Raw genomic sequence first — 144,179 nt, 5'->3', positions numbered from 1 at the left:
TAAAATGTAACATTTTATCATGTTAAAATGCAACATGTTAAAATGTAACATATTAAAATGTAACATGTTAAAATGTAATATATTAAAATGTAACATGTTAAAATTTCACATTTTATCATGTTAAAATGCAACATAATAAAATGTAACATATAAAAATGTAACATGTTAAAATGTAACACGTTAAAATGTAATATGCTAAAATGTAACTTGTTAAAATGTAACATCGTAAAATGTAACATTTGAAAATGTAACATTTTAAAATGTAACATGTTAAAATGTAACATTTTATCATGTTAAAATGCAACATGTTAAAATGTAACATTTTATCATGTTAAAATGCAACATGTTAAAATGTAACATTTTATCATGTTAAAATGCAACATGTTAAAATGTAACATTTTATCATGTTAAAATGCAACATGTTAAAATGTAACATATTAAAATGTAACATTTTATCATGTTAAAATGCAACATGTTGAAATGTAACATATTAAAATGTAACATGTTAAAATGTAACATTTTATCATGTTAAAATGCAACATGTTAAAATGTAACATATTAAAATGTAACATGTTAAAATGTAACATGTTAAAATGTAACATGTTAAAAATGTAACATGTTAAAATGTAATATGTTAAAATGTTACATGTTAAAATTTAACATCCTAAAATGTAACATTTTAAAATGTAACATTGTAAAATGTAACATGTTAAAATGTAACATTTTAAAATGTAAAATGTTAAAATGTTACATGTTAAAATGTAACGTCGTAAAATGTAACATGTTAAAATGTAACATGTTAAAATGTAACATTTTAAAATGTAACATGTTAAAATGTAACATTTTAAAATGTAACATGTTAAAATGTAACATTTTAAAATGTAACATGTTATAATGTAACATTTTAAAATGTAACATGTTAAATGTAACATTTTATTATGTTAAAATGCAACATGTTAAAATGTAACATTTTATCATGTTAAAATGCAACATGTTAAAATGTAACATATTAAAATTTAACATGTTAAAATGTAACATGTTAAAATGTAACATATTAAAATGTAACACGTTAAAATGTAACATTTTATCATGTTAAAATGTAATATGCTAAAATGTAACATGTTAAAATGTAACACATTAAAATGTAACATGTTAAAATGTAACATTTTATCATGTTAAAATGCAACATGTTAAAATGTAACATATTAAAATGTACAAGTATGTACAAGAATGTACAATTTTGTACAAGTGTGTACAAGTTTGTAAAAGGTTGTACAAGTGTGTACAAGGGTGTACAAGTGTGTACAAGGTTGTACAAGTGTGTACAAGCTTGAACAAGTGTGTACAAGGTTGTACAAGTGTGTACAAGGTTGTACAAGTGTGTACAAGGTTGCACAAGTGTGTACAAGAGTGTACAATCGTGTACAAGCTTGTACAAGTGTGTACAAGGGTGTACAGGTTTGTACAAGGTTGTACAAGTGTGTACAAGGTTGTACAAGTGTGTACAAGGGTGTACAAGTTTGTACAAGTGTGTACAAGTTTGTACAAGTGTGTACAAGTTTGTACAAGTTTGTACAAATGTATACAAGGGTGTACAAAAGTGTACAAGGGTGCACAAGTTTGTACAAGGGTGTACAAGTGTGTACAAGCTTGTACAAGTGTGTACAAGCTTGTACAAGTGTTTACAAGGGTGTACAAGTATGTACAAGAATGTACAAGTTTGTACAAGTGTGTACAAGTTTGTAAAAGGTTGTACATGTGTGTACAAGGGTGTACAAGTTTGTACAAGGGTGCACAAGTGTGTACAAGGGTGTACAATCGTGTACAAGCTTGTACAAGTGTGTACAAGGGTGTACAGGTTTGTACAAGGTTGTACAAGTGTGTACAAGGGTGTACAAATGTATACAAGGATGTAAAAGTTTGTACAAGTGTGTACAAGTTTGTACAAGGTTGTACAAGTAAGTACAAGTTTGTACAAGAATGTACAAGTGTGTACAAGGTTTTACAATTGTGTAAAAGGTTGTACAAGTGTGTACAAGGTTGTACAAGTGTGTACAAGCTTGTACAAGTGTGTACAAGGTTGTACAAGTGTGTACAAGGTTGTACAAGTGTATACAAGCTTGTACAAGTGTGTACAAGGTTGTACAAGTGTGTACAAGGTTGTTCAAGTGTGTACATGTTTGTACAAGTGTGTTTAAGTTTGTACAAGGTTGTACAAATGTGTACAAGGGTGTACAAAAGTGTTCAAGGGTGCACAAGTTTGTACAAGGGTGTACAAGTGTGTACAAGCTTGTACAAGTGTGTACAAGCTTGTACAAGTGTGTACAAGCTTGTACAAGTGTGTACAAGCTTGTACAAGTGTGTACAAGCTTGTACAAGTGTGTACAAGCTTGTACAAGTGTGTACAAGGGTGTACAGGTTTGTACAAGGTTGTACAATTGTGTACAAGGGTGTACAAGTATGTACAAGAATGTAAAATTTTGTACAAGTGTGTACAAGGGTGTACAAGTGTGTACAAGGTTGTACAAGTGTGTACAAGGTTTTACAATTGTGTACAAGGTTGTACAAGTGTGTACAAGGTTGTACAAGTGTGTACGAGGTTGTACAAGTGTGTACAAGGTTGTACAAGTGTGTACAAGGTTGTACAAGTGTGTACAAGTTTGTACAAGTGTGTACAAGTTTGTACAAGGTTGTACAAATAAGACATCCCTCTAAATAACAAGACATCCCTCCAAATATTAAGACATCCCTCTAAATAACAAAACATTCCTCTAAATAACAAGACATCCCTCTAATAAACTAGACATTCCGCTAAATATTAAGACATCCCTCTAAATAACAAGACATCCCTCCAAATACCAAGACATCCCTCTAAATATTAAGACATCCCTCCAAATAACAAGACAACCCTTTAAAAAACAAGACATCCCTCTAAATAACAAGACATCCCTCTAAATAACAAGACATCCCTCTAAATATTAAGACATCCCTCCAAATAACAAGACATCCCTCTAAATATTAAGACATCCCTCTAAATAACAAGACATCCCTCTAAATATTAAGACATCCCTTTAAATAACAAGACATCTCTCTAAATAACAAGACATCCCTCTAAATAACAAGACATCCCACTAAATAACAAGACGTCCCTCTAAATAACAAGACATCTCTTTTAAATAACAAGACATTCCTCTAAATAACAAGACATCCCTCTAAATAACAAGACATCCCTCCAAATAAAAAGACATTTCTCTAAATAGCAAGACATCCCTCTAAATAACAAGACATCCCTCCAAATAACAAGATATCCCTCTAAATAACAAGACATTCCTCCAAATAACAAGACTCCCCTCCAAATAAGAAGACATCCCTCTAAATAACAAGACATCCCTCTAAATAACAAGACATCCCTCTAAATACCAAGACAACCCTCTAAAAAACAAGACATCCCTCCAAATAACAAGACAACCCTCTAAAAAACAAGACATCCCTCTAAATAAAAAGACATCTCTCCAAATAACAAGACATCCCTCTAAATAACAAGACATCCCACTAAAAAACAAGACATCCCTCTAAATATTAAGACATCCCTCTAAATAACAAGACATCCCTCCAAATATTAAGACATCCCTCAAAATAACAAGACATCCCTCTAAATAACAAGACATCCCTCTAATAAACTAGACATTCCGCTAAATATTAAGACATCCCTCTAAATAACAAGACATCCCTCTAAATAACAAGACATCCCTCCAAATATGAAGACATCCCTCTAAATAACAAGACATCCCTCTAAATAACAAGACATCCCTCTAAATAACAAGACATCTCTCTAAATATTAAGACATCCCTTCAAATAACAAGACATCCCTCTAAATAACAAGACATCCCTCTAAATAACAAGACATCCCTCTAAATAACAAGACATCCCTCTAAATAACAAGACATCCCTCTAAAAAACAAGACATCCCTCTAAATATTAAGACATCAATCTAAATAACAAGACATCCCTCCAAATAACAAGAAAACCCTCTAAAAAACAAAAAAACCCTCTAAATAACAAGACATCTCTCTAAAAAACAAGACATCCCTCTAAATAACAAGACATCCATCTATATAACAAGACATTCCTCTAAATATTAAGACATCCCTCTAAATAACAAGACATACCTGTAAATAACAAGACATCCCTCTAAATAACAAGACATCCCATCTAAATTACAACACAACCCTCTAAAAAACAAGACATCCCTCCAAATAACAAGACAACCCTCTAAAAAACAAGACATCCCTCTAAATAACAAGACATCCCTCTAAATAACAAGACATCCCTCTAATAAACTAGACATTCCGCTAAATATTAAGACATCCCTCTAAATAACAAGACATCCCTCTAAATACCAAGACATCCCTCTAAATATTAAGACATCTCTCCAAATAACAAGACAACCCTTTAAAAAACAAGACATCCCTCTAAATAACAAGACATCCCTCTAAATAACAAGACATCCCTCTAAATATTAAGACATCCCTTCAAATAACAAGACATCCCTCTAAATATTAAGACATCCCTCTAAATAACAAGACATCCTACTAAATATTAAGACATCCCTTTAAATAACAAGACATCTCTCTAAATAACAAGACATCCCTCTAAATAACAAGACATCCCACTAAATAACAAGACATCCCTCTAAATAACAAGACATCCCTTTTAAATAACAAGACATTCCTCTAAATAACAAGACATCCCTCTAAATAACAAGACATCCCTCCAAATAAAAAGACATCCCTCTATATAGCAAGACATCCCTCTAATAAACAAGACATTCCGCTAAATATTAAGACATCCCTCTAAATAACAAGACATCCCTCTAAATATTAAGACATCCCTTTAAATAACAAGACATCTCTCTAAATAACAAGACATCCCTCTAAAATAACAAGACATCCTACTAAATAACAAGACATCCCTCTAAATAACAAGACATCCCTTTTAAATAACAAGACATTCCTCTAAATAACAAGACATCCCTCTAAATAACAAGTCATCCCTCCAAATAAAAAGACATCCCTCTAAATAGCAAGACATCCCTCTAATAAACAAGACATTCCGCTAAATATTAAGACATCCCTCTAAATAACAAGACATCCCATCTAAATTACAAGACAACCCTCGAAAAAACAAGACATCCCTCCAAATAACAAGACAACCCTCTAAAAAACAAGACATCCCTCTAAATAAAAAGACATCTCTCCAAATAACAAGACATCCCTCTAAATAACAAGACATCCCACTAAAAAACAAGACATCCCTCTAAATATTAAGACATCCCTCTAAATAACAAGACATCCCTCCAAATATTAAGACATCCCTCTAAATAACAAGACATCCCTCTAAATAACAAGACATCCCTCTAATAAACTAGACATTCCGCTAAATATTAAGACATCCCTCTAAATAACAAGACATCCCTCCAAATACCAAGACATCCCTCTAAATATTAAGACATCCCTCCAAATAACAAGAAAACCCTTTAAAAAACAAGACATCCCTCTAAATAACAAGACATCCCTCTAAATAACAAGACATCCCTCTAAATATTAAGACATCCCTCCAAATAACAAGACATCCCTCTAAATATTAAGACATCCCTCTAAATAACAAGACATCCCTCTAAATATTAAGACATCCCTTTAAATAACAAGACATCCCTCTAAATAACAAGACATCCCTCTAAATAACAAGACATCCCACTAAATAACAAGACGTCCCTCTAAATAACAAGACATCCCTTTTAAATAACAAGACATTCCTCTAAATAACAAGACATCCCTCTAAATAACAAGACATCCCTCCAAATAAAAAGACATCCCTCTAAATAGCAAGACATCCCTCTAAATAACAAGACATCCCTCCAAATAACAAGATATCCCTCTAAATAACAAGACATTCCTCCAAATAACAAGACTTCCCTCCAAATAAGAAGACATCCTTCTAAATAACAAGACATCCCTCTAAATAACAAGACATCCCTCTAAATACCAAGACATCCCTCCAAATAACAAGACAACCCTTTAAAAAACAAGACATCCCTCTAAATAACAAGACATCCCTCTAAATAACAAGACATCCCTCTAAATATTAAGACATCCCTTCAAATAACAAGACATCCCTCTAAATATTAAGACATCCCTCTAAATAACAAGACATCCCTCTAAATATTAAGACATCCCTTTAAATAACAAGACATCTCTCTATATAACAAGACATCCCTCTAAATAACAAGACATCCCTCTAAATATTAAGACATCCCTCCAAATAACAAGACATCCCTCTAAATATTAAGACATCCCTCTAAATAACAAGACATCCCTCTAAATATTAAGACATCCCTTTAAATAACAAGACATCTCTCTAAATAACAAGACATCCCTCTAAATAACAAGACATCCCACTAAATAACAAGACATCCCTCTAAATAACAAGACATCCCTTTTAAATAACAAGACATTCCTCTAAATAACAAGACATCCCTCTAAATAACAAGACATCCCTCCAAATAACAAGAAATCCCTCAAAATAGCAAGACATCCCTCTAAATATTAAGACATCCCTTCAAATAACAAGACATCCCTCTAAATAACAAGACATCCCTCTAAATAACAAGACATCCCACTAAATAAAAAGACATCCCTCTAAATAACTAGACATCCCTCCAAATACCAAGACATCCCTCTAAATAACAAGACATCCCTCTAAATAAAAAGACATCCCTCTAAATAACTAGACATCCCTCCAAATACCAAGACATCCCTCTAAATAACAAGACATCCCTCTAAATAACAAGACATACCTCCAAATAACAAGACATCCCTCTAAATTATAAGACATCCCTCTTAATAACAAGCATCCCTCCAAATAACAAGACATCCCTCTAAATAACAAGACATCCCTCCAAATATGAAGACATCCCTCCAAATATGAAGACATCCCTCTAAATAACAAGACATCCCTCTAAATAACAAGACATCTCTCTAAATATTAAGACATCCCTTCAAATAACAAGACATCCCTCTAAATAACAAGACATCCCTCTAAATAACAAGACATCCCTCTAAATAACAAGACATCCCTCTAAATAACAAGACATCCCTCTAAAACAAGACATCCCTCTAAATATTAAGACATCAATCTAAATAACAAGACATCCCTCCAAATAACAAGACAACCCTCTAAAAAACAAAAAAACTTTCTAAATAACAAGACATCCCTCTAAATAACAAGACATCCCACTAAAAAACAAGACATCCCTCTAAATATTAAGACATCCCTCTAAATAACAAGACATCCCTCCAAATATTAAGACATCCCTCTAAATAACAAGACATCCCTCTAAATAACAAGACATCCCTCTAATAAACTAGACATTCCGCTTAATATTAAGACATCCCTCTAAATAACAAGACATCCCTCCAAATACCAAGACATCCCTCTAAATATTAAGACATCCCTCCAAATAACAAGAAAACCCTTTAAAAAACAAGACATCCCTCTAAATAACAAGACATCCCTCTAAATAACAAGACATCCCTCTAAATATTAAGACATCCCTCCAAATAACAAGACATCCCTCTAAATATTAAGACATCCCTTTAAATAACAAGACATCTCTCTAAATAACAAGACATCCCTCTAAATAACAAGACATCCCACTAAATAACAAGACGTCCCTCTAAATAACAAGACATCCCTTTTAAATAACAAGACATCCCTCTAAATATTAAGACATCAATCTAAATAACAAGACATCCCTCCAAATAACAAGACATCCCTCTAAAACAAGACATCCCTCTAAATATTAAGACATCAATCTAAATAACAAGACATCCCTCCAAATAACAAGACAACCCTCTAAAAAACAAAAAAACCCTCTAAATAACAAGACATCCCTCTAAATAACAAGACATCCCACTAAAAAACAAGACATCCCTCTAAATATTAAGACATCCCTCTAAATAACAAGACATCCCTCCAAATATTAAGACATCCCTCTAAATAACAAGATATCCCTCTAAATAACAAGACATCCCTCTAATAAACTAGACATTCCGCTAAATATTAAGACATCCCTCTAAATAACAAGACATCCCTCCAAATACCAAGACATCCCTCTAAATATTAAGACATCCCTCCAAATAACAAGAAAACCCTTTAAAAAACAAGACATCCCTCTAAATAACAAGACATCCCTCTAAATAACAAGACATCCCTCTAAATATTAAGACATCCCTCCAAATAACAAGACATCCCTCTAAATATTAAGACATCCCTTTAAATAACAAGACATCTCTCTAAATAACAAGACATCCCTCTAAATAACAAGACATCCCACTAAATAACAAGACGTCCCTCTAAATAACAAGACATCCCTTTTAAATAACAAGACATTCCTCTAAATAACAAGACATCCCTCTAAATAACAAGACATCCCTCCAAATAAAAAGACATCCCTCTAAATAGCAAGACATCCCTCTAAATAACAAGACATCCCTCCAAATCACAAGATATCCCTCTAAATAACAAGACATTCCTCCAAATAACAAGACTTCCCTCCAAATAAGAAGACATCCCTCTAAATAACAAGACATCCCTCTAAATAACAAGACATCCCTCTAAATACCAAGACATCCCTCTAAATATTAAGACATCCCTCCAAATAACAAGACAACCCTTTAAAAAACAAGACATCCCTCTAAATAACAAGACATCCCTCTAAATAACAAGACATCCCTCTAAATATTAAGACATCCCTTCAAATAACAAGACATCCCTCTAAATATCAAGACATCCCTCTAAATAACAAGACATCCCTCTAAATATTAAGACATCCCTTTAAATAACAAGACATCTCTCTAAATAACAAGACATCCCTCTAAATAACAAGACATCCCTCTAAATATTAAGACATCCCTCCAAATAACAAGACATCCCTCTAAATATTAAGACATCCCTCTAAATAACAAGACATCCCTCTAAATATTAAGACATCCCTTTAAATAACAAGACATCTCTCTTAATAACAAGACATCCCTCTAAATAACAAGACATCCCACTAAATAACAAGACATCCCTCTAAATAACAAGACATCCCATTTAAATAACAAGACATTCCTCTAAATAACAAGACATCCCTCTAAATAACAAGACATCCCTCCAAATAACAAGAAATCCCTCAAAATAGCAAGACATCCCTCTAAATATTAAGACATCCCTTCAAATAACAAGACATCCCTCTAAATAACAAGACATCCCTCTAAATAAAAAGACATCCCTCTAAATAAAAAGACATCCCTCTAAATAACTAGACATCCCTCCAAATACCAAGACATCCTTCTAAATAACAAGACATCCCTCTAAATAAAAAGACATCCCTCTAAATAACAAGACATCCCTCCAAATACCAAGACATCCCTCTAAATAACAAGACATCCCTCTAAATAACAAGACATACCTCCAAATAACAAGACATCCCTCTAAATTATAAGACATCCCTCTTAATAACAAGCATCCCTCCAAATAACAAGACATCCCTCTAAATAACAAGACATCCCTCCAAATATGAAGACATCCCTCCAAATATGAAGACATCCCTCTAAATAACAAGACATCCCTCTAAATAACAAGACATCCCTCTAAATAACAAGACATCTCTCTAAATATTAAGACATCCCTTCAAATAACAAGACATCCCTCTAAATAACAAGACATCCCTCTAAATAACAAGACATCCCTCTAAATAACAAGACATCCCTCTAAATAACAAGACATCCCTCTAAATAACAAGACATCCCTCTAAATAACAAGACATCCCTTTTAAATAACAAGACATCCCTCTAAATAACAAGACATCCCATCTAAATTACAAGACAACCCTCTAAAAAACAAGACATCCCTTAAGACATTCCGCTAAATATTAAGACATCCCTCTAAATAACAAGACATCCCTCTAAATACCAAGACATCCCTCTAAATATTAAGACATCCCTCCAAATAACAAGACAACCCTTTAAAAAACAAGACATCCCTCTAAATAACAAGACATCCCTCTTAATAACAAGACATCCCTCTAAATAACAAGACATCCCTCTAAATATTAAGACATCCCTTCAAATAACAAGACATCCCTCTAAATATTAAGACATCCCTCTAAATAACAAGACATCCCTCTAAATATTAAGACATCCCTTTAAATAACAAGACATCTCTCTAAATAACAAGACATCCCTCTAAATAACAAGACATCCCACTAAATAACAAGACATCCCTCTAAATAACAAGACATCCCTTTTAAATAACAAGACATTCCTCTAAATAACAAGACATCCCTCTAAATAACAAGACATCCCTCCAAATAAAAAGACATCCCTCTAAATATGAGCCGACCCCTCGCACCGCCCCCAGACGAACAACTATTGGAAGCATGCCCCCCATAGTGACAGTGCGAGTGGCCGCCCCACATCCCTAACAAGTGAAAGGCCGTGGGTGAATATCAGAAACAAAACAAATAGTGAACAAAACCTATATTAATTCCAAAATTCAACAATAAAAACAATCAACAATAAACAACAAAGCAGCCATCCAAAGAATTATTTTATCAAAATATTTAAATACTTTAAGCTTTCTCAAAACTTTACCCTCCTGAACTTACAAATTTAGTGGTAACTGTGGATGTTAGGCCTAACAATAATTAAATAGGATGGTACGGTTATATTAAACTTTAAATAAATTAACAAGCAATAAATAAAATTTGGATACTATAAAAATAAATAACAATCGAAAAATAACAGTTCCTATGAAATACTAGAATGAATAATCAATCATTTTGGGGCCCCTTTAAAAAACAGTCCTTTAAAAATGTTCATAATTTAAATAATCAACGTTATAACTTGCGGAAAAAAGGTGGCACAAGTTTCCTTGACGGTGGTAGGCGGTGGGCAGTGGCGGTCCAAACTGGAAAATGGCGGCATAGTGGTCCCCGGAGAAGCTGGGCCGTTGGCAGCCCAAGGAGGCAGAAGAAGTAGTGTCCCTCCGGGCGAGCCTCTCCGAGGACAGCTGCTGGTGAAGCCTCACATCTGGGACCCTTTAAACAGTTTCCAGGTCTAACTAGTAGAGTTCAAATAGGTGGAGTTTAACCTTAGGTCTACCCAGCTTTTCAAGCCAAAAGTCCAAAACACAATTTCCGCACTAGGCCTACTCGAACAATGACCAGACTATTGATAAAGATGATTTTATTATAAATATTTTTCTTTTTAATTAGGCTTTCCTTTATAAAACAGTCTTTAAAATTAGAAAATGTAAAATGACTAGAAATAATTTAATTCAGTTCAATAAAGCTCTAAAACATAACAATAAATAGACTTTTAAATATTACTAACTTTAACAACACATTCTTACAGACATTTTTCATAAAAATTTAAGTTGACAATAAAAAATATGAATTTAGGGTCCAGAAGGGTAATATACACTAATAAAACACAAAACAATTACATAAATACTACAATGAATACTTCAAAAAACAGTTTACACAAAATATTAAAAATTCTTTGGCTAGAGGTGAATTTTCAGGTAAAACCGGTAATAACTCCGGTTATTACCAACCAAATTTGCTCAAAATGCTTTTAAAAGTTGTGGCACAAGTGCCCGCAGCTTTTAAAAGACAAACCCATGCCTACCAACTAGCCTGAGGCTAGGTAGGGGGTCAGTTACCTACGGTCACTCAGAAAACAGGAAAGCGCTAAACTAAAACTTAAATAACTCGGTCATTTATTATCCAAATTTAATGAAAATTGCAGGGGACAAGTAAGAACACTAAAACTAACTAATTATGACCGAGCTTGGCCCCCAGAAGGTGCCATTACTTAACTAAAAAGAATTAGGCTGAGTGACATGGCCTACATTACAAATAACAAAAAAAACACTTTTACAGGGGACAAAGGGACAACATTTACATTAAATAAGCTGTAGGCCACAATAACACACAAAATTGAGCACAAACTAGGCCTTAGGCCTAATAATAAATTAACAGGGACACAGAACAAACGGACCATAGCCCGCACAAAAGAGAGTTTCAAAGTGAGTTTTCTTGGGTAATATCTGGCCTAGAGTCTCGGGGAAAGCCTTGAAAACTTGGCAACAACAAAAACCACAAAACTAACCAGAAAAATTTGTGGTCTGACCACACAAAGCTTGGCCAAAGGCCCAACAAAACTCTGTTCAACTCCCAGGCTCAGAAATGGGTCTAGCGCCTTGAAAAACAAGTAATTGGTAATTAAAAGTAATACCAATGCACAGAAGGTGCTTAATACTTGTTTTTCACTAGCCAAAACCCACTCAAAGTCTGCACAACATGTGGCTGAAGGCCAAAACTAAATCAGAAACTTTCTAACCTAAACAAATCAAAATAATCAAACAATCAACTTACTCATCTGACGACTGGCAAAACACTTAAACCATGTTCAAAATTCGCTGGCGTAGAAAATAAAGCAATTGTCTGAAGTAAAATATATTGCCTTCAGAAAACGACAAAGTTTGACAGGTTAAATTGACAGTCGCTCGCCTTCTGCCGAAAATGTGCTCGGCAGCGGAAAAATAGCCCCGGGGTCTGCAGGACTGCTGCCAGACCCAAACCGATTGAGTTCCGGCGCAAAGCCAGCACTCGCACTATAAAAAAAAACTGAGGCGTGACATTGGTGGGACGCTTGGTGGACATGTCACGGCTCAACCTCCCCCCCCAAAGGAGGACTTCCCCTCCAAAAAAAAAAGGAAAACAACCTCTCCCAATTCTAGAAGATCTCAACACCACAGATCAACTCAAGTGTCTGAAGTGGGGAACGCCAAAAGTCTTTCAACTGGAGGGACTACTCACCCCCAGGGTTTGCACTGGCCAGTGCTGGAAAATTTACTAGGGAAAAATCTTCAGCAGCGCACAAGGGACAGAAGAGGTGATCAAGCTCTCTGGCCCAGTGCACTTCCCACTCAGACACAAGAGTAAAGAAAGATGACCTACGGAATTGTTCCCCGGAAAGGCTTCAGATGAGAAATGTGAGCCCTCCGGAAAACTTCTCCAGTCTGCGGATTTCCAAGCCGCACGGAGACAGGAGTCAAGAACTTCAAGATGCGGTGGGGACCTGACCACCGATGAGACAACTTAGCGGCTCTCTTGTCCACGGCCGAACTGACCGGATGAGCCTTACAGAAAACCAAATCCCCCACCTGGAAAGGATTGTCTAACCGACCTCGATTGTGCTTCCTCCGTACCAATTCCCTAGCTCGGATCAAGTTCCTCCTAGCCGCCTGCCAAGTTGCCTTGACATTGGCAGCACCAGGGGGTGGCAGAAGGTCGCCAATTTTCCACACATTTGCCAAAGGATTATTGGGTGGATAGCCCAACAACAGCTCGAAAGGGACCGCCTTGTGACTCTCATGGTGTGCAGTATTGAAAGCAAATTGAATCCAAGGAAGTTCCTGATCCCAGGTGGTCTGCTTGTCAGCATGAAAAGCTATGAGAGCGGATCGAAGATTTCTGTTGAACCTCTCAGCATGGGAAGGCTGTGGATAGTAAGGAGAAGTGGTCACATGGCGGATACCGTGCCCAAAGCACATTCTTTTGAAAAGGTGAGACACGAACTGAGTTCCGTTGTCGGAAACAATGGTGGCGGGTATTCCAAAGTGTTGGAACAAATGAGTACGAAGTGCCTGCACGGTGAGCTGTGCAGTGGCGTTCCTCAAAGGAAAAAGCCAACAAAACTTGGAGAAGGCATCCACACAAACAAGCAAGAATTTGTTTCCTGACTTGCTACGTGGGAGAGGCCCTACATAGTCTATGAAAACCTTCTCCAAAGGTCTCTCCGCCACCTCAGATGACAACAACCCATACTTGGTATTCTGAGCAGGCTTGCTTAGCGAGCATGTTTGACAAGAACGCACTCGTGCCGCAATGTCCCTGTCCATACCCTTCCAGATGAACATGTCCCTAACCTTCGCAATGGTCTTGTGAATCCCTAAGTGCCCACCCACAGGGGAAGAGTGAAAGTACGCAAAGACCATGGGTACAAGAAGACTAGGCAGCACAACCTTGGGTTTACCTCGCTGTCGGTCTCGACAACAAAGAGCACCCTGGGACAGAAAATATGGGGGGTGGGCTCCCCCATTTTGAAGCTCACCAATGATCTTAGCCAGCTCGGGATCTTTTAACTGATGTGGGATGAACTCAGAAAAGGCAAGGGGAAACTCCAGGAGCACGGCACACCCAGTGTGCTCCTCCTGATCAGAAGATTGGTCGTCAGGTGAGTGGTACATCCTGGATAAAGTGTCAGCAATCACATTCTGCGTGCCTCGAACATGTTGCACTTGGAATTTTAGGGAAGATATCTGGACAACCCAACGACCAATTTTCCCAAGCTGGCGAGGATGTGCGAGGAGCCACGAGAGTGCCTGGTTGTCGGTTTCCAGCAAAAACTCTTTGTGTTCCAAAAAACGTCTGAACTTATTCACTCCAAACACGACAGCCAAACACTCTAACTCATACACAGAAGAGCTTTTCCTTTCACATGGGTTCAAAGTGCGTGAGGCATACGCAATTGGCTGCCTAACACCATCTACCTCTTGAGACAACACAGCCGCAATTGCGACGGAGGAAGCATCGGTTTGCAAAACAAACTTTCGACTGAAATCTGGCATCGCCAAAACTGGAGGTTGCATGATAGCTTCTTTCAGAAGATCAAAAGACATCTGTTGTGCTTCACCCCAAACAAACTTGGCGCCCTTCTTCCGAAGCTCATTGAGAGGAGCCGCCAACTCAGCCACATTGGGGATGAAGCGCCGGTAGAAACCCACCATGCCAATGAAACGGGCAATGCCTTTGACATCTCGGGGAGGAGGAAACTCCCTGATAGCCTGGGTTCTAGCCGGATCGATACAGACACCTCGTGAAGATACTAGATGACCTAGGAAAGAAATCTCAGCCTGAGCAAAACTAACTTTCTCGGGATTTACGGTAAGGCCAGCCCTAAGCAACCTATTCATGACTTCCTCAAGATGAACCAGATGGTCTTCAAAGCTCTCACTGTACACCAAAAGATCGTCAAGATAGTTGAACACAAATTTGAACTTGACGTCATGAAAGATGGAGTCCAGAAGTCTGGTGAGGGTCTGGGCCCCCACAGCTAGGCCCATGGGTACACGTGTGAACTGGTACAAGTTCCACGGAACACAGAAGGCAGTGAGAGGTCGAGATTCAGGTTTCAAAGGAATCTGATGGTAAGCCTGGTTCAAATCAAAGACGGAAAAATACTTGGCCTTACCGAACCAATCGAACGCAGAGTGCAAATCAGGGAGAGGGACAGAGTCAATTTCAATCTGAGCATTCAACTTGCGATAATCTAGAACCATTCGAGACTTGCCATTTGGCTTTGGAACTAGAAAAGCTGGACTTGCGTAACTTGAGCGAGAAGGCTCAATTACCCCATTTTCAAGAAGCTCATTGATGATTCCACGGAGTGTATCCATCTTGGGTGGAGCAAGTTTGTAAGGATGAGAACGAACTGGACGGGTGTCAGTCAAACGGATTTCGTACTCCAAAAGATTGGTGACTCCAAGCTTTGGCGTCAGCACTTCAGGAAAACGAGAACACAAGGTTCTGATAGCTTCAGCCTCACCAGGAGTCAGATGCCCTAATGGATCAACTTTTGGTTTGCTGGGTGTCTCAGGCTCGACCACAGCTGCACCATCCACAATTTCATCCGCAAAAGGAATGAGCACCCGTCTTGCGAAACGAAAGAAGCACTGGCCTCTGCCTAAATCCAAAATCAGGCCACAATGCTTGATGAAATCCGCTCCCAAAATTACAGGAATGCAAAGGTCCTTGGCTACCCAAAAACTCCACACCCAAGAAAAATGTTCAATCTTGAATTTCAAACGGGCTTCATAGATGATGGGAAGTGGGGATTTCGATGCAGTCCAGCAGATGTGTGTACTTCGCTCAACTTGCTTGATTAGCCCAGAAGATTTTAGATTTTCAAACAGGGAAAGGGAAATGAGACAACGGGCTGACCCAGAATCCACAAGGGCCTTCTGCACCGTTTTACCTAAGAAGATGTTGAGTCGTGGGCAAGTTGAGCGCGCCGCTTTCACTCCCATGCATGCAAGCTCCCTCATTCCCCGCGACAGAGGCTCCCCGAAACCAGCACTCCCAGAAGGGGCAGTACTCACTGAAACCAAAGTCTTGCTGACTTTCTCCAAAACAGCTTTCTCACAGGGCGGTTTGGGCAAACTTTCCCCTTGTGAGCTACTTAGGTTTTTGGACAAAGTCCCAAGATTAACCCTCTGACGACACTCTCGTCTCAAGTGACCTGTTAGACCACAGCCAAAGCAAACAATAGGACGCCTCTGTCTCTGCGGTGTTTCAGGACCTCGACACACGGATGCTACAGCGGGATGGGGACCAGTCCGGGGAAGATGCCCCGCAACGTGCTCCCTTTGACAATCAGCGTCTTGAACGCTCCGTGAAAGGATGACCAACCTATCCAGGTCTGCAAAAGAAGAAGGCTTTGGAGCAAAAATCAGTCTGGACCGCTCCTCAGGCTTCAATCCCTGCAAGACAATGTCCACCAGTAGGGGTTCAGGGATGTCCAGCCGTAGGACACGCCACACGCCACAAATGTCACCCACATACTGACTGAGAGTTTCATCCAATTTTTGAGGTCGAAACACTCTCTCAACCTTCAATCTCTCCATGACCCTGAAGGGGACAAAGAGCTCAAGCACTTCACTGTGAAAATTGTCAAAATTTACTCCCCGTTTCAAACAATCTAACAATTTGTCACCAAGAGGTCTCAGGCAGAGTGGAACCAGCAGTTCCAACACTACTGAGTCCTCCATGCCTGGGAACTCCTTCAGGTGCAACACCTTTCCCAAAAACTCTAACAAAGGTTCCACCTCTAAACCATCAACTGGGCGAATGTCGCTCAAAACCCCAGCAATGGGATTGGGCAGTGGAGCAAACAAACCCATTTTGTTCTCAGTCAGTCGGCCTACTTTCAAAACACACACAAACAAATTTTACAACAAACAATTCACAAACTTAACTAACTAAAGACTCTGGACTGAAATGCCTACAGTCAGATGAGGTCCCAAACAGAAGAACCTGCCCATACACACCGCCTTAGCCACCAAAACAAAAACACGGGCTTACACTCACCACATACACACATACATACATACACTAAACAACAACACCTAACATTTGTGTGATGAGGTAAACACACACACAGTTTCAATTTTGGGATTGGCCATGCTTTTGACATTCTTGCTCCCAAAGGATGCAAGTCATTAACCAGATTCCACCCGGTGACTCGGCCAAGGGCGAGCTCCTAATAAAAAAAACTTCAACAGTGTGCTTACCCCACCACGACAACATTTCTTCAAAAAATTCCTAAGACTGCCAGACCAGCATCACCCAAAAATCAAATCCAACCACGGCCCTTCGTGGATAGAGCACAAAAAACCACGCTCTGCTACCATCTGAGCCGACCCCTCGCACCGCCCCCAGACGAACAACTATTGGAAGCATGCCCCCCATAGTGACAGTGCGAGTGGCCGCCCCACATCCCTAACAAGTGAAAGGCCGTGGGTGAATATCAGAAACAAAACAAATAGTGAACAAAACCTATATTAATTCCAAAATTCAACAATAAAAACAATCAACAATAAACAACAAAGCAGCCATCCAAAGAATTATTTTATCAAAATATTTAAATACTTTAAGCTTTCTCAAAACTTTACCCTCCTGAACTTACAAATTTAGTGGTAACTGTGGATGTTAGGCCTAACAATAATTAAATAGGATGGTACGGTTATATTAAACTTTAAATAAATTAACAAGCAATAAATAAAATTTGGATACTATAAAAATAAATAACAATCGAAAAATAACAGTTCCTATGAAATACTAGAATGAATAATCAATCATTTTGGGGCCCCTTTAAAAAACAGTCCTTTAAAAATGTTCATAATTTAAATAATCAACGTTATAACTTGCGGAAAAAAGGTGGCACAAGTTTCCTTGACGGTGGTAGGCGGTGGGCAGTGGCGGTCCAAACTGGAAAATGGCGGCATAGTGGTCCCCGGAGAAGCTGGGCCGTTGGCAGCCCAAGGAGGCAGAAGAAGTAGTGTCCCTCCGGGCGAGCCTCTCCGAGGACAGCTGCTGGTGAAGCCTCACATCTGGGACCCTTTAAACAGTTTCCAGGTCTAACTAGTAGAGTTCAAATAGGTGGAGTTTAACCTTAGGTCTACCCAGCTTTTCAAGCCAAAAGTCCAAAACACAATTTCCGCACTAGGCCTACTCGAACAATGACCAGACTATTGATAAAGATGATTTTATTATAAATATTTTTCTTTTTAATTAGGCTTTCCTTTATAAAACAGTCTTTAAAATTAGAAAATGTAAAATGACTAGAAATAATTTAATTCAGTTCAATAAAGCTCTAAAACATAACAATAAATAGACTTTTAAATATTACTAACTTTAACAACACATTCTTACAGACATTTTTCATAAAAATTTAAGTTGACAATAAAAAATATGAATTTAGGGTCCAGAAGGGTAATATACACTAATAAAACACAAAACAATTACATAAATACTACAATGAATACTTAAAAAAACAGTTTACACAAAATATTAAAAATTCTTTGGCTAGAGGTGAATTTTCAGGTAAAACCGGTAATAACTCCGGTTATTACCAACCAAATTTGCTCAAAATGCTTTTAAAAGTTGTGGCACAAGTGCCCGCAGCTTTTAAAAGACAAACCCATGCCTACCAACTAGCCTGAGGCTAGGTAGGGGGTCAGTTACCTACGGTCACTCAGAAAACAGGAAAGCGCTAAACTAAAACTTAAATAACTCGGTCATTTATTATCCAAATTTAATGAAAATTGCAGGGGACAAGTAAGAACACTAAAACTAACTAATTATGACCGAGCTTGGCCCCCAGAAGGTGCCATTACTTAACTAAAAAGAATTAGGCTGAGTGACATGGCCTACATTACAAATAACAAAAAAAACACTTTTACAGGGGACAAAGGGACAACATTTACATTAAATAAGCTGTAGGCCACAATAACACACAAAATTGAGCACAAACTAGGCCTTAGGCCTAATAATAAATTAACAGGGACACAGAACAAACGGACCATAGCCCGCACAAAAGAGAGTTTCAAAGTGAGTTTTCTTGGGTAATATCTGGCCTAGAGTCTCGGGGAAAGCCTTGAAAACTTGGCAACAACAAAAACCACAAAACTAACCAGAAAAATTTGTGGTCTGACCACACAAAGCTTGGCCAAAGGCCCAACAAAACTCTGTTCAACTCCCAGGCTCAGAAATGGGTCTAGCGCCTTGAAAAACAAGTAATTGGTAATTAAAAGTAATACCAATGCACAGAAGGTGCTTAATACTTGTTTTTCACTAGCCAAAACCCACTCAAAGTCTGCACAACATGTGGCTGAAGGCCAAAACTAAATCAGAAACTTTCTAACCTAAACAAATCAAAATAATCAAACAATCAACTTACTCATCTGACGACTGGCAAAACACTTAAACCATGTTCAAAATTCGCTGGCGTAGAAAATAAAGCAATTGTCTGAAGTAAAATATATTGCCTTCAGAAAACGACAAAGTTTGACAGGTTAAATTGACAGTCGCTCGCCTTCTGCCGAAAATGTGCTCGGCAGCGGAAAAATAGCCCCGGGGTCTGCAGGACTGCTGCCAGACCCAAACCGATTGAGTTCCGGCGCAAAGCCAGCACTCGCACTATAAAAAAAAACTGAGGCGTGACATTGGTGGGACGCTTGGTGGACATGTCACGGCTCAAATAGCAAGACATCCCTCTAATAAACAAGACATTCCGCTAAATATTAAGACATCCCTCTAAATATTAAGACATCCCTTTAAATAACAAGACATCTCTCTAAATAACAAGACATCCCTCTAAATAACAAGACATCCCACTAAATAACAAGACATCCCTCTAAATAACAAGACATCCCTTTTAAATAACAAGACATTCCTCTAAATAACAAGACATCCCTCCAAATTAAAAGACATCCCTCTAAATAGCAAGACATCCCTCTAATAAACAAGACATTCCGCTAAATATTAAGACATCCCTCTAAATAACAAGACATCCCATCTAAATTACAAGACAACCCTCTAAAAAACAAGACATCCCTCCAAATAACAAGACAACCCTCTAAAAAACAAGACATCCCTCTAAATAAAAAGACATCTCTCCAAATAACAAGACATCCCTCTAAATAACAAGACATCCCATCTAAATTACAAGACAACCCTCTAAAAAACAAGACATCCCTCTAAATAACAAGACATCCCTCTAAATAACAAGACATCCCTCTAAATATTAAGACATCCCTCCAAATAACAAGACATCCCTCTAAATAACAAGACATCCCTCTAAATATTAAGACATCCCTTTAAATAACAAGACATCTCTCTAAATAACAAGACATCCCTCTAAATAACAAGACATCCCACTAAATAACAAGACGTCCCTCTAAATAACAAGACATCCCTTTTAAATAACAAGACATTCCTCTAAATAACAAGACATCCCTCTAAATAACAAGACATCCCTCCAAATAAAAAGACATCCCTCTAAATAGCAAGACATCCCTCTAAATAACAAGACATCCCTCCAAATAACAAGATATCCCTCTAAATAACAAGACATTCCTCCAAATAACAAGACTTCCCTCCAAATAAGAAGACATCCCTCTAAATAACAAGACATCCCTCTAAATAACAAGACATCCCTCAAAATACCAAGATATCCCTCTAAATATTAAGACATCCCTCCAAATAACAAGACAACCCTTTAAAAAACAAGACATCCCTCTAAATAACAAGACATCCCTCTAAATAACAAGACATCCCTCTAAATATTAAGACATCCCTTCAAATAACAAGACATCCCTCTAAATATTAAGACATCCCTCTAAATAACAAGACATCCCTCTAAATATTAAGACATCCCTTTAAATAACAAGACATCTCTCTAAATAACAAGACATCCCTCTAAATAACAAGACATCCCTCTAAATATTAAGACATCCCTCCAAATAACAAGACATCCCTCTAAATATTAAGACATCCCTCTAAATAACAAGACATCCCTCTAAATATTAAGACATCTCTTTAAATAACAAGACATCTCTCTAAATAACAAGACATCCCTCTAAATAACAAGACATCTCACTAAAAAACAAGACATCCCTCTAAATAACAAGACATCCCTTTTAAATAACAAGACATTCCTCTAAATAACAAGACATCCCTCTAAATAACAAGACATCCCTCCAAATAACAAGAAATCCCTCAAAAAAGCAAGACATCCCTCTAAATATTAAGACATCCCTTCAAATAACAAGACATCCCTCTAAATAACAAGACATCCCTCTAAATAACAAGACATCTCTCTAAATAAAAAGACATCCCTCTAAATAACTAGACATCCCTCCAATTACCAAGACATCCCTCTAAATAACAAGACATCCCTCTAAATAACAAGACATACCTCCAAATAACGAAACATCCCTCTAAATTATAAGACATCCCTCTTAATAACAAGCATCCCTCCAAATAACAAGACATCCCTCTAAATAACAAGACATCCCTCCAAATATGAAGACATCCCTCTAAATAACAAGACATCCCTCTAAATAACAAGACATCCCTCTAAATAACAAGACATCTCTCTAAATATTAAGACATCCCTTCAAATAACAAGACATCCCTCTAAATAACAAGACATCCCTCTAAATAACAAGACATCCCTCTAAATAACAAGACATCCCTCTAAATAACAAGACATCCCTCTAAAAAAAAGACATCCCTCTAAATATTAAGACATCAATCTAAATAACAAGACATCACTCCAAATAACAAGACAACCCTCTAAAAAACAAAAAAACCCTTTAAATAACAAGACATCTCTCTAAAAAACAAGACATCCCTCTAAATATTAAGACATCCCTCTAAATAACAAGACATCCATCTATATAACAAGACATTCCTCTAAATATTAAGACATCCCTCTAAATAACAAGACATACCTGTAAATAACAAGACATCCCTCTAAATAACAAGACATCCCATCTAAATTACAAGACAACCCTCTAAAAAACAAGACATCCCTCCAAATAACAAGACAACCCTCTAAAAAACAAGACATCCCTCTAAATAACAAGACATCCCTCTAAATAACAAGACATCACTCTAAATATTAAGACATCCCTCCAAATAACAAGACAACCCTTTAAAAAACAAGACATCCCTCTAAATAACAAGACATCCCTCTAAATAACAAGACATCCCTCTAAATAACAAGACATCCCTCTAAATATTAAGACATCCCTTCAAATAACAAGACATCCCTCTAAATATTAAGACATCCCTCTAAATAACAAGACATCCCTCTAAATATTAAGACATCCCTTTAAATAACAAGACATCTCTCTAAATAACAAGACATCCCTCTAAATAACAAGACATCCCACTAAATAACAAGACATCCCTCTAATAAACAAGACATTCCGCTAAATATTAAGACATCCCTCTAAATAACAAGACATCCCATCTAAATTACAAGAAAACCCTCTAAAAAACAAGACAACCCTCTAAAAAACAAGACATCCCTCTAAATAAAAAGACATCTTAGACACAAGTGTGTACAAGGTTGTACAAGTGTGTACAAGGTTGTACAAGTGTGTACAAGGGTGTACAAGTTTGTACAAGTGTGTACAAGTTTGTACAAGTGTGTACAAGTTTGTACAAGGTTGTACAAATGTATACAAGGGTGTACAAAAGTGTACAAGGGTGCACAAGTTTGTACAAGGGTGTACAAGTGTGTACAAGCTTGTAGAAGTGTGTACAAGCTTGTACAAGTGTGTACAAGGGTGTACAGGTTTGTACAAGGTTGTACAAGTGTTTACAAGAGAGTACAAGTATGTACAAGAATGTACAAGTTTGTACAAGTGTGTACAAGTGTGTACAAGGTTGTACAAGTGTGTACAAGGTTGTACAAGTGTGTACAAGGTTGTACAAGTGTGTACAAGGTTGAACAAGTGTGTACAAAGGTGTACAAGTGTGTACAAGGTTGTACAAGTGTGTACAAGGTTGTACAAGTGTGTACAAGGTTGTACAAGTGTGTACAAGGTTGTACAAGGTTGTACAATTGTGTACAAGGTTGTACAAGTGTTTACAAGGGTGTACAAGTATGTACAAGAATGTACAAGTTTGTACAAGTGTGTACAAGTTTGTAAAAGGTTGTACAAGTGTGTACAAGGGTGTACAAGTGTGTACAAGGGTGCACAAGTGTGTACAAGGGTGTACAATCGTGGACAAGCTTGTACAAGTGTGTACAAGGGTGTACAGGTTTGTACAAGGTTGTACAAGTGTGTACAAGGTTGTACAAGTGTGTACAAGGGTGTACAAGTTTGTACAAGTGTGTACAAGTTTGTACAATTGTGTACAAGTTTGTACAAGGTTGTACAAATGTATACAAGGGTGTACAAAAGTGTACAAGGGTGCACAAGTTTGTACAAGGGTGTACAAGTGTGTACAAGCTTGTACAAGTGTGTACAAGCTTGTACAAGTGTGTACAAGGGTGTACAGGTTTGTACAAGGTTGTACAAGTGTTTACAAGGGTGTACAAGTATGCACAAGAATGTACAAGTTTGTACAAGTGTGTACAAGTTTGTAAAAGGTTGTACAAGTGTATACAAGGGTGTACAAGTGTGTACAAGGGTGCACAAGTGTGTACAAGGGTGTACAATCTTGTACAAGCTTGTACAAGTGTGTACAAGGGTGTACAGGTTTGTACAAGTTTGTACAAGTGTGTACAAGGTTGTACAAGTGTGTACAAGGTTGTACAAGTGTGTACAAGGTTGTACAAGTGTGTATAAGGGTGCACAAGTGTGTACAAGGGTGTACAATCGTGTACATGCTTGTACAAGTTTTTACAAGGTTGTACAAGTGTGTACAAGGTTGTACAAGTGTGTACAAGGTTGTACAAACGTGTACAAGGTTGTACAAGTGTGTACAAGGTTGTACAAACGTGTACAAGGTTGTACAAGTGTGTACAAGGTTGTACAAGTGTGTACAAGGTTGTATAAGTGTGTACAAAGGTGTACAAGTGTGTACAAGGTTGTACAAGTGTGTACAAGGTTGTACAAGTGTGTACATGGTTGTACAAGGTTGTACAATTGTGTACAAGGTTGTACAAGTGTGTACAAGGTTGTACAAGTGTGTACAAGGGTGTACAAGTTTGTACAAGTGTGTACAAGTTTGTACAAGTGTGTACAAGTTTGTACAAGGTTGTACCAATGTATACAAGGGTGTACAAAAGTGTACAAGGGTGCACAAGTTTGTACAAGGGTGTACAAGTGTGTACAAGCTTGTACAAGTGTGTACAAGCTTGTACAAGTGTGTACAAGGGTGTACAGGTTTGTACAAGGTTGTACAAGTGTTTACAAGGGTGTACAAAAGAATGTACAAGTTTGTACAAGTGGGTACAAGTTTGTAAAAGGTTGTACAAGTGTGTACAAGGTTGTACAAGTGTGTACAAGGTTGTATCATAGTGTACAAGGTTGTACAAGTGTGTACAAAGGTGTACAAGTGTGTACAAGGTTGTACAAGTGTGTACAAAGTTGTACAAGTGGGTACATGGTTGTACAAGGTTGTACAATTGTGTACAAGGTTGTACAAGTGTGTACAAGGGTGCACAAGTTTGTACAAGGGTGTACAAGTGTGTACAAGCTTGTACAAGTGTGTACAAGTGTGTACAAGTTTGTACAAGGTTGTACAAGTGTTTACAAGGGTGTACAAGTATGTACAAGAATGTTCAAGTTTGTACAAGTGTGTACAAGTTTTTAAAAGGTTGTACAAGTGTGTACAAGGGTGTACAAGTGTGTACAAGGGTGCACAAGTGTGTACAAGGGTGTACAATCGTGTACAAGCTTGTACAAGTGTGTACAAGGTCGTAAAGGTTTGTACAAGGTTGTACAAGTGTGTACAAGGGTGTACAAATGTGTACAAGGATGTAAAAGTTTGTACAAGTGTGTACAAGTTTGTACAAGGTTGTACAAGTAAGTACAAGTTTGTACAAGAATGTACAAGTGTGTACAAGGTTTTACAATTGTGTAAAAGGTTGTACAAGTGTGTACAAGGTTGTACAAGTGTGTACAAGGTTGTACAAGTGTGTACAAGCTTGTACAAGTGTGTACAAGGTTGTACAAGTGTGTACAAGGTTGTACAAGTGTGTACAAGGTTGTACAAGTGTGTACAAGGTTGTACAAGTGTGTACAAGTTTGTTCAAGTGTGTACAAGTTTGTACAAGGTTGTACAAATGTGTACAAGGGTGTACAAAAGTGTACAAGGGTGCACAAGTTTGTACAAGGGTGTACAAGTGTGTACAAGTTTGTACAAGTGTGTACAAGCTTGTACAAGGGTTTACAGGTTTGTACAAGGTTGTACAAGTGTGTACAAGGGTGTACAAGTATGTACAAGAATGTACAAGTTTGTACAAGTGTGTACAAGGGTGTACAAGTATGTACAAGAATGTACAAGTTTGTACAAGTGTGTACAAGGGTGTACAAATGTGTACAAGGATGTAAAAGTTTATACAAGTGTGTACAAGTTTGTACAAGGTTGTTTAAGTGTGTACAATGTTTTACAATTGTGTACAAGGTTGTACAAGTGTGTACAAGGTTGTACAAGTGTGTACAAGGATGTACAAGTGTGTACAAGGTTGTACAAGTGTGTACAAGTTTGTACAAGTGTGTACAAGTTTGTACAAGGTTGTACAAATGTGTACAAGGGTGTACAAAAGTGTACAAGGGTGCACAAGTTTGTACAAGGGTGTACAAGTGTGTACAAGGGTGTACAGGTTTGTACAAGGTTGTACAAGTGTGTACAAGCTTGAACAAGTGTGTACAAGGTTGTACAAGTGTTTACAAGGTTGTACAAGTGTGTACAAGGTTGCACAAGTTTGTACAAGGTTGCACAAGTGTGTACAAGAGTGTACAATCGTTTACAAGCTTGTACAAGTGTGTACAAGGGTGTACAGGTTTGTACAAGGTTGTACAAGTGTGTACAAGGTTTTACAATTGTGTACAAGGTTGTACAAGTGTGTACAAGGTTGTACAAGTGTGTACAAAGTTGTACAAGTGTGTACAAGCTTGTACAAGTGTGTACAAGGTTGTACAATTGTGTACATGGTTGTTCAAGTGTGTACATGTTTGTACAAGTGTGTTTAAGTTTGTACAAGGTTGTACAAATGTGTACAAGGGTGTACAAAAGTTTACAAGGGTGCACAAGTTTGTACAAGGGTGTACAAGTGTGTACAAGCTTGTACAAGTGTGTACAATGGTGTACAGGTTTGTACTAGGTTGTACAAATGTGTACAAGGATGTACAAGTATGTACAAGAATGTACAATTTTGTACAAGTGTGTACAAGTTTGTAAAAGGTTGTACAAGTGTGTACAAGGGTGAACAAGTGTGTACAAGGTTGTACAAGTGTGTACAAGCTTGTACAAGTGTGTACAAGCTTGTCCAAGTGTGTACAAGGGTGTACAAGTGTGTACAAGGTTGTACAAGTTTTTACAAGGTTGTACAAGTGTGTACAAGGTTGTACAAGTGTGTACAAGGTTTTACAAGTGTGTACAAGGTTGTACAAGGTTGTACAATTGTGTACAAGGTTGTACAAGTGTGTACAAGGTTGTACAAGTGTGTACAAGGTTGTACAAGTGTGTACAAGGGTGTACAAGTTTGTACAAGTGTGTACAAGGTTGTACAAGTGTGTACAAGGGTGTACAAGTTTGTACAAGTGTGTACAAATTTGTACAATTGTGTACAAGTTTGTACAAGGTTGTACAAATGTATACAAGGGTGCACAAGTGTGTACAAGGGTGTACAATCGTGTACAAGCTTGTACAAGTGTGTACAAGGATGTACAGGTTTGTACAAGGTTGTACAAGTGTGTACAAGGGTGTACAAATGTGTACAAGGATGTAAAAGTTTGTACAAATGTGTACAAGTTTGTACAAGGTTGTACAAGTAAGTACAAGTTTGTACAAGAATGTACAAGTGTGTACAAGGTTTTACAATTGTGTAAAAGGTTGTACAAGTGTGTACAAGGTTGTACAAGCGTGTACAAGGTTGTACAAGTGTGTACAAGGTTGTACAAGTGTGTACAAGGTTGTACAAGTGTGTACAAGTTTGTTCAAGTGTGTACAAGTTTGTACAAGGTTGTACAAATGTGTACAAGGGTGTACAAAAGTGTACAAGGGTGCACAAGTTTGTACAAGGGTGTACAAGTGTGTACAAGCTTGTACAAGTGTGTACAAGCTTGTACAAGGGTTTACAGGTTTGTACAAGGTTGTACAAGTGTGTACAAGGGTGTACAAGTATGTAGAAGAATGTACAAGTTTGTACAAGTGTGTACAAGGGTGTACAAGTATGTACAAGAATGTACAAGTTTGTACAAGTGTGTACAAGGATGTACAAATGTGTACAAGGATGTAAAAGTTTGTACAAGTGTGTACAAGTTTGTACAAGGTTGTACAAGGTTGGACAAGTGTGTACAAGGTTGTACAAGTGTGTACAAGGTTGTACAAGTGTGTACAAGGTTGTACAAGTGTGTACAAGGTTGTACAAGTGTGTACAAGGTTGTACAAGTGTGTACAAGGTTGTACAAGTGTGTACAAGGGTGCACAAGTGTGTACAAGGGTGTACAATCGTGTACAAGCTTGTACAATCGTGTACATGCTTGTTTCAAGTTTGTACAAGGGTTTACAGGTTTGTACAAGGTTGTACAAGTGTGTACAAGGGTGTACAAGTATGTACAAGAATGTACAAGTTTGTACAAGTGTGTACAAGGTTGTACAAGTGTGTACAAGGTTGTACAAGTGTGTACAAGGTTGTACAAGTGTGTATAAGGGTGCACAAGTGTGTACAAGGGTGTACAATCGTGTACATGCTTGTACAAGTTTTTACAAGGTTGTACAAGTGTGTACAAGGTTGTACAAGTGTGTACAAGGTTGTACAAACGTGTACAAGGTTGTACAAGTGTGTACAAGGTTGTACAAACGTGTACAAGGTTGTACAAGTGTGTACAAGGTTGTACAAGTGTGTACAAGGTTGTATAAGTGTGTACAAAGGTGTACAAGTGTGTACAAGGTTGTACAAGTGTGTACAAGGTTGTACAAGTGTGTACATGGTTGTACAAGGTTGTACAATTGTGTACAAGGTTGTACAAGTGTGTACAAGGTTGTACAAGTGTGTACAAGGGTGTACAAGTTTGTACAAGTGTGTACAAGTTTGTACAAGTGTGTACAAGTTTGTACAAGGTTGTACCAATGTATACAAGGGTGTACAAAAGTGTACAAGGGTGCACAAGTTTGTACAAGGGTGTACAAGTGTGTACAAGCTTGTACAAGTGTGTACAAGCTTGTACAAGTGTGTACAAGGGTGTACAGGTTTGTACAAGGTTGTACAAGTGTTTACAAGGGTGTACAAAAGAATGTACAAGTTTGTACAAGTGGGTACAAGTTTGTAAAAGGTTGTACAAGTGTGTACAAGGTTGTACAAGTGTGTACAAGGTTGTATCATAGTGTACAAGGTTGTACAAGTGTGTACAAAGGTGTACAAGTGTGTACAAGGTTGTACAAGTGTGTACAAAGTTGTACAAGTGGGTACATGGTTGTACAAGGTTGTACAATTGTGTACAAGGTTGTACAAGTGTGTACAAGGGTGCACAAGTTTGTACAAGGGTGTACAAGTGTGTACAAGCTTGTACAAGTGTGTACAAGTGTGTACAAGTTTGTACAAGGTTGTACAAGTGTTTACAAGGGTGTACAAGTATGTACAAGAATGTTCAAGTTTGTACAAGTGTGTACAAGTTTTTAAAAGGTTGTACAAGTGTGTACAAGGGTGTACAAGTGTGTACAAGGGTGCACAAGTGTGTACAAGGGTGTACAATCGTGTACAAGCTTGTACAAGTGTGTACAAGGTCGTAAAGGTTTGTACAAGGTTGTACAAGTGTGTACAAGGGTGTACAAATGTGTACAAGGATGTAAAAGTTTGTACAAGTGTGTACAAGTTTGTACAAGGTTGTACAAGTAAGTACAAGTTTGTACAAGAATGTACAAGTGTGTACAAGGTTTTACAATTGTGTAAAAGGTTGTACAAGTGTGTACAAGGTTGTACAAGTGTGTACAAGGTTGTACAAGTGTGTACAAGCTTGTACAAGTGTGTACAAGGTTGTACAAGTGTGTACAAGGTTGTACAAGTGTGTACAAGGTTGTACAAGTGTGTACAAGGTTGTACAAGTGTGTACAAGTTTGTTCAAGTGTGTACAAGTTTGTACAAGGTTGTACAAATGTGTACAAGGGTGTACAAAAGTGTACAAGGGTGCACAAGTTTGTACAAGGGTGTACAAGTGTGTACAAGTTTGTACAAGTGTGTACAAGCTTGTACAAGGGTTTACAGGTTTGTACAAGGTTGTACAAGTGTGTACAAGGGTGTACAAGTATGTACAAGAATGTACAAGTTTGTACAAGTGTGTACAAGGGTGTACAAGTATGTACAAGAATGTACAAGTTTGTACAAGTGTGTACAAGGGTGTACAAATGTGTACAAGGATGTAAAAGTTTATACAAGTATGTACAAGTTTGTACAAGGTTGTTTAAGTGTGTACAATGTTTTACAATTGTGTACAAGGTTGTACAAGTGTGTACAAGGTTGTACAAGTGTGTACAAGGATGTACAAGTGTGTACAAGGTTGTACAAGTGTGTACAAGTTTGTACAAGTGTGTACAAGTTTGTACAAGGTTGTACAAATGTGTACAAGGGTGTACAAAAGTGTACAAGGGTGCACAAGTTTGTACAAGGGTGTACAAGTGTGTACAAGGGTGTACAGGTTTGTACAAGGTTGTACAAGTGTGTACAAGCTTGAACAAGTGTGTACAAGGTTGTACAAGTGTTTACAAGGTTGTACAAGTGTGTACAAGGTTGCACAAGTTTGTACAAGGTTGCACAAGTGTGTACAAGAGTGTACAATCGTTTACAAGCTTGTACAAGTGTGTACAAGGGTGTACAGGTTTGTACAAGGTTGTACAAGTGTGTACAAGGTTTTACAATTGTGTACAAGGTTGTACAAGTGTGTACAAGGTTGTACAAGTGTGTACAAAGTTGTACAAGTGTGTACAAGCTTGTACAAGTGTGTACAAGGTTGTACAATTGTGTACATGGTTGTTCAAGTGTGTACATGTTTGTACAAGTGTGTTTAAGTTTGTACAAGGTTGTACAAATGTGTACAAGGGTGTACAAAAGTTTACAAGGGTGCACAAGTTTGTACAAGGGTGTACAAGTGTGTACAAGCTTGTACAAGTGTGTACAATGGTGTACAGGTTTGTACTAGGTTGTACAAATGTGTACAAGGATGTACAAGTATGTACAAGAATGTACAATTTTGTACAAGTGTGTACAAGTTTGTAAAAGGTTGTACAAGTGTGTACAAGGGTGAACAAGTGTGTACAAGGTTGTACAAGTGTGTACAAGCTTGTACAAGTGTGTACAAGCTTGTCCAAGTGTGTACAAGGGTGTACAAGTGTGTACAAGGTTGTACAAGTTTTTACAAGGTTGTACAAGTGTGTACAAGGTTGTACAAGTGTGTACAAGGTTTTACAAGTGTGTACAAGGTTGTACAAGGTTGTACAATTGTGTACAAGGTTGTACAAGTGTGTACAAGGTTGTACAAGTGTGTACAAGGTTGTACAAGTGTGTACAAGGGTGTACAAGTTTGTACAAGTGTGTACAAGGTTGTACAAGTGTGTACAAGGGTGTACAAGTTTGTACAAGTGTGTACAAATTTGTACAATTGTGTACAAGTTTGTACAAGGTTGTACAAATGTATACAAGGGTGCACAAGTGTGTACAAGGGTGTACAATCGTGTACAAGCTTGTACAAGTGTGTACAAGGATGTACAGGTTTGTACAAGGTTGTACAAGTGTGTACAAGGGTGTACAAATGTGTACAAGGATGTAAAAGTTTGTACAAATGTGTACAAGTTTGTACAAGGTTGTACAAGTAAGTACAAGTTTGTACAAGAATGTACAAGTGTGTACAAGGTTTTACAATTGTGTAAAAGGTTGTACAAGTGTGTACAAGGTTGTACAAGCGTGTACAAGGTTGTACAAGTGTGTACAAGGTTGTACAAGTGTGTACAAGGTTGTACAAGTGTGTACAAGTTTGTTCAAGTGTGTACAAGTTTGTACAAGGTTGTACAAATGTGTACAAGGGTGTACAAAAGTGTACAAGGGTGCACAAGTTTGTACAAGGGTGTACAAGTGTGTACAAGCTTGTACAAGTGTGTACAAGCTTGTACAAGGGTTTACAGGTTTGTACAAGGTTGTACAAGTGTGTACAAGGGTGTACAAGTATGTAGAAGAATGTACAAGTTTGTACAAGTGTGTACAAGGGTGTACAAGTATGTACAAGAATGTACAAGTTTGTACAAGTGTGTACAAGGATGTACAAATGTGTACAAGGATGTAAAAGTTTGTACAAGTGTGTACAAGTTTGTACAAGGTTGTACAAGGTTGGACAAGTGTGTACAAGGTTGTACAAGTGTGTACAAGGTTGTACAAGTGTGTACAAGGTTGTACAAGTGTGTACAAGGTTGTACAAGTGTGTACAAGGTTGTACAAGTGTGTACAAGGTTGTACAAGTGTGTACAAGGGTGCACAAGTGTGTACAAGGGTGTACAATCGTGTACAAGCTTGTACAATCGTGTACATGCTTGTTTCAAGTTTGTACAAGGGTTTACAGGTTTGTACAAGGTTGTACAAGTGTGTACAAGGGTGTACAAGTATGTACAAGAATGTACAAGTTTGTACAAGTGTGTACAAGGGTGTACAAATGTGTACAAGGATGTAAAATTTTGTACAAGTGTGTACACACTTGTACAACCTTGTACACACTTGTACAACCTTGTACACACTTTTTCAACCTTGTACACACTTATACAACCTTGTACACACTTGTACAACCTTGTACACACTTGTACAACCTTGTACACACTTGTACAACCTTGTACACACTTGTACAACCTTGTAAAAACTTGTACAACCTTGTACACACTTGTACACCCTTGTACACACTTGTACAAGCTTGTACACACTTGTACAACCTTGTACACACTTGTTCACCCTTGTACACACTTGTACAACCTTTTACAAACTTGTACACACTTGTACAAAATTGTACATTCTTGTACATACTTGTACATCCTTGTACACATTTGTACAACCTTGTACAAACCTGTACACCCTTGTACACACTTGTACAAGCTTTTACACACTTGTACACCCTTGTACAAACTTGTGCACCCTTGTACACTTTTGTACACCCTTGTACACATTTGTACAACCTTGTACAAACTTAAACACACTTGTACAAACATGTACACACTTGAACAACCATGTACACACTTGTACAACCTTGTACACACTTGTACAAGTTTGTACACACTTGTACAACCTTGTACAAACCTGTACACCCTTGTACACACTTGTACAAGCTTGTACACGATTGTACACTCTTGTACACACTTGTGCAACCTTGTACACACTTGTACAACCTTGTAAACACTTGTACAACCTTGTACAAACCTGTACACCCTTGTACACACTTGTACACCCTTGTACAAACTTGTGCACCCTTGTACACTTTTGTACACCCTTGTACACATTTGTACAACCTTGTACAAACTTGTACACACTTGTACAAACTTGTACACACTTGTACAACCTTGTACACACTTGTACAACCTTGTACACACTTGTACAACCTTGTACAACCTTGTACAAACTTGTACACACTTGTACAAACTTTTACATCCTTGTACACATTTGTACACCCTTGTACACACTTGTACAAACTTGTACATTCTTGTACATACTTGTACACCCTTGTACACACTTGTACAACCTTGTACAAACCTGTAAACCCTTGTACAAACTTGAAACAAGCATGTACACGATTGTACAAGCTTGTACACGATTGTACACCCTTGTACACACTTGTGCACCCTTGTACACACTTGTACAACCTTGTACACACTTGTACAACCTTGTACACACTTGTACAACCTTGTACACACTTGTACAACCTTGTACACACTTGTACAACCTTGTACAACCTTGTACAAACTTGTACACACTTGTACAAACCTTTACATCCTTGTACACATTTGTACATCCTTGTACACACTTGTACAAACTTGTACATTCTTGTACATACTTGTACACCCTTGTACACACTTGTACAAACTTGTACATTCTTGTACATACTTGTACACCCTTGTACACACTTGTACAACCTTGTACAAACCTGTAAACCCTTGTACAAGCTTGTACACACTTGTACAAGCTTGTACACACTTGTACAAGCTTGTACACACTTGTACACCCTTGTACAAACTTGTGCACCCTTGTACACTTTTGTACACCCTTGTACACATTTGTACAACCTTTTACACAATTGTAAAACCTTGTACACACTTGTACATTCTTGTACAAACTTGTACTTACTTGTACAACCTTGTACAAACTTGTACACACTTGTACAAACTTTTACATCCTTGTACACATTTGTACACCCTTGTACACACTTGTACAACCTTGTACAAACCTGTACACCCTTGTACACACTTGTACAAGCTTGTACACGATTGTACACCCTTGTACACACTTGTGCACCCTTGTATACATTTGTACAACCTTGTACAAACTTGTACACAATAGTACAAACTTGTACACACTTGTACAAACTTGTACACCCTTGTACACACTTGTACAACCTTGTACACACTTGTACAAACTTGTACACCCTTGTACACACTTGTGCACCCTTGTACACACTTGTACAAGCTTGTACACGATTGTACACCCTTGTACACACTTGTGCACCCTTGTACACACTTGTACAACCTTGTACACACTTGTTAACCCTTGTACACACTTGTACAACCTTTTACAAACTTGTACACACTTGTACAAAATTGTACATTCTTGTACATACTTGTACATCCTTGTACACATTTGTACAACCTAGTACAAACCTGTACACCCTTGTACACACTTGTACAAGCTTGTACATTCTTGTACATACTTGTACACCCTTGTACACACTTGTACAAACTTGTACATTCTTGTACATACTTGTACACCCTTGTACACACTTGTACAACCTTGTACAAACCTGTAAACCCTTGTACAAGCTTGTACACACTTGTACAAGCTTGTACACACTTGTACAAGCTTGTACACACTTGTACACCCTTGTACAAACTTGTGCACCCTTGTACACTTTTGTACACCCTTGTACACATTTGTACAACCTTTTACACAATTGTAAAACCTTGTACACACTTGTACATTCTTGTACAAACTTGTACTTACTTGTACAACCTTGTACAAACTTGTACACACTTGTACAAACTTTTACATCCTTGTACACATTTGTACACCCTTGTACACACTTGTACAACCTTGTACAAACCTGTACACCCTTGTACACACTTGTACAAGCTTGTACACGATTGTACACCCTTGTACACACTTGTGCACCCTTGTATACATTTGTACAACCTTGTACAAACTTGTACACAATAGTACAAACTTGTACACACTTGTACAAACTTGTACACCCTTGTACACACTTGTACAACCTTGTACACACTTGTACAAACTTGTACACCCTTGTACACACTTGTGCACCCTTGTACACACTTGTACAAGCTTGTACACGATTGTACACCCTTGTACACACTTGTGCACCCTTGTACACACTTGTACAACCTTGTACACACTTGTTAACCCTTGTACACACTTGTACAACCTTTTACAAACTTGTACACACTTGTACAAAATTGTACATTCTTGTACATACTTGTACATCCTTGTACACATTTGTACAACCTAGTACAAACCTGTACACCCTTGTACACACTTGTACAAGCTTGTACACGATTGTACACCCTTGTACACACTTGTGCACCCTTGTATACATTTGTACAACCTTGTACAAACTTGTACACAATAGTACAAACTTGTACACACTTGTACAAACTTGTACACCCTTGTACACACTTGTACAACCTTGTACACACTTGTACAAACTTGTACACCCTTGTACACACTTGTGCACCCTTGTACACACTTGTACAAGCTTGTACACGATTGTACACCCTTGTACACACTTGTGCACCCTTGTACACACTTGTACAACCTTGTACACACTTGTTAACCCTTGTACACACTTGTACAACCTTTTACAAACTTGTACACACTTGTACAAAATTGTACATTCTTGTACATACTTGTACATCCTTGTACACATTTGTACAACCTAGTACAAACCTGTACACCATTGTACACACTTGTACAAGCTTGTACACACTTGTACACCCTTGTACAAACTTGTGCACCCTTGTACACTTTTGTACACCCTTGTACACATTTGTACAACCTTGTACAAACTTAAACACACTTGTACAAACATGTACACACTTGAACAACCATGTACACACTTGTACAAGCTTGTACACACTTGTACAAGCTTGTACACACTTGTACAACCTTGTACACACTTGTACAACCTTGTACACACTTGTACAACCTTGTACACAATTGTAAAACCTTGTACACACTTGTACAACCTTGTACAAACCTGTACACCCTTGTACACACTTGTACAAGCTTGTACACGATTGTACACTCTTGTACACACTTGTGCAACCTTGTACACACTTGTACAACCTTGTAAACACTTGTACAACCTTGTACACACTTGTTCAAGCTTGTACACACTTGTACAACCTTGTACAAACCTGTACACCCTTGTACACACTTGTACACCCTTGTACAAACTTGTGCACCCTTGTACACTTTTGTACACCCTTGTACACATTTGTACAACCTTGTACAAACTTGTACACACTTGTACAAACTTGTACACACTTGTACAACCTTGTACACACTTGTACATCCTTGTACACACTTGTACAACCTTGTACACACTCGTACAACCTTGTACACAATTGTAAAACATTGTACACACTTAAACAACCTTGTACAAACTTGTACACACTTGTATAAACTTTTACATCCTTGTACACATTTGTACACCCTTGTACACACTTGTACAACCTTGTACAAACCTGTAAACCCTTGTACACACTTGTACAAGCTTGTACACGATTGTACAAGCTTGTACACGATTGTACACCCTTGTACACACTTGTGAACCCTTGTACACACTTGTACAACCTTGTACACACTTGTACAACCTTGTACACACTTGTACAACCTTGTACACACTTGTACAACCTTGTACACACTTGTACAACCTTGTACACACTTGTACAACCTTGTACACACTTGTACAACCTTGTACAACCTACTACAAACTTGTACACACTTGTACAAACTTTTACATCCTTGTACACATTTGTACACCCTTGTACACACTTGTACAAACTTGTACATTCTTGTACATACTTGTACACCCTTGTACACACTTGTACAAACTTGTACATTCTTGTACATACTTGTACACCCTTGTACACACTTGTACAACCTTGTACAAACCTGTAAACCCTTGTACAAGCTTGTACACACTTGTACAAACTTGTACACACTTGTACACCCTTGTACAAACTTGTGCACCCTTGTACACTTTTGTACACCCTTGTACACATTTGTACAACCTTGTACAAACTTGTACACACTTGAACAAACTTGTACACACTTGTACAACCTTGTACACACTTGTACAACCTTGTACACACTTGTACAACCTTGTACACACTTGTACAAGCTTGTACACACTTGTACAACCTTGTACACACTTGTACAACCTTGTACACACTTGTACAACCTTTACACAATTGTAAAACCTTGTACACACTTGTACATTCTTGTACAAACTTGTACTTACTTGTACAACCTTGTACAAACTTGTACACACTTGTACAAACTTTTACATCCTTGTACACATTTGTACACCCTTGTACACACTTGTACAACCTTGTACACACTTGTACAACCTTGTACAAACCTGTACACCCTTGTACACACTTGTACAAGCTTGTACACGATTGTACACCCTTGTACACACTTGTGCACCCTTGTACACACTTGTACACCCTTGTACACACTTGTACATCCTTTTACAAACTTGTACACACTTGTACAAACTTGAACATTCTTGTACATACTTGTACACCCTTGTAAACACTTGTACAACCTTGTACAAACTTGTACACACTTGTGCACACTTGTACAAGCTTGTACACACTTGTACAAGCTTGTACACACTTGTACACCCTTGTACAAACTTGTGCACCCTTGTACACACTTGTACAACCTTGTACACAATTGTACAACCTTGTACAACAATGTACACACTTGTACAACTTTGTACACACTTGTACAACCTTGTACACACTTGTACACCTTTGTACACACTTGTACAAGTTTGTACACTATGATACAACCTTGTACACAACTTGTACAACCTTGTACACACTTGTACAACCTTTTACAAACTTGTACACACTTGTACAAACTTGTACATTCTTTTGTACACCCTTGTAAACACTTGTACAACCTTGTACAAACCTGTACACCCTTGTACACACTTGTATAAGCTTGTACACACTTGTACAAGCTTGTACACACTTGTACACCCTTGTACAAACTTGTGCACCCTTGTACACTTTTGTACACCCTTGTATACATTGGTACAACCTTGTACAAACTTGTACACACTTGTACAAACTTGTACACACTTGTACAAACTTGTACACCCTTGTACACACTTGTACAACCTTGTACACACTTGTACAACCTTGTACACACTTGTACACCTTTGTACACACTTATACAACCTTGTACACACTTGTACAACCTTGTACACACTTGTACAACCTTGTACACGATTGTACAACCTTGTACACACTTGTACAACCTTGTACACACTTGTACAACCTTGTAAAAACTTGTACAAGCATGTACACGATTGTACACCCTTGTACACACTTGTGCACCCTTGTACACACTTGTACAACCTTGTACACACTTGTACAACCTTGTACACACTTGTACAACCTTGTACACACTTGTACAACCTTGTACACACTTGTACAAACTTGTACACACTTGTACAACCTTGTACACACTTGTACAACCTTGTACACACTTGTACAACCTTGTACACACTTGTACAACCTTTTACACAATTGTACAACCTTTTACACAATTGTACATTCTTGTACAAACTTGTACTTACTTGTACAACCTTGTACAAACTTGTACACACTTGTACAAACTTTTACGTCCTTGTACACATTTGTACATCCTTGTACACACTTGTACAACCTTGTACAAACCTGTACACCCTTGTACACACTTGTACAAGATTGTACAACCATGTACACACTTGTACAACCTTGTACACACTTGTACAACCTTGTACACACTTGTACACCTTTGTACACACTTATACAACCTTGTACACACTTGTACAACCTTGTACACACTTGTACAACCTTGTACACGTTTGTACAACCTTGTACACACTTGTACAACCTTGTACACACTTGTACAACCTTGTAAAAACTTGTACAAGCATGTACACGATTGTACACCCTTGTACACACTTGTGCACCCTTGTACACACTTGTACAACCTTGTACACACTTGTACAACCTTGTACACACTTGTACAACCTTGTACACACTTGTACAAACTTGTACACACGTGTACAACCTTGTACACACTTGTACAACCTTGTACACACTTGTACAACCTTGTACACACTTGTACAACCTTTTACACAATTGTAAAACCTTGTACACACTTGTACATTCTTGTACAAACTTGTACTTACTTGTACAACCTTGTACAAACTTGTACACACTTGTACAAACTTTTACGTCCTTGTACACATTTGTACATCCTTGTACACACTTGTACAACCTTGTACAAACCTGTACACCCTTGTACACACTTGTACAAGCTTGTACAAGATTGTACACCCTTGTACACACTTGTGCACCCCTGTACACACTTGTACACCCTTGTATACACTTGTACAACCTTTTACAAACTTGTACACACTTGTACAAACTTGTACATTCTTGTGCATACTTGTACACCCTTGTAAACACTTGTACAACCTTGTACAAACCTGTACACCCTTGTACACACTTGTACAAGCTTGTACACACTTGTACAAGCTTGTACACACTTGTACACCCTTGTACAAACTTGTGCACCCTTGTACACTTTTGTACACCCTTGTATACATTTGTACAACCTTGTACAAACTTGTACACAATTGTACAAACTTGTACACACTTGTACAAACTTGTACACCCTTGTACACACTTGTACAACCTTGTACAAACCTGTACACCCTTGTACACACTTGAACAAGCTTGTACACGATTGTACACCCTTGTACACACTTGTGCACCCTTGTACACACTTGTACACCCTTGTACACACTTGTACAACCTTTTACAAACTTGTACACACTTGTACAAACTTGTACATTCTTGTACATACTTGTACACCCTTGTAAACACTTGTACAACCTTGTACAAACCTGTACACCCTTGTACACACTTGTACAAGCTTGTACACACTTGTACAAGCTTGTACACACTTGTACACCCTTGTACACACTTGTACAACCTTGTACACACTTGTACAACCTTGTACACAATTGTACAACCTTGTACAACCTTGTACACACTTGTACAACCTTGTACACACTTGTACAACCTTGTACACACTTGTACAACCTTGTACACACTTGTACACCTTTGTACACACTTGTTCAACCTTGTACACACTTGTACAACCTTGTACACACTTGTACAACCTTGTACACACTTGTACAACCTTGTACACACTTGTACACACTTAAACAACCTTGTACAAACTTGTACACACTTGTATAAACTTTTACATCCTTGTACACATTTGTACACCCTTGTACACACTTGTACAACCTTGTACAAACCTGTAAACCCTTGTACACACTTGTACAAGCTTGTACACGATTGTACAAGCTTGTACACGATTGTACACCCTTGTACACACTTGTGAACCCTTGTACACACTTGTACAACCTTGTACACACTTGTACAACCTTGTACACACTTGTACAACCTTGTACACACTTGTACAACCTTGTACACACTTGTACAACCTTGTACACACTTGTACAACCTTGTACAACCTACTACAAACTTGTACACACTTGTACAAACTTTTACATCCTTGTACACATTTGTACACCCTTGTACACACTTGTACAAACTTGTACATTCTTGTACATACTTGTACACCCTTGTACACACTTGTACAAACTTGTACATTCTTGTACATACTTGTACACCCTTGTACACACTTGTACAACCTTGTACAAACCTGTAAACCCTTGTACAAGCTTGTACACACTTGTACAAACTTGTACACACTTGTACACCCTTGTACAAACTTGTGCACCCTTGTACACTTTTGTACACCCTTGTACACATTTGTACAACCTTGTACAAACTTGTACACACTTGAACAAACTTGTACACACTTGTACAACCTTGTACACACTTGTACAACCTTGTACACACTTGTACAACCTTGTACACACTTGTACAAGCTTGTACACACTTGTACAACCTTGTACACACTTGTACAACCTTGTACACACTTGTACAACCTTTACACAATTGTAAAACCTTGTACACACTTGTACATTCTTGTACAAACTTGTACTTACTTGTACAACCTTGTACAAACTTGTACACACTTGTACAAACTTTTACATCCTTGTACACATTTGTACACCCTTGTACACACTTGTACAACCTTGTACACACTTGTACAACCTTGTACAAACCTGTACACCCTTGTACACACTTGTACAAGCTTGTACACGATTGTACACCCTTGTACACACTTGTGCACCCTTGTACACACTTGTACACCCTTGTACACACTTGTACATCCTTTTACAAACTTGTACACACTTGTACAAACTTGAACATTCTTGTACATACTTGTACACCCTTGTAAACACTTGTACAACCTTGTACAAACTTGTACACACTTGTGCACACTTGTACAAGCTTGTACACACTTGTACAAGCTTGTACACACTTGTACACCCTTGTACAAACTTGTGCACCCTTGTACACACTTGTACAACCTTGTACACAATTGTACAACCTTGTACAACAATGTACACACTTGTACAACTTTGTACACACTTGTACAACCTTGTACACACTTGTACACCTTTGTACACACTTGTACAAGTTTGTACACTATGATACAACCTTGTACACAACTTGTACAACCTTGTACACACTTGTACAACCTTTTACAAACTTGTACACACTTGTACAAACTTGTACATTCTTTTGTACACCCTTGTAAACACTTGTACAACCTTGTACAAACCTGTACACCCTTGTACACACTTGTATAAGCTTGTACACACTTGTACAAGCTTGTACACACTTGTACACCCTTGTACAAACTTGTGCACCCTTGTACACTTTTGTACACCCTTGTATACATTGGTACAACCTTGTACAAACTTGTACACACTTGTACAAACTTGTACACACTTGTACAAACTTGTACACCCTTGTACACACTTGTACAACCTTGTACACACTTGTACAACCTTGTACACACTTGTACACCTTTGTACACACTTATACAACCTTGTACACACTTGTACAACCTTGTACACACTTGTACAACCTTGTACACGATTGTACAACCTTGTACACACTTGTACAACCTTGTACACACTTGTACAACCTTGTAAAAACTTGTACAAGCATGTACACGATTGTACACCCTTGTACACACTTGTGCACCCTTGTACACACTTGTACAACCTTGTACACACTTGTACAACCTTGTACACACTTGTACAACCTTGTACACACTTGTACAACCTTGTACACACTTGTACAAACTTGTACACACTTGTACAACCTTGTACACACTTGTACAACCTTGTACACACTTGTACAACCTTGTACACACTTGTACAACCTTTTACACAATTGTACAACCTTTTACACAATTGTACATTCTTGTACAAACTTGTACTTACTTGTACAACCTTGTACAAACTTGTACACACTTGTACAAACTTTTACGTCCTTGTACACATTTGTACATCCTTGTACACACTTGTACAACCTTGTACAAACCTGTACACCCTTGTACACACTTGTACAAGATTGTACAACCATGTACACACTTGTACAACCTTGTACACACTTGTACAACCTTGTACACACTTGTACACCTTTGTACACACTTATACAACCTTGTACACACTTGTACAACCTTGTACACACTTGTACAACCTTGTACACGTTTGTACAACCTTGTACACACTTGTACAACCTTGTACACACTTGTACAACCTTGTAAAAACTTGTACAAGCATGTACACGATTGTACACCCTTGTACACACTTGTGCACCCTTGTACACACTTGTACAACCTTGTACACACTTGTAAAACCTTGTACACACTTGTACAACCTTGTACACACTTGTACAAACTTGTACACACGTGTACAACCTTGTACACACTTGTACAACCTTGTACACACTTGTACAACCTTGTACACACTTGTACAACCTTTTACACAATTGTAAAACCTTGTACACACTTGTACATTCTTGTACAAACTTGTACTTACTTGTACAACCTTGTACAAACTTGTACACACTTGTACAAACTTTTACGTCCTTGTACACATTTGTACATCCTTGTACACACTTGTACAACCTTGTACAAACCTGTACACCCTTGTACACACTTGTACAAGCTTGTACAAGATTGTACACCCTTGTACACACTTGTGCACCCCTGTACACACTTGTACACCCTTGTATACACTTGTACAACCTTTTACAAACTTGTACACACTTGTACAAACTTGTACATTCTTGTGCATACTTGTACACCCTTGTAAACACTTGTACAACCTTGTACAAACCTGTACACCCTTGTACACACTTGTACAAGCTTGTACACACTTGTACAAGCTTGTACACACTTGTACACCCTTGTACAAACTTGTGCACCCTTGTACACTTTTGTACACCCTTGTATACATTTGTACAACCTTGTACAAACTTGTACACAATTGTACAAACTTGTACACACTTGTACAAACTTGTACACCCTTGTACACACTTGTACAACCTTGTACAAACCTGTACACCCTTGTACACACTTGAACAAGCTTGTACACGATTGTACACCCTTGTACACACTTGTGCACCCTTGTACACACTTGTACACCCTTGTACACACTTGTACAACCTTTTACAAACTTGTACACACTTGTACAAACTTGTACATTCTTGTACATACTTGTACACCCTTGTAAACACTTGTACAACCTTGTACAAACCTGTACACCCTTGTACACACTTGTACAAGCTTGTACACACTTGTACAAGCTTGTACACACTTGTACACCCTTGTACACACTTGTACAACCTTGTACACACTTGTACAACCTTGTACACAATTGTACAACCTTGTACAACCTTGTACACACTTGTACAACCTTGTACACACTTGTACAACCTTGTACACACTTGTACAACCTTGTACACACTTGTACACCTTTGTACACACTTGTTCAACCTTGTACACACTTGTACAACCTTGTACACACTTGTACAACCTTGTACACACTTGTACAACCTTGTACACACTTGTACACACTTGTACAAACTTGTACATTCTTGTACATACTTGTACTCCCTTGTAAACACTTGTACAACTTTGTACAAACCTGTACACCCTTGTACACACTTGTACAAGCTTGTACACACTTCTACAAGCTTGTACACACTTGTACACCCTTGTACAAACTTGTGCACCCTTGTACACTTTTGTACACCCTTGTATACATTTGTACAACCTTGTACAAACTTGTACACACTTGTACAAACTTGTACACACTTGTACAAACTTGTACACCCTTGTACACACTTGTACAACCTTGTACACACTTGTACAACCTTGTACACACTTGTGTCTAAGATGTCTTTTTATTTAGAGGGATGTCTTGTTTTTTAGAGGGTTGTCTTGTTTTTTAGAGGGTTTTCTTGTAATTTAGATGGGATGTCTTGTTATTTAGAGGGATGTCTTAATATTTAGCGGAATGTCTTGTTTATTAGAGGGATGTCTTGCTATTTAGAGGGATGTCTTTTTATTTGGAGGGATGTCTTGTTATTTAGAGGGATGTCTTAATATTTAGAGGGATGTCTTGTTATTTAGAGGAATGTCTTGTTATTTAAAAGGGATGTCTTGTTATTTAGAGGGATGTCTTGTTATTTAGTGGGATGCCTTGTTATTTAGAGGGATGTCTTGTTATTTAGAGAGATTTCTTGTTATTTAAAGGGATGTCTTAATATTTAGAGGGATGTCTTGTTATTTAGAGGGATGTCTTAATATTTAGAGGGATGTCTTGTTATTTGAAGGGATGTCTTAATATTTAGAGGGATGCCTTGTTATTTAGAGGGATGTCTTGTTATTTAGAGGGATGTCTTGTTTTTTAAAGGGTTGTCTTGTTATTTGGAGGGATGTCTTAATATTTAGAGTGATGTCTTGTTATTTAGAGGGATGTCTTGTTATTTAGAGGGATGTCTTGTTTTTTAGAGGGTTGTCTTGTTATTTGGAGGGATGTCTTGTTTTTTAGAGGGTTGTCTTGTAATTTAGATGGGGTGTCTTGTTATTTAGAGGGATGTCTTGTTATTTACAGGTATGTCTTGTTATTTAGAGGGATGTCTTAATATTTAGAGGAATGTCTTGTTATATAGATGGATGTCTTGTTATTTAGAGGGATGTCTTGATATTTAGAGGGATGTCTTGTTTTTTAGAGAGATGTCTTGTTATTTAAAGGGTTTTTTTGTTTTTTAGAGGGTTGTCTTGTTATTTGGAGGGATGTCTTGTTATTTAGATTGATGTCTTAATATTTAGAGGGATGTCTTGTTTTTTAGAGGGATGTCTTGTTATTTAGAGGGATGTCTTGTTATTTAGAGGGATGTCTTGTTATTTAGAGGGATGTCTTGTTATTTAGAGGGATGTCTTGTTATTTGAAGGGATGTCTTAAAATTTAGAGAGATGTCTTGTTATTTAGAGGGATGTCTTGTTATTTAGAGGGATGTCTTGTTATTTAGAGGGATGTCTTCATATTTGGAGGGATGTCTTGTTATTTAGAGGGATGTCTTGTTATTTGGAGGGATGCTTGTTATTAAGAGGGATGTCTTATAATTTAGAGGGATGTTTCGTTATTTGGAGGTATGTCTTGTTATTTAGAGGGAAATCTTGTTATTTAGAGGGATGTCTTGGTATTTAGAGGGATGTCTAGTTATTTAGAGGGATGTCTTTTTATTTAGAGGGATGTCTTGTTATTTAGAGGGATGTCTTGTTATTTAGAGGGATGTCTTGTTATTTGAAGGGATCTCTTAATATTTAGAGGGATGTCTTGCTTTTTTGAGGGATTTCTTGTTATTTAGAGGGATGTCTTGTTATTTAGAGGAATGTCTTGTTACTTAAAAGGGATGTCTTGTTATTTAGAGGGATGTCTTGTTTTTTAGTGAGATGTCTTGTTATTTAGAGGGATGTCTTGTTATTTAGAGAGATGTCTTGTTATTTAAAGGGATGTCTTAATATTTAGAGGGATGTCTTGTTATTTAGAGGGATGTCTTAATATTTAGAGGGATGTCTTGTTATTTGGAGGGATGTCTTAATATTTAGAGGGATGTCTTGTTATTTAGAGGGATGTCTTGTTATTTAGAGAGATGTCTTGTTATTTAAAGGGATGTCTTAATATTTATGGGGATGTCTTGTTATTTAGAGGGATGTCTTAATATTTAGAGGGATGTCTTGTTTTTTGAAGGGATGTCTTAATATTTAGAGGGATGTCTTGTTATTTAGAGGGATGTCTTGTTATTTAGAGGGATGTCTTGTTTTTTAAAGGGTTGTCTTGTTATTTGGAGGGATGTCTTAATATTTAGAGGGATGTCTTGGTATTTAGAGGGATGTCTTGTTATTTAGAGGGATGTCTTGTTATTTAGAGGGATGTCTTCTTATTTGGAGGGAAGTCTTGTTATTTGGAGGAATGTCTTGTTATTTAGAGGGATATCTTGTTATTTGGAGGGATGTCTTGTTATTTAGAGGGATGTCTTGCTATTTAGAGGGATGTCTTTTTATTTGGAGGGATGTCTTGTTATTTAGAGGGATGTCTTGTTATTTAGAGGAATGTCTTGTTATTTAAAAGGGATGTCTTGTTATTTAGAGGGACGTCTTGTTATTTAGTGGGATGTCTTGTTATTTAGAGGGATGTCTTGTTATTTAGAGAGATGTCTTGTTATTTAAAGGGATGTCTTAATATTTAGAGGGATGTCTTGTTATTTAGAGGGATGTCTTAATATTTAGAGGGATGTCTTGTTATTTGGAGGGATGTCTTAATATTTAGAGGGATGTCTTGTTATTTAGAGGGATGTCTTGTTATTTAGAGGGATGTCTTGTTTTTTAGAGGGTTGTCTTGTAATTTAGATGGGATGTCTTGTTATTTAGAGGGATGTCTTGTTATTTGGAGAGATGTCTTTTTATTTAGAGGGATGTCTTGTTTTTTAGAGGGTTGTCTTGTTATTTGGAGGGATGTCTTGTTTTTTAGAGGGTTGTCTTGTAATTTAGATGGGATGTCTTGTTATTTAGAGGGATGTCTTAATATTTAGCGGAATGTCTTGTTTATTAGAGGGATGTCTTGCTATTTAGAGGGATGTCTTTTTATTTGGAGGGATGTCTTGTTATTTAGAGGGATGTTTTGTTATTTAGAGGAATGTCTTGTTATTTAAAAGGGATGTCTTGTTATTTAGAGGGATGTCTTGTTATTTAGTGGGATGTCTTGCTATTTAGAGGGATGTCTTGTTATTTAGAGAGATGTCTTGTTATTTAAAGGGATGTCTTAATATTTAGAGGGATGTCTTAATATTTAGCGGAATGTCTTGTTTATTAGAGGGATGTCTTGCTATTTAGAGGGATGTCTTTTTATTTGGAGGGATGTCTTGTTATTTAGAGGGATGTCTTGTTATTTAGAGGAATGTCTTGTTATTTAAAAGGGATGTCTTGTTATTTAGAGAGATGTCTTGTTATTTAGTGGGATGTCTTGTTATTTAGAGGGATGTCTTGTTATTTAGAGAGATGTCTTGTTATTTAAAGGGATGTCTTAATATTTAGAACGATGTCTTGTTATTTAGAGGGATGTCTTAATATTTAGAGGGATGCCTTGTTATTTGAAGGGATGTCTTAATATTTAGAGGGATGTCTTGTTATTTAGAGGGATGTCTTGTTATTTAGAGGGATGTCTTGTTATTTAGAGGGATGTCTTGTTTTTTAAAGGGTTGTCTTGTTATTTGGAGGGATGTCTTAATATTTAGAGGGATGTCTTGGTATTTAGAGGGATGTCTTGTTATTTAGAGGGATGTCTTAATATTTAGCGGAATGTCTTAAGGGATGTCTTGTTTTTTAGAGGGTTGTCTTGTAATTTAGATGGGATGTCTTGTTATTTAGAGGGATATCTTGTTATTTACAGGTAGGTCTTGTTATTTAGAGGGATGTCTTAATATTTAGAGGAATGTCTTGTTATATAGATGGATGTCTTGTTATTTAGAGGGATGTCTTGATATTTAGAGGGATGTCTTGTTTTTTAGAGATATGTCTTGTTATTTAGAGGGTTTTTTTGTTTTTTAGAGGGTTGTCTTGTTATTTGGAGGGATGTCTTGTTATTTAGATTGATGTCTTAATATTTAGAGGGATGTCTTTTTATTTGGAGGGATGTCTTGTTATTTAGAGGGATGTCTTGTTATTTAGAGGAATGTCTTGTTATTTAAAAGGGATGTCTTGTTATTTAGAGGGATGTCTTGTTATTTAAAAGGAATGTCTTGTTATTTAGAGGGATGTCTTGTTATTTAGAGGGATGTCTTGTTATTTAGAGGGATGTCTTGTTATTTGAAGGGATGTCTTAATATTTAGAGAGATGACTTGTTATTTAGAGGGATGTCTTGTTATTTATAGGGATGTCTTGTTATTTAGAAGGATGTCTTCATATTTGGAGGGATGTCTTCATATTTGGAGGGATGTCTTGTTATTTAGAGGGATGTCTTGTTATTTGGAGGGATGCTTGTTATTAAGAGGGATGTCTTATAATTTAGAGGGATGTCTTGTTATTTGGAGGTATGTCTTGTTATTTAGAGGGATGTCTTGTTATTTAGAGGGATGTCTTGGTATTTGGAGGGATGTCTAGTTATTTAGAGGGATGTCTTTTTATTTAGAGGGATGTCTTGTTATTTAGAGGGATGTCTTGGTATTTGGAGGGATGTCTAGTTATTTAGAGGGATGTCTTTTTATTTAGAGGGATGTCTTGTTATTTAGAGGGATGTCTTGTTATTTAGAGGGATGTCTTGTTATTTGAAGGGATGTCTTAATATTTAGAGGGATGTCTTGCTATTTTGAGGTATTTCTTGTTATTTGGAGGGATGTCTTGTTATTTAGAGGGATGTCTTGTTATTTAGAGGAATGTCTTGTTATTTAAAAGGGATGTCTTGTTATTTAGAGGGATGTCTTGTTATTTAGTGGGATGTCTTGTTATTTAGAGGGATGTCTTGTTATTTAGAGAGATGTCTTGTTATTTAAAGGGATGTCTTAATATTTAGAGGGATGTCTTGTTATTTAGAGGGATGTCTTAATATTTAGAGGGATGTCTTGTTATTTGGAGGGATGTCTTAATATTTAGAGGGATGTCTTGTTATTTAGAGGGATGTCTTGTTATTTAGAGAGATGTCTTGTTATTTAAAGGGATGTCTTAATATTTAGAGGGATGTCTTGTTATTTAGAGGGATGTCTTAATATTTAGAGGGATGTCTTGTTATTTGAAGGGATGTCTTAATATTTAGAGGGATGTCTTGTTATTTAGAGGGATGTCTTGTTATATAGAGGGATGTCTTGTTTTTTAAAGGGTTGTCTTGTTATTTGGAGGGATGTCTTAATATTTAGAGGGATGTCTTGGTATTTAGAGGGATGTCTTGTTATTTAGAGGGATGTCTTGTTATTTAGAGGGATGTCTTCTTATTTGGAGGGAAGTCTTGTTATTTGGAGGAATGTCTTGTTATTTAGAGGGATATCTTGTTATTTGGAGGGATGTCTTGTTATTTAGAGGGATGTCTTGCTATTTAGAGGGATGTCTTTTTATTTGGAGGGATGTCTTGTTATTTAGAGGGATGTCTTGTTATTTAGAGGAATGTCTTGTTATTTAAAAGGGATGTCTTGTTATTTAGAGGGACGTCTTGTTATTTAGTGGGATGTCTTGTTATATAGAGGGATGTCTTGTTTTTTAAAGGGTTTTCTTGTTATTTGGAGGGATGTCTTAATATTTAAAGGGATGTCTTGGTATTTGGAGGGATGTCTTGTTATTTAGAGGGATGTCTTAATATTTAGCGGAATGTCTAGTTTATTAGAGGGATGTCTTGTTATTTAGAGGGATGTCTTGTTATTTAGAGGGATGTCTTAATATTTAGAGGGATGTCTTGTTATTTGGAGGGATGTCTTAATATTTAGAGGGATGTCTTTTTATTTAGAGGGATGTCTTGTTATTTAGAGGGATGTCTTGTTATTTAGAGGGATGTCTTGTTATTTGAAGGGATGTCTTAATATTTAGAGGGATGTCTTGCTATTTTGAGGTATTTCTTGTTATTTGGAGGGATGTCTTGTTATTTAGAGGGATGTCTTGTTATTTAGAGGAATGTCTTGTTATTTAAAAGGGATGTCTTGTTATTTAGAGGGATGTCTTGTTATTTAGTGGGATGTCTTGTTATTTAGAGGGATGTCTTGTTATTTAGAGAGATGTCTTGTTATTTAAAGGGATGTCTTAATATTTAGAGGGATGTCTTGTTATTTAAAAGGGATGTCTTAATATTTAGAGGGATGTCTTGTTATTTGGAGGGATGTCTTAATATTTAGAGGGATGTCTTGTTATTTAGAGGGATGTCTTGTTATTTAGAGAGATGTCTTGTTATTTAAAGGGATGTCTTAATATTTAGAGGGATGTCTTGTTATTTAGAGGGATGTCTTAATATTTAGAGGGATGTCTTGTTATTTGAAGGGATGTCTTAATATTTAGAGGGATGTCTTGTTATTTAGAGGGATGTCTTGTTATATAGAGGGATGTCTTGTTTTTTAAAGGGTTGTCTTGTTATTTGGAGGGATGTCTTAATATTTAGAGGGATGTTTTGGTATTTAGAGGGATGTCTTGTTATTTAGAGGGATGTCTTGTTATTTAGAGGGATGTCTTCTTATTTGGAGGGAAGTCTTGTTATTTGGAGGAATGTCTTGTTATTTAGAGGGATATCTTGTTATTTGGAGGGATGTCTTGTTATTTAGAGGGATGTCTTGCTATTTAGAGGGATGTCTTTTTATTTGGAGGGATGTCTTGTTATTTAGAGGGATGTCTTGTTATTTAGAGGAATGTCTTGTTATTTAAAAGGGATGTCTTGTTATTTAGAGGGACGTCTTGTTATTTAGTGGGATGTCTTGTTATTTAGAGGGATGTCTTGTTATTTAGAGAGATGTCTTGTTATTTAAAGGGATGTCTTAATATTTAGAGGGATGTCTTGTTATTTAGAGGGATGTCTTAATATTTAGAGGGATGTCTTGTTATTTGGAGGGATGTCTTAATATTTAGAGGGATGTCTTGTTATTTAGAGGGATGTCTTGTTATTTAGAGGGATGTCTTGTTTTTTAAAGGGTTTTCTTGTTATTTGGAGGGATGTCTAAATATTTAAAGGGATGTCTTGGTATTTGGAGGGATGTCTTGTTATTTAGAGGGATGTCTTAATATTTAGCGGAATGTCTAGTTTATTAGAGGGATGTCTTGTTATTTAGAGGGATGTCTTGTTATTTAGAGGGATGTCTCAATATTTGGAGGGATGTCTTGTTATTTAGAGGGATGTCTTAATATTTAGAGGGATGTCTTGTTTTTTAGTGGGATGTCTTGTTATTTAGAGGGATGTCTTGTTATTTAGAGGGTTTTTTTGTTTTTTAGAGGGTTGTCTTGTTATTTGGAGGGATGTCTTGTTATTTAGATTGATGTCTTAATATTTAGAGGGATGTCTTGTTTTTTAGAGGGATGTCTTGTTATTTAGAGGGATGTCTTGTTATTTAGAGGGATGTCTTGTTATTTAGAGGGATGTCTTGTTATTTAGAGGGATGTCTTGTTATTTGAAGGGATGTCTTAATATTTAGAGAGATGTCTTGTTATTTAGAGGGATGTCTTGTTATTTAGAGGGATGTCTTCATATTTGGAGGGATGTCTTCATATTTGGAGGGATGTCTTGTTATTTAGAGGGATGTCTTGTTATTTGGAGGGATGCTTGTTATTAAGAGGGATGTCTTATAATTTAGAGGGATGTCTTGTTATTTGGAGGTATGTCTTGTTATGTAGAGGGATGTCTTGTTATTTAGAGGGATGTCTTGGTATTTGGAGTTATGTCTAGTTATTTAGAGGGATGTCTTTTTATTTAGAGGGATGTCTTGTTATTTAGAGGGATGTCTTGGTATTTGGTGGGATGTCTAGTTATTTAGAGGGATGTCTTTTTATTTAGAGGGATGTCTTGTTATTTAGAGGGATGTCTTGTTATTTAGAGGGATGTCTTGTTATTTGAAGGGATGTCTTAATATTTAGAGGGATGTCTTGCTATTTTGAGGGATTTCTTGTTATTTGGAGGGATGTCTTGTTATTTAGAGGGATGTCTTGTTATTTAGAGGAATGTCTTGTTATTTAAAAGGGATGTCTTGTTATTTAGAGGGATGTCTTGTTATTTAGTGGGATGTCTTGTTATTTAGAGGGATGTCTTAATATTTAGAGGGATGTCTTGTTATTTGAAGGGATGTCTTAATATTTAGAGGGATGTCTTGTTATTTAGAGGGATGTCTTGTTATTTAGAGGGATGTCTTGTTTTTTAAAGGGTTGTCTTGTTATTTGGAGGGATGTCTTAATATTTAGAGGGATGTCTTGGTATTTAGAGGGATGTCTTGTTATTTAGAGAGATGTCTTGTTATTTAGAGGGATGTCTTCTTATTTGGAGGGAAGTCTTGTTATTTGGAGGAATGTCTTGTTATTTAGAGGGATATCTTGTTATTTGGAGGGATGTCTTGTTATTTAGAGGGATGTCTTGCTATTTAGAGGGATGTCTTTTTATTTGGAGGGATGTCTTGTTATTTAGAGGGATGTCTTGTTATTTAGAGGAATGTCTTGTTATTTAAAAGGGATGTCTTGTTATTTAGAGGGACGTCTTGTTATTTAGTGGGATGTCTTGTTATTTAGAGGGATGTCTTGTTATTTAGAGAGATGTCTTGTTATTTAAAGGGATGTCTTAATATTTAGAGGGATGTCTTGTTATTTAGAGGGATGTCTTAATATTTAGAGGGATGTCTTGTTATTTGGAGGGATGTCTTAATATTTAGAGGGATGTCTTGTTATTTAGAGGGATGTCTTGTTATTTAGAGGGATGTCTTGTTTTTTAAAGGGTTTTCTTGTTATTTGGAGGGATGTCTTAATATTTAGAGGGATGTCTTGGTATTTGGAGGGATGTCTTGTTATTTAGAGGGATGTCTTAATATTTAGCGGAATGTCTAGTTTATTAGAGGGATGTCTTGTTATTTAGAGGGATGTCTTGTTATTTAGAGGGATGTGTCAATATTTGGAGGGATGTCTTGTTATTTAGAGGGATGTCTTAATATTTAGAGGGATGTCTTGTTTTTTAGTGGGATGTCTTGTTATTTAGAGGGATGTCTTGTTATTTAGAGGGTTTTTTTGTTTTTTAGAGGGTTGTCTTGTTATTTGGAGGGATGTCTTGTTATTTAGATTGATGTCTTAATATTTAGAGGGATGTCTTGTTTTTTAGAGGGATGTCTTGTTATTTAGAGGGATGTCTTGTTATTTAGAGGGATGTCTTGTTATTTAGAGGGATGTCTTGTTATTTAGAGGGATGTCTTGTTATTTGAAGGGATGTCTTAATATTTAGAGAGATGTCTTGTTATTTAGACGGATGTCTTGTTATTTAAAGGGATGTCTTCATATTTGGAGGGATGTCTTCATATTTGGAGGGATGTCTTGTTATTTAGAGGGATGTCTTGTTATTTGGAGGGATGCTTGTTATTAAGAGGGATGTCTTATAATTTAGAGGGATGTCTTGTTATTTGGAGGTATGTCTTGTTATTTAGAGGGATGTCTTGTTATTTAGAGGGATGTCTTGGTATTTGGAGGGATGTCTAGTTATTTAGAGGGATGTCTTTTCATTTAGAGGGATGTCTTGTTATTTAGAGGGATGTCTTGGTATTTGGAGGGATGTCTAGTTATTTAGAGGGATGTCTTTATTTAGAGGGATGTCTTGTTATTTAGAGGGATGTCTTGTTATTTAGAGGGATGTCTTGTTATTTGAAGGGATGTCTTAATATTTAGAGGGATGTCTTGCTATTTTGAGGGATTTCTTGTTATTTGGAGGGATGTCTTGTTATTTAGAGGGATGTCTTGTTATTTAGAGGAATGTCTTGTTATTTAAAAGGGATGTCTTGTTATTTAGAGGGATGTCTTGTTATTTAGTGGGATGTCTTGTTATTTAGAGGGATGTCTTGTTATTTAGAGAGATGTCTTGTTATTTAAAGGGATGTCTTAATATTTAGAGGGATGTCTTGTTATTTAGAGGGATGTCTTAATATTTAGAGGGATGTCTTGTTATTTGGAGGGATGTCTTAATATTTAGAGGGATGTCTTGTTATTTAGAGGGATGTCTTGTTATTTAGAGAGATGTCTTGTTATTTAAAGGGATGTCTTAATATTTAGAGGGATGTCTTGTTATTTAGAGGGATGTCTTAATATTTAGAGGGATGTCTTGTTATTTGAAGGGATGTCTTAATATTTAGAGGGATGTCTTGTTATTTAGAGGGATGTCTTGTTATTTAGAGGGATGTCTTGTTTTTTAAAGGGTTGTCTTGTTATTTAGAGGGATGTCTTGGTATTTAGAGGGATGTCTTGTTATTTAGAGGGATGTCTTGTTATTTAGAAGGATGTCTTCTTATTTGGAGGGAAGTCTTGTTATTTGGAGGAATGTCTTGTTATTTAGAGGGATATCTTGTTATTTGGAGGGATGTCTTGTTATTTAGAGGGATGTCTTGCTATTTAGAGGGATGTCTTTTTATTTGGAGGGATGTCTTAATATTTAGAGGGATGTCTTGTTATTTAGAGGAATGTCTTGTTATTTAAAAGGGATGTCTTGTTATTTAGAGGGACGTCTTGTTATTTAGTGGGATGTCTTGTTATTTAGAGGGATGTCTTGTTATTTAGAGAGATGTCTTGTTATTTAAAGGGATGTCTTAATATTTAGAGGGATGTCTTGTTATTTAGAGGGATGTCTTAATATTTAGAGGGATGTCTTGTTATTTGAAGGGATGTCTTAATATTTAGAGGGATGTCTTGTTATTTAGAGGGATGTCTTGTTATTTAGAGGGATGTCTTGTTTTTTAAAGGGTTGTCTTGTTATTTGGAGGGATGTCTTAATATTTAGAGTGATGTCTTGTTATTTAGAGGGATGTCTTGTTATTTAGAGGGATGTCTTGTTTTTTAGAGGGTTGTCTTGTTATTTGGAGGGATGTCTTGTTTTTTAGAGGGTTGTCTTGTAATTTAGATGGGATGTCTTGTTATTTAGAGGGATGTCTTGTTATTTAGAGGGAAGTTTGTACAAGTGTGTACAAGGATGTACAAATGTGTACAAGGATGTAAAAGTTTGTACAAGTGTGTACAAGTTTGTACAAGGTTGTACAAGGTTGTACAAGTGTGTACAAGGTTGTACAAGTGTGTACAAGGTTGTACAAGTGTGTACAAGGTTGTACAAGTGTGTACAAGGTTGTACAAGTGTGTACAAGGGTGCACAAGTGTGTACAAGGGTGTACAATCGTGTACAAGCTTGTACAATCGTGTACATGCTTGTTTCAAGTTTGTACAAGGGTTTACAGGTTTGTACAAGGTTGTACAAGTGTGGACAAGGGTGTACAAGTATGTACAAGAATGTACAAGTTTGTACAAGTGTGTACAAGGGTGTACAAATGTGTACAAGGATGTAAAAGTTTGTACAAGTGTGTACACACTTGTACAACCTTGTACACACTTGTACAACCTTGTACACACTTTTTCAACCTTGTACACACTTATACAACCTTGTACACACTTGTACAACCTTGTACACACTTGTACAACCTTGTACACACTTGTACAACCTTGTAAAAACTTGTACAACCTTGTACACACTTGTACACCCTTGTACACACTTGTACAAGCTTGTACACACTTGTACAAGCTTGTACACACTTGTACAGCCTTGTACACACTTGTTCACCCTTGTACACACTTGTACAACCTTTTACAAACTTGTACACACTTGTACAAAATTGTACATTCTTGTACATACTTGTACATCCTTGTACACATTTGTACAACCTAGTACAAACCTGTACACCATTGTACACACTTGTACAAGCTTGTACACACTTGTACACCCTTGTACAAACTTGTGCACCCTTGTACACTTTTGTACACCCTTGTACACATTTGTACAACCTTGTACAAACTTAAACACACTTGTACAAACATGTACACACTTGAACAACCATGTACACACTTGTACAACCTTGTACACACTTGTACAAGCTTGTACACACTTGTACAACCTTGTACACACTTGTACAACCTTGTACACACTTGTACAACCTTGTACACAATTGTAAAACCTTGTACACACTTGTACAACCTTGTACAAACCTGTACACCCTTGTACACACTTGTACAAGCTTGTACACGATTGTACACTCTTGTACACACTTGTGCAACCTTGTACACACTTGTGCAACCTTGTACACACTTGTACAACCTTGTAAACACTTGTACAACCTTGTACACACTTGTTCAAGCTTGTACACACTTGTACAACCTTGTACAAACCTGTACACCCTTGTACACACTTGTACACCCTTGTACAAACTTGTGCACCCTTGTACACTTTTGTACACCCTTGTACACATTTGTACAACCTTGTACAAACTTGTACACACTTGTACAACCTTGTACACACTTGTACATCCTTGTACACACTTGTACAACCTTGTACACACTTGTACAACCTTGTACACAATTGTAAAACATTGTACATACTTAAACAACCTTGTACAAACTTGTACACATGTGTATAAACTTTTACATCCTTGTACACATTTGTACACCCTTGTACACACTTGTACAACCTTGTACAAACCTGTAAACCCTTGTACACACTTGTACAAGCTTGTACACGATTGTACAAGCTTGTACACGATTGTACACCCTTGTACACACTTGTGAACCCTTGTACACACTTGTACAACCTTGTACACACTTGTACAACCTTGTACACACTTGTACAACCTTGTACACACTTGTACAACCTTGTACACACTTGTACAACCTTTTACAAACTTGTACACACTTGTACAAACTTGAACATTCTTGTACATACTTGTACACCCTTGTAAACACTTGTACAACCTTGTACAAACTTGTACACACTTGTACACACTTGTACAAGCTTGTACACACTTGTACAAGCTTGTACACACTTGTACAAGCTTGTACACACTTGTACAAGCTTGTACACACTTGTACAAGCTTGTACACACTTGTACACCCTTGTACAAACTTGTGAACCCTTGTACACACATGACAACCTTGTACACAATTGTACAACCTTGTACAACCATGTACACACTTGTACAACTTTGTACACACTTGTACAACCTTGTACACACTTGTACACCTTTGTACACACTTGTACAACCTTGTACACTATGATACAACCTTGTACACACTTGTACAACCTTGTACACACTTGTACAACCTTTTACAAACTTGTACACACTTGTACAAACTTGTACATTCTTTTGTACACCCTTGTAAACACTTGTACAACCTTGTACAAACCTGTACACCCTTGTACACACTTGTACAAGCTTGTACACATTTGTACAAGCTTGTACACACTTGTACACCCTTGTACAAACTTGTGCACCCTTGTACACTTTTGTACACCCTTGTATACATTGGTACAACCTTGTACAAACTTGTACACACTTGTACAAACTTGTACACACTTGTACAAACTTGTACACCCTTGTACACACTTGTACAACCTTGTACACACTTGTACAACCTTGTACACACTTGTACAACCTTGTACACGTTTGTACAACCTTGTACACACTTGTACAACCTTGTACACACTTGTACAACCTTGTAAAAACTTGTACAAGCATGTACACGATTGTACACCCTTGTACACACTTGTGCACCCTTGTACACACTTGTACAACCTTGTACACACTTGTACAACCTTGTACACACTTGTACAACCTTGTACACACTTGTACAACCTTGTACACACTTGTACAACCTTGTACACACTTGTACAACCTTGTACACACTTGTACAACCTTGTACACACTTGTACAAACTTGTACACACTTGTACAACCTTGTACACACTTGTACAACCTTGTACACACTTGTACAACCTTGTACACACTTGTACAACCTTTTACACAATTGTAAAACCTTGTACACACTTGTACATTCTTGTACAAACTTGTACATTCTTGTACAAACTTGTACTTACTTGTACAACCTTGTACAAACTTGTACACACTTGTACAAACTTTTACATCCTTGTACACATTTGTACACCCTTGTACACACTTGTACAACCTTGTACAAACCTGTACACCCTTGTACACACTTGTACAAGCTTGTACAAGATTGTACACCCTTGTACACACTTGTGCACCCTTGTACACACTTGTACACCCTTGTATACACTTGTACAACCTTTTACAAACTTGTACACACTTGTACAAACTTGTACATTCTTGTGCATACTTGTACACCCTTGTAAACACTTGTACAACCTTGTACAAACCTGTACACCCTTGTACACACTTGTACACCCTTGTACAAAATTGTGCACCCTTGTACACTTTTGTACACCCTTGTATACATTTGTACAACCTTGTACAAACTTGTACACAATTGTACAAACTTGTACACACTTGTACAAACTTGTACACCCTTGTACACACTTGTACAACCTTGTACACACTTGTACAACCTTGTACAAACCTGTACACCCTTGTACACACTTGTACAAGCTTGTACACGATTGTACACCCTTGTACACACTTGTTCACCCTTGTACACACTTGTACACCCTTGTACACACTTGTACAACCTTTTACAAACTTGAACACACTTGTACAAACTTGTACATTCTTGTACATACTTGTACACCCTTGTAAACACTTGTACAACCTTGTACACAATTGTACAACCTTGTACAACCTTGTACACACTTGTACAACCTTGTACACACTTGTACAACCTTGTACACACTTGTACAACCTTGTACACACTTGTACAACCTTGTACACACTTGTACAACCTTGTACACACTTGTACAACCTTGTACACACTTGTACACCTTTGTACACACTTGTTCAACCTTGTACACACTTGTACAACCTTGTACACACTTGTACAACCTTGTACACACTTGTACAACCTTGTACACACTTGTACACACTTGTACAAACTTGTACATTCTTGTACATACTTGTACTCCCTTGTAAACACTTGTACAACCTTGTACAAACCTGTACACCCTTGTACACACTTGTACAAGCTTGTACACACTTCTACAAGCTTGTACACACTTGTACACCCTTGTACAAACTTGTGCACCCTTGTACACTTTTGTACACCCTTGTATACATTTGTACAACCTTGTACAAACTTGTACACACTTGTACAAACTTGTACACACTTGTACAAACTTGTACACCCTTGTACACACTTGTACAACCTTGTACACACTTGTACAACCTTGTACACACTTGTGTCTAAGATGTCTTTTTATTTAGAGGGATGTCTTGTTTTTTAGAGGGTTGTCTTGTTTTTTAGAGGGTTTTCTTGTAATTTAGATGGGATGTCTTGTTATTTAGAGGGATGTCTTAATATTTAGCGGAATGTCTTGTTTATTAGAGGGATGTCTTGCTATTTAGAGGGATGTCTTTTTATTTGGAGGGATGTCTTGTTATTTAGAGGGATGTCTTAATATTTAGAGGGATGTCTTGTTATTTAGAGGAATGTCTTGTTATTTAAAAGGGATGTCTTGTTATTTAGAGGAATGTCTTGTTATTTAGTGGGATGTCTTGTTATTTAGAGGGATGTCTTGTTATTTAGAGAGATGTCTTGTTATTTAAAGGGATGTCTTAATATTTAGAGGGATGTATCGTTATTTAGAGGGATGTCTTAATATTTAGAGGGATGTCTTGTTATTTGAAGGGATGTCTTAATATTTAGAGGGATGTCTTGTTATTTAGAGGGATGTCTTGTTATTTAGAGGGATGTCTTGTTTTTTAAAGGGTTGTCTTGTTATTTGGAGGGATGTCTTAATATTTAGAGTGATGTCTTGTTATTTAGAGGGATGTCTTGTTATTTAGAGGGATGTCTTGTTTTTTAGAGGGTTGTCTTGTTATTTGGAGGGATGTCTTGTTTTTTAGAGGGTTGTCCTGTAATTTAGATGGGATGTCTTGTTATTTAGAGGGATGTCTTGTTATTTACAGGTATGTCTTGTTATTTAGAGGGATGTCTTAATATTTAGAGGAATGTCTTGTTATATAGATGGATGTCTTGTTATTTAGAGGGATGTCTTGATATTTAGAGGGATGTCTTGTTTTTCAGAGAGATGTCTTGTTATTTAAAGGGTTTTTTTGTTTTTTAGAGGGTTGTCTTGTTATTTGGAGGGATGTCTTGTTATTTAGATTGATGTCTTAATATTTAGAGGGATGTCTTGTTTTTTAGAGGGATGTCTTGTTATTTAGAGGGATGTCTTGTTATTTAGAGGGATGTCTTGTTATTTAGAGGGATGTCTTGTTATTTAGAGGGATGTCTTGTTATTTGAAGGGATGTCTTAATATTTAGAGAGATGTCTTGTTATTTAGAGGGATGTCTTGTTATTTAGAGGGATGTCTTGTTATTTAGAGGGATGTCTTCATATTTGGAGGGATGTCTTGTTATTTAGAGGGATGTCTTGTTATTTGGAGGGATGCTTGTTATTAAGAGGGATGTCTTATAATTTAGATTGATGTTTCGTTATTTGGAGGTATGTCTTGTTATTTAGAGGGATGTCTTGTTATTTAGAGGGATGTCTTGGTATTTGGAGGGATGTCTAGTTATTTAGAGGGATGTCTTTTTATTTAGAGGGATGTCTTGTTATTTAGAGGGATGTCTTGTTATTTAGAGGGATGTCTTGTTATTTGAAGGGATGTCTTAATATTTAGAGGGATGTCTTGCTTTTTTGAGGGATTTCTTGTTATTTGGAGGGATGTCTTGTTATTTAGAGGGATGTCTTGTTATTTAGAGGAATGTCTTGTTATTTAAAAGGGATGTCTTGTTATTTAGAGGGATGTCTTGTTTTTTAGTGAGATGTCTTGTTATTTAGAGGGATGTCTTGTTATTTAGAGAGATGTCTTGTTATTTAAAGGGATGTCTTAATATTTAGAGGGATGTCTTGTTATTTAGAGGGATGTCTTAATATTTAGAGGGATGTCTTGTTATTTGGAGGGATTTCTTGTTTTTTAGAGGGTTGTCCTGTAATTTAGATGGGATGTCTTGTTATTTAGAGGGATGTCTTGTTATTTACAGGTATGTCTTGTTATTTAGAGGGATGTCTTAATATTTAGAGGAATGTCTTGTTATATAGATGGATGTCTTGTTATTTAGAGGGATGTCTTGATATTTAGAGGGATGTCTTGTTTTTCAGAGAGATGTCTTGTTATTTAAAGGGTTTTTTTGTTTTTTAGAGGGTTGTCTTGTTATTTGGAGGGATGTCTTGTTATTTAGATTGATGTCTTAATATTTAGAGGGATGTCTTGTTTTTTAGAGGGATGTCTTGTTATTTAGAGGGATGTCTTGTTTTTTAGTGAGATGTCTTGTTATTTAGAGGGATGTCTTGTTATTTAGAGAGATGTCTTGTTATTTAAAGGGATGTCTTAATATTTAGAGGGATGTCTTGTTATTTAGAGGGATGTCTTAATATTTAGAGGGATGTCTTGTTATTTGGAGGGATGTCTTAATATTCAGAGGGATGTCTTGTTATTTAGAGGGATGTCTTGTTATTTAGAGAGATGTCTTGTTATTTAAAGGGATGTCTTAATATTTAGAGGGATGTCTTGTTATTTAGAGGGATGTCTTAATATTTAGAGGGATGTCTTGTTATTTGAAGGGATGTCTTAATATTTAGAGGGATGTCTTGTTATTTAGAGGGATGTCTTGTTATTTAGAGGGATGTCTTGTTTTTTAAGGGGTTGTCTTGTTATTTGGAGGGATGTCTTAATATTTAGAGGGATGTCTTGGTATTTAGAGGGATGTCTTGTTATTTAGAGGGATGTCTTGTTATTTAGAGGGATGTCTTCTTATTTGGAGGGAAGTCTTGTTATTTGGAGGAATGTCTTGTTATTTAGAGGGATATCTTGTTATTTGGAGGGATGTCTTGTTATTTAGAGGGATGTCTTGCTATTTAGAGGGATTTCTTTTTATTTGGAGGGATGTCTTGTTATTTAGAGGGATGTCTTGTTATTTAAAGGAATGTCTTGTTATTTAAAAGGGATGTCTTGTTATTTAGAGGGACGTCTTGTTATTTAGTGGGATGTCTTGTTATTTAGAGGGATGTCTTGTTATTTAGAGAGATGTCTTGTTATTTAAAGGGATGTCTTAATATTTAGAGGGATGTCTTGTTATTTAGAGGGATGTCTTAATATTTAGAGGGATGTCTTGTTATTTGGAGGGATGTCTTAATATTTAGAGGGATGTCTTGTTATTTAGAGGGATGTCTTGTTATTTAGAGGGATGTCTTGTTTTTTAGAGGGTTGTCTTGTAATTTAGATGGAATGTCTTGTTATTTAGAGGGATGTCTTGTTATTTGGAGAGATGTCTTTTTATTTAGAGGGATGTCTTGTTTTTTAGAGGGTTGTCTTGTTATTTGGAGGGATGTCTTGTTTTTTAGAGGGTTGTCTTGTAATTTAGATGGGATGTCTTGTTATTTAGAGAGATGTCTTGTTATTTAAAGGGATGTCTTAACATTTAGAGGGATGTATTGTTATTTAGAGGGATGTCTTAATATTTAGAGGGATGTCTTGTTATTTGAAGGGATGTCTTAATATTTAGAGGGATGTCTTGTTATTTAGAGGGATGTCTTGTTATTTAGAGGGATGTCTTGTTTTTTAAAGGGTTGTCTTGTTATTTGGAGGGATGTCTTAATATTTAGAGTGATGTCTTGTTATTTAGAGGGATGTCTTGTTATTTAGAGGGATGTCTTGTTATTTGGAGGGATGCTTGTTATTAAGAGGGATGTCTTATAATTTAGAGGGATGTTTCGTTATTTGGAGGTATGTCTTGTTATTTAAAAGGGATGTCTTGTTATTTAGAGGGATGTCTTGTTATTTAGTGGGATGTCTTGTTATTTAGAGGGATGTCTTGTTATTTAGAGAGATGTCTTGTTATTTAAAGGGATGTCTTAATATTTAGAGGGATGTATTGTTATTTAGAGGGATGTCTTAATATTTAGAGGGATGTCTTGTTATTTGAAGGGATGTCTTAATATTTAGAGGGATGTCTTGTTATTTAGAGGGATGTCTTGTTATTTAGAGGGATGTCTTGTTTTTTAAAGGGTTGTCTTGTTATTTGGAGGGATGTCTTAATATTTAGAGTGATGTCTTGTTATTTAGAGGGATGTCTTGTTATATAGAGGGATGTCTTGTTTTTTAGAGGGTTGTCTTGTTATTTGGAGGGATGTCTTGTTTTTTAGAGGGTTGTCTTGTAATTTAGATGGGATGTCTTGTTATTTAGAGGGATGTCTTGTTATTTACAGGTATGTCTTGTTATTTACAGGGATGTCTTAATATTTAGAGGAATGTCTTGTTATATAGATGGATGTCTTGTTATTTAGAGGGATGTCTTGATATTTAGAGGGATGTCTTGTTTTTCAGAGAGATGTCTTGTTATTTAAAGGGTTTTTTTGTTTTTTAGAGGGTTGTCTTGTTATTTGGAGGGATGTCTTGTTATTTAGATTGATGTCTTAATATTTAGAGGGATGTCTTGTTTTTTAGAGGGATGTCTTGTTATTTAGAGGGATGTCCTGTTATTTAGAGGGATGTCTTGTTATTTAGAGGGATGTCTTGTTATTTAGAGGGATGTCTTGTTATTTGAAGGGATGTCTTAATATTTAGAGAGATGTCTTGTTATTTAGAGGGATGTCTTGTTATTTAGAGGGATGTCTTGTTATTTAGAGGGATGTCTTCATATTTGGAGGGATGTCTTGTTATTTAGAGGGATGTCTTGTTATTTGGAGGGATGCTTGTTATTAAGAGGGATGTCTTATAATTTAGAGGGATGTCTTGTTTTTTAGAGGGATGTCTTGTTATTTAGAGGGATGTCTTGTTTTTTAGTGAGATGTCTTGTTATTTAGAGGGATGTCTTGTTATTTAGAGAGATGTCTTGTTATTTAAAGGGATGTCTTAATATTTAGAGGGATGTCTTGTTATTTAGAGGGATGTCTTAATATTTAGAGGGATGTCTTGTTATTTGGAGGGATGTCTTAATATTTAGAGGGATGTCTTGTTATTTAGAGGGATGTCTTGTTATTTAGAGAGATGTCTTGTTATTTAAAGGGATGTCTTAATATTTAGAGGGATGTCTTGTTATTTAGAGGGATGTCTTAATATTTAGAGGGATGTCTTGTTATTTGAAGGGATGTCTTAATATTTAGAGGGATGTCTTGTTATTTAGAGGGATGTCTTGTTATTTAGAGGGATGTCTTGTTTTTTAAGGGGTTGTCTTGTTATTTGGAGGGATGTCTTAATATTTAGAGGGATGTCTTGGTATTTAGAGGGATGTCTTGTTATTTAGAGGGATGTCTTGTTATTTAGAGGGATGTCTTCTTATTTGGAGGGAAGTCTTGTTATTTGGAGGAATGTCTTGTTATTTAGAGGGATATCTTGTTATTTGGAGGGATGTCTTGTTATTTAGAGGGATGTCTTGCTATTTAGAGGGATTTCTTTTTATTTGGAGGGATGTCTTGTTATTTAGAGGGATGTCTTGTTATTTAAAGGAATGTCTTGTTATTTAAAAGGGATGTCTTGTTATTTAGAGGGACGTCTTGTTATTTAGTGGGATGTCTTGTTATTTAGAGGGATGTCTTGTTATTTAGAGAGATGTCTTGTTATTTAAAGGGATGTCTTAATATTTAGAGGGATGTCTTGTTATTTAGAGAGATGTCTTAATATTTAGAGGGATGTCTTGTTATTTGGAGGGATGTCTTAATATTTAGAGGGATGTCTTGTTATTTAGAGGGATGTCTTGTTATTTAGAGGGATGTCTTGTTTTTTAGAGGGTTGTCTTGTAATTTAGATGGAATGTCTTGTTATTTAGAGGGATGTCTTGTTATTTGGAGAGATGTCTTTTTATTTAGAGGGATGTCTTGTTTTTTAGAGGGTTGTCTTGTTATTTGGAGGGATGTCTTGTTTTTTAGAGGGTTGTCTTGTAATTTAGATGGGATGTCTTGTTATTTAGAGAGATGTCTTGTTATTTAAAGGGATGTCTTAACATTTAGAGGGATGTATTGTTATTTAGAGGGATGTCTTAATATTTAGAGGGATGTCTTGTTATTTGAAGGGATGTCTTAATATTTAGAGGGATGTCTTGTTATTTAGAGGGATGTCTTGTTATTTAGAGGGATGTCTTGTTTTTTAAAGGGTTGTCTTGTTATTTGGAGGGATGTCTTAATATTTAGAGTGATGTCTTGTTATTTAGAGGGATGTCTTGTTATTTAGAGGGATGTCTTGTTATTTGGAGGGATGCTTGTTATTAAGAGGGATGTCTTATAATTTAGAGGGATGTTTCGTTATTTGGAGGTATGTCTTGTTATTTAAAAGGGATGTCTTGTTATTTAGAGGGATGTCTTGTTATTTAGTGGGATGTCTTGTTATTTAGAGGGATGTCTTGTTATTTAGAGAGATGTCTTGTTATTTAAAGGGATGTCTTAATATTTAGAGGGATGTATTGTTATTTAGAGGGATGTCTTAATATTTAGAGGGATGTCTTGTTATTTGAAGGGATGTCTTAATATTTAGAGGGATGTCTTGTTATTTAGAGGAATGTCTTGTTATTTAGAGGGATGTCTTGTTTTTTAAAGGGTTGTCTTGTTATTTGGAGGGATGTCTTAATATTTAGAGTGATGTCTTGTTATTTAGAGGGATGTCTTGTTATTTAGAGGGATGTCTTGTTTTTTAGAGGGTTGTCTTGTTATTTGGAGGGATGTCTTGTTTTTTAGAGGGTTGTCCTGTAATTTAGATGGGATGTCTTGTTATTTAGAGGGATGTCTTGTTATTTACAGGTATGTCTTGTTATTTAGAGGGATGTCTTAATATTTAGAGGAATGTCTTGTTATATAGATGGATGTCTTGTTATTTAGAGGGATGTCTTGATATTTAGAGGGATGTCTTGTTTTTCAGAGAGATGTCTTGTTATTTAAAGGGTTTTTTTGTTTTTTAGAGGGTTGTCTTGTTATTTGGAGGGATGTCTTGTTATTTAGATTGATGTCTTAATATTTAGAGGGATGTCTTGTTTTTTAGAGGGATGTCTTGTTATTTAGAGGGATGTCTTGTTATTTAGAGGGATGTCTTGTTATTTAGAGGGATGTCTTGTTATTTAGAGGGATGTCTTGTTATTTGAAGGGATGTCTTAATATTTAGAGAGATGTCTTGTTATTTAGAGGGATGTCTTGTTATTTAGAGGGATGTCTTGTTATTTAGAGGGATGTCTTCATATTTGGAGGGATGTCTTGTTATTTAGAGGGATGTCTTGTTATTTGGAGGGATGCTTGTTATTAAGAGGGATGTCTTATAATTTAGATTGATGTTTCGTTATTTGGAGGTATGTCTTGTTATTTAGAGGGATGTCTTGTTATTTAGAGGGATGTCTTGGTATTTGGAGGGATGTCTAGTTATTTAGAGGGATGTCTTTTTATTTAGAGGGATGTCTTGTTATTTAGAGGGATGTCTTGTTATTTAGAGGGATGTCTTGTTATTTGAAGGGATGTCTTAATATTTAGAGGGATGTCTTGCTTTTTTGAGGGATTTCTTGTTATTTGGAGGGATGTCTTGTTATTTAGAGGGATGTCTTGTTATTTAGAGGAATGTCTTGTTATTTAAAAGGGATGTCTTGTTATTTAGAGGGATGTCTTGTTTTTTAGTGAGATGTCTTGTTATTTAGAGGGATGTCTTGTTATTTAGAGAGATGTCTTGTTATTTAAAGGGATGTCTTAATATTTAGAGGGATGTCTTGTTATTTAGAGGGATGTCTTAATATTTAGAGGGATGTCTTGTTATTTGGAGGGATTTCTTGTTTTTTAGAGGGTTGTCCTGTAATTTAGATGGGATGTCTTGTTATTTAGAGGGATGTCTTGTTATTTACAGGTATGTCTTGTTATTTAGAGGGATGTCTTAATATTTAGAGGAATGTCTTGTTATATAGATGGATGTCTTGTTATTTAGAGGGATGTCTTGATATTTAGAGGGATGTCTTGTTTTTCAGAGAGATGTCTTGTTATTTAAAGGGTTTTTTTGTTTTTTAGAGGGTTGTCTTGTTATTTGGAGGGATGTCTTGTTATTTAGATTGATGTCTTAATATTTAGAGGGATGTCTTGTTTTTTAGAGGGATGTCTTGTTATTTAGAGGGATGTCTTGTTTTTTAGTGAGATGTCTTGTTATTTAGAGGGATGTCTTGTTATTTAGAGAGATGTCTTGTTATTTAAAGGGATGTCTTAATATTTAGAGGGATGTCTTGTTATTTAGAGGGATGTCTTAATATTTAGAGGGATGTCTTGTTATTTGGAGGGATGTCTTAATATTTAGAGGGATGTCTTGTTATTTAGAGGGATGTCTTGTTATTTAGAGAGATGTCTTGTTATTTAAAGGGATGTCTTAATATTTAGAGGGATGTCTTGTTATTTAGAGGGATGTCTTAATATTTAGAGGGATGTCTTGTTATTTGAAGGGATGTCTTAATATTTAGAGGGATGTCTTGTTATTTAGAGGGATGTCTTGTTATTTAGAGGGATGTCTTGTTTTTTAAGGGGTTGTCTTGTTATTTGGAGGGATGTCTTAATATTTAGAGGGATGTCTTGGTATTTAGAGGGATGTCTTGTTATTTAGAGGGATGTCTTGTTATTTAGAGGGATGTCTTCTTATTTGGAGGGAAGTCTTGTTATTTGGAGGAATGTCTTGTTATTTAGAGGGATATCTTGTTATTTGGAGGGATGTCTTGTTATTTAGAGGGATGTCTTGCTATTTAGAGGGATTTCTTTTTATTTGGAGGGATGTCTTGTTATTTAGAGGGATGTCTTGTTATTTAAAGGAATGTCTTGTTATTTAAAAGGGATGTCTTGTTATTTAGAGGGACGTCTTGTTATTTAGTGGGATGTCTTGTTATTTAGAGGGATGTCTTGTTATTTAGAGAGATGTCTTGTTATTTAAAGGGATGTCTTAATATTTAGAGGGATGTCTTGTTATTTAGAGGGATGTCTTAATATTTAGAGGGATGTCTTGTTATTTGGAGGGATGTCTTAATATTTAGAGGGATGTCTTGTTATTTAGAGGGATGTCTTGTTATTTAGAGGGATGTCTTGTTTTTTAGAGGGTTGTCTTGTAATTTAGATGGAATGTCTTGTTATTTAGAGGGATGTCTTGTTATTTGGAGAGATGTCTTTTTATTTAGAGGGATGTCTTGTTTTTTAGAGGGTTGTCTTGTTATTTGGAGGGATGTCTTGTTTTTTAGAGGGTTGTCTTGTAATTTAGATGGGATGTCTTGTTATTTAGAGAGATGTCTTGTTATTTAAAGGGATGTCTTAACATTTAGAGGGATGTATTGTTATTTAGAGGGATGTCTTAATATTTAGAGGGATGTCTTGTTATTTGAAGGGATGTCTTAATATTTAGAGGGATGTCTTGTTATTTAGAGGGATGTCTTGTTATTTAGAGGGATGTCTTGTTTTTTAAAGGGTTGTCTTGTTATTTGGAGGGATGTCTTAATATTTAGAGTGATGTCTTGTTATTTAGAGGGATGTCTTGTTATTTAGAGGGATGTCTTGTTATTTGGAGGGATGCTTGTTATTAAGAGGGATGTCTTATAATTTAGAGGGATGTTTCGTTATTTGGAGGTATGTCTTGTTATTTAAAAGGGATGTCTTGTTATTTAGAGGGATGTCTTGTTATTTAGTGGGATGTCTTGTTATTTAGAGGGATGTCTTGTTATTTAGAGAGATGTCTTGTTATTTAAAGGGATGTCTTAATATTTAGAGGGATGTATTGTTATTTAGAGGGATGTCTTGTTATTTGGAGGGATGTCTTGTTTTTTAGAGGGTTGTCCTGTAATTTAGATGGGATGTCTTGTTATTTAGAGGGATGTCTTGTTATTTACAGGTATGTCTTGTTATTTAGAGGGATGTCTTAATATTTAGAGGAATGTCTTGTTATATAGATGGATGTCTTGTTATTTAGAGGGATGTCTTGATATTTAGAGGGATGTCTTGTTTTTCAGAGAGATGTCTTGTTATTTAAAGGGTTTTTTTGTTTTTTAGAGGGTTGTCTTGTTATTTGGAGGGATGTCTTGTTATTTAGATTGATGTCTTAATATTTAGAGGGATGTCTTGTTTTTTAGAGGGATGTCTTGTTATTTAGAGGGATGTCTTGTTATTTAGAGGGATGTCTTGTTATTTAGAGGGATGTCTTGTTATTTAGAGGGATGTCTTGTTATTTGAAGGGATGTCTTAATATTTAGAGAGATGTCTTGTTATTTAGAGGGATGTCTTGTTATTTAGAGGGATGTCTTGTTATTTAGAGGGATGTCTTCATATTTGGAGGGATGTCTTGTTATTTAGAGGGATGTCTTGTTATTTGGAGGGATGCTTGTTATTAAGAGGGATGTCTTATAATTTAGATTGATGTTTCGTTATTTGGAGGTATGTCTTGTTATTTAGAGGGATGTCTTGTTATTTAGAGGGATGTCTTGGTATTTGGAGGGATGTCTAGTTATTTAGAGGGATGTCTTTTTATTTAGAGGGATGTCTTGTTATTTAGAGGGATGTCTTGTTATTTAGAGGGATGTCTTGTTATTTGAAGGGATGTCTTAATATTTAGAGGGATGTCTTGCTTTTTTGAGGGATTTCTTGTTATTTGGAGGGATGTCTTGTTATTTAGAGGGATGTCTTGTTATTTAGAGGAATGTCTTGTTATTTAAAAGGGATGTCTTGTTATTTAGAGGGATGTCTTGTTTTTTAGTGAGATGTCTTGTTATTTAGAGGGATGTCTTGTTATTTAGAGAGATGTCTTGTTATTTAAAGGGATGTCTTAATATTTAGAGGGATGTCTTGTTATTTAGAGGGATGTCTTAATATTTAGAGGGATGTCTTGTTATTTGGAGGGATTTCTTGTTTTTTAGAGGGTTGTCCTGTAATTTAGATGGGATGTCTTGTTATTTAGAGGGATGTCTTGTTATTTACAGGTATGTCTTGTTATTTAGAGGGATGTCTTAATATTTAGAGGAATGTCTTGTTATATAGATGGATGTCTTGTTATTTAGAGGGATGTCTTGATATTTAGAGGGATGTCTTGTTTTTCAGAGAGATGTCTTGTTATTTAAAGGGTTTTTTTGTTTTTTAGAGGGTTGTCTTGTTATTTGGAGGGATGTCTTGTTATTTAGATTGATGTCTTAATATTTAGAGGGATGTCTTGTTTTTTAGAGGGATGTCTTGTTATTTAGAGGGATGTCTTGTTTTTTAGTGAGATGTCTTGTTATTTAGAGGGATGTCTTGTTATTTAGAGAGATGTCTTGTTATTTAAAGGGATGTCTTAATATTTAGAGGGATGTCTTGTTATTTAGAGGGATGTCTTAATATTTAGAGGGATGTCTTGTTATTTGGAGGGATGTCTTAATATTTAGAGGGATGTCTTGTTATTTAGAGGGATGTCTTGTTATTTAGAGAGATGTCTTGTTATTTAAAGGGATGTCTTAATATTTAGAGGGATGTCTTGTTATTTAGAGGGATGTCTTAATATTTAGAGGGATGTCTTGTTATTTGAAGGGATGTCTTAATATTTAGAGGGATGTCTTGTTATTTAGAGGGATGTCTTGTTATTTAGAGGGATGTCTTGTTTTTTAAGGGGTTGTCTTGTTATTTGGAGGGATGTCTTAATATTTAGAGGGATGTCTTGGTATTTAGAGGGATGTCTTGTTATTTAGAGGGATGTCTTGTTATTTAGAGGGATGTCTTCTTATTTGGAGGGAAGTCTTGTTATTTGGAGGAATGTCTTGTTATTTAGAGGGATATCTTGTTATTTGGAGGGATGTCTTGTTATTTAGAGGGATGTCTTGCTATTTAGAGGGATTTCTTTTTATTTGGAGGGATGTCTTGTTATTTAGAGGGATGTCTTGTTATTTAAAGGAATGTCTTGTTATTTAAAAGGGATGTCTTGTTATTTAGAGGGACGTCTTGTTATTTAGTGGGATGTCTTGTTATTTAGAGGGATGTCTTGTTATTTAGAGAGATGTCTTGTTATTTAAAGGGATGTCTTAATATTTAGAGGGATGTCTTGTTATTTAGAGGGATGTCTTAATATTTAGAGGGATGTCTTGTTATTTGGAGGGATGTCTTAATATTTAGAGGGATGTCTTGTTATTTAGAGGGATGTCTTGTTATTTAGAGGGATGTCTTGTTTTTTAGAGGGTTGTCTTGTAATTTAGATGGAATGTCTTGTTATTTAGAGGGATGTCTTGTTATTTGGAGAGATGTCTTTTTATTTAGAGGGATGTCTTGTTTTTTAGAGGGTTGTCTTGTTATTTGGAGGGATGTCTTGTTTTTTAGAGGGTTGTCTTGTAATTTAGATGGGATGTCTTGTTATTTAGAGAGATGTCTTGTTATTTAAAGGGATGTCTTAACATTTAGAGGGATGTATTGTTATTTAGAGGGATGTCTTAATATTTAGAGGGATGTCTTGTTATTTGAAGGGATGTCTTAATATTTAGAGGCATGTCTTGTTATTTAGAGGGATGTCTTGTTATTTAGAGGGATGTCTTGTTTTTTAAAGGGTTGTCTTGTTATTTGGAGGGATGTCTTAATATTTAGAGTGATGTCTTGTTATTTAGAGGGATGTCTTGTTATTTAGAGGGATGTCTTGTTATTTGGAGGGATGCTTGTTATTAAGAGGGATGTCTTATAATTTAGAGGGATGTTTCGTTATTTGGAGGTATGTCTTGTTATTTAAAAGGGATGTCTTGTTATTTAGAGGGATGTCTTGTTATTTAGTGGGATGTCTTGTTATTTAGAGGGATGTCTTGTTATTTAGAGAGATGTCTTGTTATTTAAAGGGATGTCTTAATATTTAGAGGGATGTATTGTTATTTAGAGGGATGTCTTAATATTTAGAGGGATGTCTTGTTATTTGAAGGGATGTCTTAATATTTAGAGGGATGTCTTGTTATTTAGAGGGATGTCTTGTTATTTAGAGAGATGTCTTGTTTTTTAAAGGGTTGTCTTGTTATTTGGAGGGATGTCTTAATATTTAGAGTGATGTCTTGTTATTTAGAGGGATGTCTTGTTATATAGAGGGATGTCTTGTTTTTTAGAGGGTTGTCTTGTTATTTGGAGGGATGTCTTGTTTTTTAGAGGGTTGTCTTGTAATTTAGATGGGATGTCTTGTTATTTAGAGGGATGTCTTGTTATTTACAGGTATGTCTTGTTATTTACAGGGATGTCTTAATATTTAGAGGAATGTCTTGTTATATAGATGGATGTCTTGTTATTTAGAGGGATGTCTTGATATTTAGAGGGATGTCTTGTTTTTCAGAGAGATGTCTTGTTATTTAAAGGGTTTTTTTGTTTTTTAGAGGGTTGTCTTGTTATTTGGAGGGATGTCTTGTTATTTAGATTGATGTCTTAATATTTAGAGGGATGTCTTGTTTTTTAGAGGGATGTCTTGTTATTTAGAGGGATGTCCTGTTATTTAGAGGGATGTCTTGTTATTTAGAGGGATGTCTTGTTATTTAGAGGGATGTCTTGTTATTTGAAGGGATGTCTTAATATTTAGAGAGATGTCTTGTTATTTAGAGGGATGTCTTGTTATTTAGAGGGATGTCTTGTTATTTAGAGGGATGTCTTCATATTTGGAGGGATGTCTTGTTATTTAGAGGGATGTCTTGTTATTTGGAGGGATGCTTGTTATTAAGAGGGATGTCTTATAATTTAGAGGGATGTCTTGTTTTTTAGAGGGATGTCTTGTTATTTAGAGGGATGTCTTGTTTTTTAGTGAGATGTCTTGTTATTTAGAGGGATGTCTTAATATTTAGAGGGATGTCTTGTTATTTGGAGGGATGTCTTAATATTTAGAGGGATGTCTTGTTATTTAGAGGGATGTCTTGTTATTTAGAGAGATGTCTTGTTATTTAAAGGGATGTCTTAATATTTAGAGGGATGTCTTGTTATTTAGAGGGATGTCTTAATATTTAGAGGGATGTCTTGTTATTTGAAGGGATGTCTTAATATTTAGAGGGATGTCTTGTTATTTAGAGGGATGTCTTGTTATTTAGAGGGATGTCTTGTTTTTTAAGGGGTTGTCTTGTTATTTGGAGGGATGTCTTAATATTTAGAGGGATGTCTTGGTATTTAGAGGGATGTCTTGTTATTTAGAGGGATGTCTTGTTATTTAGAGGGATGTCTTCTTATTTGGAGGGAAGTCTTGTTATTTGGAGGAATGTCTTGTTATTTAGAGGGATATCTTGTTATTTGGAGGGATGTCTTGTTATTTAGAGGGATGTCTTGCTATTTAGAGGGATTTCTTTTTATTTGGAGGGATGTCTTGTTATTTAGAGGGATGTCTTGTTATTTAAAGGAATGTCTTGTTATTTAAAAGGGATGTCTTGTTATTTAGAGGGACGTCTTGTTATTTAGTGGGATGTCTTGTTATTTAGAGGGATGTCTTGTTATTTAGAGAGATGTCTTGTTATTTAAAGGGATGTCTTAATATTTAGAGGGATGTCTTGTTATTTAGAGAGATGTCTTAATATTTAGAGGGATGTCTTGTTATTTGGAGGGATGTCTTAATATTTAGAGGGATGTCTTGTTATTTAGAGGGATGTCTTGTTATTTAGAGGGATGTCTTGTTTTTTAGAGGGTTGTCTTGTAATTTAGATGGAATGTCTTGTTATTTAGAGGGATGTCTTGTTATTTGGAGAGATGTCTTTTTATTTAGAGGGATGTCTTGTTTTTTAGAGGGTTGTCTTGTTATTTGGAGGGATGTCTTGTTTTTTAGAGGGTTGTCTTGTAATTTAGATGGGATGTCTTGTTATTTAGAGAGATGTCTTGTTATTTAAAGGGATGTCTTAACATTTAGAGGGATGTATTGTTATTTAGAGGGATGTCTTAATATTTAGAGGGATGTCTTGTTATTTGAAGGGATGTCTTAATATTTAGAGGGATGTCTTGTTATTTAGAGGGATGTCTTGTTATTTAGAGGGATGTCTTGTTTTTTAAAGGGTTGTCTTGTTATTTGGAGGGATGTCTTAATATTTAGAGTGATGTCTTGTTATTTAGAGGGATGTCTTGTTATTTAGAGGGATGTCTTGTTATTTGGAGGGATGCTTGTTATTAAGAGGGATGTCTTATAATTTAGAGGGATGTTTCGTTATTTGGAGGTATGTCTTGTTATTTAAAAGGGATGTCTTGTTATTTAGAGGGATGTCTTGTTATTTAGTGGGATGTCTTGTTATTTAGAGGGATGTCTTGTTATTTAGAGAGATGTCTTGTTATTTAAAGGGATGTCTTAATATTTAGAGGGATGTATTGTTATTTAGAGGGATGTCTTAATATTTAGAGGGATGTCTTGTTATTTGAAGGGATGTCTTAATATTTAGAGGGATGTCTTGTTATTTAGAGGGATGTCTTGTTATTTAGAGGGATGTCTTGTTTTTTAAAGGGTTGTCTTGTTATTTGGAGGGATGTCTTAATATTTAGAGTGATGTCTTGTTATTTAGAGGGATGTCTTGTTATTTAGAGGGATGTCTTGTTTTTTAGAGGGTTGTCTTGTTATTTGGAGGGATGTCTTGTTTTTTAGAGGGTTGTCCTGTAATTTAGATGGGATGTCTTGTTATTTAGAGGGATGTCTTGTTATTTACAGGTATGTCTTGTTATTTAGAGGGATGTCTTAATATTTAGAGGAATGTCTTGTTATATAGATGGATGTCTTGTTATTTAGAGGGATGTCTTGATATTTAGAGGGATGTCTTGTTTTTCAGAGAGATGTCTTGTTATTTAAAGGGTTTTTTTGTTTTTTAGAGGGTTGTCTTGTTATTTGGAGGGATGTCTTGTTATTTAGATTGATGTCTTAATATTTAGAGGGATGTCTTGTTTTTTAGAGGGATGTCTTGTTATTTAGAGGGATGTCTTGTTATTTAGAGGGATGTCTTGTTATTTAGAGGGATGTCTTGTTATTTAGAGGGATGTCTTGTTATTTGAAGGGATGTCTTAATATTTAGAGAGATGTCTTGTTATTTAGAGGGATGTCTTGTTATTTAGAGGGATGTCTTGTTATTTAGAGGGATGTCTTCATATTTGGAGGGATGTCTTGTTATTTAGAGGGATGTCTTGTTATTTGGAGGGATGCTTGTTATTAAGAGGGATGTCTTATAATTTAGATTGATGTTTCGTTATTTGGAGGTATGTCTTGTTATTTAGAGGGATGTCTTGTTATTTAGAGGGATGTCTTGGTATTTGGAGGGATGTCTAGTTATTTAGAGGGATGTCTTTTTATTTAGAGGGATGTCTTGTTATTTAGAGGGATGTCTTGTTATTTAGAGGGATGTCTTGTTATTTGAAGGGATGTCTTAATATTTAGAGGGATGTCTTGCTTTTTTGAGGGATTTCTTGTTATTTGGAGGGATGTCTTGTTATTTAGAGGGATGTCTTGTTATTTAGAGGAATGTCTTGTTATTTAAAAGGGATGTCTTGTTATTTAGAGGGATGTCTTGTTTTTTAGTGAGATGTCTTGTTATTTAGAGGGATGTCTTGTTATTTAGAGAGATGTCTTGTTATTTAAAGGGATGTCTTAATATTTAGAGGGATGTCTTGTTATTTAGAGGGATGTCTTAATATTTAGAGGGATGTCTTGTTATTTGGAGGGATTTCTTGTTTTTTAGAGGGTTGTCCTGTAATTTAGATGGGATGTCTTGTTATTTAGAGGGATGTCTTGTTATTTACAGGTATGTCTTGTTATTTAGAGGGATGTCTTAATATTTAGAGGAATGTCTTGTTATATAGATGGATGTCTTGTTATTTAGAGGGATGTCTTGATATTTAGAGGGATGTCTTGTTTTTCAGAGAGATGTCTTGTTATTTAAAGGGTTTTTTTGTTTTTTAGAGGGTTGTCTTGTTATTTGGAGGGATGTCTTGTTATTTAGATTGATGTCTTAATATTTAGAGGGATGTCTTGTTTTTTAGAGGGATGTCTTGTTATTTAGAGGGATGTCTTGTTTTTTAGTGAGATGTCTTGTTATTTAGAGGGATGTCTTGTTATTTAGAGAGATGTCTTGTTATTTAAAGGGATGTCTTAATATTTAGAGGGATGTCTTGTTATTTAGAGGGATGTCTTAATATTTAGAGGGATGTCTTGTTATTTGGAGGGATGTCTTAATATTTAGAGGGATGTCTTGTTATTTAGAGGGATGTCTTGTTATTTAGAGAGATGTCTTGTTATTTAAAGGGATGTCTTAATATTTAGAGGGATGTCTTGTTATTTAGAGGGATGTCTTAATATTTAGAGGGATGTCTTGTTATTTGAAGGGATGTCTTAATATTTAGAGGGATGTCTTGTTATTTAGAGGGATGTCTTGTTATTTAGAGGGATGTCTTGTTTTTTAAGGGGTTGTCTTGTTATTTGGAGGGATGTCTTAATATTTAGAGGGATGTCTTGGTATTTAGAGGGATGTCTTGTTATTTAGAGGGATGTCTTGTTATTTAGAGGGATGTCTTCTTATTTGGAGGGAAGTCTTGTTATTTGGAGGAATGTCTTGTTATTTAGAGGGATATCTTGTTATTTGGAGGGATGTCTTGTTATTTAGAGGGATGTCTTGCTATTTAGAGGGATTTCTTTTTATTTGGAGGGATGTCTTGTTATTTAGAGGGATGTCTTGTTATTTAAAGGAATGTCTTGTTATTTAAAAGGGATGTCTTGTTATTTAGAGGGACGTCTTGTTATTTAGTGGGATGTCTTGTTATTTAGAGGGATGTCTTGTTATTTAGAGAGATGTCTTGTTATTTAAAGGGATGTCTTAATATTTAGAGGGATGTCTTGTTATTTAGAGGGATGTCTTAATATTTAGAGGGATGTCTTGTTATTTGGAGGGATGTCTTAATATTTAGAGGGATGTCTTGTTATTTAGAGGGATGTCTTGTTATTTAGAGGGATGTCTTGTTTTTTAGAGGGTTGTCTTGTAATTTAGATGGAATGTCTTGTTATTTAGAGGGATGTCTTGTTATTTGGAGAGATGTCTTTTTATTTAGAGGGATGTCTTGTTTTTTAGAGGGTTGTCTTGTTATTTGGAGGGATGTCTTGTTTTTTAGAGGGTTGTCTTGTAATTTAGATGGGATGTCTTGTTATTTAGAGAGATGTCTTGTTATTTAAAGGGATGTCTTAACATTTAGAGGGATGTATTGTTATTTAGAGGGATGTCTTAATATTTAGAGGGATGTCTTGTTATTTGAAGGGATGTCTTAATATTTAGAGGGATGTCTTGTTATTTAGAGGGATGTCTTGTTATTTAGAGGGATGTCTTGTTTTTTAAAGGGTTGTCTTGTTATTTGGAGGGATGTCTTAATATTTAGAGTGATGTCTTGTTATTTAGAGGGATGTCTTGTTATTTAGAGGGATGTCTTGTTATTTGGAGGGATGCTTGTTATTAAGAGGGATGTCTTATAATTTAGAGGGATGTTTCGTTATTTGGAGGTATGTCTTGTTATTTAAAAGGGATGTCTTGTTATTTAGAGGGATGTCTTGTTATTTAGTGGGATGTCTTGTTATTTAGAGGGATGTCTTGTTATTTAGAGAGATGTCTTGTTATTTAAAGGGATGTCTTAATATTTAGAGGGATGTATTGTTATTTAGAGGGATGTCTTAATATTTAGAGGGATGTCTTGTTATTTGAAGGGATGTCTTAATATTTAGAGGGATGTCTTGTTATTTAGAGGGATGTCTTGTTATTTAGAGAGATGTCTTGTTTTTTAAAGGGTTGTCTTGTTATTTGGAGGGATGTCTTAATATTTAGAGTGATGTCTTGTTATTTAGAGGGATGTCTTGTTATATAGAGGGATGTCTTGTTTTTTAGAGGGTTGTCTTGTTATTTGGAGGGATGTCTTGTTTTTTAGAGGGTTGTCTTGTAATTTAGATGGGATGTCTTGTTATTTAGAGGGATGTCTTGTTATTTACAGGTATGTCTTGTTATTTACAGGGATGTCTTAATATTTAGAGGAATGTCTTGTTATATAGATGGATGTCTTGTTATTTAGAGGGATGTCTTGATATTTAGAGGGATGTCTTGTTTTTCAGAGAGATGTCTTGTTATTTAAAGGGTTTTTTTGTTTTTTAGAGGGTTGTCTTGTTATTTGGAGGGATGTCTTGTTATTTAGATTGATGTCTTAATATTTAGAGGGATGTCTTGTTTTTTAGAGGGATGTCTTGTTATTTAGAGGGATGTCCTGTTATTTAGAGGGATGTCTTGTTATTTAGAGGGATGTCTTGTTATTTAGAGGGATGTCTTGTTATTTGAAGGGATGTCTTAATATTTAGAGAGATGTCTTGTTATTTAGAGGGATGTCTTGTTATTTAGAGGGATGTCTTGTTATTTAGAGGGATGTCTTCATATTTGGAGGGATGTCTTGTTATTTAGAGGGATGTCTTGTTATTTGGAGGGATGCTTGTTATTAAGAGGGATGTCTTATAATTTAGAGGGATGTCTTGTTTTTTAGAGGGATGTCTTGTTATTTAGAGGGATGTCTTGTTTTTTAGTGAGATGTCTTGTTATTTAGAGGGATGTCTTGTTATTTAGAGAGATGTCTTGTTATTTAAAGGGATGTCTTAATATTTAGAGGGATGTCTTGTTATTTAGAGGGATGTCTTAATATTTAGAGGGATGTCTTGTTATTTGGAGGGATGTCTTAATATTTAGAGGGATGTCTTGTTATTTAGAGGGATGTCTTGTTATTTAGAGAGATGTCTTGTTATTTAAAGGGATGTCTTAATATTTAGAGGGATGTCTTGTTATTTAGAGGGATGTCTTAATATTTAGAGGGATGTCTTGTTATTTGAAGGGATGTCTTAATATTTAGAGGGATGTCTTGTTATTTAGAGGGATGTCTTGTTATTTAGAGGGATGTCTTGTTTTTTAAGGGGTTGTCTTGTTATTTGGAGGGATGTCTTAATATTTAGAGGGATGTCTTGGTATTTAGAGGGATGTCTTGTTATTTAGAGGGATGTCTTGTTATTTAGAGGGATGTCTTCTTATTTGGAGGGAAGTCTTGTTATTTGGAGGAATGTCTTGTTATTTAGAGGGATATCTTGTTATTTGGAGGGATGTCTTGTTATTTAGAGGGATGTCTTGCTATTTAGAGGGATTTCTTTTTATTTGGAGGGATGTCTTGTTATTTAGAGGGATGTCTTGTTATTTAAAGGAATGTCTTGTTATTTAAAAGGGATGTCTTGTTATTTAGAGGGACGTCTTGTTATTTAGTGGGATGTCTTGTTATTTAGAGGGATGTCTTGTTATTTAGAGAGATGTCTTGTTATTTAAAGGGATGTCTTAATATTTAGAGGGATGTCTTGTTATTTAGAGAGATGTCTTAATATTTAGAGGGATGTCTTGTTATTTGGAGGGATGTCTTAATATTTAGAGGGATGTCTTGTTATTTAGAGGGATGTCTTGTTATTTAGAGGGATGTCTTGTTTTTTAGAGGGTTGTCTTGTAATTTAGATGGAATGTCTTGTTATTTAGAGGGATGTCTTGTTATTTGGAGAGATGTCTTTTTATTTAGAGGGATGTCTTGTTTTTTAGAGGGTTGTCTTGTTATTTGGAGGGATGTCTTGTTTTTTAGAGGGTTGTCTTGTAATTTAGATGGGATGTCTTGTTATTTAGAGAGATGTCTTGTTATAAAAAGGGATGTCTTAACATTTAGAGGGATGTATTGTTATTTAGAGGGATGTCTTAATATTTAGAGGGATGTCTTGTTATTTGAAGGGATGTCTTAATATTTAGAGGGATGTCTTGTTATTTAGAGGGATGTCTTGTTATTTAGAGGGATGTCTTGTTTTTTAAAGGGTTGTCTTGTTATTTGGAGGGATGTCTTAATATTTAGAGTGATGTCTTGTTATTTAGAGGGATGTCTTGTTATTTAGAGGGATGTCTTGTTATTTGGAGGGATGCTTGTTATTAAGAGGGATGTCTTATAATTTAGAGGGATGTTTCGTTATTTGGAGGTATGTCTTGTTATTTAAAAGGGATGTCTTGTTATTTAGAGGGATGTCTTGTTATTTAGTGGGATGTCTTGTTATTTAGAGGGATGTCTTGTTATTTAGTGAGATGTCTTGTTATTTAAAGGGATGTCTTAATATTTAGAGGGATGTATTGTTATTTAGAGGGATGTCTTAATATTTAGAGGGATGTCTTGTTATTTGAAGGGATGTCTTAATATTTAGAGGGATGTCTTGTTATTTAGAGGGATGTCTTGTTATTTAGAGGGATGTCTTGTTTTTTAAAGGGTTGTCTTGTTATTTGGAGGGATGTCTTAATATTTAGAGTGATGTCTTGTTATTTAGAGGGATGTCTTGTTATATAGAGGGATGTCTTGTTTTTTAGAGGGTTGTCTTGTTATTTGGAGGGATGTCTTGTTTTTTAGAGGGTTGTCTTGTAATTTAGATGGGATGTCTTGTTATTTAGAGGGATGTCTTGTTATTTACAGGTATGTCTTGTTATTTACAGGGATGTCTTAATATTTAGAGGAATGTCTTGTTATATAGATGGATGTCTTGTTATTTAGAGGGATGTCTTGATATTTAGAGGGATGTCTTGTTTTTCAGAGAGATGTCTTGTTATTTAAAGGGTTTTTTTGTTTTTTAGAGGGTTGTCTTGTTATTTGGAGGGATGTCTTGTTATTTAGATTGATGTCTTAATATTTAGAGGGATGTCTTGTTTTTTAGAGGGATGTCTTGTTATTTAGAGGGATGTCCTGTTATTTAGAGGGATGTCTTGTTATTTAGAGGGATGTCTTGTTATTTAGAGGGATGTCTTGTTATTTGAAGGGATGTCTTAATATTTAGAGAGATGTCTTGTTATTTAGAGGGATGTCTTGTTATTTAGAGGGATGTCTTGTTATTTAGAGGGATGTCTTCATATTTGGAGGGATGTCTTGTTATTTAGAGGGATGTCTTGTTATTTGGAGGGATGCTTGTTATTAAGAGGGATGTCTTATAATTTAGAGGGATGTTTCGTTATTTAGAGGAATGTCTTGTTATTTAAAAGGGATGTCTTGTTATTTAGAGGGATGTCTTGTTATTTAGTGGGATGTCTTGTTATTTAGAGGGATGTCTTAATATTTAGAGGGATGTCTTGTTTTTTAGAGGGATGTCTTGTTATTTAGAGGGATGTCTTGTTATTTAGAGGGATGTCTTGTTATTTAGAGGGATGTCTTGTTATTTAGAGGGATGTCTTGTTATTTGAAGGGATGTCTTAATATTTAGAGAGATGTCTTGTTATTTAGAGGGATGTCTTGTTATTTAGAGGGATGTCTTGTTATTTAGAGGGATGTCTTCATATTTGGAGGGATGTCTTGTTATTTAGAGGGATGTCTTGTTATTTGGAGGGATGCTTGTTATTAAGAGGGATGTCTTATAATTTAGAGGGATGTTTCGTTATTTAGAGGAATGTCTTGTTATTTAAAAGGGATGTCTTGTTATTTAGAGGGATGTCTTGTTATTTAGTGGGATGTCTTGTTATTTAGAGGGATGTCTTGTTATTTAGAGAGATGTCTTGTTATTTAAAGGGATGTCTTAATATTTAGAGGGATGTATTGTTATTTAGAGGGATGTCTTAATATTTTGAGGGATGTCTTGTTATTTGAAGGGATGTCTTAATATTTAGAGGGATGTCTTGTTATTTAGAGGGATGTCTTGTTATTTAGAGGGATGTCTTGTTTTTTAAAGGGTTGTCTTGTTATTTGGAGGGATGTCTTAATATTTAGAGTGATGTCTTGTTATTTAGAGGGTTGTCTTGTTATTTGGAGGGATGTCTTGTTTTTTAGAGGGTTGTCTTGTAATTTAGATGGGATGTCTTGTTATTTAGAGGGATGTCTTGTTATTTACAGGTATGTCTTGTTATTTAGAGGGATGTCTTAATATTTAGAGGAATGTCTTGTTATATAGATGGATGTCTTGTTATTTAGAGGGATGTCTTGATATTTAGAGGGATGTCTTGTTTTTCAGAGAGATGTCTTGTTATTTAAAGGGTTTTTTTGTTTTTTAGAGGGTTGTCTTGTTATTTGGAGGGATGTCTTGTTATTTAGATTGATGTCTTAATATTTAGTGGGATGTCTTGTTTTTTAGAGGGATGTCTTGTTATTTAGAGAGATGTCTTGTTATTTAAAGGGATGTCTTAATATTTAGAGGGATGTCTTGTTATTTAGAGGGATGTCTTAATATTTAGAGGGATGTCTTGTTATTTGGAGGGATGTCTTAATATTTAGAGGGATGTCTTGTTATTTAGAGGGATGTCTTGTTATTTAGAGAGATGTCTTGTTATTTAAAGGGATGTCTTAATATTTAGAGGGATGTCTTGTTATTTAGAGGGATGTCTTAATATTTAGAGGGATGTCTTGTTATTTGAAGGGATGTCTTAATATTTAGAGGGATGTCTTGTTATTTAGAGGGATGTCTTGTTATTTAGAGGGATGTCTTGTTTTTTAAAGGGTTGTCTTGTTATTTGGAGGGATGTCTTAATATTTAGAGGGATGTCTTGGTATTTAGAGGGATGTCTTGTTATTTAGAGGGATGTCTTGTTATTTAGAGGGATGTCTTCTTATTTGGAGGGAAGTCTTGTTATTTGGAGGAATGTCTTGTTATTTAGAGGGATATCTTGTTATTTGGAGGGATGTCTTGTTATTTAGAGGGATGTCTTGCTATTTAGAGGGATGTCTTTTTATTTGGAGGGATGTCTTGTTATTTAGAGGGATGTGTTGTTATTTAAAGGAATGTCTTGTTATTTAAAAGGGATGTCTTGTTATTTAGAGGGACGTCTTGTTATTTAGTGGGATGTCTTGTTATTTAGAGGGATGTCTTGTTATTTAGAGAGATGTCTTGTTATTTAAAGGGATGTCTTAATATTTAGAGGGATGTCTTGTTATTTAGAGGGATGTCTTAATATTTAGAGGGATGTCTTGTTATTTGGAGGGATGTCTTAATATTTAGAGGGATGTCTTGTTATTTAGAGGGATGTCTTGTTATTTAGAGGGATGTCTTGTTTTTTAGAGGGTTGTCTTGTAATTTAGATGGGATGTCTTGTTATTTAGAGGGATGTCTTGTTATTTGGAGAGATGTCTTTTTATTTAGAGGGATGTCTTGTTTTTTAGAGGGTTGTCTTGTTATTTGGAGGGATGTCTTGTTTTTTAGAGGGTTGTCTTGTAATTTAGATGGGATGTCTTGTTATTTAGAGGGATGTCTTAATATTTAGCGGAATGTCTTGTTTATTAGAGAGATGTCTTGCTATTTAGAGGGATGTCTTTTTATTTGGAGGGATGTCTTGTTATTTAGAGGGATGTCTTGTTATTTAGAGGAATGTCTTGTTATTTAAAAGGGATGTCTTGTTATTTAGAGGGATGTCTTGTTATTTAGTGGGATGTCTTGTTATTTAGAGGGATGTCTTGTTATTTAGAGAGATGTCTTGTTATTTAAAGGGATGTCTTAATATTTAGAGGGATGTCTTAATATTTAGCGGAATGTCTTGTTTATTAGAGGGATGTCTTGCTATTTAGAGGGATGTCTTTTTATTTGGAGGGATGTCTTGTTATTTAGAGGGATGTCTTGTTATTTAGAGGAATGTCTTGTTATTTAAAAGGGATGTCTTGTTATTTAGAGGGATGTCTTGTTATTTAGTGGGATGTCTTGTTATTTAGAGGGATGTCTTGTTATTTAGAGAGATGTCTTGTTATTTAAAGGGATGTCTTAATATTTAGAGGGATGTCTTGTTATTTAGAGGGATGTCTTAATATTTAGAGGGATGTCTTGTTATTTGAAGGGATGTCTTGTTATTTGAAGGGATGTCTTAATATTTAGAGGGATGTCTTGTTATTTAGAGGGATGTCTTGTTATTTGGAGGGATGTCTTAATATTTAGAGGGATGTCTTGGTATTTAGAGGGATGTCTTGTTATTTAGAGGGATGTCTTAATATTTAGCGGAATGTCTTAAGGGATGTCTTGTTTTTTAGAGGGTTGTCTTGTAATTTAGATGGGATGTCTTGTTATTTAGAGGAATGTCTTGTTATTTAAAAGGGATGTCTTGTTATTTAGAGGGATGTCTTGTTATTTAGTGGGATGTCTTGTTATTTAGAGGGATGTCTTGTTATTTAGAGAGATGTCTTGTTATTTAAAGGGATGTCTTAATATTTAGAGGGATGTCTTGTTATTTAGAGGGATGTCTTAATATTTAGAGGGATGTCTTGTTATTTGAAGGGATGTCTTAATATTTAGAGGGATGTCTTGTTATTTAGAGGGATGTCTTGTTATTTAGAGGGATGTCTTGTTATTTAGAGGGATGTCTTGTTTTTTAAAGGGTTGTCTTGTTATTTGGAGGGATGTCTTAATATTTAGAGGGATGTCTTGGTATTTAGAGGGATGTCTTGTTATTTAGAGGGATGTCTTAATATTTAGCGGAATGTCTTAAGGGATGTCTTGTTTTTTAGAGGGTTGTCTTGTAATTTAGATGGGATGTCTTGTTATTTAGAGGGATGTCTTGTTATTTACAGGTATGTCTTGTTATTTAGAGGGATGTCTTAATATTTAGAGGAATGTCTTGTTATATAGATGGATGTCTTGTTATTTAGAGGGATGTCTTGATATTTAGAGGGATGTCTTGTTTTTAGAGGGGTGTCTTGTTATTTAGAGGGTTTTTTTGTTTTTTAGAGGGTTGTCTTGTTATTTGGAGGGATGTCTTGTTATTTAGATTGATGTCTTAATATTTAGAGGGATGTCTTTTTATTTGGAGGGATGTCTTGTTATTTAGAGGGATGTCTTGTTATTTAGAGGAATGTCTTGTTATTTAAAAGGGATGTCTTGTTATTTAGAGGGATGTCTTGTTATTTAGAGGGATGTCTTGTTATTTAGAGGGATGTCTTGTTATTTAGAGGGATGTATTGTTATTTAGAGGGATGTCTTGTTATTTGAAGGGATGTCTTAATATTTAGAGAGATGTCTTGTTATTTAGAGGGATGTCTTGTTATTTAGAGGGATGTCTTGTTATTTAGAGGGATGTCTTCATATTTGGAGGGATGTCTTCATATTTGGAGGGATGTCTTGTTATTTAGAGGGATGTCTTGTTATTTGGAGGGATGCTTGTTATTAAGAGGGATGTCTTATAATTTAGAGGGATGTCTTGTTATTTGGAGGTATATCTTGTTATTTAGAGGGATGTCTTGTTATTTAGAGGGATGTCTTGGTATTTGGAGGGATGTCTAGTTATTTAGAGGGATGTCTTTTTATTTAGAGGGATGTCTTGCTATTTAGAGGGATGTCTTTTTATTTGGAGGGATGTCTTGTTATTTAGAGGGATGTCTTGTTATTTAGAGGAATGTCTTGTTATTTAAAAGGGATGTCTTGTTATTTAGAGGCACGTCTTGTTATTTAGTGGGATGTCTTGTTATTTAGAGGGATGTCTTGTTATTTAGAGAGATGTCTTGTTATTTAAAGGGATGTCTTAATATTTAGAGGGATGTCTTGTTATTTAGAGGGATGTCTTAATATTTAGAGGGATGTCTTGTTATTTGGAGGGATGTCTTAATATTTAGAGGGATGTCTTGTTATTTAGAGGGATGTCTTGTTATTTAGAGGGATGTCTTGTTTTTTAAAGGGTTTTCTTGTTATTTGGAGGGATGTCTTAATATTTAGAGGGATGTCTTGGTATTTGGAGGGATGTCTTGTTATTTAGAGGGATGTCTTAATATTTAGCGGAATGTCTAGTTTATTAGAGGGATGTCTTGTTATTTAGAGGGATGTCTTGTTATTTAGAGGGATGTCTTAATATTTGGAGGGATGTCTTGTTATTTAGAGGGATGTCTTAATATTTAGAGGGATGTCTTGTTTTTTAGTGGGATGTCTTGTTATTTAGAGGGATGTCTTGTTATTTAGAGGGTTTTTTTGTTTTTTAGAGGGTTGTCTTGTTATTTGGAGGGATGTCTTGTTATTTAGATTGATGTCTTAATATTTAGAGGGATGTCTTGTTTTTTAGAGGGATGTCTTGTTATTTAGAGGGATGTCTTGTTATTTAGAGGGATGTCTTGTTATTTAGAGGGATGTCTTGTTATTTAGAGGGATGTCTTGGTATTTGGAGGGATGTCTAGTTATTTAGAGGGATGTCTTTTTATTTAGAGGGATGTCTTGTTATTTAGAGGGATGTCTTGTTATTTAGAGGGATGTCTTGTTATTTGAAGGGATGTCTTAATATTTAGAGGGATGTCTTGCTATTTTGAGGGATTTCTTGTTATTTGGAGGGATGTCTTGTTATTTAGAGGGATGTCTTGTTATTTAGAGGAATGTCTTGTTATTTAAAAGGGATGTCTTGTTATTTAGAGGGATGTCTTGTTATTTAGTGGGATGTCTTGTTATTTAGAGGGATGTCTTGTTATTTAGAGAGATGTCTTGTTATTTAAAGGGATGTCTTAATATTTAGAGGGATGTCTTGTTATTTAGAGGGATGTCTTAATATTTAGAGGGATGTCTTGTTATTTGGAGGGATGTCTTAATATTTAGAGGGATGTCTTGTTATTTAGAGGGATGTCTTGTTATTTAGAGAGATGTCTTGTTATTTAAAGGGATGTCTTAATATTTAGAGGGATGTCTTGTTATTTAGAGGGATGTCTTAATATTTAGAGGGATGTCTTGTTATTTGAAGGGATGTCTTAATATTTAGGGCGATGTCTTGTTATTTAGAGGGATGTCTTGTTATTTAGAGGGATGTCTTGTTTTTTAAAGGGTTGTCTTGTTATTTGGAGGGATGTCTTGGTATTTAGAGGGATGTCTTTTTATTTGGAGGGATGTCTTGTTATTTAGAGGGATGTCTTGTTATTTAGAAGGATGTCTTCTTATTTGGAGGGAAGTCTTGTTATTTGGAGGAATGTCTTGTTATTTAGAGGGATATCTTGTTATTTGGAGGGATGTCTTGTTATTTAGAGGGATGTCTTGCTATTTAGAGGGATGTCTTTTTATTTGGAGGGATGTCTTGTTATTTAGAGGGATGTCTTGTTATTTAGAGGAATGTCTTGTTATTTAAAAGGGATGTCTTGTTATTTAGAGGGACGTCTTGTTATTTAGTGGGATGTCTTGTTATTTAGAGGGATGTCTTGTTATTTAGAGGGATGTCTTGTTATTTAAAGGGATGTCTAAATATTTAGAGGGATGTCTTGTTATTTAGAGGGATGTCTTAATATTTAGAGGGATGTCTTGTTATTTGGAGGGATGTCTTAATATTTAGAGGGATGTCTTGTTATTTAGAGGGATGTCTTGTTATTTAGAGGGATGTCTTGTTTTTTAAAGGGTTTTCTTGTTATTTGGAGGGATGTCTTAATATTTAGAGGGATGTCTTTGTATTTGAAAGGATGTCTTGTTATTTAGAGGGATGTCTTAATATTCAGCGGAATGTCTAGTTTATTAGAGGGATGTCTTGTTATTTAGAGGGATGTCTTGTTATTTAGAGGGATGTCTTAATATTTGGAGGGATGTCTTGTTATTTAGAGGGATGTCTTAATATTTAGAGGGATGTCTTGTTTTTTAGTGGGATGTCTTGTTATTTAGAGGGATGTCTTAATATTTAGAGGGATGTCTTGTTATTTGGAGGGATGTCTTAATATTTAGAGGGATGTCTTGTTATTTAGAGGGATGTCTTGTTATTTAGAGGGATGTCTTGTTTTTTACAGGGTTTTCTTGTTATTTGGAGGGATGTCTTAATATTTAGAGGGATGTCTTGGTATTTGGAGGGATGTCTTGTTATTTAGAGGGATGTCTTAATATTTAGCGGAATGTCTAGTTTATTAGAGGGATGTCTTGTTATTTAGAGGGATGTCTTGTTATTTAGAGGGATGTCTTAATATTTGGAGGGATGTCTTGTTATTTAGAGGGATGTCTTAATATTTAGAGGGATGTCTTGTTTTTTAGTGGGATGTCTTGTTATTTAGAGGGATGTCTTGTTATTTAGAGGGTTTTTTTGTTTTTTAGAGGGTTGACTTGTTATTTGGAGGGATGTCTTGTTATTTAGATTGATGTCTTAATATTTAGAGGGATGTCTTGTTTTTTAGAGGGATGTCTTGTTATTTAGAGGGATGTCTTGTTATTTAGAGGGATGTCTTGTTATTTAGAGGGATGTCTTGTTATTTAGAGGGATGTCTTGGTATTTGGAGGGATGTCTAGTTATTTAGAGGGATGTCTTTTTATTTAGAGGGATGTCTTGTTATTTAGAGGGATGTCTTGTTATTTAGAGGGATGTCTTGTTATTTGAAGGGATGTCTTAATATTTAGAGGGATGTCTTGCTATTTTGAGGGATTTCTTGTTATTTGGAGGGATGTCTTGTTATTTAGAGGGATGTCTTGTTATTTAGAGGAATGTCTTGTTATTTAAAAGGAATGTCTTGTTATTTAGAGGGATGTCTTGTTATTTAGTGGGATGTCTTGTTATTTAGAGGGATGTCTTGTTATTTAGAGAGATGTCTTGTTATTTAAAGGGATGTCTTAATATTTAGAGGGATGTCTTGTTATTTAGAGGGATGTCTTAATATTTAGAGGGATGTCTTGTTATTTGGAGGGATGTCTTAATATTTAGAGGGATGTCTTGTTATTTAGAGGGATGTCTTGTTATTTAGAGAGATGTCTTAATATTTAGAGGGACGTCTTAATATTTAGAGGGATGTCTTGTTATTTAGAGGGATGTCTTAATATTTAGAGGGATGTCTTGTTATTTGAAGGGATGTCTTAATATTTAGAGGGATGTCTTGTTATTTAGAGGGATGTCTTGTTATTTAGAGGGATGTCTTGTTTTTTAAAGGGTTGTCTTGTTATTTGGAGGGATGTCTTGGTATTTAGAGGGATGTCTTGTTATTTAGAGGGATGTCTTGTTATTTAGAAGGATGTCTTCTTATTTGGAGGGAAGTCTTGTTATTTGGAGGAATGTCTTGTTATTTAGAGGGATATCTTGTTATTTGGAGGGATGTCTTGTTATTTAGAGGGATGTCTTGCTATTTAGAGGGATGTCTTTTTATTTGGAGGGATGTCTTGTTATTTAGAGGGATGTCTTGTTATTTAGAGGAATGTCTTGTTATTTAAAAGGGATGTCTTGTTATTTAGAGGGACGTCTTGTTATTTAGTGGGATGTCTTGTTATTTAGAGGGATGTCTTGTTATTTAGAGGGATGTCTTGTTATTTAAAGGGATGTCTTAATATTTAGAGGGATGTCTTGTTATTTAGAGGGATGTCTTAATATTTAGAGGGATGTCTTGTTATTTGGAGGGATGTCTTAATATTTAGAGGGATGTCTTGTTATTTAGAGGGATGTATTGTTATTTAGAGGGATGTCTTGTTTTTTAAAGGGTTTTCTTGTTATTTGGAGGGATGTCTTAATATTTAGAGGGATGTCTTTGTATTTGAAAGGATGTCTTGTTATTTAGAGGGATGTCTTAATATTTAGCGGAATGTCTAGTTTATTAGAGGGATGTCTTGTTATTTAGAGGGATGTCTTGTTATTTAGAGGGATGTCTTAATATTTGGAGGGATGTCTTGTTATTTAGAGGGATGTCTTAATATTTAGAGGGATGTCTTGTTTTTTAGTGGGATGTCTTGTTATTTAGAGGGATGTCTTGTTATTTGGAGAGATGTCTTTTTATTTAGAGGGATGTCTTGTTTTTTAGAGGGTTGTCTTGTTATTTGGAGGGATGTCTTGTTTTTTCGAGGGTTGTCTTGTATTTTAGATGGGATGTCTTGTTATTTAGAGGGATGTCTTAATATTTAGCGGAATGTCTTGTATATTAGAGGGATGTCTTGCTATTTAGAGGGATGTCTTTTTATTTGGAGGGATGTCTTGTTATTTAGAGGGATGTCTTGTTATTTAGAGGAATGTCTTGTTATTTAAAAGGGATGTCTTGTTATTTAGAGGGATGTCTTGTTATTTAGTGGGATGTCTTGTTATTTAGAGGGATGTCTTGTTATTTAGAGAGATGTCTTGTTATTTAAAGGGATGTCTTAATATTTAGAGGGATGTCTTGTTATTTAGAGGGATGTCTTAATATTTAGCGGAATGTCTTGTTTATTAGAGGGATGTCTTGCTATTTAGAGGGATGTCTTTTTATTTGGAGGGATGTCTTGTTATTTAGAGGGATGTCTTGTTATTTAGAGGAATGTCTTGTTATTTAAAAGGGATGTTTTGTTATTTAGAGGGATGTCTTGTTATATAGTGGGATGTCTTGTTATTTAGAGGGATGTCTTGTTATTTATAGAGATGTCTTGTTATTTAAAGGGATGTCTTAATATTTATAGGGATGTCTTGTTATTTAGAGGGATGTCTTAATATTTAGAGGGATGTCTTGTTATTTGAAGGGATGTCTTAATATTTAGAGGGATGTCTTGTTATTTAAAGGGATGTCTTGTTATTTAGAGGGATGTCTTGTTTTTTAAAGGGTTGTCTTGTTTTTTGGAGGGATGTCTTAATATTTAGAGGGATGTCTTGGTATTTAGAGGGATGTCTTGTTATTTAGAGGGATGTCTTAATATTTAGCGGAATGTCTAGTTTATTAGAGGGATGTCTTGTTATTTAGAGGGATGTCTTGTTTTTTAGAGGGTTGTCTTGTTATTTGGAGGGATGTCTTGTTTTTTAGAGGGTTGTGTTGTAATTTAGATGGGATGTCTTGTTATTTTGAGGGATGTCTTGTTATTTACAGGTATGTCTTGTTATTTAGAGGGATGTCTTAATATTTAGAGGAATGTCTTGTTATATAGATGGATGTCTTGTTATTTAGAGGGATGTCTTGATATTTAGAGGGATGTCTTGTTTTTTAGAGAGATGTCTTGTTATTTAGAGGGTTTTTTGTTTTTTAGAGGGTTGTCTTGTTATTTGGAGGGATGTCTTGTTATTTAGATTGATGTCTTAATATTTAGAGGGATGTCTTGTTTTTTAGAGGGATGTCTTGTTATTTAGAGGGATGTCTTGTTATTTAGAGGGATGTCTTGTTATTTAGAGGGATGTCTTGTTATTTAGAGGGATGTCTTGTTATTTTAAGGGATGTCTTAATATTTAGAGAGATGTCTTGTTATTTAGAGGGATGTCTTGTTATTTAGAGGGATGTCTTGTTATTTAGAGGGATGTCTTCATATTTGGAGGGATGTCTTGTTATTTAGAGGGATGTCTTGTTATTTAGAGGGATGTCTTAATATTTAGCGGAATGTCTAGTTTATTAGAGGGATGTCTTGTTATTTAGAGGGATGTCTTGTTATTTAGAGGGATGTCTTAATATTTGGAGGGATGTCTTGTTATTTAGAGGGATGTCTTAATATTTAGAGGGATGTCTTGTTTTTTAGTGGGATGTCTTGTTATTTAGAGGGATGTCTTGTTATTTGGAGAGATGTCTTTTTATTTAGAGGGATGTCTTGTTTTTTAGAGGGTTGTCTTGTTATTTGGAGGGATGTCTTGTTTTTTAGAGGGTTGTCTTGGTATTTAGAGGGATGTCTTGTTATTTAGAGGGATGTCTTGTTATTTAGAGGGATGTCTTCTTATTTGGAGGGAAGTCTTGTTATTTGGAGGAATGTCTTGTTATTTAGAGGGATATCTTGTTATTTGGAGGGATGTCTTGTTATTTAGAGGGATGTCTTGCTATTTAGAGGGATGTCTTTTTATTTGGAGGGATGTCTTGTTATTTAGAGGGATGTCTTGTTATTTAGAGGAATGTCTTGTTATTTAAAAGGGATGTCTTGTTATTTAGAGGGACGTCTTGTTATTTAGTGGGATGTCTTGTTATTTAGAGGGATGTCTTGTTATTTAGAGAGATGTCTTGTTATTTAAAGGGATGTCTTAATATTTAGAGGGATGTCTTGTTATTTAGAGGGATGTCTTAATATTTAGAGGGATGTCTTGTTATTTGGAGGGATGTCTTAATATTTAGAGGGATGTCTTGTTATTTAGAGGGATGTCTTGTTATTTAGAGGGATGTCTTGTTTTTTAAAGGGTTGTCTTGTTATTTGGAGGGATGTCTTAATATTTAGAGGGATGTCTTGGTATTTGGAGGGATGTCTTGTTATTTAGAGGGATGTCTTAATATTTAGCGGAATGTCTAGTTTATTAGAGGGATGTCTTGTTATTTAGAGGGATGTCTTGTTATTTAGAGGGATGTCTTAATATTTGGAGGGATGTCTTGTTATTTAGAGGGATGTCTTATTTGTACAACCTTGTACAAACTTGTACACACTTGTACAAACTTGTACACACTTGTACAACCTTGTACACACTTGTACAACCTTGTACACACTTGTACAACCTCGTACACACTTGTACAACCTTGTACACACTTGTACAACCTTGTACACAATTGTAAAACCTTGTACACACTTGTACAACCTTGTACACACTTGTACACCCTTGTACACACTTGTACAAAATTTTACATTCTTGTACATACTTGTACACCCTTGTACACACTTGTACAACCTTGTACAAACCTGTACACCCTTGTACACACTTGTACAAGCTTGTACACACTTGTACAAGCTTGTACACACTTGTACAAGTTTGTACACACTTGTACACCCTTGTACAAACTTGTGCACCCTTGAACACTTTTGTACACCCTTGTACACATTTGTACAACCTTGTACAAACTTAAACACACTTGTACAAACATGTACACACTTGAACAACCTTGTACACACTTGTACAACCTTGTACACACTTGTACAAGCTTGTACACACTTGTACAACCTTGTACACACTTGTACAACCTTTTACACAATTGTAAAACCTTGTACACACTTGTACATTCTTGTACAAACTTGTACTTACTTGTACAACCTTGTACAAACTTGTACACACTTGTACAAACTTTTACATCCTTGTATACATTTGTACACCCTTGTACACACTTGTACAACCTTGTACAAACCTGTACACCCTTGTACACACTTGTACAAGCTTGTACACGATTGTCCACCCTTGTACACACTTGTGCACCCTTGTACACACTTGTACACCCTTGTACACACATGTACAACCTTTTACAAACTTGTACACACTTGTACAAACTTGTACATTCTTGTACATACTTGTACACCCTTGTAAACACTTGTACAAAATTGTACAAACCTGTACACCCTTGTACACACTTGTACAAGCTTGTACACACTTGTACAAGCTTGTACACACTTGTACACCCTTGTACAAACTTGTGCACCCTTGTACACTTTTGTACACCCTTGTATACATTTGTACAAACTTGTACAAACTTGTACACACTTGTACAAACTTGTACACACTTGTACAAACTTGTACACCCTTGTACACACTTGTACAACCTTGTACACACTTGTACAACCTTGTACACACTTGTACAACCTTGTACACACTTGTTCAAGCTTGTACACACTTGTACAACCTTGTACACACTTGTACACCCTTGTACACACTTGTACAACCTTTTACAAACTTGTACACACTTGTACAAAATTGTACATTCTTGTACATACTTGTACACCCTTGTACACACTTGTACAACCTTGTACAAACCTGTACACTCTTGTACACACTTGTACAAGCTTGTACACACTTGTACAAGCTTGTACACACTTGTACACCCTTGTACAAACTTGTGCACCCTTGTACACTTTTGTACACCCTTGTACACATTTGTACAACCTTGTACAAACTTGTACACACTTGTACAAACTTGTACACACTTGTACAAACTTGTGTACACTTGTACAACCTTGTACACACTTGTACAACCTTGTACACACTTGTACAACCTTGTACACACTTGTACAACCTCGTACACACTTGTACAACCTTGTACACACTTGTACAACCTTGTACACAATTGTAAAACCTTGTACACACTTGTACAACCTTGTACACACTTGTACACCCTTGTACACACTTGTACAAAATTTTACATTCTTGTACATACTTGTACACCCTTGTACACACTTGTACAACCTTGTACAAAGCTGTACACCCTTGTACACACTTGTACAAGCTTGTACACACTTGTACACCCTTGTACAAACTTGTGCACCCTTGAACACTTTTGTACACCCTTGTACACATTTGTACAACCTTGTACAAACTTAAACACACTTGTACAAACATGTACACACTTGAACAACCTTGTACACACTTGTACAACCTTGTACACACTTGTACAAGCTTGTACACACTTGTACAACCTTGTACACACTTGTACAACCTTGTACACACTTGTACAAGCTTGTACACACTTGTACAAGCTTGTACACACTTGTACAACCTTGTACACACTTGTACAACCTTTTACACAATTGTAAAACCTTGTACACACTTGTACATTCTTGTACAAACTTGTACTTACTTGTACAACCTTGTACAAACTTGTACACACTTGTACAAACTTTTACATCCTTGTATACATTTGTACACCCTTGTACACACTTGTACAACCTTGTACAAACCTGTACACCCTTGTACACACTTGTACAAGCTTGTACACGATTGTACACCCTTGTACACACTTGTGCACCCTTGTACACACTTGTACACCCTTGTACACACATGTACAACCTTTTACAAACTTGTACACACTTGTACAAACTTGTACATTCTTGTACATACTTGTACACCCTTGTAAACACTTGTACAAAATTGTACAAACCTGTACACCCTTGTACACACTTGTACAAGCTTGTACACACTTGTACAAGCTTGTACACACTTGTACACACTTGTACAAACTTGTGCACCCTTGTACACTTTTGTACACCCTTGTATACATTTGTACAAACTTGTACAAACTTGTACACACTTGTACAAACTTGTACACACTTGTACAAACTTGTACACCCTTGTACACACTTGTACAACCTTGTACACACTTGTACAACCTTGTACAAACCTGTACACCCTTGTACACACTTGTACAAGCTTGTACACGATTGTACACTCTTGTACACACACATACGGGGTTTTACCGAATACTCGCAAACACCTAATTGTGGCATCTTTCAACCTGCGGCCACCAGTGGATGAAGGAAGGTGGTAGAGACATGTCTGCATCGATATTTTTAATGAACACTCCATTTTAACATCTAACATTCCAGTTTTTAAATTGTGGCACCATGCCACAAATCGGTATATATCAACAGTGTGTGGACAGGATGCCACTAATGCGTTGTAGTGCTTGAGCGGTGTGTGCGCCCCCCCCCCTACTTCTTGCGTGCGCTGTTGCCAGTTCTCCGTTCTAGTTACTTCACCGCTGTAGCTCATTTCTCGCGCTCATGACGTCGTATTTTATTAGTGTAAGGATTATATATGAAGTTTTTTTCAAAGCTCCAATAATTTTTACAATTATTGGATTTAAAGTCAATGGACCAAATGAAATGTCGTGAGGATTACATAAAACTACATGCTATTTTGTTGATATTTTATTGTCACATTGTATGTATGGTTTACGAACTGAGATACTTGGAATAAAGGCCTTAATGTGCTGGGTACATTATCAGTTTCATGGGAATATACAAGAAATCTATTCTATCTATATATTAATTACGTAAGCCGATTCTTTGCGTCAAAATTGTGGGCGACTGGTAAGTCGTAGAACGACGTGAGAGGGCTCAAATTAAAGGTCTTTATCCCGTGACGGCGGGAAAAATAGTGAAATTCCCAAAATCTTAACACAAAGTTAGATATAACGTACAATGTTCTCCATAAGAATAGCATTAGAAGGCATTTACTGCTGATTTTTGTTTACTTCAATCCAGCTGATCGTGATTTTATCATTAGCAAGTAAGCTTACATTTGGATTACTCATTTGCCAGTCAATTCTGCAATGTAATGTATACTATACATAACTACTATATACTATATAAAACCAACTATATAAAGGGATAACGTTACCTTTAATAATCAAGACTTTTTAGTTATGTCAAAGTTGAAATAAATTGTTTTCAAGATTTAAGAAACGATTCAAGATTAAAAGAAGATCTTCTTTGTTTTTATTTCAAAACATATGTAAAAGATTTAGTCCAATTTTTTTTAATTTACTAACATTTATATTTGAGATTTATTGTAGTGTTTAATCAATATTTTGTATGAAGTGGAATAACCTCAACGGTTACTCTTAGGAAACAATTTGGGAATAGAGATGAAGTAGGTTCGTACAGGTATTTAAACGAACCAAAAATATTTATGTCGTGATTAGTTTCGATAACTGGGTAATGGAACCCTAACTAGCCGCAAAATAGTTAGTAATTAGACGTTGACTAGGCCCTTTTTTGGTAGAATATGTAAATCAATCGCACCTTTAGGAGGATTAACACCACATATACTTACACTAGGCTAATAGTGGTTTTTAATGTTGATCACAAACAAATTTAGGTCCAAGTTCTGTCAATGGGATGCCTTTACTTAAGAATAATTTTGTTAAACCTTTACAAAATGAGCATAGACTTAGAAATAATAACTGGGTAGGGTATCTCAACACACCATTTTTTGCCTTTTCTTATTTGACGAAGACAATTTCCAATACTGTATTTCAATCGGGGAAGCCTTGTTATCAGCATTAACAAAAAAAACCAAAGCTACCTTAATAAACCAATATTTATTCATAAACATGTTTGCTGCCTTTAGCAGTTAAACCTCTGGAATCATTCAAATTCTTTATTGAACATAACGTTATCAACAAAAGCAAACAAAGACAAACAACAAACTGTTTTGTTTTTTTTGCACAAAAGATATGTTGCAGTGGGATATCTAGGCCTATCCTGACATATAGATAATTTGATTCTGAGTTTGTTTAAATATTCCAACAATAATTCCTTTTCCGTTTAAGCTTTTAGGGACTATATCCCTACAAGCCACTAGTTTACATTAAAATACGCAATAAGTATGACTCCGTTTTTTCTGTATGCATATAATTAATTCATGGTAATGTAAAAGTATGCGTAACGAATTTTTCACCTCACTATGATGTTTTTAGCTGTTTTACATACATTTAGCTGGTTTATATTGGTGGCTGAAAGTTACGTTTTGCTGGCAATGCCAGCTGTCATCGTCATATGGGGACCGAGCAGGGGTTTACATCCCTAGGGCCGCAAAATCACTTGTTCGCCTATTTACTTAAAACATTAATGTATATTAAATGCACAAGCTGTATCCATGGCATTGCAATAGACTTGTTTTTTGTCACAGCTACCTAGACAACTATTTATTGTTATTTTTGATTTTGCTGATTCCTCAAAATATTTCACATAAATAAGAGGGACGTTATATTGCAAAACATACTTGGGTGAAAAATAGCGTTCGTACCACGAGCCAAAATGTGTTTGCAGCTCTCGATCGTTTCACGTTCTCGAATTCGTCTCGAACTAAAAACCCGATCTCGAGTCGGCAAAAACTCACTTTCGGCCCTAGATACGAAATATACTATTTTTGTACGTTTGATTTAGAGACCCAAACTTGGTAGGGGTGTCCAAAGAAACGTCTTGGTCTGTAGATGAGTTAGGTATCAAAAGAAAGACTAATCAAAATCCCTTAGGACTCTGCCCCAGAAGCCTTTAAAGATCCCTCCACAGAGCTGTTTACATTTTGGCCATGTGAATAATACTTTTTAATGAAACAGCTGTTCATTTTTAAATTGTATTTCAAACAACACACGTTTATTGGGAGTTACTGAATTCTACCAAATAAGTATTTGCAATGTTATTTTCAGATTTTAAAATTGATTTCCTTCTTTATCATGTCATGTTTTGCAATATAACGTCCCATTACGAAATCAGTGGAAAGTCCTTTTATCACAGCAATTCTTAAATTATTTCTTATTGAACTATCTTTTTTCACTTGCACGGGTTGGTGTCTGCCTTTTTCACCACTTTTGCCTATATTTTATCATATTATACTACACATATCAAATATTTATGTAGAAATATCTGCTCTTATCGTGTCTAATAAAATCCAAACATAGAAACTTTGTATAAAATGGTACCCACCTTGACAAATTATTTGCACCTGCCTATATTACGGACTTTAGCGCACTGGTTTGGTAACATTATTGAAAATAACACGACATTTTGGCTGTAAAAAATGGTACAAAGAGAAAATACTATTTAAGCAGCTACTGTCAATGCGGAGCGAGCGAAGCTCTTTGGGATCAACTTCAATGCAACAAATAGAGAAACATCACTAAATAACGGCTGAACGCATTTCAGCCAAACTTAACAAAATTACTTAGACTAATAGTGAGATGGTTTTTAAACAAACAAATTTCAATTAGATAATGCTAATGCAATTTAAATCGAACTTAAAATTTCCAATATTTAACAAGGAGCGGAGGGATACGGACCTGTGACTACTTTCCTCGGAACCTATTTGTGTTGCCGGCTGATTAGAAACAGCCAATGTTAGAAATCAGGATTTCGAACAGTCTTGCTGTTAATCTGCTGGACAATAGTCAGTGCATTACCAGATTATAAAGTGTTGTGCATGTGCATGTGCTACAGATTTCTGTAAATATTTAAATGATTGTTCCAATTTTTGGCAAGGCTTGTTGATGAACAGGTGCTTGTTTAATGTTTCCTGACATTGTTTTGATATATGTTTTACTTATTGTCCTCATATTTGAACCGATTGTAAAATAAATTCTGATAAAAAATAAGCGATATATCTAACCGCATCGAAATCGATATTTAATCCGATAATACCTCACAGGTTATATTATGTTGAATTACATCGACGGTGCAGTAAGTTATTACACTTAAAACGCAGATTGAACACTGATCTAATTTAGGCATGTGGTAGGTGGTAGGTGAAGGTAGATCGGGGTTTATGAGTATTCGTGACTACATTAAGTGTTTTAAAGTAAGGTTGGATTAGGGAGGTAAAGTGTAGGTTATAGATAGGTGATCGGGTTGTTTATTTGTGTTGCACCATATAATTTTTATCTTTTGGAATATTTGGTTAAACGGGTAAACGATTTGAAAAATGCTTGCGTTATGGTCTTAACAAGTCATCTACAGTATTCTAGCATTGACTTGATATAAAGTCAATGATTCTAGCAAATTACTACATAAAAACCAAATGAAAAGAACATTTTTGGATTTCGACCTTTGACCATAGCAAAACTAACATATAATTTATGAAATGTGAAAAGTTAAATACTATTCTGTAATATTAATAATTGTTCGGCAAATCCTCATTTTAATGGCTCGGTTGAAAATGGAATTTGTATTTTGTGAAACAGTAATTTGGTAACAATCCAGTAATTTCAAAAGTTGATAACAGTAGCCTATCCTATTTAAATACTGTTATTTGATTGCCAAGCCACGGACTATACATACGTCAAGTTACAACCGTAATAAGTAAATAATTAATTACCTGGGCTAGTAGAAGTACACTTTTATCCACGTTATGGATAATTGACTAGGCCTGTCCAGAAGTAGGCTACGAATTTCTAATCATATTATCTACATTGTATATTTAAGACATGTCTTCCCTTCTTATTGTTATTCTGTTTTCACTTAAATCAGCTGAATGCGATGTTTACTTATTACTTATGTTTAGGCCTACATTTCAGCCATCTTATTTTTTGTTCAATAAGTAAGTCTTTTTGAATTTTTTACATTTTTACACATTGAAATATATAATTGATAATTCAGTTCATTTTAGTCTTTTAAAGGTGTTTTACATTTGAGTCTCACATTAAAATAGCCCTAAGCTTTTCGTAGGCCTATGTTTTATCTTTGACTATCAATACAACTTACAGACATTCCATCCCCATGTTAAATTTGTAGCAAGCCTTTTTCATCAAAATCTTCTGTATCCAATGGCCATTATTAAGAACAATATTAAAATGCAGTCTCTAAATCGTCCTAATAATGGTAGAAGACGTACAATCTAGTTACATTACAATAATATCCTCCATCATATCAAGAATACTTGGTATTAACAATCAAAAATTATTTCCAGCAAAGAAAGCTGAGCTTAACCGATTGCAAGGGTTGAAATGAAGACCAATGTTTATGTTGCACAGTTGAATTTAAATGTCAAATTTCCCCTCCTGTTGTTATACTTTAATACTAGTTTTTTTTAATAATTACGTTTTTTTATACTTCAATACTTTAACCGATTGTAAGGGTGAAAAATGAAGCTCAATGTTTTTGTTGTGGGCTACAGTTAAATTTGGATGTTAAATTTCCGTTCTCTTTTTTATACTTTAATGCCCTTTTTGGATGTTAATATCAGATTCCAACTACTGTAATATTTTCCTGGTCAAAACTACCATAATGCACTTCTGGAAGAGGTATCTGAATAACAAGATGTAGTAAAACAAATTTGAATTATTATAATTTTAACCAATAAAACCAGCATTAGTACATCTAATGAGTTTTTATATTTAGTTACTTATACAAATATCAAATCACGTTTTTTCCGCTCAACTGGCTTTCACCTCTTTGAAAGCAACCCTAGTAATAATATGTATTTTAATTTAAGTACCGTACTTTAATTGATTCGGTTATATGTTTACCTCATATAACATTTGAACATGGATTGAAACATTAGATGTCTTTGGAATACTCTGAGAGTGAGAAGCAAAACATAACTTTCAGCAATGTTGCATCGAAATTTACCTCTTTCTTGCCTATTAAATCAAAATTCTAAATTAACAACAGAAAATAAATTGCTTTTATATCAAACCATTCTAAAACCAGTGTGGACGTATGGTATCCAACTGTGGGGGACATCCAGTGAATCCAATTTGAACATCATCCAAAGATTCCAATCTAAAGTTCTTGTTCTTAGACACATTCTTCAGGCACCATGGTTCGTTAACAACGAAGTGCTCCATAGAGACAGTCGAACCCCAACGATCAAAGAATAAATTTCAAGGTTAAGTGCCAAATAAGAAATTAGAGCACCATACCAACTACCTCGCTTTGAATTTGTTGAACAACAGCAACTGTATATATAGATTGAAAAGATGCCATGTTTTGACCTGAGTAGTCGTTTTTAGAGATTTATGGACTTTAAACTTTGTGCCAATATGCAAAGATTGTTTGTTAGCTTTATTGTTGGATAAGGACTAACTACTGTGTTTAAATTTTATCACAATTGCTTATTGTTCTACTTTTTTTGAACGGATTGTAAATTAAATAAAATGATAAAAAAATAATAATAAAAAAAAAAAATAATAATTACCCCTACTGAGTGATTCAGAAATGTAATTGTAAAATTTTTGTCAACATGACTAGAATGTTAATAAAACAGATGTCAGCACGAAATAGTTTGTAAGATAAAAAATTGCAGCATAGGACAACTTATATAGTGTTCTAACCTAAAACATTATTATTGTTTCAATGTAAAAATTCAATTGATACAAAGTAACTACGTTACCAATTTATGTTTGTAAACAAAAATACATTTTTTAATGGTGGCATAAAAACAATTTAAATAATTATTTACAACACAAATTATTTTTAATGTAAAACATTGTTCACCACTCGGAGCAAAAGTATATTATTTATGGTACTTAAATTGTTTTATAGTACGTGGCAGTACAGTATTATTAGTTTATTAGTTGCTTGTTGCACTGTTCTACACACTGATCAAGCGCTACAACTCATTAAGTGGCATCCTGTACACACACTGTTGATATATACTGAATTGTGGCATGGTGCCACTATTTAGAGTGTAAGCTGGCGCGAGAATTGGCAACGTAGCATTAGGAAAGTTATAGTTCCGGCGGACGGCGCGAGGCGCGCTAGCTACCTGTATGGTTTCGTGTTCCACAATTCGGTGTGTACCTGCGCTACTTAAATTCCCATCAACGAGTTCAAAAATACTCAACTGTGGCATGTGATGTTTAAACGACGTAATAATGCTGGAAAACCTCAAAAATGATCGAATTAGCTGTGGCACCCTGAAAAAGGTGCCACAATTTTTGAAGGTGCCACAGTACGGCCGTGTGCCTGTGAAGGATGCCACTATTCGGTGAATACAGACACACTTGTGCAACCTTGTACACACTTGTACAACCTTGTACACACTTGTACAACCTTGTACACACTTGTTCAAGCTTGTACACACTTGTACAACCTTGTACACACTTGTACACCCTTGTACAACCTTGTACAACCTTTTACAAACTTGTACACACTTGTACAAAATTGTACATTCTTGTACATACTTGTACACCCTTGTACACACTTGTACAACCTTGTACAAACCTGTACACCCTTGTACACACTTGTACAAGCTTGTACACACTTGTACAAGCTTGTACACACTTGTACAAGCTTGTACACACTTTAACACCCTTGTACAAACTTGTGCACCCTTGTACACTTTTGTACACCCTTGTACACATTTGTACAACCTTGTACAAACTTGTACACACTTGTACAAACTTGTACACACTTGTACAAACTTGTGTACACTTGTACAACCTTGTACACACTTGTACAACCTTGTACACACTTGTACAACCTTGTACACACTTGTACAACCTCGTACACACTTGTACAACCTTGTACACACTTGTACAACCTTGTACACAATTGTAAAACCTTGTACACACTTGTACAACCTTGTACACACTTGTACACCCTTGTACACACTTGTACAAAATTTTACATTCTTGTACATACTTGTACACCCTTGTACACACTTGTACAACCTTGTACAAACCTGTACACCCTTGTACACACTTGTACACCCTTGTACAAACTTGTGCACCCTTGAACACTTTTGTACACCCTTGTACACATTTGTACAACCTTGTACAAACTTAAACACACTTGTACAAACATATACACACTTGAACAACCTTGTACACAATTGTACAACCTTGTACACACTTGTACAAGCTTGTACACACTTGTACAACCTTGTACACACTTGTACAACCTTGTACACACTTGTACAAGCTTGTACACACTTGTACAACCTTGTACACACTTGTACAACCTTTTACACAATTGTAAAACCTTGTACATACTTGTACATTCTTGTACAAACTTGTACTTACTTGTACAACCTTGTAAAAACTTGTACACACTTGTACAAACTTTTACATCCTTGTATACATTTGTACAAACTTGTACACACTTGTACAACCTTGTACAAACCTGTACACCCTTGTACACACTTGTACAAGATTGTACACGATTGTACACCCTTGTACACACTTGTGCACCCTTCTACACACTTGTACACCCTTGTACACACATGTACAACCTTTTACAAACTTGTACACACTTGTACAAACTTGTACATTCTTGTACATACTTGTACACCCTTGTAAACACTTGTACAAAATTGTACAAACCTGTACACCCTTGTACACACTTGTACAAGCTTGTACACACTTGTACAAGCTTGTACACACTTGTACACCCTTGTACAAACTTGTGCACCCTTGTACACTTTTGTACACCCTTGTATATATTTGTACAAATTTGTACAAACTTGTACACACTTGTACAAACTTGTACACACTTGTACAAACTTGTACACCCTTGTACACACTTGTACAACCTTGTACACACTTGTACAACCTTGTACAAACCTGTACACCCTTGTACACACTTGTACAAGCTTGTACACGATTGTACACTCTTGTACACACTTGTGCAACCTTGTACACACTTGTACAACCTTGTACACACTTGTACAACCTTGTACACACTTGTTCAAGCTTGTACACACTTGTACAACCTTGTACACACTTGTACACCCTTGTACACACTTGTACAACCTTTTACAAACTTGTACACACTTGTACAAAATTGTACATTCTTGTACATACTTGTACACCCTTGTACACACTTGTACAACCTTGTACACCCTTGTACACACTTGTACAACCTTGTACACACTTGTACAACCTCGTACACACTTGTACAACCTTGTACACACTTGTACAACCTTGTACACAATTGTAAAACCTTGTACACACTTTTACAACCTTGTACACACTTGTACAACCTTGTACACACTTGTACAACCTTGTACACACTTGTACAACCTCGTACACACTTGTACAACCTTGTACACACTTGTACAACCTTGTCCACAATTGTAAAACCTTGTACACACTTTTACAACCTTGTACACACTTGTACACCCTTGTACACACTTGTACAAGCTTGTACACACTTGTACAAGCTTGTACACACTTGTACAAGCTTGTACACACTTGTACAAGCTTGTACACACTTGTACAAGCTTGTACACACTTGTACACCCTTGTACAAACTTGTGCACCCTTGAACACTTTTGTACACCCTTGTACACATTTGTACAACCTTGTACAAACTTAAACACACTTGTACAAACATGTACACACTTGAACAACCTTGTACACACTTGTACAAAACTTGTACACACTTGTACAAGCTTGTACACACTTGTACAACCTTGTACACACTTGTACAACCTTGTACACACTTGTACAAGCTTGTACACACTTGTACAACCTTGTACACACTTGTACAACCTTGTACAAACCTGTACACCCTTGTACACACTTGTACAAGCTTGTACACGATTGTACACCCTTGTACACACTTGTGCACCCTTGTACACACTTGTACACCCTTGTACACACTTGTACAACCTTTTACAAACTTGTACACACTTGTACAAACTTGTACATTCTTGTACATACTTGTACACCCTTGTAAACACTTGTACAACCTTGTACAAACCTGTACACCCTTGTACACACTTGTACAAGCTTGTACACACTTGTACAAGCTTGTACACACTTGTACAAGCTTGTACACACTTGTACACCCTTGTACAAACTTGTGCACCCTTGCACACTTTTGTACACCCTTGTATACATTTGTACAAACTTGTACAAACTTGTACACACTTGTACAAACTTGTACACACTTGTACAAACTTGTACACCCTTGTACACACTTGTACAACCTTGTACACACTTGTACAACCTTGTACACACTTGTACAACCTTGTACAAACCTGTACACCCTTGTACACACTTGTACAAGCTTGTACACGATTGTACACTCTTGTACACACTTGTGCAACCTTGTACACACTTGTACAACCTTGTACACACTTGTACAACCTTGTACACACTTGTTCAAGCTTGTACACACTTGTACAACCTTGTACACACTTGTACACTCTTGTACACAATTGTAAAACCTTGTACACACGTGTACAACTTTGTACAAACTTGTACACACTTGTACAACCTTGTACACACTTGTATAACCTTGTACACACTTGTACAACCTCGTACACACTTGTACAACCTTGTACACACTTGTACAACCTTGTACACAATTGTAAAACCTTGTACACACTTGTACAACCTTGTACACACTTGTACACCCTTGTACACACTTGTACAAAATTTTACATTCTTGTACATACTTGTACACCCTTGTACACACTTGTACAACCTTGTACAAACCTGTACACCCTTGTACACACTTGTACAAGCTTGTACACACTTGTACACCCTTGTACAAATTTGTGCACCCTTGAACACTTTTGTACACCCTTGTACACATTTGTACAACCTTGTACAAACTTAAACACACTTGTACAAACATGTACACACTTGAACAACCTTGTACACACTTGTACAACCTTGTACACACTTGTACAAGCTTGTATACACTTGTACAACCTTGTACACACTTGTACAACCTTGTACACACTTGTACAAGCTTGTACACACTTGTACAACCTTGTACACACTTGTACAACCTTTTACACAATTGTAAAACCTTGTACACACTTGTACATTCTTGTACAAACTTGTACTTACTTGTACAACCTTGTACAAACTTGTACAACCTTGTACAAACTTGTACACACTTGTACAAACTTTTACATCCTTGTATACATTTGTACACCCTTGTACACACTTGTGCACCCTTGTACACACTTGTACACCCTTGTACACACATGTACAACCTTTTACAAACTTGTACACACTTGTACAAACTTGTACATTCTTGTACATACTTGTACACCCTTGTAAACACTTGTACAAAATTGTACAAACCTGTACACCCTTGTACACACTTGTACAAGCTTGTACACACTTGTACAAGCTTGTACACACTTGTACACCCTTGTACAAACTTCTGCACCCTTGTACACTTTTGTACACCCTTGTATACATTTGTACAAACTTGTACAAACTTGTACACACTTGTACAAACTTGTACACACTTGTACAAACTTGTACACCCTTGTACACACTTGTACAAACTTGTACACACTTGTACAACCTTGTACAAACCTGTACACCCTTGTACACACTTGTACAAGCTTGTACACGATTGTACACTCTTGTACACACTTGTGCAACCTTGTACACACTTGTACAACCTTGTACACACTTGTACAACCTTGTACACACTTGTTCAAGCTTGTACACACTTGTACAACCTTGTACACACTTGTACACCCTTGTACACACTTGTACAACCTTTTAAAAACTTGTACACACTTGTACAAAATTGTACATTCTTGTACATACTTGTACACCCTTGTACAAACTTGTGCACCCTTGTACACTTTTGTACACCCTTGTACACATTTGTACAACCTTGTACAAACTTGTACACACTTGTACAAACTTGTACACACTTGTACAAACCTGTGTACACTTGTACAACCTTGTACACACTTGTACAACCTTGTACACACTTGTACAACCTTGTACACACTTGTACAACCTCGTACACACTTGTACAACCTTTTACACACTTGTACAACCTTGTACAAAATTGTAAAACCTTGTACACACTTGTACAACCTTGTACACACTTGTACACCCTTGTACACACTTGTACAAAATTTTACATTCTTGTACATACTTGTACACCCTTGGACACACTTGTACAACCTTGTACAAACCTGTACAACCTTGTACACACTTGTACAAGCTTGTACACACTTGTACAAGCTTGTACACACTTGTACAAGCTTGTACACACTTGTACACCCTTGTACAAACTTGTGCACCCTTGAACACTTTTGTACACCCTTGTACACATTTGTACAACCTTGTACAAACTTAACACACTTGTACAAACATGTACACACTTGAACAACCTTGTACACACTTGTACAACCTTGTACACACTTGTACAAGCTTGTACACACTTGTACAACCTTGTACACACTTGTACAACCTTGTACACACTTGTACCAGCTTGTACACACTTGTACAACCTTGTACACACTTGTACAACCTTTTACACAATTGTAAAACCTTGTACACACTTGTACATTCTTGTACAAACTTGTACTTACTTGTACAACCTTGTACAAACTTGTACACACTTGTACAAATTTTTACATCCTTGTATACATTTGTACACCCTTGTACACACTTGTACAACCTTGTACAAACCTGTACACCCTTGTACACACTTGTACAAGCTTGTACACGATTGTACACCCTTGTACACACTTGTGCACCCTTGTACACACTTGTACACCCTTGTACACACATGTACAACCTTTTACAAACTTGTACACACTTGTACAAACTTGTACATTCTTGTACATACTTGTACACCCTTGTAAACACTTGTACAAAATTGTACAAACCTGTACACCCTTGTACACACTTGTACAAGCTTGTACACACTTGTACAAGCTTGTACACACTTGTACACCCTTGTACAAACTTGTGCACCCTTGTACACTTTTGTACACCCTTGTATACATTTGTACAAACTTGTACAAACTTGTACACACTTGTACAAACTTTCACACACTTGTACAAACTTGTACACCCTTGTACTTACTTGTACAACCTTGTACAAACTTGTACACACTTGTACAAACTTTTACATCCTTGTATACATTCGTACACACTTGTACACACTTGTACAACCTTGTACAAACCTGTACACCCTTGTACACACTTGTACAAGCTTGCACACGATTGTACACCCTTGTACACACTTGTGCACCCTTGTACACACTTGTACACCCTTGTACACACATGTACAACCTTTTACAAACTTGTACACACTTGTACAAACTTGTACATTCTTGTACATACTTGTAAACCGCTGTAAACACTTGTACAAAATTGTACAAACCTGTACACCCTTGTACACACTTGTACAAGCTTGTACACACTTGTACAAGCTTGTACACACTTGTACACCCTTGTACAAACTTGTGCACCCTTGTACACTTTTGTACACCCTTGTACACATTTGTACAACCTTGTACAAACTTAAACACACTTGTACAAACATGTACACACTTGAACAACCATGTACACACTTGTACAACCTTGTACACACTTGTACAAGCTTGTACACACTTGTACAACCTTGTACACACTTGTACAACCTTGTACACACTTGTACAACCTTGAACACAATTGTAAAACCTTGTACACACTTGTACAACCTTGTACAAACCTGTACACCCTTGTACACACTTGTACAAGCTTGTACACGATTGTACACTCTTGTACACACTTGTGCAACCTTGTACACACTTGTGCAACCTTGTACACACTTGTACAACCTTGTAAACACTTGTACAACCTTGTACACACTTGTTCAAGCTTGTACACACTTGTACAACATTGTACAAACCTTGTAGAGTGTACAGAGGTGTACAGGTTTGTACTAGGTTGTACAAATGTGTACAAGGATGTACAAGTATGTACAAGAATGTACAATTTTGTACAAGTGTGTACAAGTTTGTAAAAGGTTGTACAAGTGTGTACAAGGGTGAACAAGTGTGTACAAGGTTGTACAAGTGTTTACAAGCTTGTACAAGTGTGTACAAGCTTGTACAAGTGTGTACAAGGGTGTACAAGTGTGTACAAGGTTGTACAAGTTTTTACAAGGTTGTACAAGTGTGTACAAGGTTGTACAAGTGTGTACAAGGTTGTACAAGGTTGTACAATTGTGTACAAGGTTGTACAATTGTGTACAAGGTTGTACAAGTGTGTACAAGGTTGTACAAGTGTGTACAAGGTTGTACAAGTGTGTACAAGGGTGTACAAGTTTGTACAAGTGTGTACAAGGTTGTACAAGTGTGTACAAGGGTGTACAAGTTTGTACAAGTGTGTACAAGTTTGTACAATTGTGTACAAGTTTGTACAAGGTTGTACAAATGTATACAAGGATGCACAAGTGTGTACAAGGGTGTACAATCGTGTACAAGCTTGTACAAGTGTGTACAAGGGTGTACAGGTTTGTACAAGGTTGTACAAGTGTGTACAAGGGTGTACAAATGTGTACAAGGATGTAAAAGTTTGTACAAGTGTGTACAAGTTTGTACAAGGTTGTACAAGTAAGTACAAGTTTGTACAAAAATGTACAAGTGTGTACAAGGTTTTACAATTGTGTAAAAGGTTGTACAAGTGTGTACAAGGTTGTACAAGCGTGTACAAGGTTGTACAAGTGTGTACAAGGTTGTACAAGTGTGTACAAGGTTGTACAAGTGTGTACAAGTTTGTTCAAGTGTGTACAAGTTTGTACAAGGTTGTACAAATGTGTACAAGGGTGTACAAAAGTGTACAAGGGTGCACAAGTTTGTACAAGGGTGTACAAGTGTGTACAAGCTTGTACAAGTGTGTACAAGCTTGTACAAGGGTTTACAGGTTTGTACAAGGTTGTACAAGTGTGTACAAGGGTGTACAAGTATGTACAAGAATGTACAAGTTTGTACAAGTGTGTACAAGGGTGTACAAGTATGTACAAGAATGTACAAGTTTGTACAAGTGTGTACAAGGATGTACAAATGTGTACAAGGATGTAAAAGTTTGTACAAGTGTGTACAAACTTGTACACTTGTACAAGTTTGTACAAGTGTGTACAAGGTTGTACAAATGTGTACAAGGGTGTACAAAAGTGTACAAGGGTGCACAAGTTTGTACAAGGGTGTACAAGTGTGTACAAGCTTGTACAAGTGTGTACAATGGTGTACAGGTTTGTACTAGGTTGTACAAATGTGTACAAGGATGTACAAGTTTGTACAAGAATGTACAAGTTTGTACAAGTGTGTACAAGGGTGTACAAATATGTACAAGAATGTACAAGTTTGTACAAGTGTGTACAAGGGTGTACAAATGTGTACAAGGATGTAAAAGTTTGTACAAGTGTGTACAAGTTTGTAGTAGGTTGTACAAGGTTGTACAAGTGTGTACAAGGTTGTACAAGTGTGTACAAGGTTGTACAAGTGTGTACAAGGTTGTACAAGTGTGTACAAGGTTGTACAAGTGTGTACAAGGTTGTACAAGTGTGTACAAGGGTTTACAAGTGTGTACAAGGGTGTACAATCGTGTACAAGCTTGTACAATCGTGTACAAGCTTGTACAAGTGTGTACAAGGGTTTACAGGTTTGTACAAGGTTGTACAAGTGTGTACAAGGGTGTACAAATGTGTACAAGGATGTAAAAGTTTATACAAGTGTGTACAAGTTTGTACAAGGTTTTTTAAGTGTGTACAATGTTTTACAATTGTGTACAAGGTTGTACAAGTGTGTACAAGGTTGTACAAGTGTGTACAAGGATGTACAAGTGTGTACAAGGTTGTACAAGTGTGTACAAGTTTGTACAAGTGTGTACAAGTTTGTACAAGGTTGTACAAATGTGTACAAGTGTGTACAAAAGTGTACAAGGGTGCACAAGTTTGTACAAGGGTGTACAAGTGTGTACAAGGGTGTTCAGGTTTGTACAAGGTTGTACAAGTGTGTACAAGCTTGAACAAGTGTGTACAAGGTTGTACAAGTGTTTACAAGGTTGTACAAGTGTGTACAAGGTTGCACAAGTGTGTACAAGGTTGCACAAGTGTGTACAAGAGTGTACAATCGTGTACAAGCTTGTACAAGTGTGTACAAGGGTGTACAGGTTTGTACAAGGTTGTACAAAAGTGTACAAGGTTTTACAATTGTGTACAAGGTTGTACAAGTGTGTACAAGGTTGTACAAGTGTGTACAAGGTTGTACAAGTGTGTACAAGCTTGTACAAGTGTGTACAAGGTTGTACAAGTGTGTACATGGTTGTTCAAGTGTGTACATGTTTGTACAAGTGTGTTTAAGTTTGTACAAGGTTGTACAAATGTGTACAAGGGTGTACAAAAGTGTACAAGGGTGCACAAGTTTGTACAAGGGTGTACAAGTGTGTACAAGCTTGTACAAGTGTGTACAATGGTGTACAGGTTTGTACTAGGTTGTACAAATGTGTACAAGGATGTACAAGTATGTACAAGAATGTACAATTTTGTACAAGTGTGTACAAGTTTGTACAAGAATGTACAATTTTGTACAAGTGTGTACAAGTTTGTAAAAGGTTGTACAAGTGTGTACAAGGGTGAACAAGTGTGAACAAGGTTGTACAAGTGTTTACAAGCTTGTACAAGTGTGTACAAGCTTGTACAAGTGTGTACAAGGGTGTACAAGTGTGTACAAGGTTGTACAAGTTTTTACAAGGTTGTACAAGTGTGTACAAGGTTGTACAAGTGTGTAAAAGGTTGTACAAGTGTGTACAAGGTTGTACAAGGTTGTACAAGTGTGTACAAGGTTGTACAAGTGTGTACAAGGGTGTACAAGTTTGTACAAGTGTGTACAAGTTTGTACAATTGTGTACAAGTTTGTACAAGGTTGTACAAATGTATACAAGGGTGCACAAGTGTGTACAAGGGTGTACAATCGTGTACAAGCTTGTACAAGTGTGTACAAGGGTGTACAGGTTTGTACAAGGTTGTACAAGTGTGTACAAGGGTGTACAAATGTGTACAAGGATGTAAAAGTTTGTACAAGTGTGTACAAGTTTGTACAAGGTTGTACAAGTAAGTACAAGTTTGTACAAAAATGTACAAGTGTGTACAAGGTTTTACAATTGTGTAAAAGGTTGTACAAGTGTGTACAAGGTTGTACAAGCGTGTACAAGGTTGTACAAGTGTGTACAAGGTTGTACAAGTGTGTACAAGGTTGTACAAGTGTGTACAAGTTTGTTCAAGTGTGTACAAGTTTGTACAAGGTTGTACAAATGTGTACAAGGGTGTACAAAAGTGTACAAGGGTGCACAAGTTTGTACAAGCGTGTACAAGTGTGTACAAGCTTGTACAAGTGTGTACAAGCTTGTACAAGGGTTTACAGGTTTGTACAAGGTTGTACAAGTGTGTACAAGGGTGTACAAGTATGTACAAGAATGTACAAGTTTGTACAAGTGTGTACAAGGGTGTACAAGTATGTACAAGAATGTACAAGTTTGTACAAGTGTGTACAAGGATGTACAAATGTGTACAAGGATGTAAAAGTTTGTACAAGTGTGTACAAACTTGTACACTTGTACAAGTTTGTACAAGTGTGTACAAGGTTGTACAAATGTGTACAAGGGTGTACAAAAGTGTACAAGGGTGCACAAGTTTGTACAAGGGTGGTACAAGTGTGTACAAGCTTGTACAAGTGTGTACAATGGTGTACAGGTTTGTACTAGGTTGTACAAATGTGTACAAGGATGTACAAATGTGTACAAGGATGTAAAAGTTTGTACAAGTGTGTACAAGTTTGTAGTAGGTTGTACAAGGTTGTACAAGTGTGTACAAGGTTGTACAAGTGTGTACAAGGTTGTACAAGTGTGTACAAGGTTGTACAAGTGTGTACAAGGTTGTACAAGTGTGTACAAGGTTGTACAAGTGTGTACAAGGGTTCACAAGTGTGTACAAGGGTGTACAAGTGTGTACAAGGTTGTACAAGTGTGTACAAGGTTGTACAAGTGTGTACAAGGTTGTACAAGTGTGTACAAGGGTTCACAAGTGTGTACAAGGGTGTACAATCGTGTACAAGCTTGTACAATCGTGTACAAGCTTGTACAAGTGTGTACAAGGGTTTACAGGTTTGTACAAGGTTGTACAAGTGTGTACAAGGGTGTACAAATGTGTACAAGGATGTAAAAGTTTATACAAGTGTGTACAAGTTTGTACAAGGTTGTTTAAGTGTGTACAATGTTTTACGATTGTGTACAAGGTTGTACAAGTGTGTACAAGGTTGTACAAGTGTGTACAAGGATGTACAAGTGTGTACAAGGTTGTACAAGTGTGTACAAGTTTGTACAAGTGTGTACAAGTTTGTACAAGGTTGTACAAATGTGTACAAGGGTGTACAAAAGTGTACAAGGGTGCACAAGTTTGTACAAGGGTGTACAAGTGTGTACAAGGGTGTACAGGTTTGTACAAGGTTGTACAAGTGTGTACAAGCTTGAACAAGTGTGTACAAGGTTGTACAAGTGTTTACAAGGTTGTACAAGTGTGTACAAGGTTGCACAAGTGTGTACAAGGTTGCACAAGTGTGTACAAGAGTGTACAATCGTGTACAAGCTTGTACAAGTGTGTACAAGGGTGTACAGGTTTGTACAAGGTTGTACAAGTGTGTACAAGGTTTTACAATTGTGTACAAGGTTGTACAAGTGTGTACAAGGTTGTACAAGTGTGTACAAGGTTGTACAAGTGTGTACAAGCTTGTACAAGTGTGTACAAGGTTGTACAAGTGTGTACATGGTTGTTCAAGTGTGTACATGTTTGTACAAGTGTGTTTAAGTTTGTACAAGGTTGTACAAATGTGTACAAGGGTGTACAAAAGTGTACAAGGGTGCACAAGTTTGTACAAGGGTGTACAAGTGTGTACAAGCTTGTACAAGTGTGTACAATGGTGTACAGGTTTGTACTAGGTTGTACAAATGTGTACAAGGATGTACAAGTATGTACAAGAATGTACAATTTTGTACAAGTGTGTACAAGTTTGTAAAAGGTTGTACAAGTGTGTACAAGGGTGAACAAGTGTGTACAAGGTTGTACAAGTGTGTACAAGCTTGTACAAGTGTGTACAAGCTTGTACAAGTGTGTACAAGGGTGTACAAGTGTGTACAAGGTTGTACAAGTTTTTACAAGGTTGTACAAGTGTGTACAAGGTTGTACAAGTGTGTACAAGGTTGTACAAGTGTGTACAAGGTTGTACAAGTGTGTACAAGGTTGTACAAGGTTGTACAATTGTGTACAAGGTTGTACAAGTGTGTACAAGGTTGTACAAGTGTGTACAAGGTTGTACAAGTGTGTACAAGGGTGTACAAGTTTGTACAAGTGTGTACAAGGTTGTACAAGTGTGTACAAGGGTGTACAAGTTTGTACAAGTGTGTACAAGTTTGTACAATTGTGTACAAGTTTGTACAAGGTTGTACAAATGTATACAAGGGTTCACAAGTGTGTACAAGGGTGTACAATCGTGTACAAGCTTGTACAAGTGTGTACAAGGGTGTACAGGTTTGTACAAGGTTGTACAAGTGTGTACAAGGGTGTACAAATGTGTACAAGGATGTAAAAGTTTGTACAAGTGTGTACAAGTTTGTACAAGGTTGTACAAGTAAGTACAAGTTTGTACAAGAATGTACAAGTGTGTACAAGGTTTTACAATTGTGTAAAAGGTTGTACAAGTGTGTACAAGGTTGTACAAGCGTGTACAAGGTTGTACAAGTGTGTACAATGTTGTACAAGTGTGTACAAGGTTGTACAAGTGTGTACAAGTTTGTTCAAGTGTGTACAAGTTTGTACAAGGTTGTACAAATGTGTACAAGGGTGTACAAAAGTGTACAAGGGTGCACAAGTTTGTACAAGGGTGTACAATTGTGTACAAGCTTGTACAAGTGTGTACAAGCTTGTACAAGGGTTTACAGGTTTGTACAAGGTTGTACACACTTGTACAAGGGTGTACAAGTATGTACAAGAATGTACAAGTTTGTACAAACGTGTAAAAGGGTGTACAAGTATGTACAAGAATGTACAAGTTTGTACAAGTGTGTACAAGGATGTACAAATGTGTACAAGGATGTAAAAGTTTTTACAAGTGTGTACAAGTTTGTACAAGGTTGTACAAGGTTGTACAAGTGTGTACAAGGTTGTACAAGTGTGTACAAGGTTGTACAAGTGTGTACAAGGTTGTATAAGTGTGTACAAGGTTGTACAAGTGTGTACAAGGTTGTACAAGTGTGTACAAGGGTGCACAAGTGTGTACAAGGGTGTACAATCGTGTACAAGCTTGTACAATCGTGTACATGCTTGTTTCAAGTTTGTACAAGGGTTTACAGGTTTGTACAAGGTTGTACAAGTGTGTACAAGGGTGTACAAGTATGTACAAGAATGTACAAGTTTGTACAAGTGTGTACAAGGGTGTACAAATGTGTACAAGGATGTAAAAGTTTGTACAAGTGTGTACACACTTGTACAACCTTGTACACACTTGTACAACCTTGTACACACTTTTTCAACCTTGTACACACTTATACAACCTTGTACACACTTGTACAACCTTGTACACACTTGTACAACCTTGTACACACTTGTACAACCTTGTACACACTTGTACAACCTTGTAAAAACTTGTACAACCTTGTACACACTTGTACACCCTTGTACACACTTGTACAAGCTTGTACACACTTGTACAACCTTGTACACACTTGTTCACCCTTGTACACACTTGTACAACCTTTTACAAACTTGTATACACTTGTACAAAATTGTACATTCTTGTACATACTTGTACATCCTTGTACACATTTGTACAACCTTGTACAAACCTGTACACCCTTGTACACACTTGTACAAGCTTGTACACACTTGGACACCCTTGTACAAACTTGTGCACCCTTGTACACTTTTGTACACCCTTGTACACATTTGTACAACCTTGTACAAACTTAAACACACTTGTACAAACATGTACACACTTGAACAACCATGTACACACTTGTACAACCTTGTACACACTTGTACAAGCTTGTACACACTTGTACAAACTTGTACACACTTGTACAACCTTGTACACACTTGTACAACCTTGTACACAATTGTAAAACCTTGTACACACTTGTACAACCTTGTACAAACCTGTACACCCTTGTACACACTTGTACAAGCTTGTACACGATTGTACACTCTTGTACACACTTGTGCAACCTTGTACACACTTGTACAACCTTGTAAACACTTGTACAACCTTGTACAAACCTGTACACCCTTGTACACACTTGTACACCCTTGTACAAACTTGTGCACCCTTGTACACTTTTGTACACCCTTGTACACATTTGTACAACCTTGTACAAACTTGTACACACTTGTACAAACTTGTACACACTTGTACAACCTTGTACACACTTGTACAACCTTGTACACACTTGTACAACCTTGTACAACCTTGTACAAACTTGTACACACTTGTACAAACTTTTACATCCTTGTACACATTTGTACAACCTTGTACACACTTGTACAAACTTGTACATCCTTGTACATACTTGTACACCCTTGTACACACTTGTACAACCTTGTACAAACCTGTAAACCCTTGTACAAACTTGAAACAAGCATGTACACGATTGTACAAGCTTGTACACGATTGTACACCCTTGTACACACTTGTGCACCCTTGTACACACTTGTACAACCTTGTACACACTTGTACAACCTTGTACACACTTGTACAACCTTGTACACACTTGTACAACCTTGTACACACTTGTACAACCTTGTACAACCTTGTACAAACTTGTACACACTTGTACAAACTTTTACATCCTTGTACACATTTGTACATCCTTGTACACACTTGTACAAACTTGTACATTCTTGTACATACTTGTACACCCTTGTACACACTTGTACAAACTTGTACATTCTTGTACATACTTGTACACCCTTGTACACACTTGTACAACCTTGTACAAACCTGTAAACCCTTGTACAAGCTTGTACACACTTGTACAAGCTTGTACACACTTGTACACCCTTGTACAAACTTGTGCACCCTTGTACACTTTTGTACACCCTTGTACACATTTGTACAACCTTGTACAAACTTGTACACACTTGAACAAACTTGTACACACTTGTACAACCTTGTACACACTTGTACAACCTTGTACACACTTGTACAACCTTGTACACGCTTGTACAACCTTGTACACACTTGTACAACCTTTTACACAATTGTAAAACCTTGTACACACTTGTACATTCTTGTACAAACTTGTACTTACTTGTACAACCTTGTACAAACTTGTACACACTTGTACAAACTATTACATCCTTGTACACATTTGTACACCCTTGTACACACTTGTACAACCTTGTACAAACCTGTACACCCTTGTACACACTTGTACAAGCTTGTACACGATTGTACACCCTTGTACACACTTGTACAAGCTTGTACACACTTGTACAAGCTTGTACACACTTGTACAACCTTGTACACACTTGTTCACCCTTGTACACACTTGTACAACCTTTTACAAACTTGTACACACTTGTACAAAATTGTACATTCTTGTACATACTTGTACATCCTTGTACACATTTGTACAACCTAGTACAAACCTGTACACCATTGTACACACTTGTACAAGCTTGTACACACTTGTACACCCTTGTACAAACTTGTGCACCCTTGTACACTTTTGTACACCCTTGTACACATTTGTACAACCTTGTACAAACTTAAACACACTTGTACAAACATGTACACACTTGAACAACCATGTACACACTTGTACAACCTTGTACACACTTGTACAAGCTTGTACACACTTGTACAACCTTGTACACACTTGTACAACCTTGTACACAATTGTAAAACCTTGTACACACTTGTACAACCTTGTACACAATTGTACAACCTTGTACAACCTTGTACACACTTGTACAACCTTGTACACACTCTAAATACACACTCTAAATATACTCTAGATACACATCCCTCTAAATAACAAGACATCCCTCTAAATACCAAGACATCCCTCTAAATATTAAGACATCCCTCCAAATAACAAGACAACCCTTTAAAAAACAAGACATCCCTCTAAATAACAAGACATCCCTCTAAATAACAAGACATCCCTCTAAATAACAAGACATCCCTCTAAATATTAAGACATCCCTTCAAATAACAAGACATCCCTCTAAATATTAAGACATCCCTCTAAATAACAAGACATCCCTCTAAATATTAAGACATCCCTTTAAATAACAAGACATCTCTCTAAATAACAAGACATCCCTCTAAATAACAAGACATCCCTCTAAATATTAAGACATCCCTCCAAATAACAAGACATCCCTCTAAATATTAAGACATCCCTCTAAATAACAAGACATCCCTCTAAATATTAAGACATCCCTTTAAATAACAAGACATCTCTCTAAATAACAAGACATCCCTCTAAATAACAAGACATCTCACTAAAAAACAAGACATCCCTCTAAATAACAAGACATCCCTTTTAAATAACAAGACATTCCTCTAAATAACAAGACATCCCTCTAAATAACAAGACATCCCTCCAAATAACAAGAAATCCCTCAAAAAAGCAAGACATCCCTCTAAATATTAAGACATCCCTTTAAATAACAAGACATCCCTCTAAATAACAAGACATCCCTCTAAATAACTAGACATCCCTCCAAATACCAAGGCATCCCTCTAAATAACAAGACATCCCCCTAAATAAAAAGACATCCCTCTAAATAACTAGACATCCCTCCAATTACCAAGACATCCCTCTAAATAACAAGACATCCCTCTAAATAACAAGACATACCTCCAAATAACAAGACATCCCTCTAACTTATAAGACATCCCTCTTAATAACAAGCATCCCTCCAAATAACAAGACATCCCTCTAAATATTAAGACATCCCTTTAAATAACAAGACATCTCTCTAAATAACAAGACATCCCTCTAAATAACAAGACATCCCACTAAATAACAAGACGTCCCTCTAAATAACAAGACATCCCTTTTAAATAACAAGACATTCCTCTAAATAACAAGACATCCCTCTAAATAACAAGACATCCCTCCAAATAAAAAGACATCCCTCTAAATAGCAAGACATCCCTCTAAATAACAAGACATCCCTCCAAATAACAAGATATCCCTCTAAATAACAAGACATTCCTCCAAATAACAAGACTTCCCTCCAAATAAGAAGACATCCCTCTAAATAACAAGACATCCCTCTAAATAACAAGACATCCCTCTAAATACCAAGACATCCCTCTAAATATTAAGACATCCCTCCAAATAACAAGACAACCCTTTAAAAAACAAGACATCCCTCTAAATAACAAGACATCCCTCTAAATAACAAGACATCCCTCTAAATATTAAGACATCCCTTCAAATAACAAGACATCCCTCTAAATATTAAGACATCCCTCTAAATAACAAGACATCCCTCTAAATATTAAGACATTCCTTTAAATAACAAGACATCTCTCTAAATAACAAGACATCCCTCTAAATAACAAGACATCCCTCTAAATATTAAGACATCCCTCCAAATAACAAGACATCCCTCTAAATATTAAGACATCCCTCTAAATAACAAGACATCCCTCTAAATATTAAGACATCCCTTTAAATAACAAGACATCTCTCTAAATAACAAGACATCCCTCTAAATAACAAGACATCCCACTAAATACCTGTACAAGTGTGTACAAGGGTGCACAAGTGTGTACAAGGGTGTACAATCGTGTACAAACTTGTACAAGTGTGTACAAGGGTGTACAGGTTTGTACAAGGTTGTACAAGTGTGTACAAGGGTGTACAATTGTATACAAGGATGTAAAAGTGTGTACAAGTGTGTACAAGTTTGTACAAGGTTGTACAAGTAAGTACAAGTTTGTACAAGAATGTACAAGTGTGTACAAGGTTTTACAATTGTGTAATAGGTTGTACAAGTGTGTACAAGGTTGTACAAGTGTGTACAAGCTTGTACAAGTGTGTACAAGGTTGTACAAGTGTGTACAAGGTTGTACAAGTGTATACAAGCTTGTACAAGTGTGTACAAGGTTGTACAAGTGTGTACAAGGTTGTTCAAGTGTGTACATGTTTGTACAAGTGTGTTTAAGTTTGTACAAGGTTGTACAAATGTGTACAAGGGTGTACAAAAGTGTTCAAGGGTGCACAAGTTTGTACAAGGGTGTACAAGTGTGTACAAGGGTGCACAAGTTTGTACAAGGGTGTACAAGTGTGTACAAGCTTTTACAAGTGTGTACAAGCTTGTACAAGTGTGTACAAGGGTGTACAGGTTTGTACAAGGTTGTACAAGTGTGTACAAGGGTGTACAAGTATGTACAAGAATGTAAAATTTTGTACAAGTGTGTACAAGGGTGTACAAGTGTGTACAAGGTTGTACAAGTGTGTACAAGGTTTTACAATTGTGTACAAGGTTGTACAAGTGTGTACAAGGTTGTACAAGTGTGTACGAGGTTGTACAAGTGTGTACAAGGTTGTACAAGTGTGTACAAGGTTGTACAAGTGTGTACAAGTTTGTACAAGTGTGTACAAGTTTGTACAAGTGTGTACAAGTTTGTACAAGGTTGTACAAGTTTGTACAAGGTTGTACAAATAAGACATCCCTCTAAATAACAAGACATCCCTCCAAATATTAAGACATCCCTCTAAATAACAAGACATCCCTCTAAATAACAAGACATCCCTCTAATAAACTAGACATTCCGCTAAATATTAAGACATCCCTCTAAATAACAAGACATCCCTCCAAATACCAAGACATCCCTCTAAATATTAAGACATCCCTCCAAATAACAAGACAACCCTTTAAAAAACAAGACATCCCTCTAAATAACAAGACATCCCTCTAAATAACAAGACATCCCTCTAAATATTAAGACATCCCTCCAAATAACAAGACATCCCTCTAAATATTAAGACATCCCTCTAAATAACAAGACATCCCTCTAAATATTAAGACATCCCTTTAAATAACAAGACATCTCTCTAAATAACAAGACATCCCTCTAAATAACAAGACATCCCACTAAATAACAAGACGTCCCTCTAAATAACAAGACATCCCTTTTAAATAACAAGACATTCCTCTAAATAACAAGACATCCCTCTAAATAACAAGACATCCCTCCAAATAAAAAGACATCCCTCTAAATAGCAAGACATCCCTCTAAATAACAAGACATCCCTCCAAATAACAAGATATCCCTCTAAATAACAAGACATTCCTCCAAATAACAAGACTTCCCTCCAAATAAGAAGACATCCCTCTAAATAACAAGACATCCCTCTAAATAACAACACATCCCTCTAAATACCAAGACAACCCTCTAAAAAACAAGACATCCCTCCAAATAACAAGACAACCCTCTAAAAAACAAGACATTTCTCTAAATAAACAGACATCTCCCCAAATAACAAGACATCCCTCTAAATAACAAGACATCCCACTAAAAAACAAGACATCCCTCTAAATATTAAGACATCCCTCTAAATAACAAGACATCCCTCCAAATATTAAGACATCCCTCTAAATAACAAGACATCCCTCTAAATAACAAGACATCCCTCCAAATATGAAGACATCCCTCTAAATAACAAGACATCCCTCTAAATAACAAGACATCCCTCTAAATACTCTAAGTGTGTACAAGGTTGTACAAGTGTGTACAAGCTTGTACAAGTGTGTACAAGGTTGTACAAGTGTGTACAAGGTTGTTCAAGTGTGTACATGTTTGTACAAGTGTGTTTAAGTTTGTACAAGGTTGTACAAATGTGTACAAGGGTGTACAAAAGTGTTCAAGGGTGCACAAGTTTGTACAAGGGTGTACAAGTGTGTACAAGCTTGTACAAGTGTGTACAAGCTTGTACAAGTGTGTACAAGCTTTTACAAGTGTGTACAAGGGTGTACAGGTTTGTTCAAGGTTGTACAAGTGTGTACAAGGGTGTACAAGTGTGTACAAGGTTGTACAAGTGTGTACAAGGTTTTACAATTGTGTACAAGGTTGTACAAGTGTGTACAAGGTTGTACAAGTGTGTACGAGGTTGTACAAGTGTGTACAAGGTTGTACAAGTGTGTACAAGGTTGTACAAGTGTGTACAAGGTTGTACAAGTGTACACAAGTTTGTACAAGTGTGTACAAGTTTGTACAAGTGTGTACAAGTTTGTACAAGGTTGTACAAATGTGTACAAGGGTGTACAAAAGTGTACAAGGGTGCACAAGTTTGTACAAGGGTGTACAAGTGTGTACAAGCTTGTACAAGTGTGTACAAGCTTGTACAAGTGTGTACAAGGGTGTACAGGTTTGTACAAGGTTGTACAAGTGTGTACAAGGGTGTACAAGTATGTACAAGAATGTACAATTTTGTACAAGTGTGTACAAGTTTGTAAAAGGTTGTACAAGTGTGTACAAGGGTGTACAAGTGTGTACAAGGTTGTACAAGTGTGTACAAGCTTGAACAAGTGTGTACAAGGTTGTACAAGTGTGTACAAGGTTGTACAAGTGTGTACAAGGTTGCACAAGTGTGTACAAGAGTGTACAATCGTGTACAAGCTTGTACAAGTGTGTACAAGGGTGTACAGGTTTGTACAAGGTTGTACAAGTGTGTACAAGGTTGTACAAGTGTGTACAAGGGTGTACAAGTTTGTACAAGTGTGTACAAGTTTGTACAAGTGTGTACAAGTTTGTACAAGTTTGTACAAATGTATACAAGGGTGTACAAAAGTGTACAAGGGTGCACAAGTTTGTACAAGGGTGTACAAGTGTGTACAAGCTTGTACAAGAATGTACAAGTTTGTACAAGTGTGTAGAAGTTTGTAAAAGGTTGTACATGTGTGTACAAGGGTGTACAAGTGTGTACAAGGGTGCACAAGTGTGTACAAGGGTGTACAATCGTGTACAAGCTTGTACAAGTGTGTACAAGGGTGTACAGGTTTGTACAAGGTTGTACAAGTGTGTACAAGGGTGTACAAATGTATACAAGGATGTAAAAGTTTGTACAAGTGTGTACAAGTTTGTACAAGGTTGTACAAGTAAGTACAAGTTTGTACAAGAATGTACAAGTGTGTACAAGGTTTTACAATTGTGTAATAGGTTGTACAAGTGTGTACAAGGTTGTACAAGTGTGTACAAGCTTGTACAAGTGTGTACAAGGTTGTACAAGTGTGTACAAGGTTGTACAAGTGTATACAAGCTTGTACAAGTGTATACAAGCTTGTACAAGTGTGTACAAGGTTGTACAAGTGTGTACAAGGTTGTTCAAGTGTGTACATGTTTGTACAAGTGTGTTTAAGTTTGTACAAGGTTGTACAAATGTGTACAAGGGTGTACAAAAGTGTTCAGAGGGTGCACAAGTTTGTACAAGGGTGTACAAGTGTGTACAAGCTTGTACAAGTGTGTACAAGCTTGTACAAGTGTGTACAAGCTTGTACAAGTGTGTACAAGGGTGTACAGGTTTGTACAAGCTTGTACAAGTGTGTACAAGGGTGTACAAGTATGTACAAGAATGTAAAATTTTGTACAAGTGTGTACAAGGGTGTACAAGTGTGTACAAGGTTGTACAAGTGTGTACAAGGTTTTACAATTGTGTACAAGGTTGTTCAAGTGTGTACAAGGTTGTACAAGTGTGTACGAGGTTGTACAAGTGTGTACAAGGTTGTACAAGTGTGTACAAGGTTGTACAAGTGTGTACAAGTTTGTACAAGTGTGTACAAGTTTGTACAAGTGTGTACAAGTTTGTACAAGGTTGTACAAGTTTGTACAAGGTTGTACAAATAAGACATCCCTCTAAATAACAAGACATCCCTCCAAATATTAAGTCATCCCTCTAAATAACAAGACATCCCTCTAAATAACAAGACATCCCTCTAATAAACTAGACATTCCGCTAAATATTAAGACATCCCTCTAAATAACAAGACATCCCTCCAAATACCAAGACATCCCTCTAAATATTAAGACATCCCTCCAAATAACAAGACAACCCTTTAAAAAACAAGACATCCCTCTAAATAACAAGACATCCCTCTAAATAACAAGACATCCCTCTAAATATTAAGACATCCCTCCAAATAACAAGACATCCCTCTAAATATTAAGACATCCCGCTAAATAACAAGACATCCCTCTAAATATTAAGACATCCCTTTAAATAACAAGACATCTCTCTAAATAACAAGACATCCCTCTAAATAACAAGACATCCCACTAAATAACAAGACGTCCCTCTAAATAACAAGACATCCCTTTTAAATAACAAGACATTCCTCTAAATAACAAGACATCCCTCTAAATAACAAGACATCCCTCCAAATAAAAAGACATCCCTCTAAATAGCAAGACATCCCTCTAAATAACAAGACATCCCTCCAAATAACAAGATATCCCTCTAAATAACAAGACATTCCTCCAAATAACAAGACTTCCCTCCAAATAAGAAGACATCCCTCTAAATAACAAGACATCCCTCTAAATAACAAGACATCTCTCTAAATACCAAGACAACCCTCTAAAAAACAAGACATCCCTCCAAATAACAAGACAACCCTCTAAAAAACAAGACATCCCTCTAAATAAAAAGACATCTCTCCAAATAACAAGACATCCCTCTAAATAACAAGACATCCCACTAAAAAACAAGACGTCCCTCTAAATATTAAGACATCCCTCTAAATAACAAGACATCCCTCCAAATATTAAGACATCCCTCTAAATAACAAGACATCCCTCTAAATAACAAGACATCCCTCTAATAAACTAGACATTCCGCTAAATATTAAGACATCCCTCTAAATAACAAGACATCCCTCTAAATAACAAGACATCCCTCCAAATATGAAGACATCCCTCTAAATAACAAGACATCCCTCTAAATAACAAGACATCCCTCTAAATAACAAGACATCTCTCTAAATATTAAGACAAACCCTCTAAATAACAAGACATCTCTCTAAAAAACAAGACATCCCTCTAAATATCAAGACATCCCTCTAAATAACAAGACATCCATCTATATAACAAGACATTCCTCTAAATATTAAGACATCCCTCTAAATAACAAGACATACCTGTAAATAACAAGACATCCCTCTAAATAACAAGACATCCCATCTAAATTACAACACAACCCTCTAAAAAACAAGACATCCCTCCAAATAACAAGACAACCCTCTAAAAAACAAGACATCCCTCTAAATAACAAGACATCCCTCTAAATAACAAGACATCCCTCTAATAAACTAGACATTCCGCTAAATATTAAGACATTTCTCTAAATAACAAGACATCCCTCTAAATACCAAGACATCCCTCTAAATATTAAGACATCCCTCCAAATAACAAGACAACCCTTTAAAAAACAAGACATCCCTCTAAATAACAAGACATCCCTCTAAATAACAAGACATCCCTCTAAATATTAAGACATCCCTTCAAATAACAAGACATCCCTCTAAATATTAAGACATCCCTCTAAATAACAAGACATCCCTCTAAATATTAAGACATCCCTTTAAATAACAAGACATCTCTCTAAATAACAAGACATCCCTCTAAATAACAAGACATCCCACTAAATAACAAGACATCCCTCTAAATAACAAGACATCCCTTTTAAATAACAAGACATTCCTCTAAATAACAAGACATCCCTCTAAATAACAAGACATCCCTCAAAATAAAAAGACATCCCTCTAAATAGCAAGACATCCCTCTAATAAACAAGACATTCCGCTAAATATTAAGACATCCCTCTAAATAACAAGACATCCCTCTAAATATTAAGACATCCCTTTAAATAACAAGACATCTCTCTAAATAACAAGACATCCCTCTAAATAACAAGACATCCCACTAAATAACAAGACATCCCTCTAAATAACAAGACATCCCTTTTAAATAACAAGACATTCCTCTAAATAACAAGACATCCCTCTAAATAACAAGACATCCCTCCAAATAAAAAGACATCCCTCTAAATAGCAAGACATCCCTCTAATAAACAAGACATTCCGCTAAATATTAAGACATCCCTCTAAATAACAAGACATCCCTCTAAATATTAAGACATCCCTTTAAATAACAAGACATCTCTCTAAATAACAAGACATCCCACTAAATAACAAGACATCCCTCTAAATAACAAGACATCCCTTTTAAATAACAAGACAACCCTCTAAAAAACAAGACATCCCTCTAAATAAAAAGACATCCCTCCAAATAACAAGACATCCCTCTAAATAACAAGACATCCCATTAAAAAACAAGACATCCCTCTAAATATTAAGACATCCCTCTAAATAACAAGACATCCCTCCAAATATTAAGACATCCCTCTAAATAACAAGACATCCCTCTAAATAACAAGACATCCCTCTAATAAACTAGACATTCCGCTAAATATTAAGACATCCCTCTAAATAACAAGACATCCCTCCAAATACCAAGACATCCCTTTAAATATTAAGACATCCCTCCAAATAACAAGAAAACCCTTTAAAAAACAAGACATCCCTCTAAATAACAAGACATCCCTCTAAATAACAAGACATCCCTTTAAATATTAAGACATCCCTCCAAATAACAAGACATCCCTCTAAATATTAAGACATCCCTCTAAATAACAAGACATCCCTCTAAATATTAAGACATCCCTTTAAATAACAAGACATCCCTCTAAATAACAAGACATCCCTCTAAATAACAAGACATCCCACTAAATAACAAGACGTCCCTCTAAATAACAAGACATCCCTTTTAAATAACAAGACATTCCTCTAAATAACAAGACATCCCTCTAAATAACAAGACATCCCTCCAAATAACAAGACATCCCTCTAAATAGCAAGACATAACTCTAAATAACAAGACATCCCTCCAAATAACAAGATATCCCTCTAAATAACAAGACATTCCTCCAAATAACAAGACTTCCCTCCAAATAAGAAGACATCCTTCTAAATAACAAGACATCCCTCTAAATAACAAGACATCCCTCTAAATACCAAGACATCCCTCCAAATAACAAGACAACCCTTTAAAAAACAAGACATCCCTCTAAATAACAAGACATCCCTCTAAATAACAAGACATCCCTCTAAATATTAAGACATCCCTTCAAATAACAAGACATCCCTCTAAATATTAAGACATCCCTCTAAATAACAAGACATCCCTCTAAATATTAAGACATCCCTTTAAATAACAAGACATCTCTCTAAATAACAAGACATCCCTCTAAATAACAAGACATCCCTTTAAATATTAAGACATCCCTCCAAATAACAAGACATCCCTCTAAATATTAAGACATCCCTCTAAATAACAAGACATCCCTCTAAATATTAAGACATCCCTTTAAATAACAAGACATCTCTCTAAATAACAAGACATTCCTCTAAATAACAAGACATCCCTCTAAATAACAAGACATCCCTCCAAATAACAAGAAATCCCTCAAAATAGCAAGACATCCCTCTAAATATTAAGACATCCCTTCAAATAACAAGACATCCCTCTAAATAACAAGACATCCTTCTAAATAACAAGACATCCCTCTAAATAAAAAGACATCCCTCTAAATAACTAGACATCCCTCCAAATACCAAGACATCCCTCTAAATAACAAGACATCCCTCTAAATAAAAAGACATCCCTCTAAATAACTAGACATCCCTCCAAATACCAAGACATCCCTCTAAATAACAAGACATCCCTCTAAATAACAAGACATACCTCCAAATAACAAGACATCCCTCTAAATTATAAGACATCCCTCTTAATAACAAGCATCCCTCCAAATAACAAGACATCCCTCTAAATAACAAGACATCCCTCCAAATATGAAGACATCCCTCCAAATATGAAGACATCCCTCTAAATAACAAGACATCCCTCTAAATAACAAGACATCTCTCTAAATATTAAGACATCCCTTCAAATAACAAGACATCCCTCTAAATAACAAGACATCCCTCTAAATAACAAGACATCCCTCTAAATAACAAGACATCCCTCTAAATAACAAGACATCCCTCTAAAAAACAAGACCTCCCTCAAAATATTAAGACATCAATCTAAATAACAAGACATCCCTCCAAATAACAAGACAACCCCCAAAAAAACAAAAAAACCCTCTAAATAACAAGACATCCCTCTAAATAACAAGACATCCCACTAAAAAACAAGACATCCCTCTAAATATTAAGACATCCCTCTAAATAACAAGACATCCCTCCAAATATTAAGACATCCCTCTAAATAACAAGACATCCCTCTAAATAACAAGACATCCCTCTAATAAACTAGACATTCCGCTAAATATTAAGACATCCCTCTAAATAACAAGACATCCCTCCAAATACCAAGACATCCCTCTAAATATTAAGACATCCCTCCAAATAACAAGAAAACCCTTTAAAAAACAAGACATCCCTCTAAATAACAAGACATCCCTCTAAATAACAAGACATCCCTCTAAATATTAAGACATCCCTCTAAATAACAAGACATCCCTCTAAATATTAAGACATCCCTTTAAATAACAAGACATCTCTCTAAATAACAAGACATCCCACTAAATAACAAGACGTCCCTCTAAATAACAAGACATCCCTCCAAATAACAAGATATCCCTCTAAATAACAAGACATTCCTCCAAATAACAAGACTTCCCTCCAAATAAGAAGACATCCCTCTAAATAACAAGACATCCCTCTAAATAACAAGACATCCCTCTAAATACCAAGACATCCCTCTAATTATTAAGACATCCCTCCAAATAACAAGACAACCCTTTAAAAAACAAGACATCCCTCTAAATAACAAGACATCCCTCTAAATAACAAGACATCCCTCTAAATATTAAGACATCCCTTCAAATAACAAGACATCCCTCTAAATATTAAGACATCCCTCTAAATAACAAGACATCCCTCTAAATATTAAGACATCCCTTTAAATAACAAGACATCTCTCTAAATAACAAGACATCCCTCTAAATAACAAGACATCCCTCTAAATATTAAGACATCCCTCCAAATAACAAGACATCCCTCTAAATATTAAGACATCCCTCTAAATAACAAGACATCCCTTTTAAATAACAAGACATTCCTCTAAATAACAAGACATCCCTCTAAATAGCAAGACATCCCTCCAAATAACAAGAAATCCCTCAAAATAGCAAGACATCCCTCTAAATATTAAGACATCCCTTCAAATAACAAGACATCCCTCTAAATAACAAGACATCCCTCTAAATAACAAGACATCCCTCTAAATAAAAAGACATCCCTCTAAATAACTAGACATCCCTCCAAATACCAAGACATCCCTCTAAATAACAAGACATCCGTCTAAATAAAAAGACATCCCTCTAAATAACTAGACATCCCTCCAAATACCAAGACATCCCTCTAAATAACAAGACATCCCTCTAAATAACAAGACATACCTCCAAATAACAAGACATCCCTCTAAATAACAAGACATCCCTCTAAATAACAAGACATCCCTTTTAAATAACAAGACATTCCTCTAAATAACAAGACATCCCTCTAAATAACAAGACATCCCTCCAAATAAAAAGACATCCCTCTAAATATTAAGACATCAATCTAAATAACAAGACATCCCTCCAAATAACAAGACAATCCTCTAAAAAACAAAAAAACCCTCTAAATAACAAGACATCTCTCTAAAAAACAAGACATCCCTCTAAATATCAAGACATCCCTCTAAATAACAAGACATCCATCTATATAACAAGACATTCCTCTAAATATTAAGACATCCCTCTAAATAACAAGACATACCTGTAAATAACAAGACATCCCTCTAAATAACAAGACATCCCATCTAAATTACAAGACAACCCTCTAAAAAACAAGACATCCCTTAAGACATTCCGCTAAATATTAAGACATCCCTCTAAATAACAAGACATCCCTCTAAATACCAAGACATCCCTCTAAATATTAAGACATCCCTCCAAATAACAAGACAACCCTTTAAAAAACAAGACATCCCTCTAAATAACAAGACATCCCTCTAAAAAACAAGACATCCCTCTAAATAACAAGACATCCCTCTAAATATTAAGACATCCCTTCAAATAACAAGACATCCCTCTAAATATTAAGACATCCCTCTAAATAACAAGACATCCCTCTAAATATTAAGACATCCCTTTAAATAACAAGGCATCCCTCTAAATAACAAGACATCCCTCTAAAAAACAAGACCTCCCTCAAAATATTAAGACATCAATCTAAATAACAAGACATCCCTCCAAATAACAAGACAACCCCCAAAAAAACAAAAAAACCCTCTAAATAACAAGACATCCCTCTAAATAACAAGACATCCCACTAAAAAACAAGACATCCCTCTAAATATTAAGACATCCCTCTAAATAACAAGACATCCCTCCAAATATTAAGACATCCCTCTAAATAACAAGACATCCCTCTAAATAACAAGACATCCCTCTAATAAACTAGACATTCCGCTAAATATTAAGACATCCCTCTAAATAACAAGACATCCCTCCAAATACCAAGACATCCCTCTAAATATTAAGACATCCCTCCAAATAACAAGAAAACCCTTTAAAAAACAAGACATCCCTCTAAATAACAAGACATCCCTCTAAATAACAAGACATCCCTCTAAATATTAAGACATCCCTCTAAATAACAAGACATCCCTCTAAATATTAAGACATCCCTTTAAATAACAAGACATCTCTCTAAATAACAAGACATCCCACTAAATAACAAGACGTCCCTCTAAATAACAAGACATCCCTCCAAATAACAAGATATCCCTCTAAATAACAAGACATTCCTCCAAATAACAAGACTTCCCTCCAAATAAGAAGACATCCCTCTAAATAACAAGACATCCCTCTAAATAACAAGACATCCCTCTAAATACCAAGACATCCCTCTAATTATTAAGACATCCCTCCAAATAACAAGACAACCCTTTAAAAAACAAGACATCCCTCTAAATAACAAGACATCCCTCTAAATAACAAGACATCCCTCTAAATATTAAGACATCCCTTCAAATAACAAGACATCCCTCTAAATATTAAGACATCCCTCTAAATAACAAGACATCCCTCTAAATATTAAGACATCCCTTTAAATAACAAGACATCTCTCTAAATAACAAGACATCCCTCTAAATAACAAGACATCCCTCTAAATATTAAGACATCCCTCCAAATAACAAGACATCCCTCTAAATATTAAGACATCCCTCTAAATAACAAGACATCCCTTTTAAATAACAAGACATTCCTCTAAATAACAAGACATCCCTCTAAATAGCAAGACATCCCTCCAAATAACAAGAAATCCCTCAAAATAGCAAGACATCCCTCTAAATATTAAGACATCCCTTCAAATAACAAGACATCCCTCTAAATAACAAGACATCCCTCTAAATAACAAGACATCCCTCTAAATAAAAAGACATCCCTCTAAATAACTAGACATCCCTCCAAATACCAAGACATCCCTCTAAATAACAAGACATCCGTCTAAATAAAAAGACATCCCTCTAAATAACTAGACATCCCTCCAAATACCAAGACATCCCTCTAAATAACAAGACATCCCTCTAAATAACAAGACATACCTCCAAATAACAAGACATCCCTCTAAATAACAAGACATCCCTCTAAATAACAAGACATCCCTTTTAAATAACAAGACATTCCTCTAAATAACAAGACATCCCTCTAAATAACAAGACATCCCTCCAAATAAAAAGACATCCCTCTAAATATTAAGACATCAATCTAAATAACAAGACATCCCTCCAAATAACAAGACAATCCTCTAAAAAACAAAAAAACCCTCTAAATAACAAGACATCTCTCTAAAAAACAAGACATCCCTCTAAATATCAAGACATCCCTCTAAATAACAAGACATCCATCTATATAACAAGACATTCCTCTAAATATTAAGACATCCCTCTAAATAACAAGACATACCTGTAAATAACAAGACATCCCTCTAAATAACAAGACATCCCATCTAAATTACAAGACAACCCTCTAAAAAACAAGACATCCCTTAAGACATTCCGCTAAATATTAAGACATCCCTCTAAATAACAAGACATCCCTCTAAATACCAAGACATCCCTCTAAATATTAAGACATCCCTCCAAATAACAAGACAACCCTTTAAAAAACAAGACATCCCTCTAAATAACAAGACATCCCTCTAAAAAACAAGACATCCCTCTAAATAACAAGACATCCCTCTAAATATTAAGACATCCCTTCAAATAACAAGACATCCCTCTAAATATTAAGACATCCCTCTAAATAACAAGACATCCCTCTAAATATTAAGACATCCCTTTAAATAACAAGGCATCTCTCTAAATAACAAGACATCCCTCTAAATAACAAGACATCCCACTAAATAACAAGACATCCCTCTAAATAACAAGACATCCCTTTTAAATAACAAGACATTCCTCTAAATAACAAGACATCCCTCTAAATAACAAGACATCCCTCCAAATAAAAAGACATCCCTCTAAATAGCAAGACATCCCTCTAATAAACAAGACATTCCGCTAAATATTAAGACATCCCTCTAAATATTAAGACATCCCTTTAAATAACAAGACATCTCTCTAATTAACAAGACATTCCTCTAAATAACAAGACATCCCACTAAATAACAAGACATCCCTCTAAATAACAAGATATCCCTTTTAAATAACAAGACATTCCTCTAAATAACAAGACATCCCTCTAAATAACAAGACATCCCTCCAAATAAAAAGACATCCCTCTAAATAGCAAGACATTCCTCTAATAAACAAGACATTCCGCTAAATATTAAGACATCCCTCTAAATAACAAGACATCCCATCTAAATTACAAGACAACCCTCTAAAAAACAAGACATCCCTCCAAATAACAAGACAACCCTCTAAAAAACAAGACATCCCTCTAAATAAAAAGACATCTCTCCAAATAACAAGACATCCCTCTAAATAACAAGACATCCCACCTAAATTACAAGACAACCCTCTAAAAAACAAGACATCCCTCTAAATAACAAGACATCCTTCTAAATAACAAGACATCCCTCTAAATATTAAGACATCCCTCCAAATAACAAGACATCCCTCTAAATATTAAAACATCCCTCTAAATAACAAGACATCCCTCTAAATATTAAGACATCCCTTTAAATAACAAGACATCTCTCTAAATAACAAGACATCCCTCTAAATAACAAGACATCCCACTAAATAACAAGACGTCCCTCTAAATAACAAGACATCCCTTTTAAATAACAAGACATTCCTCTAAATAACAAGACATCCCTCTAAATAACAAGACATCCCTCCAAATAAAAAGACATCCCTCTAAATATTAAGACATCAATCTAAATAACAAGACATCCCTCCAAATAACAAGACAACCCTCTAAAAAACAAAAAAACCCTCTAAATAACAAGAAATCTTTCTAAAAAACAAGACATCCCTCTAAATATCAAGACATCCCTCTAAATAACAAGACATCCATCTATATAACAAGACATTCCTCTAAATATTAAGACATCCCTCTAAATAACAAGACATACCTGTAAATAACAAGACATCCCTCTAAATAACAAGACATCCCATCTAAATTACAAGACAACCCTCTAAAAAACAAGACATCCCTTAAGACATTCCGCTAAATATTAAGACATCCCTCTAAATAACAAGACATCCCTCTAAATACCAAGACATCCCTCTAAATATTAAGACATCCCTCCAAATAACAAGACAACCCTTTAAAAAACAAGACATCCCTCTAAATAACAAGACATCCCTCTAAAAAACAAGACATCCCTCTAAATAACAAGACATCCCTCTAAATATTAAGACATCCCTTCAAATAACAAGACATCCCTCTAAATATTAAGACATCCCTCTAAATAACAAGACATCACTCTAAATATTAAGACATCCCTTTAAATAACAAGACATCTCTCTAAAAAACAAGACATCCCTCTAAATAACAAGACATCCCACTAAATAACAAGACATCCCTCTAAATAACAAGACATCCCTTTTAAATAACAAGACATTCCTCTAAATAACAAGACATCCCTCTAAATAACAAGACATCCCTCCAAATAAAAAGACATCCCTCTAAATAGCAAGACATCCCTCTAATAAACAAGACATTCCGCTAAATATTAAGACATCCCTCTAAATATTAAGACATCCCTTTAAATAACAAGACATCTCTCTAATTAACAAGACATCCCTCTAAATAACAAGACATCCCACTAAATAACAAGACATCCCTCTAAATAACAAGACATCCCTTTTAAATAACAAGACATTCCTCTAAATAACAAGACATCCCTCTAAATAACAAGACATCCCTCCAAATAAAAAGACATCCCTCTAAATAGCAAGACATCCCTCTAATAAACAAGACATTCCGCTAAATATTAAGACATCCCTCTAAATAACAAGACATCCCATCTAAATTACAAGACAACCCTATAAAAAACAAGACATCCCTCCAAATAACAAGACAACCCTCTAAAAAACAAGACATCCCTCTAAATAAAAAGACATCTCTCCAAATAACAAGACATCCCTCTAAATAACAAGACATCCCATCTAAATTACAAGACAACCCTCTAAAAAACAAGACATCCCTCTAAATAACAAGACATCCTTCTAAATAACAAGACATCCCTCTAAATATTAAGACATCCCTCCAAATAACAAGACATCCCTCTAAATATTAAGACATCCCTCTAAATAACAAGACATCCCTCTAAATATTAAGACATCCCTTTAAATAACAAGACATCTCTCTAAATAACAAGACATCCCTCTAAATAACAAGACATCCCACTAAATAACAAGACGTCCCTCTAAATAACAAGACATCCCTTTTAAATAACAAGACATTCCTCTAAATAACAAGACATCCCTCTAAATAACAAGACATCCCTCCAAATAAAAAGACATCCCTCTAAATAGCAAAACATCCCTCTAAATAACAAGACATCCCTCCAAATAACAAGATATCCCTCTAAATAACAAGACATTCCTCCAAATAACAAGACTTCCTTTCAAATAAGAAGACATCCCTCTAAATAACAAGACATCCCTCTAAATAACAAGACATCCCTCTAAATACCAAGACATCCCTCTAAATATTAAGACATCCCTCCAAATAACAAGGCAACCCTTTAAAAAACAAGACATCCCTCTAAATAACAAGACATCCCTATAAATAACAAGACATCCCTCTAAATATTAAGACATCCCTTCAAATAACAAAACATCCCTCTAAATATTAAGACATCCCTCTAAATAACAAGACATCCCTCTAAATATTAAGACATCCCTTTTAAATAACAAGACATTCCTCTAAATAACAAGACATCCCTCTAAATAACAAGACATCCCTCCAAATAACAAGAAATCCCTCAAAAAAGCAAGACATCCCTCTAAATATTAAGACATCCCTTCAAATAACAAGACATCCCTCTAAATAACAAGACATCCCTCTAAATAACAAGACATCCCTCTAAATAAAAAGACATCCCTCTAAATAACTAGACATCCCTCCAAATACCAAGACATCCCTCTAAATAACAAGACATCCCTCTAAATAACAAGACATACCTCCAAATAACGAAATATCCCTCTAAATTATAAGACATCCCTCTTAATAACAAGCATCCCTCCAAATAACAAGACATCCCTCTAAATAACAAGACATCCCTCCAAATATGAAGACATCCCTCTAAATAAAAAGACATCCCTCTAAATAACAAGACATCCCTCTAAATAACAAGACATCTCTCTAAATATTAAGACATCCCTTCAAATAACAAGACATCCCTCTAAATAACAAGACATCCCTCTAAATAACAAGACATCCCTCTAAATAACAAGACATCCCTCTAAAAAACAAGACATCCCTCTAAATATTAAGACATCAATCTAAATAACAAGACATCCCTCCAAATAACAAGACAACCCTCTAAAAAACAAAAAAACCCTTTAAATAACAAGACATCTCTCTAAAAAACAAGACATCCCTCTAAATATCAAGACATCCCTCTAAATAACAAGACATCCATCTATATAACAAGACATTCCTCTAAATATTAAGACATCCCTCTAAATAACAAGACATACCTGTAAATAACAAGACATCCCTCTAAATAACAAGACATCCCATCTAAATTACAAGACAACCCTCTAAAAAACAAGACATCCCTCTAAATAACAAGACATCCCTCTAAATAACAAGACATCACTCTAAATATTAAGACATCCCTCCAAATAACAAGACAACCCTTTAAAAAACAAGACATCCCTCTAAATAACAAGACATCCCTCTAAATAACAAGACATCCCTCTAAATATTAAGACATCCCTTCAAATAACAAGACATCCCTCTAAATATTAAGACATCCCTCTAAATAACAAGACATCCCTCTAAATATTAAGACATCCCTTTAAATAACAAGACATCTCTCTAAATAACAAGACATCCCTCTAAATAACAAGACATCCCACTAAATAACAAGACATCCCTCTAAATAACAAGACATCCCTTTTAAATAACAAGACATTCCTCTAAATAACAAGACATCCCTCTAAATATTAAGACATCCCTCTAAATAACAAGACATCCCTCCAAATAAAAAGACATCCCTCTAAATAACAAGACATCCCTCTAATAAACAAGACATTCCGCTAAATATTAAGACATCCCTCTAAATAACAAGACATCCCATCTAAATTACAAGAAAACCCTCTAAAAAACAAGACAACCCTCTAAAAAACAAGACATCCCTCTAAATAAAAAGACATCTTAGACACAAGTGTGTACAAGGGTGCACAAGTGTGTACAAGGTTGTACAAGTGTGTACAAGGGTGTACAAGTTTGTACAAGTGTGTACAAGTTTGTACAAGTGTGTACAAGTTTGTACAAGGTTGTACAAATGTATACAAGGGTGTACAAAAGTGTACAAGGGTGCACAAGTTTGTACAAGGGTGTACAAGTGTGTACAAGCTTGTAGAAGTGTGTACAAGCTTGTACAAGTGTGTACAAGGGTGTACAGGTTTGTACAAGGTTGTACAAGTGTTTACAAGGGAGTACAAGTATGTACAAGAATGTACAAGTTTGTACAAGTGTGTACAAGTGTGTACAAGGTTGTACAAGTGTGTACAAGGTTGTACAAGTGTGTACAAGGTTGTACAAGTGTGTACAAGGTTGAACAAGTGTGTACAAAGGTGTACAAGTGTGTACAAGGTTGTACAAGTGTGTACAAGGTTGTACAAGTGTGTACAAGGTTGTACAAGTGTGTACAAGGTTGTACAAGTGTGTACAAGGTTGTACAAGTGTGTACAAGGTTGTACAAGGTTGTACAATTGTGTACAAGGTTGTACAAGTGTTTACAAGGGTGTACAAGTATGTACAAGAATGTACAAGTTTGTACAAGTGTGTACAAGTTTGTAAAAGGTTGTACAAGTGTGTACAAGGGTGCACAAGTGTGTACAAGGGTGTACAATCGTGTACAAGCTTGTACAAGTGTGTACAAGGGTGTACAGGTTTGTACAAGGTTGTACAAGTGTGTACAAGGTTGTACAAGTGTGTACAAGGGTGTACAAGTTTGTACAAGTGTGTACAAGTTTGTACAATTGTGTCCAAGTTTGTACAAAGTTGTACAAATGTATACAAGGGTGTACAAAAGTGTACAAGGGTGCACAAGTTTGTACAAGGGTGTACAAGTGTGTACAAGCTTGTACAAGTGTGTACAAGCTTGTACAAGTGTGTACAAGGGTGTACAGGTTTGTACAAGGTTGTACAAGTGTTTACAAGGGTGTACAAGTATGCACAAGAATGTACAAGTTTGTACAAGTGTGTACAAGTTTGTAAAAGGTTGTACAAGTGTATACAAGGGTGTACAAGTGTGTACAAGGGTGCACAAGTGTGTACAAGGGTGTACAATCTTGTACAAGATTGTACAAGTGTGTACAAGGGTGTACAGGTTTGTACAAGGTTGTACAAGTGTGTACAAGGGTGTACAAATGTGTACAAGGATGTAAAAGTTTGTACAAGTGTGTACAAGTTTGTACAAGGTTGTACAAGTAAGTACAAGTTTGTACAAGAATGTACAAGTGTGTACAAGGTTTTTCAATTGTGTTAAAGGTTGTACAAGTGTGTACAAGGTTGTACAAGTGTGTACAAGGTTGTACAAGTGTGTACAAGGTTGTACAAGTGTGTACAAGGTTGTACAAGTGTGTACAAGTTTGTACAAGTGTGTACAAGGTTGTACAAGTGTGTACAAGGTTGTACAAGTGTGTACAAGGTTGTACAAGTGTGTACAAGGTTGTACAAGTGTGTACAAGGGTGCACAAGTGTGTACAAGGGTGTACAATCGTGTACATGCTTGTACAAGTTTTTACAAGGTTGTACAAGTGTGTACAAGGTTGTATAAGTGTGTACAAAGGTGTACAAGTGTGTACAAGGTTGTACAAGTGTGTACAAGGTTGTACAAGTGTGTACATGGTTGTACAAGGTTGTACAATTGTGTACAAGGTTGTACAAGTGTGTACAAGGTTGTACAAGTGTGTACAAGGGTGTACAAGTTTGTACAAGTGTGTACAAGTTTGTACAAGTGTGTACAAGTTTGTACAAGGTTGTACCAATGTATACAAGGGTGTACAAAAGTGTACAAGGGTGCACAAGTTTGTACAAGGGTGTACAAGTGTGTACAAGCTTGTACAAGTGTGTACAAGCTTGTACAAGTGTGTACAAGGGTGTACAGGTTTGTACAAGGTTGTACAAGTGTTTACAAGGGTGTACAAAAGAATGTACAAGTTTGTACAAGTGTGTACAAGTTTGTAAAAGGTTGTACAAGTGTGTACAAGGTTGTACAAGTGTGTACAAGGTTGTATCATAGTGTACAAGGTTGTACAAGTGTGTACAAGCTTGTACAAGTGTGTACAAGCTTGTACAAGTGTGTACAAGTGTGTACAAGTTTGTACAAGGTTGTACAAGTGTTTACAAGGGTGTACAAGTATGTACAAGAATGTTCAAGTTTGTACAAGTGTGTACAAGTTTGTAAAAGGTTGTACAAGTGTGTACAAGGGTGTACAAGTGTGCACAAGGGTGCACAAGTGTGTACAAGGGTGTACAATCGTGTACAAACTTGTACAAGTGTGTACAAGGGTGTAAAGGTTTGTACAAGGTTGTACAAGTGTGTACAAGGGTGTACAAATGTGTACAAGGATGTAAAAGTTTGTACAAGTGTGTACAAGGTTGTTTAAGTGTGTACAATGTTGTTGAAGTGTGTACAATGTTTTACAATTGTGTACAAGGTTGTACAAGTGTGTACAAGGTTGTACAAGTGTGTACAAGGATGTACAAGTGTGTACAAGGTTGTACAAGTGTGTACAAGGATGTACAAGTGTGTACAAGGTTGTACAAGTGTGTACAAGTTTGTACAAGTGTGTACAAGTTTGTACAAGGTTGTACAAATGTGTACAAGGGTGTACAAAAGTGTACAAGGGTGCACAAGTTTGTACAAGGGTGTACAAGTGTGTACAAGGGTGTACAGGTTTGTACAAGGTTGTACAAGTGTGTACAAGCTTGAACAAGTGTGTACAAGGTTGTACAAGTGTTTACAAGGTTGTACAAGTGTGTACAAGGTTGCACAAGTGTGTACAAGGTTGCACAAGTGTGTACAAGAGTGTACAATCGGGTACAAGCTTGTACAAGTGTGTACAAGGGTGTACAGGTTTGTACAAGGTTGTACAAGTGTGTACAAGGTTTTACAATTGTGTACAAGGTTGTACAAGTGTGTACAAGGTTGTACAAGTGTGTACAAGCTTGTACAAGTGTGTACAAGGTTGTACAAGTGTGTACATGGTTGTTCAAGTGTGTACATGTTTGTACAAGTGTGTTTAAGTTTGTACAAGATTGTACAAATGTGTACAAGGGTGTACAAAAGTTTACAAGGGTGCACAAGTTTGTACAAGGGTGTACAAGTGTGTACAAGCTTGTACAAGTGTGTACAATGGTGTACAGGTTTGTACTAGGTTGTACAAATGTGTACAAGGATGTACAAGTATGTACAAGAATGTACAATTTTGTACAAGTGTGTACAAGTTTGTAAAAGGTTGTACAAGTGTGTACAAGGGTGAACAAGTGTGTACAAGGTTGTTCAAGTGTGTACAAGCTTGTACAAGTATGTACAAGCTTGTACAAGTGTGTACAAGGGTGTACAAGTGTGTACAAGGTTGTACAAGTTTTTACAAGGTTGTACAAGTGTGTACAAGGTTGTACAAGTGTGTACAAGGTTGTACAAGTGTGTACAAGGTTGTACAAGGTTGTACAATTGTGTACAAGGTTGTACAAGTGTGTACAAGGTTGTACAAGTGTGTACAAGGTTGTACAAGTGTGTACAAGGGTGTACAAAATTGTACAAGTGTGTACAAGGTTGTACAAGTGTGTACAAGAGTGTACAAGTTTGTACAAGTGTGTACAAGTTTGTACAATTGTGTACAAGTTTGTACAAGGTTGTACAAATGTATACAAGGGTGCACAAGTGTGTACAAGGGTGTACAATCGTGTACAAGCTTGTACAAGTGTGTACAAGGGTGTACAGGTTTGTACAAGGTTGTACAAGTGTGTACAAGGGTGTACAAATGTGTACAAGGATGTAAAAGTTTGTACAAGTGTGTACAAGTTTGTACAAGGTTGTACAAGTAAGTACAAGTTTGTACAAGAATGTACAAGTGTGTACAAGGTTTTACAATTGTGTAAAAGGTTGTACAAGTGTGTACAAGGTTGTACAAGCGTGTACAAGGTTGTACAAGTGTGTACAAGGTTGTACAAGTGTGTACAAGGTTGTACAAGTGTGTACAAGGTTGTACAAGTGTGTACAAGGTTGTACAAGTGTGTACAAGTTTGTTCAAGTGTGTACAAGTTTGTACAAGGTTGTACAAATGTGTACAAGGGTGTACAAAAGTGTACAAGGGTGCACAAGTTTGTACAAGGGTGTACAAGTGTGTACAAGCTTGTACAAGTGTGTACAAGCTTGTACAAGGGTTTACAGGTTTGTACAAGGTTGTACAAGTGTGTACAAGGGTGTACAAGTATGTACAAGAATGTACAAGTTTGTACAAGTGTGTACAAGGGTGTACAAGTATGTACAAGAATGTACAAGTTTGTACAAGTGTGTACAAGGATGTACAAATGTGTACAAGGATGTAAAAGTTTGTACAAGTGTGTACAAGTTTGTACAAGGTTGTACAAGGTTGTACAAGTGTGTACAAGGTTGTACAAGTGTGTACAAGGTTGTACAAGTGTGTACAAGGTTGTACAAGTGTGTACAAGGTTGTACAAGTGTGTACAAGGTTGTACAAGTGTGTACAAGGTTGTACAAGTGTGTACAAGGGTGCACAAGTGTGTACAAGGGTGTACAATCGTGTACAAGCTTGTACAATCGTGTACATGCTTGTTTCAAGTTTGTACAAGGGTTTACAGGTTTGTACAAGGTTGTACAAGTGTGTACAAGGGTGTACAAGTATGTACAAGAATGTACAAGTTTGTACAAGTGTGTACAAGGGTGTACAAATGTGTACAAGGATGTAAAAGTTTGTACAAGTGTGTACACACTTGTACAACCTTGTACACACTTGTACAACCTTGTACACACTTTTTCATCCTTGTACACACTTATACAACCTTGTACACACTTGTACAACCTTGTACACACTTGTACAACCTTGTACACACTTGTACAACCTTGTACACACTTGTACAACCTTGTAAAAACTTGTACAACCTTGTACACACTTGTACACCCTTGTACACACTTGTAGAAGCTTGTACACACTTGTACAACCTTGTACACACTTGTTCACCCTTGTACACACTTGTACAACCTTTTACAAACTTGTACACACTTGTACAAAATTGTACATTCTTGTACATACTTGTACATCCTTGTACACATTTGTACAACCTTGTACAAACCTGTACACCCTTGTACACACTTGTACAAGCTTGTACACACTTGTACACCCTTGTACAAACTTATGCACCCTTGTACACTTTTGTACACCCTTGTACACATTTGTACAACCTTGTACAAACTTAAACACACTTGTACAAACATGTACACACTTCAACAACCATGTACACACTTGTACAACCTTGTACACACTTGTACAAGCTTGTACACACTTGTACAAACTTGTACACACTTGTACAACCTTGTACACACTTGTACAACCTTGTACACAATTGTAAAACCTTGTACACACTTGTACAACCTTGTACAAACCTGTACACCCTTGTACACACTTGTACAAGCTTGTACACGATTGTACACTCTTGTACACACTTGTGCAACCTTGTACACACTTGTACAACCTTGTAAACACTTGTACAACCTTGTAAACACTTGTACAACCTTGTACAAACCTGTACACCCTTGTACACACTTGTACACCCTTGTACAAACTTGTGCACCCTTGTACACTTTTGTACACCCTTGTACACATTTGTACAACCTTGTACAAACTTGTACACACTTGTACAAACTTGTACACACTTGTACAACCTTGTACACACTTGTACAACCTTGTACACACTTGTACAACCTTGTACAACCTTGTACAAACTTGTACACACTTGTACAAACTTTTACATCCTTGTACACATTTGTACACCCTTGTACACACTTGTACAAACTTGTACATTCTTGTACATACTTGTACACCCTTGTACACACTTGTACAACCTTGTACAAACCTGTAAACCCTTGTACAAACTTGAAACAAGCATGTACACGATTGTACAAGCTTGTACACGATTGTACACCCTTGTACACACTTGTGCACCCTTGTACACACTTGTACAACCTTGTACACACTTGTACAACCTTGTACACACTTGTACAACCTTGTACACACTTGTACAACCTTGTACACACTTGTACAACCTTGTACAACCTTGTACAAACTTGTACACACTTGTACAAACTTTTACATCCTTGTACACATTTGTACATCCTTGTACACACTTGTACAAACTTGTACATTCTTGTACATACTTGTACACCCTTGTACACACTTGTACAAACTTGTACATTCTTGTACATACTTGTACACCCTTGTACACTTTTGTACACCCTTGTACACATTTCTACAACCTTGTACAAACTTGTACACACTTGAACAAATTTGTACACACTTGTACAACCTTGTACACACTTGTACAACCTTGTACACACTTGTACAACCTTGTACACACTTGTACAACCTTGTACACACTTGTACAACCTTTTACACAATTGTAAAACCTTGTACACACTTGTACATTCTTGTACAAACTTGTACTTACTTGTACAACCTTGTACAAACTTGTACACACTTGTACAAACTTTTACATCCTTGTACACATTTGTACACCGTTGTACACACTTGTACAACCTTGTACAAACCTGTACACCCTTGTACACACTTGTACAAGCTTGTGCACGATTGTACACCCTTGTACACACTTGTGCACCCTTGTATACATTTGTACAACCTTGTACAAACTTGTACACAATTGTACAAACTTGTACACACTTGTACAAACTTGTACACCCTTGTACACACTTGTACAACCTTGTACACACTTGTACAAACTTGTACACCCTTGTACACACTTGTACAACCTTGTACACACTTGTACAACCTTGTACACACTTATACAACCTTGTACACAATTGTACAACCTTGTACAACCTTGTACACACTTGTACAACCTTGTACACACTTGTACAACCTTGTACACACTTGTACAACCTTGTAAAAACTTGTACAACCTTGTACACACTTGTACACCCTTGTACACACTTGTACAAGCTTGTACACACTTGTACAAGCTTGTACACACTTGTACAACCTTGTACACACTTGTTCACCCTTGTACACACTTGTACAACCTTTTACAAACTTGTACACACTTGTACAAAATTGTACATTCTTGTACATACTTGTACATCCTTGTACACATTTGTACAACCTAGTACAAACCTGTACACCATTGTACACACTTGTACAAGCTTGTACACACTTGTACAACCTTGTACAAACTTGTGCACCCTTGTACACTTTTGTACACCCTTGTACACATTTGTACAACCTTGTACAAACTTAAACACACTTGTACAAACATGTACACACTTGAACAACCATGTACACACTTGTACAACCTTGTACACACTTGTACAACCTTG

Source organism: Macrosteles quadrilineatus, unplaced genomic scaffold (genome assembly GCF_028750875.1).
Source record: "Macrosteles quadrilineatus isolate MER2022 unplaced genomic scaffold, UCM_ALF_1.0 Scaffold_49__1_contigs__length_876301, whole genome shotgun sequence".
Lineage (NCBI taxonomy): Eukaryota > Metazoa > Arthropoda > Insecta > Hemiptera > Cicadellidae > Macrosteles > Macrosteles quadrilineatus.
This window is presented reverse-complemented; position numbering follows the sequence as displayed.